Source organism: Osmerus mordax, chromosome 19 (genome assembly GCF_038355195.1).
Source record: "Osmerus mordax isolate fOsmMor3 chromosome 19, fOsmMor3.pri, whole genome shotgun sequence".
Taxonomy (NCBI): domain Eukaryota; kingdom Metazoa; phylum Chordata; class Actinopteri; order Osmeriformes; family Osmeridae; genus Osmerus; species Osmerus mordax.
In genome coordinates, this window is record NC_090068.1 from 3,551,629 (window position 1) to 3,695,807 (window position 144,179).

The 144,179-nt window shown below is 42.5% G+C and overlaps 2 protein-coding genes across 4 annotated transcripts; one reads left to right on the forward strand and one right to left on the reverse strand.

Moving 5' to 3' along the window:
* The first annotated feature begins 269 nt into the window (after window positions 1-269).
* Window positions 270-43,891, forward strand: castor2 (cytosolic arginine sensor for mTORC1 subunit 2). 2 transcript variants are annotated; one of them, XM_067257793.1, is made up of 10 exons: window positions 270-633; window positions 10,660-10,730; window positions 17,704-17,897; window positions 19,646-19,778; window positions 34,390-34,513; window positions 35,018-35,128; window positions 41,690-41,772; window positions 42,052-42,146; window positions 42,249-42,343; window positions 43,630-43,891. In XM_067257793.1, the coding sequence occupies exons 1-9, from the start codon at window positions 521-523 to the stop codon at window positions 42,312-42,314; spliced, it is 990 nt and encodes a 329-aa protein (XP_067113894.1). In that variant the 5' UTR covers window positions 270-520; the 3' UTR covers window positions 42,315-42,343; window positions 43,630-43,891. The 2 variants fall into 2 exon arrangements, with proteins under 2 accessions (XP_067113894.1, XP_067113893.1); XM_067257792.1 differs by having other exon boundaries at window positions 42,249-43,891.
* A 1,551-nt stretch (window positions 43,892-45,442) lies between these two features.
* Window positions 45,443-88,913, reverse strand: rcc1l (RCC1 like). 2 transcript variants are annotated; one of them, XM_067257789.1, is made up of 11 exons: window positions 88,013-88,913; window positions 87,607-87,736; window positions 87,166-87,294; window positions 65,867-65,933; window positions 65,257-65,308; window positions 64,989-65,073; window positions 47,268-47,449; window positions 46,468-46,555; window positions 46,117-46,290; window positions 45,861-45,946; window positions 45,443-45,717 (listed from the first exon to the last, which is right to left on the reverse strand). In XM_067257789.1, exons 1-11 carry the CDS (start codon window positions 88,292-88,294, stop codon window positions 45,640-45,642), a joined length of 1,353 nt encoding a protein of 450 aa, XP_067113890.1. In that variant the 5' UTR covers window positions 88,295-88,913; the 3' UTR covers window positions 45,443-45,639. The 2 variants fall into 2 exon arrangements, with proteins under 2 accessions (XP_067113890.1, XP_067113891.1); XM_067257790.1 differs by lacking the exons at window positions 64,989-65,073; window positions 65,257-65,308; window positions 65,867-65,933.
* Between the last annotated feature and the right edge of the window lie 55,266 nt (window positions 88,914-144,179).

The following is a 144,179-nucleotide window of genomic DNA, read 5'->3' on the forward strand; positions in this document are numbered from 1 at the left end:
AAGACTCATGGTCTAACTATGACTGTCTTCAGTGTAACCTGGTATTATATATAGATATATAATAATTTTTTCTTCAATAGAATAGTTTGAACCCCCTCCAATATTCCAAGATCCTATATTCCCCAGTAATCCTATGACGACATTGGAAATACTGAACTACAAGTTCCAACATGCTCCTGTTCCACAGAGGTCCTCCCCCTCTTTTGAGTGGCAAGTTGTTTGTTTCACTGTTACCAGCTGCTGGACGATTCCAATCCTTGTCGGAGAGAAAACACGGGGATCGACAGTTCTCTCTTCTCCCTCCCGTTTACCTCATTGTGCTTTCTTTTTATTTCGCCCTGCTTTTCACTTTACCCTCTCTCTACCTCTCTTTTCCTTAGAAGACAACTTTTCCTTATCACTCCCTTGCTTTCATCTCCGTTTTACGATTTTAATAAGATCTACATAGGTGCATTTATTTATGTATTATTAAGAATATATATATTATTTTAGTTATTCCTCAAATGAGAAGACGGAAAAGATGGAGTTACATATTTTAGAACACAGTTTGAAAGTAGCGAGTATAGCAAAAGAGGGTATTCAGATTTGCACTCATGGATTAATCAAACTCGCCTTCCTGCCCTCTAAAACAAGGTAAGTAGCTTTGAGGATATGAACAATGTTTAAAAATTGGTTAATGTAACACTCGTTATAGGCTACGCCTTAGCCTACCTGATTGTGAACTAATGACAAGGGCAAACGTTGCATTTACATTTTGGTAGGGCTGTTATGGTAGGGCACCTTTTGAAAAACACAATAGTATGCGTTGTTTTAGTATGCGTAAACAACGACAATTTCAATAACCCTTTTCTGCACTGGAGCCTACAATTTCTTAGATTTTGTTGTTGTTGCTGTTATTCGTTTTCGTACGCTCAACGTGAAGGGGTGTGTGTCTACGTGCTTACATCGCTGTCGTGTTGTTTTTCCGTTGTGTAGCTGTAAAATTATATGGGGGAGATGGTTGCTTTAAATCAAACTTGAACCGGCAATGTGAGACATGCCTAACCTGCGATGATGCACAATAATGTGTCATGTTGCTATCAATAATTGTTTTAGGCTGTGGCGCCGGGCCTCAGCATTTGTCTATAGACTATCCAACAAAAACTGTCCGCAAGTTGGCCCACAGTTATAATTTTAGTCTAGACTACATTTATTGAACATGTAAGCCTGTTAATCATAAAACAAGTGATTGATCTGCCACTGTTTTTGTGCAATTAAAATTACATCTCAAAGGTCAATCTGTCTAGACAACTGTTCACATTATGGTTTAATTTTTTGATTTAAGGCTTTAGTGACCACTGGAATTAACCATATTTAAATTTTTACATTTAGTCATTTTAGCAGACGCTCTTATCCAGAGCGACTTACAGTAAGTACAGGGACATTCCCCTGAGGCAAGTAGGGTGAAGTGCCTTGCCCAAGCCCACAACGTCATTTGACACGGCCGGGAATCGAACTGGCAACCTTCAGATTACTAGCCCGATTCCCTAACCGCTCAGCCACCTGACTCCACATATAGGCCTCAAGATATGAAACCAGCACTAAACGTGTCTGACCTTTCCTTTTGGGACTTCTATACATGAAATGTCTCATGGTCTTTAAGATAAAGACATTGGCATACAGATTGGATTTGATTTAGGCCAATTTACAGCTGTCAAGTCTGTCTCTGGGCAATCTGGCTATATTTGTTAATTGGATTCTCAGTATGTCCCAAGTACCCCTTGTACTTTAGCTGCATAATTTTGTGTATAAAGTTACTGAAAGGTTGTGGCCTTGTAGCTTAACCTTAAACAAACTCATTTAGAGAGTTTGTGTGAAGTGCCTCACATTCACTTTGAATGTCTGTGATGCTAATAAAAAGCCTAGCAGCACAGGCTGAACCTCATTGAATGCTGATTACCATCTAGAGTTTTTAAAATTTTGCACTCTCCCCGAAATGTGATATCTAACTGATTAGGACACAAATCAGCTGTGTAGACATGGTGAATCGAGATCACAATTGGTAAAAAGTTCAGGAAGGAATTTAATCTAGCTTTACCTCTGCATAAGTGTTTAACAATGCATGTAATCTCTTGATGTATGGTGAGTCCTCAGAACAGGGCTGGACTCGAACAAAAAATCGGCGCTGGCATTTTTGGCCCACATCCACCGTGACTGGTCAGACACATTCCCTGCAGACAGAGTCCTTAAAATATGCGTGCATTCTATAATATGAGTTGCCTAGTGCTCTGCGTTCATGTGATAGTTTTGGATCCTTCAAGAAGGGTCTCAAGACTTATCTGTTAATCTTACACTTAAATAATTAATTAATTCTTAGTTATGATTTGTAAATGTAAGGTATTTAAAAATATATACATATTGATATTTGATATTGTATTGTTATTATTACTATTTTGCTTAATATTGGCTTAGCAACTCTTAAAACAGTTTACTGTTAATTTTAGTTATTGTAAAATTTATATTTTGTCGCTTTGGACAAAAGTGTCTGCTAAATACAATACAGAAAAACACACAACCTCCCTCCCTTCCTGAGTCCCTGTTAATTTGCCCACTCCTTACCGCGTCGTCAACTACTCTTTCTTCCATCTTCTCCTCACTCGCTCCCATGGCCCTGTCATGGTCACTCTCCTCCTCCTCGGCTTCTTCCCTGACCCTGTCAGTATGTTTCTGCCTCTCTTAGCCAGCTACCTCTCCTCCTTCCTCTACAGGTAATGCTGATGTTGAAGCAGCTAAAGCCCCCCCCCAACATTTTTTGGCATTTTTTAGATTTTTACAATATTTTTGTCCCTTAACTTTTCTGCGCCTTCCTTGCTCTTTGGTGGTCGTTTCTCCATTTTAGCGATGCTAAACTTTAACGATGCTAAACCAGCATACGCATTAGCCAACAGCTCGTGTCTCAGGGCCTGCGGGAGGCGATATTATGAATCAGGGGAAGGGGGTTCCAGGATTTGATTGGGTCAGGCCAGTGCCAATAAAGAAAATTAACCAATGTGCCGCTGTCAGTTCTCTATGGGCCGGCCAGACCAAAAAAAAACCCCAAAAAAGCCTTTAAATTATATCGGCGATTCGGCCCAAAAATGCGTCGGCCCACTGGGCAAATGACCGGTATGCCAGATGACCAGTGCATCCCTGTATCAAGTTATGAAGCTTATTTGAGCAAATATGACCAAAGGTGCTTCTCAACAATGTTACCTACCATGCCTTTAAATATAAGAGAAAAACTGTGCTTTGTTGTTGGCAGTAGTACAGTCTTGAGTATTGTCTGGATCTGGAATACAAACAATGGGATTTGTAATTTAAGGAAAAAGAAAGAAAGTGCCTCATTGTGGTTTATGATTTGCACTGAAATGCTAAATTTGTTTTCAAAACTGTTTCCAGAACAAATGCAATAATGTTATCTTGACCGTTGACTTGTCTTATCAGAAATAAATTCAAACCATGTCTAAACGAGTAGGTCTTTCACACAATAAGAATGTATTTACGTCAATAATAATTTTAATGATCACATAAGGGAATATAGCCCATGTCACCACATTAATCAAGGGTTAGAACCGTGAATACTAAAAGCATTTGGCACCAATGCATGCTCTCCCTTTACTTTCTTCGACTAACTGGCTTGATTGGCACTTCTTACTAACCACTCTCAGATGTAATAAAACACTTGCAAAAACAAACTGCCACAACAATGGGGCCATGATAATCAGATTATAGCCTTGAAATTGAATGCTTGTACTTTGTGTTAGGTTCAAAGTTGTAAAGAAACATAATGAGATAGCGAACAAGGCCTCCAACCTAGCCTCCCCATTTATGGTATTCAATAGTTGACTATCACAAGTCCAATTAATGAAAGCTAAACTACCTGAGTTTCTGAGTTTTTTAGCAAACCATTTACAACAGTGTCTAGATCAGGTTCTGAGGCAGGGCTGGACTGGCCATCTGGCATACCGGGCATTAGCCCGGTGGGCCGCCGCATTTTTGGGCCGAATCGCCGATATAATTTAAAGGCTTTTTTATTTTATTTTTGGTCGGGCCGGTGCCCATAAAGAACTGACAGCGGCCCATTGGTACAAATGTTTTTGGTCGGGCCGCTTTTATGTAGTTTTGTACCTTCGTCCAGCTCCAGCCCCTCTTAAAAATACCTTTCAGGCGCTTCAGCTTATAACTTTCTACTAAATGTTCACAATTTTCCGCTTTTTTAGTATGGTCAGCTATCCCCATTCCGGTTTTCAGTATTCTCACTGCTGTTTCGCAGTAACAGCCTTCTCTAGTTTATTGTTTATTTTCGCCCTCCTAAGGATCAGTCAATATTTGGACTACATAGACAACCTAGGTGTCAAAAGTTTTGTATTGGTAGCGATTGCGTTGGTTGTATTTTTATTTACGTTCCGTTCCATGGTTTAAGTTGAAATTGTGTTTTTGTGGTGAAAGGTGAAGCTAACGGTGGCTAATTTGCTAGCCACAGTCACTGACGTTACTAACGTCACTACGTCACTAACGTCACGAAAACGCGTGACTACCTGTAGCAGAACATTCGTTTCGCATCTGTTAACTTGGGGGATAGCTAGGCTAACTATAGCTTTACAGTGCGTGTCCACTGCAGCGACGCGATGCGAGCGACAACATGTTTTCCATTCATTTTCTATGGAGCCAGGCGAATCGCTTGCGTGGTGCATTGTGGGTAGCGACGCGACAGAGTTGAGATTTTCTCAACTTTATGCAAATGAGGAGCGATTTTCGCTAGCGATGGCCAATCGGAGTGTTTTCTTGTTTCTCGTAACGTAGCAACCATGGTAAACATTTCTAGCTTTCTAGGTTTCAAGGTGGAGGAGAAACTAATCGTTTGTGTGGCAGCTTACCCAGTCCTGTACGATACATAGCTGTATTTGTACAGAGATGTTAATAATAATAAAACGATGCATGGCGCAAGGTTGCCGAAGTTGTTGGTGCTTGTACTTTCTAATTCAGTCTAGTGACATTACGTAACTTCGTTCTGTAGTAACTAGCTAGCTAGCTAGCCCGGCTGGAACTCACTATCGTATCGACAGATTAGCAGAGACTGAGGAATATAGTAAAACGTTTTTTACACATGTCAACGTGTAGGTCTATTAAGCAGTTTTGTATTTTGTATACAAATTGTATTTTGATCGATGTTGCAACTACGTAACCCCAAGTCTGCACACTTGGCCATGAGAACTACAACAGTGATTTTAGAGAACTACATTCTACATTCATCTGTTTGAATGAATTGGCAAGCGATTCGCGTCGCTGCAGTGGACACGCACTGTTACTGCAAGGGAGCTGCAGAAACGCCACAAGCAAAGAGGCCAGGGTGATAACTATTATTGGGTGTGCTTTGCCTTCGGCAAGGGCACAACCTTTGTTCTCTCACATATATATTTATTTATATTATTATTTATTTTCGCCCCCCTAAGGATCAGTCAATATTTGGACTACATACACAACGGCTGTGTCAAAAGGTTTGTCTTGTTAGCGATTGCGTTGGTTGTATTTTTATTTACGTTCCGTTGCATGGTTTAAGTAGAAATTGCGTTTTTGTGGTGAAAAGTGAAGCTAACGGTGGCTAATTTGCTAGCCACAGTCACTGACGTTACTAACGTCACTAACGTCACGAAAACACGCGTGACTACCTGTAGCAGAACATTCGTTTCGCATCTGTTAACTTGGGGGATAGCTAGGCTAACTATAGCTTTACTGCAAGGCAGCTGCAGAAACGCCACAAGCAAAGAGGCAGTGATAACTATTTACTCATTTTACTTTGTGATGTGAAACACAATTATGAAATGTAATGTACAATATTAGCTGATATTATTAAGGAAGTAGGCCCACATCTACTTTCGGAAACGGTAGTCTACTATTTCACTGAAGCATTAGCATGACATTAGCCTCTGTTGCCCGGGCAACACATACCACAGTGGTCTATGATGCATCTGTTTTCAATCGTTAAAATAAACATTCCTCACAAATACATTTGTTTTCTTTGTAGGATTTACTATGACATTACATTACAAGTAAACGATTTGTTGGTGAAATTATCTTTACCTGTGGTTTCAAACCAGTGTTGCTCACTGCAACGCTGTAGTCTGTAGCCTACGCGAGACACACTACAAAAACATCTACACAGCTGTTTAGGAAGTCAAACGGCGACAGAACATGTTCGGCACTCCCCTTACTTAAATCAAAAGTCTTTCAATAGGTGAAACTATCTGACTACTAACCTGAACTTCATTGCCACAGCCTAAACTTTGTCAATCTGTTCATGAAAATAATTAATTTCAGCCTAAACCGTACAACGGAACGTTAAATCAAATTCAACCAACGCAATCGCTACCAAGACGAACACAGCAGTAGTCTAGTACTGTACCGTAGTAGTAGAATTTACCGGAGCAGCTTCTCCACACAGGGCTATATCGCATTTTGCTTTGTTACTGACAATGATCGCTACCAGTGAGCTTTTTATGAATGAGCGATTTTCCACTGAATAAATGTCAAGCTTATTTACGTTTTGGGGGGCATATTTTCAGTTAGCAGATGGTACTGTTTGAATCGCGATTCCATCTTCTACTACCGGGTAACGTCGTAGAATAATCTTCAAAGGGGGTTCTTTATTAATGAATGAATGCAATGAGTAGGCTAAATGCCTGAAAATATCATGACAAGGGAAAAACTTAAAATGACGTTTAAGTCATAGAGATTAGGTCAATTTATACACCGGTCTGCCAAATGTATTCGTTTTGATTCAACGATGAGGCTGCGTCTTGCAGGGGAAATGAGAAGACATCTATTTCATTCTACGCTTCACTCGTATTTTCAGTTGTAAATGAGCAGCAAAAAAAAAATGCTTTAAAATCTATGTAATCTTTATAAATAATAAGTATGCATTTTTATATAAAATATACAGAAATATCAGTTGTAAAAATGTCATTCAAAAACGGACCCCTGTGCAACCGACGCAAGCAAGCACACCCTACAATTTCCCCAGAAATTGTACCCTCTCTAGTTAAGGAAGTAGGCCCACATCTACTTTCGGAAACGGTAGTCTACTATTTCACTGAAGCATTAGCATCATGACATTAGCCTCTGTTGCCCGGGCAACACATACTACAGTGGTCTATGATGCATCTGTTTTCAATCGTTAAAATAAACATTCCTCACAAATACATTTTCGTTGTAGGATTTATTATGACATTACATTACAAGTAAACGATTTGTGAGTGAAATGATCATTACCTGTGGTTTCAAACCAGTGTTGCTCACTGCAACGCTGTAGCCTACGCGAGACACTACAAAAACATCTACACAGCTGTAGGAAGTCAAACGGCGACCGAACATGTTCGGCACTCCCCTTACTTAAATCAAAAGTCTATCTAACTACTAACCTTAACTTCATTGCCACAGCCTAAACTTTGTCAATCTGTTCATGAAAATAATTAATTTCGGCCTAAACCATACAACGGAACGTTAAATCCAATTCAACCGACGCAATCGCTACCAAGACGAACACAGTAGTCTACTGTACTGTAGTAGTACAATTTACCGGGGCAGCTTCTCCACACAGGGCTAAATCGCACTTTGCGTTGTTACTGACAATAATCGCTACGAGTGAGCTTTTTATGAAAGCGATTTTCCACTAAATAAATGTCAAGCTTATTTACGTTTTTGGGGGCATATTTTCAGTTAGCAGATGGAACTGTTTGAATCGCGATTCCATCTTCTACTGCCGGAATAATCTTCAAAGGGGGTTCTTTATTCACGAATGAATGCAATATGAGTAAGCTAAATGCCTGAAAATATCACGAGAAGGGAAAAACTTAAAAGGACGTTATAAGTCCTTAGATTAGGTCAATTTTTACACCGGTCTGCCAAATGTATTCGTTTTGATTCAACTGTGAGGCTGCCTCTTGCAGGGGAAATGAAAAGACATCTATTTCATTCTACACTTCACTCGTATTTTGAGTTGTAAATGAGCAGCAAAAAAAAAATGCTTTTAAATCTATGTAATATTTATAAATAATAAGTATGCATTTTTATATAAAGTATACAGAAATATCAGTTGTAAAAATGTCATAAAAAAACGGACCCCCCTGTGCAACCGACGCAAGCACACCCTACAATTTCCCCAGAAATTGTACCCTCTCTAGTTATTATTGTAATTTATCTCATGAACTCATCGGTAAAGGGTTTTAAAATTTGGAAAATTGATACAACATGCCACAACTAACGCCCACACCAAGAATGGCCCACATCAGGCCATGCCCAAATGTCCACTTTTCAAAGTGATGGCATTGCAACCCCATTGCTCCAATTCTTCTGAAACTTGGTGTACGTGCCTCATCTTTCAAAAAGGTCTCAAGGACCCATAATGTCCGCCATGATGGATTTTCCTGTACAGTGATAATTTGGGAAAACCTTCAAAATTCCTCTTCTCTTGAACCAAAGATCCAATTGACTTTGAAATTTCGTACATATATGTAGAATTGATGTATTTCAAAAAGTTACTTGGGAAATCTTTTATATAATGCAACATGGCTGAAAGGGGTGTATTTATGTAACTGTCCACATTGCCTTAATATGTTTGTGTCCCTAAGTCAAATGTCATTTTGAATGATGGTTTTCACTTTTTTTTTTTTTTCAAACCTAATAGGTTTTAATGTGACACACCCCTGAAGTACCGTGCAAAGTTTCACCTTGATAAGTGAAAATATGACTGAATTACAGCTATTTGAGCTTGAACCAAATCTGAAAATGCTTGCCTTGGAGAAACGTCTTATTTTATTATCCAGTTACTGAACCAAAAATGTCCTGGTCTGAGAATGGCTCAATTGGATGAGATGTTGTGCATACAACTGAAAGCTTATAGGTTCAAAACCAGTAAGAGGCATAGTTATATTTAGCTATATTTTGGTTCTCCAGCTAAAATTGCTAGGTTTGCAAAACTTACCTATCCTGTCTTTAACTTTCCATTGCAAACACTCCATATCAGACCATGCATGGATGTGATGGAGTTGATGTGATGGCACAACATGAGATGTTTGGAGCACGTGGGCCATTAAATAATCTTTAGGGGCTGACGCACAGCAGAATTATGAAGAAGCATTACAGACATCATCTGCTTTTCAGAATCCTTAGTATCATGGTCTCAAAAATCTGAGCCAGTCTATGTTCTACCATCAGTATTACAATAAGCAGAAGATGTCCAGCTTCAGTGTTTCATACATTTGTGTATGTTTGCATAGCCTTATGTATTGACTGACAATATTAAAAAGCAGCCCTCATGCTTGCAATACCAGTGACAGCAAGGTATTGACAACTGTTCTTATTACTCATATTATGAAGAGCTGAAACACAACATACAGTATCACTCAGATATTTAGAGCTGAACAACAGTAAGGTGTAATTTTATGTAGCGATGAGGATTGGGCTTAAATATAACTCCTGTGTCATTAAAATGACATGTATTTGTTTTGTTTGTTTTTGTTGTTTTGGAGCAAAATTGCCCCCCCCCCTTTTAAAAGTATGATAAAATGTATAGAATTAGGCAATTAAAAAAGAATATCGTAAAATAAAGCTGTTTCCATACATACAAAAGTTGGATTAATTTGCAACTAAAGTTAACTAAAGTTAGTTGTGTTGCGTTGTTATCAACACCTGATCACCTGTCGATGAGTAGGCCTACATTTGCGTGAATTTGCCTACTCGCTCCTCGTGAGCTGCTGGGAATAGCATCTACTTATACTGTGATAGCTGTGTTATGCTAGCTAGTTTTGACTGGCAACATACGTTGCTCGTCCAAAAATGCCCCATTGAATGTATATTTTTATGGAAACATGACAGCTCCCCAAAAGTGAAGCCAAAGCGTCTCGATTGCCCCCTGGTGGCTGGCTGCAATATAGGTCATAAGTGCTACCTCCTCCATGTTAGTGGACATGAAAAATTGGGTGTGCACGTAAAATAATTTGTTCCCAAAAATGGTTTCTGTTATTTTAGGTCATTCTTATCACACTGATGTCTATTCAAGTTCTGATCAGTTTGTTTTTAATGAGTTATTTGACAATATAAAAAGGGGTTAGTGTGTGCTCGCGATTGGGTCGGGCAGGTGTATGGGTGGGACCTTGATACCTTGGCTCCACCACCCGATCACTACTGCGCAGACTCTGGCTCCAAATGACATCTCAGCGCAAGATGGCAGTACCCGTATCCAGGATATTTTGGCTTAAATTATGTACAGTGGGAGGAAGTGGAGACGCGTCGTCCATCTATATACAGTCTATGAAATGCCCTAATAAACGCATAGAATAGGGTTAACTTCTCTTGCTTGGCTACCTGTTCACGCTGCCAAGTATCTTCTCACAGACTCATACTGCCTTGCGGGGCCTGTCACGTGACTTCCATTGAAAATGAATGGGAGGTAACATTTTGGTCAACCGCCCTCCCTAATAGAATCCTTGGGGAAACACTGTTATATGTTGATTGTATTTCAACTAAGAATGAATGAAGTTTCTAATTCATCTAATGATGAATTAGAAACTGTTGTAAATTGGATGTACAATTCTTTACTAATATTAACCAGTATTTCTTTTAAACTTCCTCTTTCCTATCTAGATGCAAGTTTTTCAGTTTGACTGAAACTCCAGAGGACTATACCATTATCGTGGATGAAGAAGGCTTCAAAGGTGTATTATTTTTTATAGATTATACATCTATTTCAAATACAAATACACATAAGTGTGTAGGTCATAATATTTCAATTAATTTATTGTATCTTGACTGGCTGCCAAGGTTTTACCACACCACATCTCACCCCATCAGCTCTCCTCTTTACATTACATTTACATTTAGTCATTTAGTCATTTAGCAGACGCTCTTATCCAGAGCGACTTACAGCAAGTACAGGGACATTCCCCCGAGGCAAGTAGGGTGAAGTGCCTTGCCCAAGGACACAACGTCAGTTGGCATGACCGGGAATCGAACTGGCAACCTTCAGATTACTAGCCCAATTCCCTCACCGCTCAGCCACCTGACTCCCTACATTATGAGTTAACAGAAGCCAAGCTGTCAGTGGTTTGGTTTGTGGTTGGTTGAGTGAGTGAATCCACATCATTACATACTGGTTTCCAGGGTGACCGTCATTGGTTACCATGCAGTGTTTCCCACACATAGACTAATTTGTGGCGGTGCGCCACAGAATCAATACCGGCCGCCACATATTACGCTTCGTTATTATAATTTTTTTTAACCCTATTTAAAACACGCAGCGTGTTCGTTCAGCTGCATTTCCTTTCCCTGCTCTCCCTCCGTCTCTGTCACTCACGCGTCTCTCTTACATACACACAGTCACAACATCAGCACACGTTAGCAACGACGCTAGGCGATATCAGCGAGCCTTCAGCATTAGTACCGTAGCTAAACGTCTAGGAAAGGACAAACAGGACGTGCGATACGCACCTGTCAGTACCAGAAATGACCATTGGAAAGTCTCTCGCTCGCTCTAAATACAAAAACCCGGTTTCCGGGAGATTGTGTATCATTTGTGGGCGTCAGGGAGCTGTCAGGCCAAATAGTGTCATAGGGACAAATGGTGTCCTACCTGACGTCACAATGCTGTTCCGATGCAAGGACGCGTCTGTCGCTATGCCGACCTTAAATTCCTGAGATATCTACGCGTGCTAAACGGAAACTGTCATGGTTGCTATAAGGGTTACCGGGTAGGAAGTTTTGTATTTAGGCTTATGTAAAAAGATTGTTGTCGGAGATTGTTGGCATAGTGTTAGCTATTAATTAGCCAACGCTAATAAACTGTCCCTCTAACAGTAATTTCGTTTTGTGTAGCTCATGCTAGCCTCTAACTTAGCTGGCTAACATTAAAGATCCTGTAAAGTGGAATTGAAAACGAGTTTTAAGTTCACCACACCACAGAATAATGTGTTATTAACTACCCATCCAAATTCGAATAGAAAAAAAAACACAGACAAGTATGTTAACTTAAGCTTTGAAATCGTGAGAAAATCAGCAGTCTTCTCTGCTTGAGACTGGGGGGGCGTGTCGCCTGAAGGAGCTGAAGCTCCGCCCCTCGCTGCCTACCTACGACCCAGATAATGGACGCTACGTCAAGCCGAACAAAACCGTATAGAATTAGAATTTAGTTGTTCAATGAGTGAAACATACAGATGCATGTAAATGAAATGTTCCCCTGGGCTGTAACAGTAAAAATTGACACCAGAGACAGCAGACAGTGAGCTCTCCAACTAGGCTACTTCTAGCACATTAGCTACCATTTCACCAAAATACCATCATTATACACCGAGTAGCCTAATATCAAGTTAACGGTTTGCACTAACTCATAGCAGAGATACCTCTGGAAAAGTGATCTAGTATAATTATAACAAGCACACAGAACTGAGTGATGAACTGCTGGCACCCACCCATTAAAACCTGATCTGAAAACGGAAGAGAAACTGTTCTACGGTCTAATTCCACATTTCAGTGTGACAAAGTTTTAGCGCTTTGCACATGCTTTCAGGAACTCATTTCACACGTATATAATGTACTGAGAAGCAAATCATTGAATTTACTTTACAGGATCTTTAACTATTGCGTCTCCACTGCATTGAAGTGAATAACGCTATCTAGTTAGTCGAAAAGTCGTAGCAAATTTACAAATGAGCAGTTTCTTGAAGAAAAAAAAAGAAGCAACTACACTGCCCATTTCTCGTCACATTTTTATTCAGATGCTGATTTACAGGTACCGTTACAGTGTATCCGGAGAGTATTCACAGCACTTCACATTTTGTTATGTTACAGCCTTATTCCAAAATGGATTTAAAAAAAATTGTCCTCAGAATTCTACACGCAATATCCCCAATGATTTAAAATATATATTTTTTATAGATTTGAAAAATATAAACAAAAATATAACATGTACATTAAGCATACATTGTGAAAAGCAAATAAGTGCCAATGGGAACAAACACAAGAATCAGAATCAGAATGGGATTTATTCGCCATGAAAGTTTGCACAGACAAGGAATTTGCTTTGGCAGGAAGGTGCAAATAATAAACATATAGGGACCTAAAATTTAAATATGTGGACTATCTATACTAAGGGTACATAAACTAGCAGTACTAAGTGGGATTAGAATTAAATTAAATATACAATAAAATATAAGTTGCCGTAAATTACAATATAAAAATACAAAAATACAAATATTACAAAAAATACAAATGTACAAGATACAATTGTGTAATGCAGTGTGTAAGAGCATGAGCATAAGAGCATATAGTTAAACAAATTATAAATTAAACAACATGAACCGCAAGAGTGTACCTGTAGGAAAGCAAGCAACAATAATAGAATTTACAGCGAGTACAAGTAGTTAAATCAGTTACAACTAACCAACAAGTGCAACAAGTCCCTCAATAAGTGTCATTGTGTTCCTGGAGGAAATAAACTAACATCGGATCCAACAAATCTTTCGTAAGTACCGTTGTATTACCCAGGGCTGGACTGGCCATCTGGCATACCGGGCATTTTCCCGGTGGGATGACACACTTTTGGGTCGAATCGCCGATATAATTTATAGGCCTTTTTTTTCTTTTTTTGGGGAGGGCCGCGCCGGCCCATAAAGAACTGACAGCGGCCCATTGGTTAATTTTCTTTATTGGAACTGGCCTGACCCAATCAAATCCAGAAACCCCCTTCCCCACTCCCGGCCGCAAATTTACGAAGCCGATTGGTCAGGGAATAGGACCTGTACAAATGGGGTTACGTTACCTTGCGTAAGCATGGATGCCTGGCCAATAAATGCTATTGAAGGGCGGGTCTTCGCGTGGCCATAGTGGGATTCATTATATCGCCTCCCGCCGGCCCTGAGACACGAGCTGTAGTAGGCTAATGCTTATACTTGACGTTTAGCATCATTAAAATGGACAAATGACCACTAAAGCGCAAGAGAGGGGCAGAACATTTTCAGGAGAAAAAGATTACAAATCTACAGGCGAATGCCTCAAAGTGTGCCAACATTTCGGACATGCTTCAACATCAGCATTACCTGTAGAGGAAGGAGGAGAGGTGGCTGGCTCAGAGAAGCAGAAACAACATACTGACAGGGTCACGGAAGAAGCCGAGGAGGAGGAGAGTGACCATGACAGGGCCATGGGAGCGAGTTAGGAAAAGATGGAAGAGAGAGTAGTTGACGATGTGGTAAGAAGTAGGCAAATTACTTAGGCAAATTAGGCAAGGGACTCTCAGGAAGGGAGGGAGGCTGTGTGTGTGTGTGTTGTATTTAGCAGACACTTTTGTCCAAAGCAACAAAATATAAATCTTACAATAGTTAAAATTAACAGTTTTTAAAAGTTGCTAAGCCAATATAAAGCAAAATAATAATAATAACAATAATGGCAATACAATATCAAATATCAATAATAAAAATAAAATACAAAATACCATAAATATACAAATCATAACTATAAGAATTAATTATTGAAGTGTAAGATCAACAGCTAAGTCTTGAGACCCGTCTTGAAGGATCCAAAACTATCACATGAACGCAGAAACACTAGGCAACTCATATCATAGAATGCACGCATATTTTAAGAGGACTGTCTGCAGGGAATGTGTCTGACCAATCACTGTGGGTGTGGGCCGCCTGGGCCAAAAATGCCGGATTTGTTGTTGTTGTCTTAGTCCAGCCCTGGTACTCCCGGAACAATAAGTTTAGCCTTTTCTTGAAGGTGGGGAAACAGTCAGTGTCTCTGATGGAGGTGGGGAAATGATTCCACCATTGGGGGGCCAGACAGGAGAAGAGCTTGGGTTGGGAGCGGGCGCTCTTGAGAGGTGGGACCACCAGACGATTGTCAGAAGAAGACCGAAGGTGGCGGGTGCGGGTGTAAGGCTGGAGGAGAGACTGGATGTAGGCAGGTGCATCCTGTTCACCGCTCGGAAGGTCAGTACCAGGGTCTTGAATCTGATACGGGCCGTGATGGGTAGCTAGTGAAGGGAAATGAGGAACGGGGTAACATTTTGGGGCAGTTTCTCCCATTCTTCTTTGCAGGACCTCTCAAGCTCCTCAGGTTGGATGGAGAGCATTGGTCCACAGCCATTTTCAGATCTCTCCAGAGATGTTCAAGTCTGGGCTCTGGCTGGGCCACTCAAGGACATTCACAGAGTTGTCCCAAAGCCACTCCTTTGTTATCTTGGCTGTGTGCATAGAGTTTTTATGCTGTTGGAAGATTAACCTTTGCCCCAGTCTGAGGTCCAGAGTGTTCTGTAGCAGGTTTTCATCAAGTATGTCTCTATACATTTTTGCATTCATCTTTCCCTCGATTCTGACTAGTCTCCCAGTTCCTGCCGCTGAAAAACATGATGCTGCCAGCACCATGCTTCACTGTAGGGATGGTATTGGCCAGGTGATGAGCGGTGCCTGGATTCCTCCAGACACAACGCTTGGGATTCAGGCCAAAGAGTTCAAGTTTTGTTTCATCAAAGCAGAGAATTTTGTGTCTCATGGACTGAGTCCTTCAGGTGAGTCAGGTGGCTGAGCGGTTAGGGAAGCGGGCTTGTAATCAGAAGGTTGCTGGTTCGATTCCCGGCCATGCCAGATGACGTTGTGTCCTTGGGCAAGGCACTTCACCCTACTTGCCTCGGGGGAATGTCCCTGTACTGAGTTAGTTTTCAAATAATAACTATTACAATACATTAATAATAAAAATGAGCGTAAACACTATCGGGCCTAAGTCTCAAGAAATACAACAGGAATCACAGACAACTCAAGGTAACCGCAGCTGCGGTCTGCTTCTATCACCAGATTCGTCACAAATTTACAAACATATTACTGCCGATTTTCAAGTCGGATCTCATATTTGCTGCGAAGAAATATGAAAGTATAAGTGCGCACTACATTACATCCATTCACGACAAAATAAATGGAGACAAAATGAAACATTTGCAGGCTTGCATTAAGTGGGATTCGATCACACAACAGCAAAAACACGTATTACACCAAAGTCCACTGCTTTACACTGCAAGCTACTCTAGCTCATGGAAGATTTTCTAAATCAGTTACGTATTTATTACCTACCTTGGCCTTCAGGCAACATCTTGTTTTGGTATCTTCTGAAATAACTGGTTACCATAGACACTACCCGAATGTAGGCAACTAATCACGTATTTGGGATTGTTTCGAGGCAATAGCCGTATTTACCACAACATCACAGTTCCTTCTGACACCACATATTAAAAATTAATACTAAGAACGTTTCTGCTAACCCAGACAATACGATCAAAATACGCGTAATCCTTTGAAACACTTTTGAAACATGGGTCTATTAATTTCCTATGCGATTTCATGTATGGCTGAGTGTTTCTTCGCTATATCACAACATCAGGAGTATATGCACTTTGAAGTCATGTTTGAGAGAAGCAGGGTTGTACAGAAGGAAAAACTATTCACAACTGGATGAGGTGAGATGTGCCATCCTTACAGAGCTGCGTGCACCAGGGCAACTATTCGGCTATCGGACTGTGTGGCAAGTACTTTAGCAAAAACACAACCTACGTGTTAAACGACACACAGCGATGAGATTGCTGAAGCAACTAAATCCACAAGGAATGGATGCGAGAACACGCCGGAGGTTTGTGAGGCGTACGTATCACTCCATGGGTCCAACCTACATCTGGCATGTAGATGGATACGATAAGCTTCTCTCAAACGTGACTTCAAAGTGTGTATACTCATCCTGATGTTGTGATTGGTTGACAACATATGAACTATCACGTCATATGTATGCCCTGCATCAAAATAATTCTTTAAAATAGCAAAAGTATTTTCGGGAGTACTCATGTTTTCAAAATAGGCGCTTTTCCGTGTGTTTCACCTCTCCTTCCTGTTAAAAGACACAGTCCGTTTGTCCCATAAGGAGGGTCCGTCCTCTGCTAGATAGGCCCTACCTTTTCCGGTAGAAGTTAATGCTGTTGTGTTTTATGATTTGTTGAAATGTTTTCCTATTTGCCGTTGTGTTTTATGATTTGCTGTTGCGTTTTTCTATTTGCTGTTGTGATTTGCACTTCAGGGCCACCGTACTTCTGTTAGCTAGCAAGCATTTCATCCATAAAGGATAGGATACTCTTTGAAAGCAGCACTGCAAACTAATTGTAGTTAATAACCTTCCAGCTATACCTACTGAAATAAACCATCCACTTAAAATATTGTCTTTTTCTTAGTTAGGTAGCCAGTATTTCATCAGTAAAATAGTCTTGGATTTTCTGTATCGCACTGACATAAATAATAGTGTTTATATATCCATATATTTTCAGCTCGCGAGAGCTAGCTTAGTGCATCTCAAACAACGTCAATCCGGAACTTATAAAAAGGACACCTGCGAAATATGAACTTTGCAGAGTGCCCGGTTCTTGAGATACTCATTGGAAACTAAACCCATTCTAATGCGTACACAAATACACACACACTCCTGGCATTATTAGAGAGGTGGCAAGACAATGCCTCATCCAGTGCAACAGAATGTGGTCAACTGGAAAATAAGGGGCATTGAAAGTCCAACAATGGCATTAGGAGATTAATTTGCTGCTTAGGAGACCATTGACCAATTTATTTGTGTCCACTCTAACTTCACTGTCCTGACCTCTTTCAGAGCTTCCTGAGTCGGAACATCTCAGTGTTGCAGAGGCCACATGGTTGGCTCTTAACGTGGTGTCCGGGGGCGGGAGCGCCACAAACTCTCAACCTATTGGAGTCACAAAAATTGCCAAGTCTGTCATCGCACCCCTAGCTGACCACAATATCTCTGTGTTCATGCTATCCACCTATCAGACAGACTTCATCCTGGTGAGTTCAAGACATACTTTATTGTATGTATAATTTCTTCACTCATATCCGCACCTTTCTGACCTCATATTACTGATGTTCAGTCACATTTAATTTGAAGCCATGTTTGAGGGTCAGTCATTCGATAACGTGAGTATCAGTAAATATCTGGCAAATGTTACTTTCAAACAAGTCAAGAAGGAGTTGATGCAATATTACATTTACATTTAGTCATTTAGCAGACGCTCTTATCCAGAGCGACTTACAGTAAGTACAGGGACATTCCCCCGAGGCAAGTAGGGTGAAGTGCCTTGCCCAAGGACACAACTTCATTTTTGACACGGCCTGGAATCGAACCGGCGACCTTCTGATTACTAGCCCGACTCCTTCACCACTCAGCCACCTGACTCCCTCAATATAGCTGCACATATTGTAGGAATGGATTATTTGAAAACAGACATGCATCCCCATCACACTAGACATGAAAAGGCAACAACAGTGGCAATACTGTACTTCCCAGGGCCCCAATCTTGCTGTGGGCTGTGAGTCTTTTCATTTTGTGGAAGTTGCTTAATCACAACAGTCCATTCTCATTCCAGGCCCTTTTGGCCATAGGGAGTCTTTTTATTACTCCAGTAATAGGAAAAAACAACACACATGGTCTCCTTGACTAACAGGAGCTTGTTAATGGAAATGAAAAAGAAAATATGTAGAGATGTTGATAATCTGGCGGTAGTTATGTAAAGAGGATCAGGCCGGGCTCAGCCTCTTGCTGAAATTCCCGGTAATGTTCACAGCCACTGGTCTCTCCTTGCCAGCTTCCCCCAGACACAGCCTAATAACTGGCAACATAATACATGAACAGGAAACAACCTGCATCGCTGTCACTTTCAACCTGATTTATTATCTATTTAATTTCTGCTATATTTTTATGTTTATTTATCATGTTGTTTTGCTTTGCTTGCTCCACGTTCCTTCTGTCTGTGTGTCTTTCCATCACACTGTATCTGATTGCATTGCTGAGGGTCTGAGGGAGGCCAGTTGAGGGAGGCCTTTCTATCAATCATACTCATTTGCGTTATGTAAACAGTTGGTGCCCGCCCTAAAGGCACTCATCTTAGGCAGAGTTAACCCACCCAGAGAGCTCGGAGTCTGACTTTTCTTGGGGAGACTTTCACGTTGACACAGGCAATTCAAGTCAAATACAGATATGGAGGGATCAAAATGGCCCCTGTGGGTAGAAAATCAGTCTCACATCCAAACAACTTCATCACCTAAAGATGACTTCTTTAGGTCAGGCTCTCAGAGGTTTTGGGGAATTACCACACTTTAGCTTTACAATAGAGTTACAATGAACTGAAGGCATGAAGATGGCTTATGAAATGTGATTGTGTTTTCTGAAATTGACGACACTCATCCTGATCATCACTTTGCCTTTGAGGTCATTGGCCAAAATGTGCATCAAATGCTCGGCTATAGTTTTGAGGAGTGTTCAGATGAACATTTTGCAAAAGCCCTTTGTTCTTTTGTGTTTTCAGTCTGCTAGCTGTTAGGAGTCAGTTGTTTCTGTCCTGTACTCTTTCAAGTCACAAACTGTGTGAAGTACAAATGTGAGTTTAGTTTATGTAATTGAACTATTTCTCACCCTATTGTTTAGTGTTTCCTGTTGTAATGCACTTGCTTCATCGTATTGTACTGTTTCCAACAGTGCTATAATAGAACCTAGGCTAATTTCTGCATCTTTTCTATTGTGATCTTGTTGCCCTCAGGTTCGAGAGAGGGACTTGCCCATGGTAATGCACACCCTGTCTGCCGAGTTCACCTTGCTGAGGGTTGTCAATGGAGAGACAGTGGCTGCTCACAGCCTTGGAGTCACCAATGGTTTTGTCAAGCCAAAGCTTGGTAGGGATTGTCTAATTAAATGCAACTAGTGCAGTGTACCTATGATGCAGTCGGTTAAGATGCCAGTGAAACACATAAATACTTACTTGAACTATAGACAGTGCCCGTGATAAAATTGGTGGCACACACACACAGACTCTTATAGAATTATAGATAGATAGTGCAGTGCCCGTGATGCAGCTAGTGATGATTCATCTCAGTGGCAGAAGTCATTACATGCAGTACATGCAATTATGCCAGTTGTCATAATTGTAGGCCTTATTCACCATACAGCGCTTGTACATTTGCAACGTGCTGGCAGTTCTGACATCAGTAAACACATTAATTCACGTAACAAAATGTACTGATCTATACTGAAAGTGTATCCACTTTATATTGTTGTTCTGTTCGCTAGCCAGCCCCTTTGAAAAGAGATGATTATCGGTTGTAAATGCGAAATTTGCTTCTGAATAACTAAACATAATTTCACTTTTTCTTACTACGCTTAGTTTCATTTCATTGCGAATGCCTTTGTAAATCGCATTAGTCAATTGCGGTAGGCTACGTAGGCAGTTTTGACATCAGTTAGCACAGTCATTTATGTAACAAAATTCACTGATCTGTATTGAAAGTAGGCTATATCCACTTTACATTGTCGTTCTGTTTGCTAGCCAGCCCCTTTGAAAGCAGATGATTATCTGTTAAAAAATGAATTTGCTTCAAAATAACTAAACAGAATTTCCCAATTTTTCTTACTATACTTAGTTTCATTTAATTGCGAATGCCTTCGTTAATTGCATTAGTTCAATTGGGGTAGCCTACTTCACTCCGTTGGATTATAAAAAGGATACGTGCAAAATATTAACTTGGCAGAGTGCCCAGTTCTCGAGTCGAGGTATTCGTAGGAAACCCCCTGCAGACCAGAGGACCAATCAGAGTGAAAGGACTGTGACGCGAAGAGCAAGCTAAGCTGCAGCAAATTATTTTTTCATTATTTTTCATTATTTTATGTCGAAATGCATATCCAAACAACGTCAATCACGGTACTGCACTTCTTTGGGTTATAGAGAGGACACATGCAGAATATGAACTTTGCACAGTGTCCGGTTCTTCAGTTGATCGTGGGAAACTAAACCCATTCAAATATGTCACACACACACACAGATTCCTGGCATTATTAGATAGATATAGCGGGACAAGTTCTCTCTTATTTCTCATTTACATGTATTCATTTAGCAGATGCTTTTATCCAAAGCGACTTACAAGAAGGAGCTTTACAAAAACTGCATAGGTCAATGATCATAAACAACGCGATAGCTCCTCAGCGTGAAAAATGGCTGCAATGAGGAACTTTGCAGAGAGCCCGGTTCTCGAGCTACTCGATGGAAGCTAAACCCATTCTAATTTGTACACACAGAGATTCCTGGCATTATTCGAGAGATGCAAAAAAAGGGAGAATAACAATACAGGGTTTTTCCTGGCTCAAAATGTGGCGGAGGTGATCACATCCTGATCATGTGCATCATGTGTACCATGCCTTCAACTCAGGGCCGGCCCAAGGCATAAGCGAACTAAGCGGCTGCTTAGGGCCCCCGTTCCCACCAGAGGGCCCCCAAGAGCACATGAAATTACAGTTTCATGTACCGTGTTTCTTCGATTAAACGCTGCCCCGATTAAACGCTGCACAAAAAATGAACATTGTGTAATAAACGCCACCCCAGAAATAAGGTAGGAGCAGCATGTCCTGAAATACCTAGTAGCAGCATGTCATTTTAATAAACATTCTGTTGTGTTGCACTCGGGGTGCACTGTTAGCTATGCGTTTCAAATATCTAAACATATCTTACTTAGCAAATGACTCTAGCTAGCTAGAGACTAGCCGTTAGTCGGCATTAGAAAGGAAGCTTACGAAAAGAATTGCCAGAAAACGAATAGCAGTCTAGCCTATTGCTAACGCCTGTCTAGATTATCTATTGAAAGAACTGGAGAGAAGCAGGTGCTCTTGCGTTAGCAAGCTAAACTAGTTTACATGGCTACAGTAGGTAGTCTAGGTGTTTTCGCTGTCTAGCTGTTCTTGCATTCCTTGCAAATCAGCGTTAACAAAAAGCAGATGAGATAAAGCTAGCTAGTCAAACTAACATTGACATTTGATTGTTGCTTAATCTGTGATTTAGAAGACTGTACTGTTCAAACTAAGAACATTTAATGTAGCGAACTAACATGTTAGCATGCTAGCGCGGATAGCCTAGAATACCATATTTCTTAGATTAAATGTCGCCCTCAAATAAACGCTGCCCTCGAATAAACGGCGCACCAAAAATGTACAATGTGTAATAAATTGAAGTTTAATCTAATAAATACGGTAATTAACAAAAAATTATCATAATTGGCGATACCGAGGGGCCCCCAAATCAATTCTGCTTAAAGCCCCATAAAGGCTTTGGCCGGCCCTGCTTCAACTGGCTCAAGCAAAAATGTTTACAAGTAGCAATTATTCGTTCTAATAATTGTGATTAAAGAAAATGACGTTAAAGCACATTTTATTTAAAATAAATATAAGATATATATTATAATATATAATAGCCATTGTTTTCCCTTACACAGTTCACAACCAGAGGCGGGAGGCAGAACATTTTTTGTTTTATAAAATCTCTTTATGAACTCCTTGTAGTCCAAGGCCTCCTGGACTGGTCCATCAATAGCCACATTTCATCAAGTATCTCTATAACAAGTAGGCCCATCTTTTGCGTACAAGTATCTTAACCTTCTTTCTTTTATAAACAATCATGCCTTAAGAAACTATCTGCTAGGCTATTCTGATACATACTGTGCATGACTTGTGATAGTGTGCTCAATCATTTATTACAATCTTGAGTGCTGAAATATTTATGATCGTAACATGTTAAAGAAACTAGTTAAGTCAACGGACTAATGTTTTTCATTTGCTGCATGCTGCTAGCTAGCTAACCTTTTTAAACAAAGCAAAGCTGAATACACTAAACTGATGGGATGTAACGTTAATTTAGGAAACCTTTTTATGAAATCGGACTGGCTTGGATCCAAAAGACACAATATTCACCTGCATGAACTACCATGAAATATCAGGGTGCCGCCTGAAACATTCTAGGGGAAAAAACAGACGCTCTTTTTTCCCTCTGGAACTTTTGGCAGTGCCTTTTCCGTTGCACTGGGGGGCTCGCTAAGCGGTTTAGCGAGCTAATTTTCAGGCTAAGATAAAAAACGCCCCTCTTTTTGGTTCGTGGAAGCAACTTTCGATAAATCACCATAGTAACATATCAATTAGCACTAACCTGCTCCAGAGCAGGCTAACGTAAGTGTAGCTGGATAAGCTTGCCACACCCCCGGAAAATAACATGGCAGCTCCCTTTTTGAGAGACCCAGTTGACCAAGGAGCTATATTTTAGTTCGATTAGCTTTCCATACCAATAGAGTTCTTCGCGATTGCCAAGATCCTTTATTTCACACGGATGAGTTCTTGTTTGAGCGATATCGATTCAGCCGACAAGGACTCATTTATTTGCAAGACCTTCTCGGGCCGTACATTGCAAATATATCACACGCCGCAGCAAGCTTTATGCTTTATTATGAGCTTATGCTGCTGTATGTGAATATGTAACGCTATGTTTTACGAAATGTCTTGTCTTATCTGTTGTGCCTGTGCTTTTTATATGTTTCACTGTGGGAGAGTGGGAAACGTCATATCGATTCCTTTTTATGTCTTGACATGTGAAGAAATTGACAATAAAGCTACTTGACACTTTAACTGTGCTTCAGACTGCATAGCCTAGAGTTTTTTTTTGCGTCAGGTAGGCTATAGGCTACATTTTTATACAGTATAGGCGATGCAGAAAACATTGGCAAAGCCGCAGCATGCGTTGCTGTAAGAAAAGTGTACTTGGCGCTTAACCAGCTGATGAATCAATTCATCATATTCCCTGGCCATGTCCCAGTCAATGAAATCAAAGAGGGATTTACACATAGGCCTACATGCATATACACATATATAGTACATGATATAAGCGCAGTAGCCTACATATATCCTCATAATTGTCTATGAATTCGTATCACTTAGATACTCGTTGGCCTTGTTTTTATCTAGCCTACTTATTCTGAAAGAGTTGAGATCATTATTTTCGCTAGCAAGATCTCATTCGATTATTAATTTCCATTAAGTCTATACCAGCAGGCACATTTAAAGAAATGTGATCTGATTGATTGGGGTAATGAGGCACTTAAGATGAGCCTATACATTTCCCCAAAACTTTCGCATTTAGCTTATCGGCAATTTTTTGCCAAGCTGCTTGTCTTGCTCTGGCAGCGGTGGCGGTGTTTGACTTATCCATGATAATATGCTTATTGTCTTCTTAGAGACTCATTATAATAGTTTGCTCGGATGGCGACAATAGCCTATCACCGCTCTCTCTTACGTCTTTTCCGCCATCATACCGTTAAAAAATCACGGTTTTGGTGATCGACCTTTCCTGCCTTTTGAAGTATGACGTGCACGTGCAATTTCCCTGATAAGTTTAGCCTGATTGAAATTAACCACATGATTTGGATGCGGATCAGCCGTTGACGAACCGATATTTGCTGTTCTCACTCATCTCGCTAATGTTAGCGGGCTAAAGGGACAATTGATTAACTTAGCTTCAACCCTTACGACGAACGGGGCCCTGGTCTTGATACAGCTCCACCACATTGGCGTAGTGACACAATTGCAGTTATAAACGACAGACATGCACCGATAGCAACGCTTGTTAGAAAATTATGTTTTCCATGAAGACGCCCGTCAGAATTGTCGAGAGCTGTAGGCGTCACAAACTTTTACGGTAGCGGGCGCCTCTTTATTCTCTATACATGAAAAACCCTGTAGCCTACTAAACATGACTAACGTGTATACTCTTTTAGGCCCATGTCTAAAACATGCATAATCCCGGAAAAAATAAAGCAGTATCCCTACCAACGCTTGTAAAATCAAAGCAGTTTAACTGAAAACACAAACCGATGCCCGCAGAATTCCATGTCAGCGCGCTCTTCTGAGCTTGCCAAATAGCCACTGCAGCACACACACAGAAGTCCAAGTGTCGGACTCGGCACACAAGTCAGAATTGAGGAAGAAAACATTACAAAACTAAAGAACATTTTTAAATGATAGGCCTAACGATCATCTTATTTTGACTCAAATATAAAAACAATATTACTTGAAGCTCAAAAAAACAGTATTTGTGCTCAAATGAATGCGAAAGAAATGTGCACACTAACATTAACTATTGATATCAAACTTGCGTCCCTGAACTGCTGTATAGTGGGTTAAGCAAGGGGAGTTTCTATAGCCTATTAGTGCATTGTGCACAGCAAGCTTGAAAGAAAAAAAAAAAGGGATATGAATATGGGCCTGTGCCCTAGTAGAGTTTTATGTCTAACAACGCCCCTGGCAGGGGGGCCCAAGGATCAGGGTCAAAACCATTTTTGGTAACCCGAGTTGAATGGTTATACAAACAGGCACGGAGCTACGTGGTGGCCGAAGGTGGCCAGTGCGACCCTAGAGTGAAGCTTGGCCACCCCTCCTGCCACCCCAAACAAAGCAGTCAATTAGTAGGGTGGACAATAGCGCATTATTTTTGGCAAAGGCTAACCAACAGCCAAATAATTCTGGTCTTAGTGGAACGCCGGTAGCAAACGCATTGAATCAAACATTTAGAAAGTTTACCTGAATGTATCTAAGAATGCCGCCGGAAAATCTGGCTCCCTATTAAGCCCAATTGTACCGAATTTGGTTGCAGTTCCACCAGAGTTCCACTGGGGGTGATCGCTGGTATGAGGCAATGAGGGCAAAATGAATGGGAGTCTATGGAGCTAGACGGCTAAATTTGTCTCTTTCGCCTGATGGTTGTTGAGAAATCTCAGATTTGATTGTAGTTTTTGCAAGTTCAACATGGATTATAGGTTGAAAGTTGAATGAACGAGTACTTATGTCCTTTCGATTTCTTACAGGGTGAGTCATTGTTGCCCATAACACGCTAGGATTCTGCTAATGAATGCTGATTGTATGACGTCATTGACATTTTAAAAGGATTTTTAGAACAAAAAAGCGACACCCAGCAGTGTGTATTTTCTTTGCCTCCTCTTTCAAATGCAACATTCAAATTACTCAACAATGCGTGAATACACGTGAGACAAAAATGATATCCTGAGAAAAGTGGATTTTGAAGGGTATAGCTCCATAGACCTCCATTCATTCTGCACTCACTGATGAGTGCCCTCATATGGAACCCTAGTGGATTTGCAACCAGTTCAGAAGCCGGAGGTTTCCCGAGAGTGGCAGTTCTCCCCATATTCTCTGCTATTACTTAGCTTTGGTTCATGTAACGTAGCATGATTATACGTCAATATAAGGCGTGACGTGATGCAAACATTACATTTAGCCTACATTACAAGCTGATGCTGCACATTATTTAAGATAGATATATATATTTATTTTACTATTCACAGGGCATTTGTCATTATCTCCATTACTTAAAAAAGTCACGTGAAAGTGGAAGGGTTTTCCCTGGTTTTCCCTCTTCTTCATTCGCAGTGCATTGGCGTGAGAATCCAATCAATGTCATGTAACTGGGGGCAGAAGGCCATGCTGACGTTATGGTGACAAAATAAATTAACACAGAACTGGATGATATCACAATTTTATTTTATTTAACTTTACTGATGGGCTTATCGTATTGATGCAGCCACAAAAAAACTAGAGAGGGTACAATTGTAGGGTGTGCTTGCTTGCGTCGGTTGCACAGGGGTCCGTTTTTTAATGACATTTTTACAACTGATATTTCTGTATATTTTATATAAAAATGCATACTTATTATTTATAAAGATTACATAGATTTAAAGGCATTTTTTTTTTGCTGCTCATTTACAACTCAAAATACGAGTGAAGTGTAGAATGAAATAGATGTCTTCTCATTTCCCCTGCAAGAGGCAGCCTTATAGTTGAATCAAAACGAATACATTTGGCAGACCGGTGTAAAAATTTACCTATTCTCTATGACTTAAACGTCCTTTTAAGTTTTTCCATTCTCGTGATATTTTCAGGCATTTAGCCTACTCATATTGCATTCATTCATTAATAAAGAACCCCCTTTGAAGATTATTCTACAACGTTACCGGCAGTAGAAGATGGAATCGCGATTCAAACAGTACCATCTGCTAACTGAAAATATGCCCCCAAAAAGGTAAATAAGCTTGACATTTATTTACTGGAAAATCGCTCATTCATAAAAAGCTCACTGGTAGCGATCATTGTCAGTAACAACGAAAAATGCGATATAGCCCTGTGTGGAGAAGCTGCCCCGGTAAATTGTACTACTACAGTACAGTCAGAGAATGTCTAATATAGTGGCAATTTTTTAATCTAATATATCCTTAAAGAGGCTCTAGTACAGTACTAGACTACTGCTGTGTTCGTCTTGGTAGCGATTGCGTTGGTTGAATTCAATTTAACGTTCCGTTGTACGGTTTAGGCTGAAATTAATTATTTTCATGAACAGATTGACAAAGTTTGGGCTGTGGCAATGAAGTTCAGGTTAGTAGTCAGATAGTTTCACCTATTCTTTATTATTCTTTGTGTCTATTCAAATATGTAATTATGGTATTCAATGACACAAGTCTGTGTTCTAGAAAGAGTGGTCTGGAGTCGCAGTGGTCCGATAATATCAGCTTTAATGCAGCAGTTGGAAATCAACACGTCCAGAGCTCTGGGGTTGTCTACTTTTCCCTACCTGCAACAGAGTTTGGGTTGGTTCACGAAGTCCAACTCGCTATCTGTCCCTCCCCAGCATATATTTATACAGTGCAATTAAAACAGAAAGATGAAAAGAGGGTTGAGCTTGTTCTCTCGTGCATCAGGGAGTTGTTCTTGCCTACGCGTCCCACCTGCTCGGGTGCCATCTCCACCCGGTTTCAAGGTTGTTTCTGAAAATGAAGAGATAGAGACACAAAGAACAGCCTGCTTCCCACACCCAGTGTGAGACCCAATGTTTAAGTCTGAGCACACTACAAGTTCATAAGACAGAACTTTAATAAGCACAATGCATAACTTTACTAAGCACAATATATTCTTTAGTAAGGGGAGTGCCGAACATGTTCTGTCGCCGTTTGACTTCCTAAACAGCTGTGTAGATGTTTTTGTAGTGTGTCTCGCGTAGGCTACAGCGTTGCAGTGAGCATCACTGGTTTGAAACCACAGGTAATGATAATTTCACCAACAAATCGTTTACTTGTAATGTCATAATAAATCCAACAACGAAAATGTATTTGTGAGGAATGTTTATTTTAACGATTGAAAACAGATGCATCATAGACCACTGTAGTATGTGTTGCCCAGGCAACAGAGGTATAGTAGACTACCGTTTCCGAAAGTAGATGTGGGCCTATTTACTTAATAATATCAGCTAATATTGTACATTACATTTCACAATTGTGTTTCACATCACAAAGTAAAATGAGTAAATAGTTATCACCCTGGCCTCTTTGCTTGTGGCGTTTCTGCAGCTGCCTTGCAGTAAAGCTATATTTAGCCTAGCTATCCCCCAAGTTAACAGATGCGAAACGAATGTTCTGCTACAGGTAGTGTTACGGTAGGCAAAGAGAGCTGCATTAGACTAGACAGTACACTACTATTTTCACATCCCATACACCAGGGGGAGTGCCGGTTTACACAGGCTGCTCATTGGCTGAGCAACAGGGGATAATGATTCACCTGGAAGCACTTGAGGGGTGGGGGAGAAAGGACGTGAAGGCGGCGTGGAAAAGAGACCGGGATCGTACCTGCTGGGAAGAGCTTTGCCGATTGGACATGTCGTGTGTGTTAGTTTCGTCCGTATGGGACCTACCTTGCCTAGCGTGAGGGGGGGGGGGCTGGCCCGACCACGTAGCAAGGTAAGGTACACCCCCTGGCCTCTCACAGACACATAGCGTCGAACACCTCTCACTAACACGCCTACGCACCGCACACAGATTAGGGGGTTCTCCGGTAGACAGCGGGATCCAGAGATAGCCTACCCCTAGACTACGGTTGTATCGGGGCCCGTTAGTGGCTATCCGGAGACCTTCCATAACAGTAGTCACGTGTTTTCGTGACGTTAGTGACGTAGTGACGTTAGTAACGTAAGTGACTATGGCTAGCAAATTAGCCACCGTTAGCTTAACTTTTCACCACAAAAACGCAATTTCAACTTAAACCATGGAACGGAACGGAAATAAAAATACAACCAACGCAATCGCTACCAATACGAAACTTTTTACACCTAGGTTGTCTATGTAGTACAAATATTGACTGATCCTTAGGGGGGCGAAAATAAACAATAAATAATAATAATATATATGTGAGAGAACAAAGGTTGTGCCCTTGCCGAAGGCAAAGCACACCCAATAATAATAATATATATGTGAGAGAACAAAGGTTGTGTCCTTGCCAAAGGCAAGCACACCCAATAATATATATGTGAGAGAACAAAGGTTGTGCCCTTGCCGAAGGCAAAGCACACCCAAATATTTAGGCTCTTTCTCCAGAGGGGCAGATCAGCCAATCAGGGCAAACGGGCTGTTGCCCTGGCAACAATACCTTTGCACGTCCCTGCCAGGGTAATAACTATTTACTCATTTTACTTTGTGATATGAAACACAATTGTGAAATGTAATGTACAATATGATATACGCTGATATTATTAAGCTTGTAGTACATCTACTTTCGGAAACAGTAGTCTACTATTCACTAAAGCGTTAGCGTCATGACATAAGCCTCTGTTGCCCGGGCGACACATACTACAGTGGTCTATGATGCATCTGTTTTCAATCGTTAAAATAAACATTCCCCGCAAAACATTTTCGTTTTAGCATTTATTATAACATTAGATTACAAGTAAACGAGTTGTTGGTGAAATTATCATTACCTGTGGTTTTAAACCAGTGTAGCTCACTGCAACTCTGTATGCGAGACACACTAGTAAGAAAAACAACTCCACAGCTATTTAGGAAGCCAAACGGCGACAGAACATGTTCGGCACTTACTTAAATCAAGTCGTTCAATAGGTAAACCCTCAGTGAAGTTTGGCTAGTAACAGCAGCAGTAACTGACCTTAGTTACAGGTGAGGGGAGTTGTAGGGCTTATTAGTTGTAATGTATTTATCTTTCTTCCAATTTTTTTTTTACAACCAGTCATTTGGAGCAGATAAACCTCTAAAAACATGCAGGGCTACAGTAGACCCAGGGACCAGGATCAATGACCAGGATTACCAGGATTGAGAGAGGCTGATATAGAGGGAGTATGAGAGAAGCTGACAAAGTTTAATGTGTTTTTCCCTACTTACAACGTGGATAGCCGGTCACATGAGCGCCGAGTCTTCAGACCAGGGATGTTGTTACTGTCAAGTATCGCTTCCAGTAAACTTGTTATGTTAGCCGGTTTTCCAAAATTAATTTAGAGCTTATTTTCGTTTTTGGAGGCATATTTTTAGTTTGCAAATGGTAATGTTGGTAACGATTCCTGGCCGTGCCAAAGGACGTGTCCTTGGGCAAGGCACTTCACCCTACTTGCCTCGGGGGAATGTCCCTGTACTTACTGTAAGTCGCTCTGGATAAGAGCGTTTGCTAAATAACTAAATGTAAATGTAATGTTGTAATAGGGATTCCAGCTGAGATACTGCCAGTGAAAATGTTGTTAGAATCAGCTTGTTTCAAAGTGGGTTCTTAATGAATGAATGCAATATGAGTAAATGCTTAAAAATATCACTAGAAGGGAAAAACTTCAGGGGAAGTTTAAGTCACATAGGTAAGGACAATTTTTACACAGGATTGCCCAATTTCTTCCTTTTCATGCAACTGTTTCAACTATGTGGGGCTGCCACAGAGAGACTGTGACAGAACGCAAGGCGTCTGCCACGTAAATCGGTGGCTCGCGCCCAATTCTATGGAACTGACCAGTTTTGGCAGGTGTGGCGGTGTCCTCCCTGTTGCCGTGTCAGGGAGGTGGGGGCAAACCAGGGTGCAGGGCGGGAGCACGTCCTATGTGAGTAATTATTATGCACAATAAAGCTTATTTCGTTCATGGAGATCCTGCAGTGCTTGCGTGCATTCTTCACCTCTGAACGAAACGACCGCTCGGGCTCACTCTTTCACACAGACTATCACCATCCCCTCTTGCAGGGTATGAGAAGAATCTCAGGGAAGTGAGAAGAGAACACTGTTTCATTATACACTCTTATTATTTTAGAAGTGTAAATGAGCAGCAACAATTGTAAACTTTTTTACCTATGTAATCTTCATAAATAATAAGTATGCATAATTATTTAAATGACCCAAATATGACTTGTACAATTTAAGTTTAAAAAACGCACCCATCTGCAACCGACACAAGCACACCCCACAGTTTCCCCAGAAATTGTACCCGCTCTAGTTTTGAAGTGAATTTGCTTTTATAACCGATATGGCCAAGTTAGCAGTGCTGACTGCTGGCATATGAATCAGATGCTTTCAAAGGGTTTATGGATGAAATGCTGGCTAGCTAACAGAACGACAATATAAAGTGGATACTTTCAGTATAGATCAGTGAATTTTGTTACATAAATTAATGTGTTTACTGATGTCAAAACTGCCTGCACGTTGCAAATGTGCAACAACATTATAATCACCAGTTGCATCACAGACATGGGCATTATTCTTACCACTTTAGCCTCGTTGGTCGTTTTCTTAAGGCATGGATATAGCGATCCACAAACGGGCATATGACAGGAACAATGGGCCTCATTCACCAAATGTTCTTAAGAACAAATTTGCTCTTAAACCCCACTTACGCATTTTTCACAAAGATTCTGGCATTCACCAATGTTTTCTTATTTGCGATTTGTTCTTGGGTAAGAACAGAATGTACGCACACCCAATAGCACTTTTACGCACAATTGAGGGCTGAAATGTTTGCGCAAAATAAGTAGTTATACCGTTTTCGTCCGTTCTAATTTCAAATTGAATATTTTGTCTCCTTTATAATCTTGCAACTAATATTTTTTATTATTTTACACATAATTAAATGTTTGTTTGTTTTAATAAATACACACTACACTTACACTTCTGCTCAAGCACTTTGAATTGCCATGGTGTATGAATTGTGCTAGGCCTATTTAAATTAACTATCCTTGCTTTGCCTTCAATTCACATCAATTATGTTAACGGGGAACCTTGCCATCCAATAATAAGTGACTTATCACGGTATTTATAGGCCCAAAGTAGTCTTATTCTGCACACTAAGACAACATCACACAATGGCGTGTTTATTGCTGCTGCAACATTTTGCAGATCGTACCCTGAGGAGGGAACGCATCGTCCGTGTCCATACCGATTTATTTGCAGAGAGTGACGAGTACCTGTTGGGACGCTTTAGGCTACTAAGAGCTACTAACAGTCAACTGTCTTCTAGGCTATGTTTTGAAATATGTTTTTTTGCTTCAGAATTCAGATTAAAGTTAAACCATTTCATTTCACTTCATCAGTTCTGCGCACTTCTCCAGATACAGCGTTCACTGCATGAGTAATTGCATTCCATGCATCGGTTTTATTTACTGCTTTGTATCCACAGCTGTCGCTATTAAATATGATGTGTTGTTTGTCGCTAACTTCTTGCAGCTGTACCTCCACTTCAGAATTATTAAAATTTTTCTGTCTTTTGTCGAGGCCTCCACCATCTTTACCACGTCGTTTTGACATGCACACGGCCCTGCCATATCATGCCCTTTTATGGGAATTAACGGGGCGTTTACCTATGCTAAATAGGAGCAACGGGGCACAAGCTTTCAACTTACGAAATATTGGGATTCATCATTCTAAGAACACACCTGCGAACAATTCTGCTGTTTAAGAACACGTCATGAATCACACGTATATTTCTCTCAGGAACTTTCTTAAGAACAAATTTAAGAAATAATTTAGGAAGATATTGGTGAATGAGGCCCAATGCCATCCATCCATCATCTGCCGCTTTTCCGGGGGTCGGGTCGCGGGGGCAGCAACCTAAGCAGGGAGGCCCAGACTTCCCTCCCCCCGGCCACTTCCACCAACGGGGGACCCCGAAGCGTTCCCAGGCCAGCCGAGAGACATAGTCCCTCCTGCGTGTCCTGGGTCTTCCCCGAGGCCCAATGTTCGTACAAATTTAGTTTCCTCAGTCAGTTCTTATTTAAACGAATGTGATACAGAAAATACATGACTACTTTACAGCATTGCATAGCATAAATGAAAAAATGCAAACATTACTGTAAACATAGAACACACTTCTTAGGCAGAACTGTACATGCAAGCGCTGTATAATTGTTCCCACAATTATGACAACTGGCTTATGTACGAAAGAAATGTCTAGATATTTGTGGTGGGAAGACACTTTAACAGAGAACCAATATAATACATTTTAATTAACATAGCATAAGCAATTTGATTACGTCAGAAGCAGCAGACAAATGACGGCTACATAATCATTTGCAGAATGTGCTAGAGCATTGGCAATTTGTTTAAAATAACGACAAATTGATCTTATGATGTGCATAAGTGACAAGACGAGATGATGTGGAGGTTGAACAAGTACTTCAGAGATGACAGAATTTCAATTGTGATCTGAGAAATATAGGTACCAAAGCCACTGAGAAGAAACGTCATCCCCAGCTGCATCACGTGCACTGCACTATCTATAATTCCAGAAATATGTGTGTTTTAGTGACATCATTGCCAATTTTATCACGGGCACTGGGCACTAGTATTTTAGAATGTATGGTCATTTTTGGTCATTTTCTGTAGATTTGAAGTATGCTAGTTATTTTGGCAACCCTGATAAAATTCCTGGGTCTAACCTGGCTACCCCAGTAGAAAGGTTCTGGCTATGCTCCTGCATACAAATATAGCTAATCAAAAACATTTATATTTTCCCTTGCCACACACAGCCTTGCTTTAGTTTCAATATAACTAAATTAATACATTAATATCTTCTTTCTTTCAGGCTGCTAGTTAGCAAGTTAGTTGAGGGCCTTGTCACAGCTAAACTTACTATGCGTGGTGTTGCTTTCAGTATCTTTTCCACTTATTAAATCCTCATCGTTGGTCTTTATTGACTTTTAATCAAAACTTCAAGAATCTTACAGAAATCATGCAAAGTCGTCAAACTTACCTATCTAATACGGCAGTTTGTCAGCCCTCAGGGACCCATAACAGGCAGTGGCCTGCCTGTTCAAAAGCGGCACCTTTTATATCACCTCAAATATCGTTTGTTTTTTGGCATCCAGACAACTTTACCCGCTTCACTGAACGTCTTTCGGTCTTGAGCCATACACCTGCCAAATTTCATCTTCATACACTGCCTGGTTCGCAAGATAATCAAGCCATAGACAGACAAACAGATTCCTGGCATTACACCTGGATTACAGCTTGAATGGAGCAATCAAACTGTAACCAACTGTAACTGTAAACAAATTCACCATTGTAAAAAATAAATAAATAATATTTTTTTTTTACATCTGAAAGAGGACCATTACCATATTCAACATGGATTGCTTCTTGAAAATGTTTGCTTTCTCTCTCTTTCAGTGCCTCGACCTATCATCCACCCATTGTCCAGCCCCAGCAACATGTTCTGTGTGACAAGCTTGGATCCAGACACACTGCCCTCAGTGGTCACCCTGCTCATGGACGTCATGTTCTACTCAGGCGGGTGAGGACCTCTCCTCAGCGCTCCTGTTTCACATATGGCTGTCACCAGAGGCCATCTGTCGTCTCTATTAAGAGACTCAAGCAAACAATATCTTGCAGACTAAACGGGTGCACTTCGTGACTTGGGTTGAAACACTTTGTTTTCTCATCATAGAAAGTCCTTTACCTACATTTACATTTAGTCACTTAGCAGACGCTCTTATCCAGAGCGACTTACAGTAAGTACAGGGACATTCTCCCAGAGGCAAGTAGGGTGAAGTGCCTTGCCCAAGGACACGTCATTTAGCACGGCCAGGAATCGAACCAACAACCTTCTGATTACTAGCCCGACTCCCTAACCACTCAGCCATCTGACCCCCATACCTAACCTAAAGATTGTTAGACTGGTGGGTGGTTTGGACCTGACCTGTCCAAATGTGTCTAATGTTGAACACGGTGTCAAATTTGGGTTTGGTAAACACTGACAGTTGAATAATTTACTTTCTTTGGCCATATTATTTCTCAGGATAAAGGAACCTGGGGTGTCTAATGAAGACTCTGGTCACATCCGCTTCTTCTCCTTCTCGCTGATTGAGGGCTACATCTCTCTAGTTATGGATGAACAGATGACACGCAGGTAATGTGGCTCACTGTACCCAATATATAAAGAGCATTGAAAGTGTTTTGATGGAATTATTTTTCACTACTACAAGGCCTTAGGTTAGTCTTTGTTTTGATGGGTGCCTGATAATTTGTCAAATAATCTAGACGTATAGATTTACACATTGAAGAGGTCACTGAGTTTACAGACCTGAACTATGCTTTATGTGGGTCAGTGGTGTTTCCAAACTATGTGGATAAAAAGTGGACCAAGCTTTCTATACTTTTGAGGGGAACTGTTTTTCTAAAGTAGTATGCAAGAGAAACCTTAGACCGATTCATTGCCATGATAGTTCTATTAGTTCCATGGTAACGTGCTACATAGAGTCCTTATCTAGCACATGTGAACTACTTACCGTATTTTTCTGATAATTCGCTTTATAAGTCGATTTATATTCGCTCGCGAGTATAAATCTAATCAGTCCAAAAATGCGTCATCAGAATCAGAATTCGGTTTATTCGCCATGTTTGTTATACAAACACGGAATTTACTGTGGCAGGGAGGTGCAAAACACTAAACATATACAGATCTGAAATTAAGTAAAAGTACAAAAGTTTAACTATTTCTAAGAACTAAACAATCTAAGAATACAACAATTTAAATATAAAATATATATAAAAATAAGAATAATGAGCAGCGTGAATGGTCAACATAGTGCAATCGGATACTGAGATAAAGTGGCTTGTGCATACTGAATTGCCATTAGATGGACTTATAATAGTTAAATAAGTGAATGAATGTCAATGGGAGTCCTTGGCCTTGTTGAAGAGGCCAGTAGCAGATGGAAAGAAACTGTTCTTATGGCGTGAGGTTTTGGTCCTGATGGACCGCAGCCTTCTGCCAGAGGGGAGTAGCTGGAACAGGGAGTGACCAGGGTGGGAGGGGTCGCCACAATCTTCCTCGCACGCCTCAGGGTCCTCGAGGTGTGCAGGTCCTCGAGGGTAGGCAGATTGCAGCCGATCACCTTCTCTGCAGTGCGGATGATACGCTGCAGTCTGCTCTTGTCCTTGGCAGTGGCAGCAGCGTACCAGATGGTGATGGAAGAGGTGAGGATGGACTCAATGATGGCTGTGTAGAAGTGCACCATCATTGTCAGGTTGAATTTCTTCAGCTGCCATAGGAAGTACATCCTCTGTTGTGCTTTTTTGGTGAGGAAGCTAATGTTCAGTTCCCACTTGAGGTCCTGGGTGAGGATGGTGCCCAGGAAGCGGAAGGACTCCACAGTGTTGACTGGGGAGTCGCACAGGGTGATGGGGTGAGTGGGGCTGTATTCTTCCTGAAGTCCACAACCATCTCCACTGTCTGAAGAGCATTGAGCTCCAAGTTGTTCTGGCTACACCAGGTCACCAGGTTGTCAGCTTCCCACCTATAGTCAGACTCATCCCCGTCAGAGATGAGCCCAATGAGGGTGGTGTCGTCCGCAAACTTCAGAAGTTTGACAGACGGATGACTGGAGGTGCAGCTGTTGGTGTACAGGGAGAAGAGCAGAGGGGAAAGGACGCAGCCCTGAGGAGATCCGGTGCTGATGGACCGGGAGTCAGAGACTTGTGTTCCCAGCTTAACGCACTGCTTCCTGTGAGACAGGAAGTCTGTGATCCACCTGCAGGTGGAGTCAGGCACGTTCAGCTGGGAGAGCTTGTCCTGAAGCAGGGCAGGGATGATGGTGTTGAAGGCAGAGCTGAAGTCCACAAACAGGATCCTGGCATAGGATGCTGGGGAGTCCAGGTGCTGTAGGGTGAAGTGGAGGGCCATGTTACCGGCGTCATCCACAGATCTGTTGGCTCTGTAGGCAAACTGCAGTGGGTCCAGGAAAGGGTCTGTGATGGCTTTGAGGTGTGCCAGCACAAGGCGCTCAAAAGACTTCATTACCACAGAGGTCAGGGCGACGGGACTGTAGTCATTGAGTCCTGTTGGCCTTGGCTTTTTGGGCACAGGGATGATGGTGGAGGACTTGAGACAGGCTGGCACATGGCATGTCTCCAGGGAGGTGTTAAAGATGTAGGTGAACACCGGAGACAGCTGGTCAGCGCAGTGCTTGAGGGTGGCAGGAGAGACAGAGTCCGGCCCAGCTGCTTTGCGGGGGTTCTGCCTCTTGAAAAGTCTGTTAACTTCACTCCTGAATGGAGAGAGTTGTCACTGTAGAGGGGGTGAGGGAGGAGGCCCCGTGGGTGGGAAGGGGTAGTTCAGGGCAGTCCAATTGTCTTTCAAATCTACAGTAGAACTCATTCAGGTCGTTGGCCAGGCGGGAGTCGTTAGTGGAGTGGGGGGCTCTGGGCTTGTAGTTGGTGATCTGCCTGAGCCCTCTCCAGACAGAAGCAGAGTCGTTAGCAGAGAACTGACGCTTCAGTCTCTCTGAGTACAGTCGTTTAGCCTCTCTCACCGCCTTGCTAAACCTGTTCTTCGACTCCTTGAATCTGTCTCTATCCCCACTCCGAATGCTTCCTCCTTCTCTGACCTCAACTTTCTGAGCTCTGCTGAGAACCAGGGCTTGTCGTTGTTGAAGTTCACCCTGGTGCGTGTTGGAATACAGCAGTCCTCACAGAAGCTGATGTATGATGTCACAGCCTCTGTGAGTTCATCCAGACTATTGGTAGCAGTCGTGAACATATCCCAGTCAGTACAGTCCAAGCACGCCCGCAGATCCTCCATAGCCTTGAGTCAGGTGGCTGAGCGGTTAGGGAATTGGGCTAGTAATCCGAAGGTTGCTGGTTCAATTCCCGGCTGTGCAAAATGACGTTGTGTCCTTGGGCAAGGCACCTCACCCTACTTGCCTCGGGGAGAATGTCCCTGTACTTACTGTAAGTCGCTCTGGATAAGAGCGTCTGCTAAATGACTAAATGTAAATAGCCTCACTGGTCCACTGTTTTGATGTCCTCACAACAGGTTTACAGAGCTTTAATTTCTGCCTGTATGCAGGAATCAGATGGACCATGGTATGGTCAGAGTGACCCAGTGCTGCACGAGGGACGGCATGGTAGGCTCTACTGACTGTAGTGTAGCAGTGATCCAGAGTGTTCTCTTCTCTGGTTGGGCATTTGATGAATTGTCTGTATTTAGGGAGTTCGTGGCTGAGATTACCTTTGTTAAAGTCGCCGAGTACGATAACAAGGGAATCCGGGTTTGCTCGCTCCACACTCAGAATCTGGTCGGCGAGCATGCGTTGGGCCTCTTTAACCTGTGGACCCGGTGCCATGTAAACGCCGACCAAAATGAGTGACGCAAATTCTCGTGGCGAGTAAAAAGGTTTACAGTTTATAAAAAATTATTCCAGATCCGGAGAACAATGTTGCAGAATCACTGTCACATCTACACACCAGCCACTGTTGATGTAGAAACAAATACCACCGCCTTTGGTTTTGCCGGAGAGTGCAATGTCCCGGTCAGCTCTCACAAGTTGAAAGCCTGCCAGATGTAATGCAGTGTCCTGGATCAAATCGCACAGCCATGTCTCCGTGAAGCCCAAAATCGAAGATGAAAGAAAGTCTCTGTTTTTCACCCTCAGTAGCTGAAGTTCGTCCATTTTATTGCACAGTGAACGTACGTTGGAGAGGAAAAAAATTGGAAGCACTGTTCGGATTCCACGTCTGCGAAGCCGAACTAACGCTCTCGCTCGCTTTCCACTTCTACGGCGTTTCACTGCATGAGCAAAGCCTAGCGCGGCACTGGCTAGAATTCCCACTAAATCTGCCGCTGGAAGCACAAAAGTGGGAGACAAATCCACAGGAGTTGTAGTCCTGATGTTTAGAAGTACTTCTCTTGTTAGAGAACTCCTTAAATCTTGGCAGAACACTGAATTAACAGACAAAACAAGACAAAACAGAGCACACCTAGCAACCGAGGCAGCCAACATTGGCGCCATCTTGGATCAAAGAAGAGGAAAAAATGAAGAGGAAAAAACATTAATCGCACTGGAGAACTCTACGTGCACCTCCTGATTTTCCTGACTATCCGTCTCTCCGTCCGTCATTTTACGGATACCCCTTGGCTGTGATTGGTCCGTATTAAGAACTGCTTGTGTCAGGGGCGGGGTTGCCGTGATAAACAGAACGAACAGAATCCTTTGATCGCCATTGCTGTAAGTTTTTACAATTCATATTTCAGCTAAACAGTACATGTAAATCAACATCTGAATTAAAATGTGACGAGAGATGTGCGTATTTTATTGATGAAACGGCTAATTTGTACATTTGCTCCGACTTCTCGATAACCTAGGTAAATAAACACTCGACGACGACTTACAAAAAACCGTTGCGCCACCTACTCTTCTGGCGGTGAATTGTTTTCAGCACCCACAGCCTTTGGAGTACAATAAATTCAACCAACCCGTCCGACTCTGTCCGTCTGTCCGTAACGGAGTCGGAGAAGTATAATTCGGCCTTAAATAGGTGTCCGGTATGTTAACGTAACACATTAACAGTTATTCAGCTACACAATAGCATAAACTAGAGAGGGTACAATTTCTGGGGAAATTGTAGGGTGTGCTTGCTTGCATCGGTTGCACAGGGGTCTGTTTTTTAATGACATTTTTACAACTGATATTTCTGTATATTTTATATAAAAATGCATAGGGCCTACTTATTATTTATAAAGATTACACAGATTTAAAAGCATCTTTTTTTTGCTGCTCATTTACAACTCAAAATACGAGTGAAGTGTAGAATGAAATATGATGTCTTCTCATTTCCCCTGCAAGAGGCAGCCTCATCGTTGAATCAAAACGAATAAATTTGGCAGACCGGTGTAAAAATTGACCTAATCTCTATGACGTAAACGTCCTTTTAAGTTTTTCCCTTCTCATGATATTTTCAGGCATTTAGCCTACTCATTGCATTCATTCATTAAGAACCCCCTTTGAAGATTATTCTACGACGTTACCCGGCAGTAGAAGATGGAATCACGATTCAAACAGTACCATCTGCTAACTGAAAATATGCCCCCCAAAACGTAAATAAGCTTGACGTTTATTTAGTGGAAAATCGCTCATTCATAAAAATCTCACTGGTAGCAATCATTGTCAGTAACAACGCAAAATGCGATATAGCCCTGTGTGGAAAAGCTGCCCCGGTAAATTGTACTACTACAGTACAGTACTAGACTATTGCTGTGTTCGTCTTGGCAGCGATTGCGTTGGTTGAATTCGATGTAACGTTCCGTTGTACGGTTTAGGCTGAAATTAATTATTTTCATGAACAGATTGACAAAGTTTAGGCTGTGGCAATGAAGTTTAGGTTAGTAGTTAGATAGACTTTTAATTTAAGTAAGGGGAGTGCCGAACATGTTCTGTCGCCGTTTGACTTCCTAAACAGCTGTGTAGATGTTTTTGTAGTGTCTCGCATAGGCTACAGCGTTGCAGTGAGCTACACTTGTTTGAAACCACAGGTAATGATAATTTCACCAACAAATCGTTTACTTGTAATGTAATGTCATAATAAATCCTACAACGAAAATGTACATGTGAGGAATGTTTATTTTAACGATTGAAAACAGATGCATCATAGACCACTGTAGTATGTATTGCCCGGGCAACAGAGGCTAATGTCATGATGCTAATGCTTCAGTGAAATAGTAGACTACTGTTTCCGAAAGTAGATGTGGGCCTACTTCCTTAATAATATCAGCTAATATTGTACATTACACATCACAATTGTGTTTCACATCACAAAGTAAAATGAGTAAATAGTTATCACCCTGGCCTCTTTGCTTGTGGCGTTTCTGCAGCTGCCTTGCAGTAAAGCTATAGTTAGCCTAGCTATCCCCCAAGTTAACAGATGCGAAACGAATGTTCTGCTACAGGTAGTCACTCGTGTTTTCGAGACGTTAGTGACGTAAGTAACGTCAGTGACTGTGGCTAGCAAATTAGCCACCGTTAGCTTCACTTTTCGCCACAAAAACTTAACTTGAGCCTAAACCATGCAACGGAATGTAAATAAAAATACAAGCAACTCAATCGCTACCAAGACGAAACTTTTGACACCTAGGTTGTCTATGTAGGCCAAATATTGACGAAGATTTAGGGGGGCAAAAATAAATAATAATAATAAATATATATGTGAGAGAACAAAGGTTGTGCCCTTGCCGAAGGCAAAGCACACCCAATAATAAATATATATATGTGAGAGAACAAAGGTTGTGCCCTTGCCGAAGGCAAAGCACACCCAATAACATACCTGGGAGACTGAATAGGCTACATTTACATAACAAGCTAGCGAGTCCAACAAGCAAGTTACCGGTAAGCTAGTTCACCAAGCTCCCGATCTCATTCCACATCACTGAATCCGTTGAACTCGTTGGTACATGTCAGTCAGTATGAATTAACATTTAAAAGCATGTTAAATTATATATATTTTGATATATGTCACACCTGACTGACCTGAAAAAAGTGCAATTTATAATCCGGAAAATACGGACACATCTATCAGATGTGAACTAGTAGAATACATAGGAATGATGTCTAGAGTATATTTAAAGACAGTGTATGATTGGGCAAGATTGCTAAACCTGAGAAATGATGTGTCTCCTCATGATTTGCAATCCTAGGTTTCCCAACAATGTCCTATTCACGAGTGCTTCAGGAGAACTTTGGAAGATGGTTCGTATCGGAGGGCAGCCTTTAGGATTTGGTGAGTATCACAAGGCTCAAGCCATTCAAGGTTTGCGGGTAGTCAGATTTTGCACAGGTCCACTACATTATGGAGTTGTACATAATATTTTTGAGGCTGTGTGTCCATTGGTATAACAGTTGTTTGATGCCAGCATCTTAAAGTGAAGAGAAAATCAAACCGTAATGTTGATCTGATTATTTTCTTCTAGGCAGTGTGGAGAATATAATTGACATCATGGCAGGCTTATTTAATTCTACTGACAGGTATTTCTGAATAAAAATCATTGCCTTTTCTCAGATGAGTGTGGTATTGTGGCTCAAATATCGGAACCTCTGGCAACTGCTGACATTCCTGCTTATTACATCAGTACCTTCAAGTTTGACCATGCCCTAGTAAGTGATTAAATTGGCTTTGCATGCAGACATAAGTATCGGAAGAATACTTGTTGCCATAAAACCATCTAATCTTTCACTCCTCACCTCTATCTCTTCCAGGTTCCAGAGGAAAACATACAGAGTGTGATTGGAGCTCTGAGGACTAATGAGAGCCCAGGACAGTAAAGGGAATGGGGAAGGTAGACAGTGAAAAAGTGAGAGCCTTGTGTCTTCATGGCCCACACATTGATTTATCATGTTCAACTCTTAAAAGTGCCAAGATCTTACCAGTGGACAGTTATTGGGGGTGGGCAGTTGTGTGTGTGTGTGCTGGGAGAATGGGAGCTAGAAAGACTTGGGTGTTGGTTGTATGTGAGGGGGTGGGGGGTGCTGTCGGATGCTTTAGTTCAGACATTCAAAGTGGCCCTCCTTTTCTGAGATGGTGCCAACTATGCTCTAAATCTGCACATGTTCACCCCCCCACTGTACCAAACAACATCCACCCATTTGGGGGACCCTAACTCTGTAGTTACCACTGTATTTTTTTCATTCTCCTCTCACACCATTGTTTCACCATGACACAGCCTACCATGTTTGCACCCTTTTTTCTGCAACACCAGCTCCTGAGAAGCTGCAAGCCAGGTCTGGACTAGTCTAACCACCCTGGTGTGCACACGTCCAAGCTCCCTGAACCCATAAGTGTTGCTTTAGTTTACCAGACTGAATCTGTTTTCGTCTTGACATTCTGTTGTTTCTCCAATGCTGCTTTTCCTGCAATGACCATATTGTAATAGTTACCTGCCCTCCTGTGGAAGGATAGAGAATGTACTCTACAAACAAGATCTCTCATTAGTCTTTCTTTTCTTAGTTTTCTCAGTGCCAAGATGTTTAAAGGCCTTCTCTAATGCCCAGTGCACAATTAATGAGGAAATAATTTCAGATTTTGAGCAGGTGTCAGATGGTGTGGTCTGGAATTTTACAACTTCTGGAACTAGCATTTGATATTATTCAAGACTTATAGTAGAATTAGAATTATATATTGCTGGATTAATGATTCAAGATGTGTACAGGACTGGTCTTCGTCTCTCTGTTGACCAGTAAGGTTCAAATTTGTCTGATATACTGGATTCTGTAATGAAACCTTTATGGCATGTGATTGGCAAATTTCTAAGCCACTGTTTCTATCATATCATTTATAAACAACCGTTGAAGTGTGCTACACCTAAGCTAGTGTCCATGTACTCGAGTGACTGGGTTGTTCTTGGGAGACCATTCTGTTAGAATATTTTTTGCATCAACTGCCACACCATGCTTGACCTCCTAAGTCTTTACCATACATCAGTATAACAGTTTTGAAAATTAGCGCAGGAGAGGTGGTGGACATGAAGTAATTAGATCCGTTATGAATGATTGTTGCTGTTGTGGATAAATGAACCAGCCCTGCAACACCCTGGTGTAAACCCCCCACCTTTACCCAACTCCTTCCCCTCTTTTCCCCCAGTCTGCACTTTAATACAGGTCTATCCTAAAGACCTGCTGTACTGATGTGAAATTGGAGAAAACCTATTTACCCCTTGAAGGATCCTCCTGAGAAAGGTAGACGTGTCAGTCTTAAGCATTTGGTGGGACTGTCTGTCTCCGCACCAAGCAAAAGCTTTTCTTCTGTTAGCTTGGAATAGCAGAAACCATATATTTATCAGTGTTAAAAGAAATACTAAGGGTGACATTTCTTCTGATTGAAATAAAAAAACAAACTACTCAAACTGCTTTTTTGTTTGTTTTGAGCTTGTAGCAGTTTCACCTGTCATTTCTACTGTCTTTTGTTAAATTGTCTTATTTTAATGGCAGTCCCCAAGGCAATTTTTATCCCCTAGTTTTCTGAATTACTAATTGATCACTGGAACAATTGAAGCTTACATCAATGGTAATTTCATATTGTGATTAACATTTGATTTGATCTGAGATGGATACAATATAAATTAATGAGGACCCTGGGGACTGTTGGGAATTGTGACAAGATGCCATACCCCCTATTACTGATCAGCTTTTTATAAAAGAAAGAAACGGGTTGATTCCATGGTTGATAAGTCAATGCAAAATGCATTACCTTTCTGTTAATTGCCTTTTGTTACCCAAATACACTGAACAGTACCCACCAGTGTTGGAAAATGTGGAATTGAATCATTTAATTAATTCAAATAAAAACTGTCAAAATGATGTTGCCCAAGGCTGACCACTCAACTTATCAGAAAAATGAATACAATGAAATATCAAGTGCAGTATACTTTCTATCTGTCCTATCAAGACAAAACCTTTTATTTGACCCGTTTGTTAAAGAGGGTTTCTTGCTGTGCAATAACAATGTGGTCTGACATTGGTATTGCAAATAAAGCCTGTATTCTATATTTGAACACTGACAATCATTTTTCCATTTAAGGTAGATGGTTCTCTCAGTTCCAATGTTGTTGACCATTTTGTGGATGAACAAGGGTATGGTGAGCCAAAGACGATTGATGGTCAAACAGGAAGGAAGACCAACTGGTGTATCAACTTACTCACCGCTTCAGCTGTAATTGTCACAAATAAACAGCTGAGAACAGTAGGAAGAAAAGGGGAGTGGTATCAGTTATCTTCATCATTTGACTTATGTAAACATTGTAGAGTGCACAGGTCCTGTTCGCTTGCACAGAGAGGCCATACGTCACAAGCTTTTCCCTGTTTAAACATCAATGTGTTGGGTGAGGGGAACTCTGGTCACCCTTTGCAGGCCAGTAACAACACAGCCATATTGATTAGGGTGTAACAAGGTGGTAACTGCTACAAAGAGGGGAACATTTTATACAGATATGAGCAAGATTTAGGCTTTGTAAGGGAACATGAGGCTGTGTAAACTCAAGCGACTGTGATGGATGACTTTGCATGAACATGTGGGGAGAATGTTTTCTACACACTTTAAGACAACTAATGACCAAAAAACAATTGTTGCGAACGCACTTGGCAACTAGTCATTTCAAAATGTATGCAATTGACAATTACTGACAACAATAGTACTTTTTACAGAACCACCCAACAGCGGTACGGGAGCATGATATCCAAGGATACAGTCAATCTTGCACAGCACACATTGATCTGGAGTCAAGAAAGTCCATATTATGTTGAACTGATGACTATGATGAAGCCAATTTTTGACTGTGGTCATCCTTGGAACAGGTGTTGCTTTGCATCATCAGACACTGGTTTGGGTGACAGCTAAACTACCTATGTCCTGCATGGCCTGGACATAGGTAGTTTAGCTGGGGAAGACACACTGGGAGTAGATTGAATTACTTTAATGAAGCACCTATAGAGGACAGCTTTCACAGAAGGTTCCAAGCCTCAAAATGCAGTCCATGGGATGAAAGGTGAACTTGTCCGGATCCTTTTAGCTATGTGGGGAGAGGCTGGAGAGAAGGTCAGAGCTCTGGGCCTCCCTGCTGGTGTGTGTGCTTGCGTGCATGCGTGGGCAGGGGGTTCAGACAAGGGACTTCACTAGAGCCACCATGTGGTCAACTCCGCAGACCACATCCACCACATGACCTGGCACAGTTACCTAAAACCACAAAAAGACGAAGTAAATATGGTTTGAAAATGATTTGTTCAAAGCAATTGGAACCTTTAACATTTGATCTAAAATGAAAAGTAAACTAGGCATAAGTAGAATATTGTACACAACCATGGTTACACATAACTCACCCGCCATGGGAAGTACTGGTCGTCGTGTTTTCCAATACCCAGGCATCCTCTCACATTTTTGCCCCACACAAAGAGTTCCCCTTGGTCTATAACAAGAAACATAAAAATGTTTGAAAGCTCAATAAAGTCATTCATATTGAATTTTTTCTGCCTACATACAGCTTATCACATTACAAATTAAATGGAACAGCATCTTTCAGCTCTGAATTTCAGGTCCATCTAAGTCAAGTCAATCTACCAAAACAGGTTCACCCACCTGTCACAGCAGCAAAGTGGTTCAGTCCACAGCGGATGCTTGAGAGAGTCACTGTGGGGTTAAATTCTGAGCGTCCAAACAGTGTAGGAGGGACCAGCTCTGGGGTCTGGGATTCAGACAGATTGGGGCCTTTTCCAAGAATTCCATAGCCCCACACAAACACTTCACCTTGCTCTGCAAGACAAAATGTTTCTGTATCTGCAGTGTAACACATTTCACACGGAAACACTATCTTACTAAGTCATTGTGAGTCTGATGAATAATTATTTTCTAATATAATTGTAAAAACATATTATAAAACCTACTCGAGCTTCCACTATTTTCACAACTCTCCCTAAAAGCTTTGCTAACCATTCAGTATGGCCACTTGTGTGCCTCCACATGCTGCCTGAGTCACCTTGCCCACCCCTTTGAGAGGCAAGAGTCGAGGAGAGCTGATCTAAAAAGGAAGGAACATGTGAGCATATAGATATAAAACAAGTGTGCTTTGCACCACATAAGGTGCTTGTCTAAATACCTCTTCCATGCTTTCTGAGATTTTAAGATGTGATTTTTTTTTAAGATCCCATGACATGCTGTTTTTGGAATGTTTTATATAGGCCTTAGTGGTCCCCTAATACTGTATCTGAAGTCTCTTTCCCGAAATTCAGCCTTGGTGCAGAATTACAGCCACTACGAGCAGTCCTACAATGAGCTTTCCTCAGGACATGCCGTTTCTGTGTTTGTATCTTTAAATGCTATGAGGAAGAAAGAGGCAGGGCTAACTGCCATGCTTCGGTCATTTGCAAGCCATGACGTCGCGAGTAAAAAACAATATTGTGCTTGCACGGTCGTAGCTAATTTTCTCATTGGTGGGCCAAATTCTCTGTGTGGGCAAAGCAGAGAAAGGGGAGGTAACCTTCCATATTGTGACGTCACAATAGGAACATTTTCAAAACCGAGCGTTTCAGCATTCGTTTTCTCAAAGGCGGAGAAGAATATCCAGGGCTTGGTTTCACTTATCGAAATTTCTAGCCACTGGGGGACCAAAGGCAGGCTAGGGGAACTCAAATTAATGTCAAATAACCTCCTAAAATGAACATTTCATGTCATGGGACCTTTAAGGTTTTTCTGCAGCTCTCAGATTTATGATGTTTCATGCATTGTGTCACCTGGGTTGCCTCAGTTACACACGCCAGCTGGAGGTACTCTGAGTTGCCCCAGCCATAGAGCTGTCCCTCTGCAGACACGGCCAGGCTGCAGTCTCCATAGGTTGTCACCTGGGTCACCTTCACCCCTGCCAGATCCCCTCTTACAGGTAGGGGTGTGGCAGACATGTCTAAGTGGCCCAGACCTGCAACCACATCACCATGACCCATGGCACAATTTGGTTCAGTTTCATAGGTAATTGTACTATATTGGTTTTGTACCCAAAAAATCTAAAGTAAGATTTATTTTGACCAGAATCTTCTGAGCCAACATCATTGAAGAAGGTAAATTGTACAGAAAACATTACACTGGCCCCGTCCACACTAGCCCGGGTAAATACAAATACGCGTATTCTAATTGAAAACGATCTCCGTCCACACTAGCGGTTTCATATCGTTTTCCAAATGTTTGCCGTCCACACTAACACGGGTACATGACAATCATTGTCATGGTTACCCCACTCCTGCCCCTCCCTCCAGCCATCACGCTGCTCTGTTTACATACTCCTCGGGCAATACTATTTGGTGTTGTATAATTTAAAATTGTCCCACCAGCTAGCTGTTCAGCGAGGTCTCACCCAGAATCGCCGCTCTGTTTGGTTTGAACCATCTTCTCTGCCTTGTCCCCCTATCATTCAGGCACACCGAGTACAACGCTCGCCTTCTGCATAGGAGTAACGTGTATCTATTAAGTGATAATACTTGTACCTGAAGTACACTAACTAAACTGGTAAATAAATTATAGAGATGGAGCAGCATATTTCTTTCACCTTCCATGTTCGTCTTGACATTATAGCTATAGTCTAAAGCGCAAGCTATCCCCAGTGCCATGGCAACTGAACGTCATCGTATCTGAAAAGCTCCGTGGACCCCGTCCACACTACTACACGAACCCGGCGTTTTCAAATGTCTCCGGCTAGGGGAGCGTATTCGAAAAGCTCAGTTTTCAGTGTCCGAATACGCCATATTAGCGTGGACGGGAGGTGCAAACGCAGACATATGTATGCGTATCTAAATTTACCCGGGCTAGTGTGGACGTGGCCTATATTGACAAAAATATCGGTACACCTACACACTACACCTACAGGAGCCTTTATGACGTCCCATTCTAAATCCATAGCCAATAATATTCTGGAGTGTCTATGGGAATTTATGCCCATTCAACCACAAGAACATTAAGGAGTTTGGGCACTACTGTTGGGTGACCTTAACATCAGTGATGCCGTCTAATCTGACCACTTTTTCAGTAACGAGTAATCTAACGCGTTAGTATTTCCAAACCAGTAATCAGATTAAAGTTATTTGTCCAAGTCACTGTGCGTTACTATTTTGTCATTAATAGTAAAATACATATTTGATTTCTTCTTGCGTCTCTGGGAGTGAAGTCATGTAGCCTATGGGACAATTATGTCACGTTTTCAGCAAGAGGGTCACATCACGTGTATAGACCTACCACTCCCTCCCAGTGACTCTGAGTTGCCACTTTTCTCAAGTCCCTTTGCTCCGGTGCCATCTCGATTTGATTATATGTGACAAATAAGAAGGACAAATAAGATTAATAAACTATTACATGAACAAATGCAACGAACCGCAACTAAATCCATGTTTTTTCTAAAAGTAATGGTTCGCAAATGATCTCAGATTTACTGTACTCTGGGTGTTTTTTGGGGTTTGTTTTTTCCCCCAAAGTAGGCCTACGACTTGAGTCGTTTTTCCAAGTGCGTTCTTAGGCCTTTCATTTTTGCCACTACTTTCCTGCCAAAATGGCGACGTAAACAGTCAAGTCACGTGGCGTCTGGAGCTCTATAGCCACATGGGGTGGGCAACTCCCCATGTGCCCACCCCCAAATCCATATTATTGCCTATGGATTCTGAATAGGATGTCATAAAAGCCCCTGTAGGTGTAATGTGTCGGTGTCAAAATACGACATACAGTGCCCTCCAAAAGTATTGGAACAGTGAGGCCAATTCCTTTATTTTTGCTGTAGACTGAAAACATTTGGGCTTGACATCAAACGATGAATGTGAGACCAAAGATCAACATTTAAGCTTTTATTTCCAGAGGGGGTGCTCCATCAACATTTCTAATGCAAGTCGCGCTTACACAAATACGTCTCACTTGGGTAGACGTCAACTTAGACTAAAGCCTCAAGCCGTTCCACTAACCCACTAACAGGCAACGCTAATTCAAGCTACACCTCAATAAGCTTAGGCTGTGCAGCCCAGATCAGGAGATTGTTGAAAAGAGGAGTTATGTCGCAAAAAGCAAAGCGTAAACCAGCAGTGGTGTTATTTTCAGCAGCGTAAATTGATTTTTTTAGTTTTTTTTTTGTTGTCCCCAAAAACATATTCATAGCTAGCATGTGTTTCTCCAGCATTCCTGTTCATTACACTACTCGTAGACGTAGATATATCACAAAGTATATACGGTCAACTTCTAACCTTCACTACCTATCCAGATCTTCTCCACCTGCCCTCTCTCTTTCTATAGGGCTCTGGAACTGCCAGTCTGCTGTGAACAAGGCAGACTTCATCCCAGCGTTTGCATCTCATGCTTTTCATGCCCTGGCGCTGACAGAGACATGGATCCGCCCTGAGAACACTGCAACTCCAGCTGCTCTCTCCGTCAACCACTCCTTCACTCACTCACCCCGCTCAACCGGGCGGGGTGGTGGGACAGGGTTGCTTCTTTCCCCACATATTAAATACACATCCACACCACTCCCTGTTACTGCCAAATCATTTGAACACCATTATGCGATGCTAACTGATCCTATCAAGGCATGCTTAATTGTTCTTTATCGCCCACCAGGCCCGCTAGCCGACTTTGTGGAAGAGCTGGACATGCTCCTCAGCTTCCTCCCGGATGATGGAACCCCTCTGATAGTCCTTGGGGACTTCAACATCCACCTCCAAGGAACGCAGGCCGTTGACTTCTTGTCTCTCCTGACCTCCTTCGACCTGACGCTGCTGAGCACACCGGCGACCCACAAGGCAGGCAAACAGCTAGACCTCATCCTGACACGTAACTGTATCACTGACTTAACCTCTGTAACCCCACTGCATATTTCTGATCACTACTTTATCCAATTCTCTTTCTCTCTCCCTCCAACTCCTTCTACCTCCCCTCCCCTTGTAACTTTCCGGCGCAACCTCCGCTCCCTATCACCCTCCCATTTCTCCTCTATTGTAACATCCTCCCTCCCCCCCATTGACGAGTTCTCGTCCCACCCCACTAACACTGCCACAGACACCTTGTTAACCACTTTAACTGCATCACTTGACTCTCTCTGTCCCCTGTCAACCAGGCCTGCACGATCTTCTCCCTCCTGCCCGTGGCTTACGGATGTTATTCGTGAAGAACGGTCCACCCTTCGGGCAGCTGAGAGGAGATGGCGCAAGTCCAAAGGCGGTCTGGACCTTGATAAGTATCACTCCCTCCTCAAATCCTTCTCTTCTCACATAACTGGTGCTAAAACCCTCTACTTTCTGAACAAAATCAACTCCGCTTCAAACCCCCACAAACTTTTTTCTACCTTCTCCACCCTTCTTAACCCACCTCCCCCACCCCCTCCCTCCACCCTGACAGCAGACGACTTCTCCTCCTTCTTTGAGAAAAAAGTTGCCGACATTAGCAGTCGGTTCCCTAAACCCACCTTTCCTACCCTCTCACCCTCCATGACTGACCCAACTAAATGTCTAAACTCTTTTTCTCCTCTGTCTGAGGCAGAGATCTCTGACCTCATTCTCTCTCATCGCCCCACCTCCTGTCCCCTTGATCCTATCCCCTCACCTCTCTTTCAAACCATCTCCCCCTCCATCATAACTTTTCTTCTCCATGTCCTAAACTCCTCTCTTACCTCTGGCACCTTCCCCTCTGCCTTCAAACAGGCTAGAGTTACCCCTCTACTTAAAAAACCCTCCCTTAACCCTGCCGTCCTCCAGAACTACAGACCGGTATCACTGTTACCCTTCCTTTCAAAAACAATTGAACGTGCTGTATCTAACCAACTGTCTAACTTTCTCTCTCAGAACAACCTGCTTGATCCCAACCAATCGGGCTTCAAGACTGGCCACTCCACAGAGACTGCCCTCCTTTCAGTCACCACTGCCCTCCAGTCTGCCAGAGCGGCTTCCAGGTCATCTGTCATCATTCTGCTGGACCTTTCTGCAGCGTTTGACACGGTTAACCACCAGATCCTGCTCGCCAGACTTTCTGAGATGGGCATCACTGGCACTGCACACCAGTGGATCTCATCCTACCTGTCGGGAAGATCCTACCAGGTTTCCTGGGGAGGCAAACTGTCAGGCCCTCGCCAGCTCTCCACTGGTGTCCCACAGGGCTCCGTCCTTGGACCCCTCCTCTTCTCTCTGTACACCACCTCACTTGGACCAATCATCACCTCCCATGGCTTCTCCTACCACTGCTACGCTGACGACATGCAGCTGTACCTGTCGTTCCCCCCGACCGATCCGGGGATCTCAGCTAGGATTGAGGCCTGCCTCACAGACATCTCCGCCTGGATGACCAAGCACCACCTCCAGCTGAACCTCGCCAAAACAGAACTTCTCATCATCCCGGCTAAACCCTCCATCTCCCACGATCTCTCAATCACCCTGGGATCTGCGACGGTGACCCCTTCATCCTCTGCCAGGAACCTTGGGGTTACCATGGACGACGAGCTCTCCCTCACGGCCCACATTGCTGCGGTCTCCCGGTCGTGTAGATTCACCCTCTACAACATCCGGAAGATCAGGAGATACTTGTCTGAGCACTCCACCCAGCTGCTAGTCCAAGCACTTGTCCTCTCCAAGTTGGACTATTGCAACTCGCTGCTCGCTGGTCTCCCAGCATGTGCAACCCGCCCGCTTCAGAAGATTCAGAATGCAGCGGCCCGTCTGGTCTACAATCTACCCAGACGCTCCCATGTTACCCCGCTCCTCGTCTCTCTCCACTGGCTACCTATCATGGCCCGTATCAGATTCAAGACCCTGGTATTGACCTTCCGAGCAGTGAACGGGACTGCACCCGTCTACATCAAGTCTCTCCTGCAGCCTTACACCCCCACCCATCACCTACGGTCTTCTTCAGACAACCGCCTGGTGGTCCCACCGCTCAAGACCGCCCGGTCCCAACACAAGCTCTTCTCCTGTCTGGCCCCCCAGTGGTGGAATCAACTCCCCACCTCCATCAGAGATACTGACTGTCTCTCCACCTTCAAGAAAAGGCTCAAGACGCACTTGTTCCGGGAGTACAACGGTACTTAGGAATGGTTCGCTTGACCCGATGTTAGTTTCCTCAAGGATCACAATGACTCTTGCTTAGAGACTTGTTGCTCTTGTGGTTAGTGGTAACTGTTTTAAATTTTTGTTCTCGCTGTGATATATGGTTTTTATTACTGTTGCTTGCTTTTTTTTCCCACAGGTACACTTGCACTTAGGTTCATGTTGTTTAATTGTAACTTGTTTAACTACATGCTCTTATGGTTCTTCCCTTTGGCACTTACTTTGGTTGTTCACAATGTGTGCTTCATGTTTTGGCTACTCGCGATGTTTTTTGGCTATCTTGTTGTTATGATCAGTGACCTATGCACTTTGTAAAGCTCTCTCTTGGAAGTCGCTTTGGATAAAAGCGTCTGCTAAATGAATAAATGTAAATGTAAAAAGGGCAATGTTGCCGCAATTAACACGGAAAGGGAGATTTTTGTCAAACCATTACGACAGTTAAAATGCGGAAATTGTAGGCCATCTACTTAACATAACTATATGCAGTTAGATAATTAGTGTAATTTGATGAGCTGTCTGAAATCGTTCTGACAGTAGCCTATTGCTCAATATTCTCAACAGGAGATTGAGAATAATAGCCTTAATTGCTGCCACGATTCAAAACACTGAAGAAGGCCATGGTTAATTGCACTTGATGTGGGCTAATAATGTTTTTGTCTTCACATCTTGAACAAAATTAATAAATTACTTCAAAATAACGTTGCCACACACATTTATTAACTGATAGGCTAAATGCTGAGCTTTAAGATAAAAGGGAAAGATAACCATGACTAAATTGGAGATTCACTGAAATAAGTATTATTGCACAGATCCAGCACAAACGTTCATATTAGAAGGTGACCCAAACTGTAGCACACTTTGCTTGGCAGAACAGTCATTTAAAATTGCTCAGCATGACTAAGAATATATAATTATTATATTACGCGTGCATATTTAATCCAAATCCAATTATTACTTTCCTGGCTGACAGTGTATGGACAGCTGCCCCAGATTTCCAGATTTCCAATTAACATAGTCTGCCTCCACAGATCCAGAGGGGGCTTGGACAGTGGCAGACTGTGGCTGTTTGAAGGGCAGGGGCGGAAACATTTAAAGGGCTGCTACTGCACAACATGGGCTCTCACCAGTGTAACAATGGGAATGGGATGACACCCCAAGTGTCGTCACAGGCTCACTTTGGGAAAGCATGCCCTAGTGGGAACATTGTAGGGGAGACTGTTGGGCCCAGCATCTAATCGTCTTCTATGGAAAGGGCACCATTTGGGACACTTTCATGTAGGGGCAGCATGAAGGGCACTTCATAACAGCACCCTTTTCCATTGGAAGTAAGAGCACGGGAACAGTCAAATATAGACCATTGTAACAGCACCTTATAGGGTACTGCATCACATTTTCTCTACTATATAGGAACTCATTAAGACATGTTTTGAAATATATAGAGGGCACACTATCATTTATTGCGTTAAGGGGCACCCTGAGCACTCAAGCATATTTCACAATGTGAATGGCAGACACAGGGCACTTGGTCTCATTTTTGCCACTCTCGAGGGCATTTTAGAAACACTTTTTTCAACCCTGGGCTGGGGGCACCAGGCAGTCACCCCCTGAGTCTTCCAGTGGGCCTGGATACACCCATGGGGACAGTATATTGAACCTATAATATTGGGGAAGCCAGAAAGAGAGGATGAAGTAATATAGAGGCTTGTCAACAGCTGTCACATATAGGTGATAGGACAGTCACATATAGGCTACTTTAAACAATGAAAATGCTTTATACAATTGAATAAAAAGTCTCCTTGATTCTTTGTGTTTCAAGATGACATGGAAAACTGATTATAAAATTCAGGTACTGCTTTGGAGCAAGGTATACCCTTCATATTTCCTGGCCTAGTTGCCTTTGCTAAACCTTTTTAAGTCACCAACCCTGTTCGAAAATGTCCCACATGCAAAGACACAGAGATGCAGACAGACTGAACAGTGGTCAAGGCTTGGCTACAGTGTTTGCTTCCTTGTGTGTGATTCCAGTAGACCACATAGTCTAGGCCTACTTACATAGACTGCAGTCTACTATTCTCCTTTCTACTACTTTCTACGAAGGATGGTAGGCTGCTCTTATGTGTTCATTGCCATCCTTAAGAGTTGCTAAAGTGTTTTTATATGTATATATTTTTTAAGAATGACAGTAAAATCTATCAAGATAAACTATGCTGGGCCTGCTGAACCTATACCTATTCCACATATACTGGTCAGGGAAGCATTAGGCTACTTCTGTCTCTGAAGACCCTTGGGGCTGGTGGGATAAACGCTCTTTGTATAATCTGAGCACCTTCATCCACAGGGTTGTCAAATAACGGATACGCCATAATTGATTGTAACTTGTCAAGACGCTCTGCTTAGTTTTCTAAGGCCTTATTTTATGTCAATTAACCAATGGTTTTTGAAAACAGTTAAAGTGACATTATTTCTTAACCCCTGGGTAATATAATTACACATGTAAACGGAGTAATCGGGTTTCTCATGGTCAAGTAAACGTACCAATCACCTGTGTGAGAGACTGAGTGGTGCGTGTCTGTCGTTACGGTGATGGTGCAGCTATGATTGCTAACGCGCTGAGGGCAGAGAATAAGAGAAATGTAGCTAGAATCCACACCTCAAACAAGTTAACCTAGACGCAAAACTGTACGTCCAATCCAAAATATAAGGATATTTTCCGAGACCCAAGACTCTGCCGAAACTAGAGATGTCCTTTATATGTCTGTGCGGTCAGAAATATGTCTCTACCGGCAGTTTCTAAATCGTCTTCCTTCTTGCTTTCTCTGACGGATTTTACCCACCTCTCCATTGAAGTTAGTGAGAGAATTTGAAAAGCTGCTCTCGCTTCAAGGCTCATAGCTGAAAATCTGTAAATGTGAGCTCTTTAGAAGTTACATTGGCTGAAAGAGGAAAGATTTTCTACATGTTAAGGTATAACTTGTTTCTGTAAGTTAAACTATATGAAAGTTAGAGGAACTTGTTTGACAATTTAGTTGAATATCAGAAAAAGAGCAGGCAGCAGTGTGCCACTCTGCTTGCTGCTCATTCATAAAATTCGAGAAGGAGCAAACATTTTAATGTATTTCAAACTGTCATAATTCAAAATTGGCTGAATATTTGAAAAAGCTGAATCATTTGGGAATAGTTGAATGTCTTGTGAACATTTTAAAGGTTGAATGGTGTCTCTAGCTGAAAGTATGCTGAAGTAGTTACGTTTGAAAGAGGAGGAAGCTTTTAAATGATTTGAAAGGATTTACCATTACTTTTAATGGGAGAATAATATGCACTAAAACCTTAATGTCTTAAAAAGTATAAAACTGAAAAATACCAAAAGTCATAGCCAATATCTCCTGAAGGAGCTGAACGTTTTGATACAAAAATTGTAGGAATCGGTGAAAGTATGCAGGACTAGTTAAAGGCCAGAAAACGGCGGAAGAACTAAGAAGTTGATATAATAACTAGAAAGGCATTTCCTGCTGAAAATGCGTTGGAATGCTGAAAGATGAAATTATTTTTCTTAAATTGCAGAAAATACAGAAATTAGAAAATACCCGCAAGTTGAAATGAATGTCAAAAACGTGTGAGTCAAACAAAAGAGGCAGTTTGGAAACTGAACTGCATCATCTAACAACGCTAAGAGCTGAAATACAATGCGGGAGAAGCTGAAAGCTGAACTGTTAAACAGAAGAAGAAGTAGGCCTAGGCTAGCTAGTCATAAAAATAATATTATAGTCTTAACAGCTGAAATTATAGTTGGGATAGTAATAGCAGTAGCAGATGTGTGCATTGAGTGCGTTTACTCGGCTTTCTTAGTAGGATTCAATGTGTTGATGGAATGAAACATACAGCAGTAGAGCCGATACAGGAAGACACGGCGACACTGTTGCAGAAGGATGATGGTGCAAGTTTTGTCCGTGGAGCATACAACGATTAATAAAAAAGAATCATGTAGACGCGTTTATTGAGAAATCGCATAACTAATTACACATGTAAACGGAGTAATCGGGTTTCTCATGGTCAAGTAAACGTACCAATCACCTGTGTGAGAGACTGAGTGGTGCGTGTCTGTCGTTACGGTGATGGTGCAGCTATGATTGCTAACGCGCTGAGGGCAGAGAATAAGAGAAATGTAGCTAGAATCCACACCTCAAACAAGTTAACCTAGACGCAAAACTGTACGTCCAATCCAAAATATAAGGATATTTTCCGAGACCCAAGACTCTGCCGAAACCAGAGATATTCTTTATATGTCTGTGCAGTCAGAAATACGACTCTACCTGCAGTTTCAAAAACGTGTTCCTTCTGCTTTCCTGGTGCGTGTTTGTTTGGTTGCCACGGCGATGGAGCAGCTGTGATCGCTAATGAGCTGGGCAGAGAGAATAACTAATGTAGCTAGAATCCACACCTCAAACAAGTTAACCTAGACGCAAAACTATACGTCCAATCCAAAAAATAAGGATATTTTCCGAGACCCAAGACTCTGCCGAAACCAGAGATATTCTTTATATTTCTGTGCGGTCAGAAATAAGACTCTACCGGCAGTTTCAAAATCTTGTTCTTTTTGCTTTCTCTGACGATTTTGTCACCAGATTTGCATTGGTCTCTATGGGGCGAGAGTTGGAATTTGTCTCGCTTTCGTGGGGCTCTGAACAAATGTGTACGTCTGTTGGATTCAACAGACAACTGTCTACGACCAGCACGAAATTAGCTATCTATTGATCCAAAAATGAAGCATGAAGAGCGAAAATTGTGGCAATGCTGGCAAACTAGAAATATTTTTTCAACGACATCCGAAGCTGCCCTCCACTCTAAGCGTTTCAGTCTGCACTCTAGGGTTTCACGTACACACCCATGTAAATCTCAGAAACGGCTTGAAAACGTCATGAAACAATCAGTGATATTGAAAATAGCTGAATAGATATCAAAAAGCTGAGTAAGTTGAGGGTTTTGTCAACATTTTAAAGTTTAAATGGTGGCTCTAGCTGAAAGATTGAGGAAGAAGAAGGATTTGGAAGTTGAAGAAGTTTAAAGAAGTTTGAGAGGATTTGAAAGAAAACTCCAATGGGAACCCATGTTAAAAATATTATGATTATTGATTTATATTAATTCAAGCATAAGAGGTACAAAGCTGAAAAGTCATAGCACCCATGGCCTGAAACTGCTGAATTTTTTGATAGCTGAACGGTTTTAATAGCTGAAGACTATTCTAGGTGCTGAAAGGTGTCTTGGAAGAAATAGAAGAAGTTGAATAAAGATTCAAAGAACAATACTTGGAATGCTGAAGCAGCATTCCAACAAAAAGGCTGTTCCTGCGAAACAGCAGTGAGAATGCCGAAAACCTGAATGGGGATAGCTGACCATGCTAATAAAGCTGAAAATAGTGAAAATTTAGTAGAAAGTTATAAGCTGAAGCTTCAAAGCGCCCGAAAGGTATTTTTGAAAGGGGCAGGAGCTGGACGAAGGCATAAAACTACAGAAAAGAGAAGAACAATGCAAAAAGAGAAATAATTCAGAAGAATTTGACAATTTTAGTAGAAAGTCATTTGCTTAGGTTTCAAATTGGTCTGAAATGTATTTTAGAGAGGACCTGGAGCTAACTGATTAAAATGCTGCTGCAAAAAAAGTTGAACTATTGTGGGTAGTAAATAAGATCTAACCAGCGGATCATCTTGCAAGTGTGTCAAAGTTGTATTTTTACAGACTGTATTAACACCGTAGGCGTGAATAATGCATGCATAGTGATTGTCCTCCATCTGTAGCCGAAGCTAAGCTAGAGAGAGGATGCAATGGGAGACTTTCTACAGTAAGCCATATCTACTGCTTCAAATTGAAAACGGAGACCATCTTTTGATTAAAGACAAGTTCCTTAACCTCTGCTGTCAATATCGCCAATAAAAAGTAAATACTAAGTTTAGTTACGAAGCATTTGTTTTTAGCTAGGTAACGAATATCATGTCTGGAAAAACGTAGCTAGCTATGTGACCTGGTTTAGCCGTATGATGACAGTCGTAGTGTCACCAGAATGGCCATAACAAAAGATCATATTTCAAATCTGTCTGCTGTTCTACATTGCCCACACAATTCAACTCTAACATGGCCTGTATCGAAAGTGCTCGAAAATTAACTCGTCTAATGTATGGTGGACTGAGAACATATTTGTTAGTCAAAGCAGAGCGAGCGGATTTCGTGGGAGAATTCCTACTGTGTTAGATTTACTGCTTCAAATTGAAGACGGAGAAGATATTTAGAGTAAAGACAATTTACTTAACATCTGTGTTCAATATCGTCAATTAAAAGTAAAAACTTTCTAGTTACGAAGCGTTTGTTCATAGGATTAAACAGTCTTGAGCCTCGATTTTTGCAGATTTCTGTGAAACTTGCTAAAATAAAAACGATCTAGCTAGATTATGTACACTTTAAGCTCAATGTACATACCTTGTTTGGCCAATTTGGTCGATTGTGGAAAAAAAGTCGAACCGTTTTTAGTTATGGAGAGCCATCGCGCTAGCTCGATTATACGAGAGAATAACAGAAATGTAGCTAGAATCCACACCTCACACAAGTTAACCGAGAAAACTGTACATCCAATCCCAAAAATACGGATATTTTCCGAGACCCAAGACCCTGCCTAAACCAGAGATATTCTTTATATGTCTGTGCAGTCAGAAATACGACTCTATCGGCAGTTTCAAAATCTTGTTCTTTTTGCTTTCTCTGACGAATTTGTTTGTTTGGTTGCCACGGTGATGGCGCAGCTGTGATGGCTAACGAGCTAGGCAGAGAGAAAAACGAACAATTACCTAGCATCCACACCTCAAACAAGTTGACCTAGACGCAAAACTATACGTCCAATCCAAAAAATAAGGATATTTTCCGAGACCCAAGACTCTGCCGAAACTAGAGATGTCCTTTATATTTCTGTGCGGTCAGAAATACGACTCTACCGGCAGTTTCAAAATATTTTTCTTGTTGCTTTCTCTGACGAATTTGTCCCAACATTTGCGTTAGTCTCTATGGGGCTTGAGACAGACTTTGTCTCACTCTTCAATCAAAGATTGAGGAATAAGAAGGATTTGGAAGTTGAAGAAGTTTAAATAAGTTTGAGAGGATTTGAAAGAAAACTCCATTGGAAACCCATGTTAAAAATATTATGATTATTGATTTATATTAATTCAAGCATAAGAGGTACAAAGCTGAAAAGTCATAGCACCCATGGCCTGAAACTGCTGAATTTTTTGATAGCTGAACTGTTTTAATAGCTGAAGATTTGAAGGCGCTGAAAGGTGCCACGGAAGAAATAGAAGAAAAATAATAAGTTGAATAAAGATTCAAAGAACAATACTTGGAATGCTACTTCAGCATTCCAACAATAAAGATTCAAAGAACAATACTTGGAATGCTGAAGCAGCATTCCACTAATTACACATTAAAAGCAGATCTAAAAAGGTGTGTTTTGACTTATGATTTAAAAGTTGACAGGTTGGTGCAGTCTCTGATGGGTTTGGGGAGTGAGTTCCAGAGGGAGGGAGCGGCAATGGAGAAAGCTCTGTCACCCCAGGTTCGGTGCTTGGTCCTGAGTGGGGTAGACAGGAGGTTCGGAGGGAGCGGGAGAGAGTGTGGTGGTGGAGCAGGTCGGTGAGGTAGCGGGGGGGCCTGGTTGTGAAGGGCTTTGTGAGTGAGAAGAAGGATTTTAAAGTGAATGCGTTGTGGGACGGGGAGCCAGTGGAGGTTCTGGAGGACGGGGGTGATGTGGTCATGGGAGCGGGTTTGAGTGAGCAGACGTGCGGCAGAGTAAAGGCTAAAGTTTGGAGAAAGGAGCTGCTCATGATCCCAAACATACAATCTCATTGTAGAAGCCATGCAAGCCCAAGCAATGACATTACGTCCACTGTGTTTCACAGATGAAATTGTATGTTTGGGATCATGAGCAGCTCCTTTCTTTCTCCAAACGTTAGCCTTTCACATGCTCCTGACCACAAATCAAGCTTCTCTCCCTATCCCTGTTGTGTCTAAGCTGACGCATCCCAAACAACCTCCCATGGAACAGAACAGAACATTCAAACAGCCTCCTGCAAGGACATGGGCCCTGCACAGATCTGCACCCCCCAGATGAATTCCCTTGTGATGGAACAGCTCAGTGACAGAGACTTTCCCAAAGAAAAGCTACGCTAGGACAGCCACCATGCTATTTCATTGGACATACCGGTCATCATCACAAACAGAAAATGACATGGTAAAATGCATGGTTACAAACCTGAAACTAGTGTTAGAAGTCACAGAACTATCCATATTCTTCCAACAGATTTATCTACCCCTGTTTTATCTGTTAATACCCCACAGATGAAACTGGCCCTTCTAAATGTTAGATCACTAAATAACAAAACATTCTTAGTTAATGATCTGGTCAAAGAAAACAACTTAGACTGCATCTGTCTAACAGAAACCTGGCTAAACAATGACACGGCAACAGCAACTTTGATAGAAGCGTGTCCGCCTGATTACAGCTTTCACCAAGTTTCAAGGACATCAAAAAAAGGTGGAGGAGTCGCAGCTATTTTCTCCTCTAAACTGTTGTTCAAAATCACTGAGCTAGGTGAATTCACATCATATGAATATCTTGCTATAGAGCTCAAAACCGAATCAATACTTTTTGTTATTATATATCGGCCACCCAAGCACTCGCCAATATTCATACAAGAATTCTCTGAGCTATTATCACTATGTGTCACTAGATATGACAAAGTAGTTTTAAACGGAGACTTAAATATCCAAGTAAATAAAAAAGCAGACCCAAGAACTATTGAGCTCTTAAATCTCCTTGACAGTTTCAATCTAACTCAACACATAACAGACCCAACACACCGGCACGGAAACACACTAGATCTAGTGATAACAACTGGACTAAATATCAATAATATTTCAATAACTGATCTACCCCTCTCAGACCATCATTATATACTTTTTAATGTGGAAATTATCCTAACAAAAACCAAAAAATAATTCTTAGTCCATAGAAGATATTTAGACGATACAGCTATGATGACATTTTCTGAACAATTTGCTCTATATGAGCCGACTAACCATGATTGCTCTCTGAATGAAATGGTAGAGAACCTCAATGATGCACTATTATCTGTGTTAGACTCTGTTGCACCACTTGAAAACCAAAAAGAAGTGCACAAGCAGAACCTCCCCATGGCTGAGAATTTTTTTTTTTTGTGAAACAAAAAGAAAATGCTGTGCAGCAGAGAGAAAATGGAGGAAAACAAAGATCACTATCCACTACAATATCTACAAAGATACACTAACCACCTATAACAAAACCATCCGTCTAGCAAGGAAAGAATATTTCTCCAACATTATTACAGAAAATGCCAGAAATTCCAGAGTTCTTTTCTCCACCATTGACCAGCTGCTAAACACTGTCCCTGCCCCACCTCCATCCTCAGCAGTTAAATGTGAAGAGCTTGCTTTGTTCTTCAAGAACAAAATAACTTTGATCAGAGCGAGTATTATTAATAGTGGGGTCGAAACTGACATCAGTAGATTCTGCAACATAACCATGAGCACATTTACCTGTATCACACTTAGTGAACTTTCCAAAATTGTCAGCGAATCTAACTCCACAACATTCTTTAAGCGAGTGTTTGATAGTGTCTCAGGTCCAGTGCTAGAGATTATAAACACATCCCTTAGAACTGGCATCTTCCCAGATGCCTTCAAAACAGCTGTTGTAAAGCCCCTATTAAAGAAACCCAAATTGGATAACAGTCTACTTGCAAATTACAGACCAATATCAAACCTTCCATTTATTAGTAAAGTACTGGAAAAGATAGTTTTAGTCCAATTAAATTCTTTTCTTGAAGAAAATAACATCCTGGAAGTCTCGCAGTCAGGTTTCAGGAAATATCACAGTACTGAAACTGCTCTCACCAAAATAATTAGCGACCTCAGACTAAACTCTGATGCAAATAAAGTCTCTATCCTTATCCTGTTAGATCTCAGTGCAGCATTTGATACAATTGATCACGACATCCTAATCAATAGACTGGAAAAGCTTATTGGGTTCACGGATAGTGTATTGAACTGTCTGAAATCATATATCACAGGAAGGAAGTTTTATGTTAGTTTAGGTGACCATAGGTCCAAGAAACATGAGAACTGCTACGGGGTTGCTCAAGGAAGCTGCTTAGGTCCATTACTTTTTTCTCTTTTTATGTTACCACTTGGCGACATAATCAGAGAACATAACATAGATTTCCATAGCTATGCGGATGACACACAACTATATATATATCCACTGAATGCAACGGCCATCAATTCCATTACCAACTGCCTGTTGGCAATAAACAAATGGATGAATGATAACTTTCTTAAATTAAATGAAGACAAAACCGAAGTCCTACTATGTGGCCCCAAATCCAAAAGAGAGATGCTAATTAAGAATCTTGGAGGCTTAACCCCCTGTCGTAAACCAGAGGTGACGATTCTCTGTGTAATCCTGGACTCAGATTTGAATTTCAACTCTCACATTAATAAAGTGACCAAAACAGCTTTCTTTCACCTCAGGAATATAGCGAAGGTACGACCATTCATAAACCAAAATGATGCAGAGAAGTTAATTCATGCTTTTATATCCAGCCGGCTGGACTACTGTAACGCACTTTTCACTGGTCTTCCCAAGAAAACCACTGAAAGACTACAGCTCATTCAAAATTCTGCAGCTAGATTATCAACCAAAACTAAAAGGAGAGAACACATTAGTCCTGTCCTAGCTACTTTACACTGGCTCCCTGTTACCTTCAGAATTGACTTTAAGGTCCTTTTCCTCACATACAAAGCTCTACACGGACAAGGACCTAGCTACATTGCTAACTCCTTTATAAACTACACACCAGCTAGAACACAGCGATCATCAAATGCAGGCCTATTAGAGGTCACCAGAAGCAGTCATCAGAAGATTGGTGATTCGGCCTTTGTCAATTACGCCCCAAAACTATGGAACAAATTACCCATAAATATTAGGGAAGCAAACACTAGACATTTTTAAAAGACAGCTTAAAACCTACCTTTTTACCGAAGCATTTAAGTAATTTTATCTCAAAAGGGTTTTCCTACTTTTAAAGTTGTTTTCTCTCTTGAACAGAGATCTTATTGGGATTTTTATTTTTGTTTGAATTGTTTATCACTTGTATTATTGTTTTTATAGATTTTATGTAAAGCACCTTGAGCTACAATTCTTGTATGAAATGTGCTATATAAATAAAGTCTTACTTACTTACTTTCCATCACTTTGGTAAAAGTTAATCTTTGTCTCATCAGTCCATAACACTTTGTCCCAGAATTTTTGAGGTTCATCTCTGTACTCTGGCAAATTCCAGCCTGGCCTTCCTATTCTTCTTACTAATGAGTGGTTTGCATCTTCTGGTGTAGCCATTGTACTTTTTTTCATGAAGTCTTCTGCGAACAGTAGATAGTGATACCTTCACTCCGGAGGTTGTTGCAGATATCACTAACAGTTTTTTTAGGGTCTTTCTTTACAGCTCTTACAATGTTTGTCATCACCTGCTGATGTTTTCCTTGGTCTAGACTACCTGTTTGACGTGTGTTACTTAGTGCACCAGTAGTTTCTTCTTCAGGACATTCCAAATGGTTGTACTGGCTATGGCCAATGTTTGTGCAATGCCTCTGATTGATTTTCCATCTTCTCTCAGATTCACAATTGCTTGTTTTTCACCCAAAGACAGCTCTCTGGTTTTCATGTTGTTTTCACCTATGAATACAGTCTGCATTGGCAAAACCTATCCTACCCAAAACCTGAGCATAGACGAATGTCTATGCTCATATTCATATTTCCATATTTATTTATTGAATAATGTATTGGACACACCTGGGCAACAAAACACCCCTGTCAGTCACATGTTCCAATACTTTTGCTCACATGACAAATGGGTGGGTTCAAACAAAAAGTGCTATTTTCTAAGTTGTGCATCAGATTCAGATGTAAATACCTGGAAGTAAAAGCTGAAATGTTGATCTCTGGTCTCACACATCGTTTGATGTCAAGCCCAAATGTTTTCAGTCTACAGCAAAAATAAAGGAATTGGCCTCACTGTTCCAATACTTTTGGAGGGCACTGTATATTATAAAGTGTATGTATGGTCATTCATCCAAATAAACTTTGATGATAGTACTTAGAGATACTTGGATATCTGAAAAAAAATTATGTGGGTAATAAAATAGAAAAAGTAAACAACAAACAGCTAAACTGATGAAGAGTATTTGTATCAGGCAGCAATAATATTCTGAAACTTACAGCAGGATTGTGTGTATGTGTATGTGTGTGTACTGGTTACACTTTCATACCAGTCTGTCCATCTGCCCCCCAACCACAGGCATACACCTTGCCTGTCTCAGTAAGGAACAGACTGTGGTCCTGCCCACAAGCAACCTATAGGACAGACATAAAACTAGCAGCCATCAGATATAATGCAATCCTAACATGGAACATAAACTGTTTTCACTGGGTGTTGGTAAAATAATCATGCTTATGGGATGCTTATTCAGGGAATGCTATTCTAATAAACAAAGCATCACTGAAGTGTGTATGCTTCGAAGAATAATATGAACACACCTGGGTTACAGTGCTGTCAAACCCCAACATCTTATGAATGACGTGACTGCAACTGCAACAAGACATTAAGATAGTGACACAAACTGAAAGAAGCGAAAGAGATTGAGAGATGAGAGAAAAATGTGAGAGATAACAGTTATCAATTTGTCATAGAAGGAGGCCTGTCTCTACAGAAAAGGTCACCTCTTCCCTCCTTGCCTGCCAGCCACATTCTGCCAACAACACAACCATTTACAAAAAAAAGGTATATTACAACAGTTCTTAGTTCATATAAAATCTGAAAAACGAACAACATTTGTGCATATTGTTCTAAGATGTCAAAGGAATGTATTAATCTATGTTTTGTTATAAAACTAAGAACCGCTTGATGAGTGCTGGACTATAGTTCCTGGAAAGGTAATCCATGCCCTGCCTCCATTGATCTGACAGTGTGAGTCACAGCATGACTCAACACTCAGCAGAGAGGCATGACAACAGCAGAGACAGATTTAAGATTCCACACACAAGATTATCTGGCCATTGTCTGCTGCTTGGAGATGTGTTTTTGTACATGTAAGTGTAGGTATATGGTATATGAATAGGTATGTGACAGATATGTGAACAGACATACCTGTAGATTTCATCTTCCACTATCTTCCTCCCACATTGTCCATAGGCATTGTTCCCCAGAGTGAACACTTGTGGGAGAGAGAAAACGAGAGAAGGAGAAACATGTGGGTGTATGCACTTGATGTTATGTAATTACTGGGGAGAATGATAAGGATTTCATGGCTGAGTACAGCATATGACCAATGCTTTCTGTTCATCACTGAAAATAATTCATTTTAGATCTTAAAAAATAGACCCATGTACTGTAATTGGATATTTAATACAGTCTAAATGTAGGTTGAAATCATAGGAACTTCATTTAATCCACTTTTCCAAGAATATTGTCTGCAACTTATTTCTACAAAATCATTTTCCATCATCTGGGTTCAAATCAAACACTTGGACTTTTGAGTATGTCCTAAAAATTGTGGGTTGGACCAATTTTCATAAACTCAACTTCGACCCCCTTGGTGGCACTAGTGCTCGGGGCAGTCAGAATCAAGGGAGGGTACCATGAACGCTGACAGCCCGGTCATCTTGATAGTTGGGGAGGCCAGTGTTTCCCACACAGACTAATTCGTGGTGGTGCGCCACAGAATGAAAACCGGCCGCCACATATTGCGTTTCGTTATTCTTTTGAAAATTTTGTTTCCGCTATTTAAAGGAGTGATTGACTTGATTTTTGGGGTATTTCACACTGTTCCTTAAGGTCTCCAAATAGGGTATGTAACATTGGTTGTGCTGAAAATGGCCCGGGTGCTGTTCTATGCCCCCTGATACATCCAGTGAAATTTTCCCAGGAAAAAAAGCTAGGTTTTCTCCTTTTATGGTATGCTCATGAATATATAAATGAGCTGCACGCTGATTGGTTGGTTTACAACGAGTGAAGCTGCGGAGCAAAGACGCAAAACAGCCAATAGCGCTCACTGAAACAACGAAGGTGGAGACTTGAAATAAAAACAAATACATCTATTGTGTCTACACAACACTGTTTTCAACAGATTGACTAGATATCATTTGAAAGGATTACGTTCGTTGTCGAAGCAAACAGGATCGCCTTAGGTGGGTAACGTTAGCGCTACAGCTTAGCAAACAAACTATCGTGATCAGGGATGTAGTGGGGGGTAAACGCACGTAAACGCCGTTTACGCACCTCCCGAAATTCGGAAATTGCGTTTATCCACCTCTAAATAGCGTTTATGCGCGTTTACGCACATCTAAATTCCCTGCGCCTCGTATTCTGCCGTTGGAATAATCCGAAATAAATTTGGTGTAATTTTAAAACACCAAAGACTAAATTTCATATTGTTTAATATATAAACGCTGTAGTCTGAATCATTTCATCTGCGCTGTATGGTCTGTGACCCTCCAATCAATGCGTTGCGGCTGCGGCGGCGACACCAATCAGGATCCACAAAGTACACACATACACGTTGTGGATTAGCTAGTCTACCTGTTTGAAATGGATTAATTAGCCATGGATATCAGGCGATTTTTGAAGAGACCATCGAGTGCTCCCACTCCCACAGATGCCCGCAAAAGATCAATTCACGTTTGTAAACGTTGTTTTGGTTTGCACAACATCGCATTAAGACAGGGACAAACGGCTAGCCTACTATGATTAACGTTCTTATAAATACAATGATGCAGATACAAGCCAACCTTACCGGTTCCATCCAAATAGGCCTAATGAAACATAAAAATGAATAAATAAACAGGGTTCTCAAGCCTCTGTGAAGGGGATGAAATGCGTGTCTCTGTTGAATGAAACACAGTCAGGAACATGAAATAACGTTGCCAATAAACTAGGCTAAATCATCACACATTCTACCTATGCCCTTGCGTTAGCAAGCTAAACTAGTTTAAATGCCTAGAGTCTAGGTGTTTTCGCTATTTAGCTGTTCTTGCATTCCTTGCAAATCAGCGTTAATAAATATGGATATTCCCATAGATAAACATCAGCCATGCCTGTCTAGTGTCTTGCTCTTTGGGAAGATGGTGAAAAGTGTCAGGATTCCCGGTACAGCCTGGAACACTGCATTTACGGCGCTCCATTTTCAATATCTTGAAAACTTATTAACTTTCTTAATTGTAATTCCTGTGGAAGTACAGAGCAGCGTGCAGCTAGCTACAAAAGTCTCGGAGATCTACGCGACCTCCGTTTATGTTCCTGGACCAGAAAACCAGAGGGCGGGTAAATGTACATTTTGGGGCGTGACAAAGTTGATTTTGTGACGTCACAAGTTGCACTGTTTCAAAAGCTAGCGTTTGCAAGTTGCAGTTTCAAAATAGTAGTGAGAAGTGAAATTTTGATTAGATAGAGGTTTCAATGGACTTTGAGGTTCACTGTATGTCCATTTTACACACCAAACTGTCATTTTTCAACTATGACAAGGTAAAATCGGTTTTGCAATCAATCGCCCCTTTAACCCTTGTGCTGCCTTCGGGTCACATGACCCAAAGGTTCATAACGAACCATCGTTGTGTTTACCCAATTTTACCCAATACAAAAACAAAAACAAATAATTTTCTTTTAACCTTTGCAATGTGGGGGGTCTGAGACAGCCCAACGGTTAAAAGAAAATGCTTCACTTTGTTTTTGTATGCGGTAAAGATGTTGCAATACGACGGTGGGTCACAATGACTTGAAGATAACACAAGGTCTAAAACACGCAGCGTATTCGTTCAGCTGCATTTCCTTTCCCTGCTCTCCCTCGGTCACTCACGTGTCTCTTTCACATACAGACACACAGTCACGTCAGCACACGTTAGCAAAGACGCATAGATACGCCGTTCTAGAAAGACAGCGATATCAGCGAGCCATCAGCATTAGTACCATAGCTAAAAGTCTAGGAAAGTTTAGGTTCCTTTTCGCTAGGTACCTATGAACATGTCTTAATCTGCTAGACAAGTGGGTTCCTCTTCGTTCTTTTGGTGAGCAATCTCACGTGCCCTACTTACCGGCGTCATGGAGCCAACCAGGTGCGCAGGAAGGTATTTTGAGTGGGGGTGCTGAGGTATTGTCTATAATCTGGGCTACAGTATTTGCATGGGGAAAAAATAAGCATATATATATATATGTTGTATATGGAAAATAAAAACTCGGACATGATTATGAACACTCTTGGTCTCTCGCTCACTAGCGCTCGCTCACACACAAAAAGTGTGAGAAAAAAAACACTGACACATCAATAAGAGCTTTAGTATGTAGTAGCATCCAGCTAGTGCACACATTGCTTTCTCTTTTTTAGTGCAAACTTTAACAAAATGTTGAGTTGGCAACTAACTCCAGGGCTCCAGACTGTGACCAAATGGTCGCATTTTGCGACCAGTTTTAGAGACAGTGCGAGGATTTTGTACAAGCACTCGCGCATGTGCGACCTACAAATTTGGAATTTATTGGGTGTGCACAACGTCAGCACACGTTAGCAACGACGCATAGATACAACGTTCTAGTAAGACAGCGATATCAGCGAGTCCTCAGAATTAGTATCGTAGTCTTAATCTGCCAGACAAGTGGGTTCCCCCTTCGTTCTTTTGGTGAGCAGTTTCACAAGCCCTTCTTACCCGGCGTCATGGAGCTGAGCAGCTAAATATTTATTTAGCACTAGCGTTGCTACTGTATCCCTGCCTATGTTTGCACTGTTGCGCTGTTATACTCAGCAAGTATTGTGTCAAGGTGTCGGAGGACTGATCGAAAAGCACATCATACATTTAAGTCATTTACCTAAGACTTGCAGTACGTAATGTCACATTAAATAATGTATTTAAACTCAAATTTATGTGGTGCGTCACTGTATATCAGCTGTAAAAATGTCTGTAAAAAAACGGACCCATCTGCAACCAACAAAATCACACCCCACAATCACCACTTTCAGTCACCACTGCCCTCCAGTCTGCCAGAGCAGCTTCCAGGTCATCCGTTATCATTCTGCTGGACCTTTCTGCAGCGTTTGATACGGTTAACCACCAGATCCTGCTCGCCAGACTTTCTGAGATGGGCATCACTGGCACTGCACTCCAGTGGATCTCATCCTACCTGTCGGGAAGATCCTACCAGGTTTCCTGGGGAGGCAAACTGTCAGGCCCTCGCCAGCTCTCCACTGGTGTCCCACAGGGCTCCGTCCTTGGACCCCTCCTCTTCTCTCTGTACACCACCTCACTTGGACCAATCATCACCTCCCATGGCTTCTCCTAACACTGCTACGCTGACGACACGCAGCTGTACCTGTCGTTCCCCCCGACCGATCCGGGGATCTCAGCTAGGATTGAGGCCTGCCTCAAAGACATCTCCGCCTGGATGACCGAGCACCACCTCCAGCTGAACCTCGCCAAAACAGAACTTCTCATCATCCCGGCTAAACCCTCCATCTCCCACGATCTCTCAATCACCCTGGGATCTGCGACGGTGACCCCTTCATCCTCTGCCAGGAACCTTGGGGTTACCATGGACGACGAGCTCTCCCTCACGGCCCACATTGCTGCGGTCTCCCGGTCGTGTAGATTCACCCTCTACAACATCCGGAAGATCAGGAGATACCTGTCTGAGCACTCCACCCAGCTGCTAGTCCAAGCACTCGTCCTCTCCAAGTTGGACTATTGCAACTCGCTGCTCGCTGGTCTCCCAGCATGTGCAACCCGCCCTCTTCAGAGGATTCAGAACGCGGCGGCCCGCCTGGTCTACAATCTACCCAGACGCTCCCATGTTACCCCGCTCCTCATCTCTGTCTGGCCCCCCAGTGGTGGAATCAACTCCCCACCTCCATCAGAGACACTGACTGTCTCTCCACCTTCAAGAAAAGGCTCAAGACGCACTTGTTCCGGGAGTACAACGGTACTTAGGAACGGTTCGCTTGACCCGATGTTAGTTTCCTCAAGCATCACAATGACTCTTGCTTAGAGACTTGTTGCTCTTGTGGTAACTGATTTAAATTTTTGTTCTCGCTGTGATATATTGTTTTATTACTGTTGCTTGCTTTTTTCCACAGGTACACTTGCACTTATAGCTGTTCATGTTGTTTAACCCTTGTGTTATCTTCGGGTCATTCTGACCCATCAGTCATTGTGACCCACCGTCGTATTGCGACAGATTTACCGCATACAAAGACAAAGTGAAGCATTTTCTTTTAACAGCTAGGCTGTCTCAGACCCCCCACATTGCAAAGGTTAAAAGAAAATTATTTTAATTTGTTTTTGTATTGGGTAAAATTCGGTAAACACAACGATGGTTTGTTATGAACCTTTGGGTCATGTGACCCGAAGGCAGCACGAGGGTTAATTGTAACTTGTTTAACTACATGCTCTTATGGGTCTTCCCTTTGGCACTTACTTTGGTTGTTCACAATGTGTGCTTCATATTTTGGCTACTTGCGATGTTTTTTGGCTATCTTGTTGTTATGATCAGTGACCTATGCACTTTGTAAAGCTCTCTCTTGGAAGTCGCTTTGGATAAAAGCGTCTGCTAAATGAATAAATGTAAATGTAAATTTCCCCAGAAATTGTACCAGGGGCGATTCTAGGATCAGACCTTTAGGGGTGCTCAGACCCCAATGAGAATGTGACATGCCTTGCAAAAGTGCTAAAACCCTTTGCTAATATAAATCCCTAATTTCACTGGATAAAAATTCATACATTTATGTATTATTATGCAAAATATTGAATGAATGAAAAAAACGAAGGATGTCCCTTTCTTCATGAACTACCAGCATCAACCACTGAATTGTACCCTCTCTAGTGACATTAATAATTGCATTGCAGGTTAATACAAGGTGTGCCCCAAAATTTTCTGCTTGTGCTCCTAAAATTTTCAGTCAGGGGCTACTGTGCTCCTAGTAAAAAAAGTTAGTCTGGGGCACTGAACTTTTTGACCATTAATCAACAAAAACAATTTCACATTTAACCATTGTGTTATCTTCGGGTCATTCTGACCCATCAGTCATTGTGACCCACCATCGTATTGTGACAACTTTACCGCATACAAAAACAAAGTGAAGCATTTTCTTTTAACCGTTGGGCTGTCTCAGACCCCCCACATTGCGAAGGTTAAAAGAAAATAATTTTTATTTGTTTTTGTATTGGGTAAAAACAACAATGGTTTGTTATGAACCTTTGGGTCATTTGACCCGAAGGCAGCACAAGGGTTTAACAGGTTTATAAAACAACATTTGCATAACAAGTGCTTTCTTTTTGTGTTTGACTGACACACACACTTCTGTCCCCTTGAGAGGCTAGTGAAAGAGAATAGCTGGTGGCAACCTAACCAAGTTGTAATGAGAGAAAAAAAAGTGCTTTCTTACTGTCCTCCAGACCTTAACTGAACAGTCACTTGCCAGCTTAGCGTTTCATTTCTGTAAGCTTTGCATCTATCTGCTTTTCAATCTCCAGCAGAGATACCTTCTTCTCTTTTGCAGTTCGGCGGAAGCTGTTGGATTTGGTGATGAAGGTCAGTTGGCTTGTAGCTTCTGCTTTCTCAGCATATTCATCTGCTGATTTCTGAAGTGTGCTAATATCAGTCTTCATTCTTGCCCTCTTCTTTTTCAAGTCATCCAGCTCATCTGTGAGGGCCTTTCTCTTCAGGTCAATTCCTTGCCTCTCCTTCTTTCTCTTCTCTTCATCCAGGTACCCATGGTACTTCTGCCTGGCTCTTGCAGCTGACAGCAAAAGTTCTTTGGTGATTTCTACCTTGTTTACACCCCCAACAGACATCAGGGGGGACATCTCCTTCTGATTCTCTACGATCATTTCCTTGTTGATTGAGAATCCACGCTCAACACTGGCCTGTCCATGAGACAGGACAAGCAGTACCTTCACCACATCCCACACTCTGGAAAATGATGGTTTCGTCCCCATTGTCTCGTACAGGAGGGTGTCCACCCGGTCTGTCTTGAGGTCAAACTCCCTGAAGTTGGCCTGAAGAGCAGGGGTCTCATTTATAAAGCTTGCGTACGCACAAAACAGGGCTGAAAATGTGCGTACGCCACTTTCCACGCAAAGGTTGTGATTTATAAAAAACAAACTTGACGGGAGAATGTGCGGTCCTCCACGCAAACTCTGACCCTCCCGTAGGCCTACGCACCTTTTGGAAACAGTTGGAATTAGCGACGCAGATGACCGTAGGCCTACTGTAGTCAGACTGCAGAAAGTAAATGTGGGAAGAACGATTACTCGTAATATTTATATATTTTGTTTTCCTCACACACGTTTTTTTCACTCGATTTCATCATTATCATGAAGATTTAATCCAGCAGTATTATTTTAGCTTGTACTGAGTGATATTTGTTCCATAAACACCTTGTACAATCAACTCAAATTTTAAATCAAAATTCAGCGCTGTCTCACCATCATATTGTCCACTACTGGAGTGCAGGAGGGGGAAATGCCCGACTGCATGGAATGCATTTAACATCACATATCCTACCTTTAAATAACTGCAGAATACAGTGTATAACTAAATATATTTATTTAATACTGTGCATATATCATCATATGTCAAAAACTGGAAATACAGTCGTTAAGCTCCCGCGCAATCGCTACACTCCACGTCATCGTTATCAGTCCAGACTTTAATAGATTACTGTTCATAACAAAACGCTTTTGTTTTCAAATTGTATCTCGACTCGCGGTATCACTGGCACAGTTGACACCGTTTTTTTTGTGCTCCACCAATAGGCTAACAGTGTCTGAGAAGTTGGCATGCGCTATGATTCACCGTAAAGAACAATCGCATGCCAGGGTCATGATGAGATACTAGATTAGCATTCATGAGGTGCTTTGCATTGACTATTTATGGTTAAAAATGGGCGTGTTCAGGGCGGGGTACAATTCTGATTACGTACGCACACTTGTGGGTAATCTGTTATTTATAAAGGGAACATTGCGTACAGGTGTGCGTACGCACGGTTTTATAAATCTGAATTTTTGTGTGCGTACGCCATTTTAGGCTTTTGGGCATATGTACACTTTTAGTAAGAATCCTACGCATAGTTTTATAAATGAGACCCCAGCTGAGTCACAAAACTCACTGAACTCTCGGAGGATGTCATCGCACACTGACTCGTCTACATGTTTGGCCTCAACAAGTGTGTGCAACATTCTTCGCATTTGGGGCACGCACAGATCGTTGGACACGGCCATGTGTCTTGGGTCAAGGCACTGCATGCTTCTCACCAGTTGGTTATGCACTGGACCCTTTTTCAGCAGCTTCAGAGTCAGAGTGATCAAGAGTTTCTTACAGTCCATCTTTATCTCCAGCACCTGCCTCTCTGAAATCTTCTTAGAAGACTTGAGTTGGTTTAGGGTGGTTTCTGCTGCAAATCCAATGTCAATCTTGTAAGAGTCTTTGTGCAGACTGCTGTCCTGAAAAGCAACATGGAGGAGCTTCAGTGTGGAGATGGCCTCCCTCAGGGTGTTTTCCTTCAGAAATCGTCCCATGAGCCCTTCAAATATTGACATGAAAATAATGATTAATTTCAAATATTTACATATACACATCTTTTACATTTTAATAGGTACAGTACAGAGAAAGTTTTAAAGTTGTTCAAATGCTCTACAAAGAAATATTATTTATCATAAGTTTTTATCATCAAGTTATGTGGCGGTGTTGTATTAACCTATTACATTTATCCAACATATTACTCCAAGACTAATTGAAATTGTCAAAATGTTACAAGACATTTAAAAGCCAAAATAGAATGTTGTTCTATTGCAATGCTTTAAACAAATATGAACATGTATATGTTTATGCTTACCTTTCATCAGTTTGAACATGTCCTCACTGAGGAAGGGAAGCATGGGTTTGTCTGTTTGGTAGGCGGTGAGGAATGGAGTGACTTCTCTTGCAACACTATTGAAGATTGCCACTTTCACTGTGGAGAGAGGATCTGCACAGCAGTCCTTCAGAGCCTCAAATGACCTTTGGATTGGGTAGTTCACCTTTTCCTACCATCTCAACATAGGCTTTTACATGCGACCAGAGCACCATTCCTCGTTCCGACACGTTGACATTTTCAATCCATCGGTGATTACAAAATCGAAGCATGTTGGTGCTGCAAACAGTTGCCGTCACAAAATCTTCGTGTCGAGCAGGGCAGTTGTGGAACAGCCAGTAAATGCTGGAGAGTGTGTGTTCAACTTCCCAACCTGTAGATTTTCATCCATCTCTGAATGCGTTGTGGAGTATATGCAACCCACATGAACCAATGTTGAGAAGCGACTTTCCCACATCCTTTTGCACACTCTTTTGGAGTATTTCGAACACTTTCCAGGTCACATTCGGGCCGTCCATAGAGATTTGGATAAGGTTGTTGACTCCAATCTCGGACAGCAGGTTGGTCATTTTCCCAACGACATCATGGGCAGATGAATGGCCCATGAACTCAGAGCCGATGTATTTGGTCTTCACATCGGCGCCATCCCATAGCCTCACATGCAAATCCATCTGTTTGGACTGTAAATGGTGGTCCAGGCTTTCGTCAAATAGCATTACATAGGCCCTTTGAGTCATCACGTTGGACAACGTGAGACTCTTAAAGTGGGGAGCGAGTCCGAACGAGCAGAGATACGCGCATTTTCTTTCGCCACAAGCAAATTGTTTTGCAATCTGGCTATCGGGGAACATTCTTTGAAAGGGCAGGCTGGCATCTTCGGATGATTTAAAAGAATAATGAGAATTTGCCACCTTCAGTGCCCACATTACCTCCGCAGTTAGGACTTCATTTTTTTGTCACAGCATCGGTTATCGACCCCTGCTTGGTAGCCGAAGAGAGAGACATGCTGCTAGGCGTAGCAGTTGACCGGTGATAGGTGCTGCTGTAGCTTTGCTAGCAGCAGCGCTCTGATGTTTGATACCTTTGGAATGGCTAGTTAATGCCGCTGTAGCAGAGCCAACAGACAAACCACCATCACACCTTTCCCCTACCCCCGACAAGGAGAAAGGGGGTTTTCCCCCTTGTCCTTATCTCCAGAGCAGGAGCTTCAAAGCTTCTGGCCCAGCATGGGGTCAGAAGGTAGACCAAAATGGCCTTACAGTATGGAGACAAAGGATTTTAAGGAAGAACTAACTTTTCTGGATTTACAAACATATTCTCAAGGACTACATGGCTCAGGGACACTATTTCAATGACAGTAGTTGATGTGTTATAATGTATGCTTTCCCTTTAATGCTGTGTTGATATAATTTGATGTTTTAATGTAACTTCCTTTACTGTTATGATAAATCAGTCAATCTTGATATCAAAATGATTTGAATCTACAAACTAAACCATTTATTAATGTTGTATTGTTATATTTTGAAGTATAAGCAATACATGGACATTTGAAATAGCTGAACTCTGAAAAGTTATCAACCACTTCACACCCATACGTCAATCTCAGGATGGACGCCCAGGTGAGAGTAACTGACCAATCAAAGAGTTCACCTCCAAAAGGATACCCCCTTTCGCAAGGATTATAAAACCTCGACGCACAAGCAATCCTGGCTTTTTCGCAAGGATTCACCGGAAGTGTTCACGACACATCTGACCTATCCTTCTCAATCAGCAACTCACTGGACCACTAGGAACTTGAACGAAAGATTCCTTTTCTCTAACCGTTTGACAACGACGAACGGAACTTTGACTCTTCTTCTTCAAACTGACAACAGTAACTGCGATATTGCTACATTTCTTACTTGTGAACATTGGCATATTGTGATTTAATTTGTTACGTTTGATTTTAGTTTGCAAATGATTTAACCTAACTTTCGTTAGGATTAGTTAACATACTCTCCCATTGCTCTCCAGAAGCCTCTCTCTCTCTCTCTCTCTCTCTCTCCCTTCCCCCTCCCCACGCGCTCTCAACCTACCATCTTGTACAAACCCTCATCATAGTTTAGGACCTACTGTATACAGTTCAACTCAACTCACTTTCAACTAACCTATAACTTCTCTGGTATTTGTTCATTATAATTACATTTCCTTAAATAAATCGTTGTTTATAATACTCGCGTTATCCCTCACGTTATCTGATCTGCTCTACTTTCATAGAAATTCACTACTTAAGATTAGACTGATTATTACGAAGGCTATTATTTCAATATTATTCAATAAGGTTTCCTCTATCCCTTTAACAATAAGAGGTGGTGCCCCCAAGAACTACATACTTTATCATAAATTAAGTATTGCTAATCTTAAACGAGCAAACCCCGCTACACCGCTCTCCCATGTTCGAAATGTTGAATGATTTTCCACCACACAACCGTCATTTTGCTCGTCCCGGGTCTTTCTCTGTTGTAACCCACATGTATCTTTCCATTCGTAGCCAAGCATCGTTAAATGTACACTTTCCTGGCATTTTTAAAGATCCTGCGGGCTTCCCTGAGTTACTGTTGCTATGGCCATCGAACTTTTCAGTTAGTATGAGAGCGTATGCCTGCTTATATTTTGAAAGTATTTCTTTTAAAAGCATGTAAATTATTTAAAACTCAGCAACATGAAAATATGATTATAACAACTTTCCATGAGTTCTCCAAAACCTTTGGGATTTTATTTTTTTCAAGCAGGCCTGGAAATAACCATTTTAAAATTACATTACTTTTCCAGGTTTTCCATGACCGTACGAACCCTGTATTTAGCACTAGCGTTGGTACCTGCATATACCTACAGCTGGCAGCTCAGTTTTTCTCCTAGATTCAGACCTAGCCCCGGTAAATTGTAGAGCTTGCTAACTACTACACTACTACACCCCACAATTTTCCCAGAAATATTTTCAGGCTTCAACCAGTGCTGCTCAAGCAGAAAGACAGGGTCAGGGAGATAAAGAGATTGATTCGTTAGGCATTGAAGAAAGAGGAGGACAGCATCCAACATGCTGCTGTGAGAGAGCCAGCTGAAGCAACAGGTGAGGTGGACAAACAGATGTAGAAACAGGCAGGTAAGAAACCAGGTCTCAGGATAAGGGAACTCATTTCTATTCTTTCGTTTCTGGCAGATAGGACTTAAATGGGGTGTGAATTTTGTATAGGGTGTTAAATGTGTGTATTTTGGTTTGGGCGTGTGATAAATTTTTTATTAATATTATTTAAGAGGATAAAGTTGTGAGTAACGAATTATTAAAGAATACATTATTTTGCCCCCCCCCCCCTCCCGGTCTGACATGGAACAACAAATTGGAACAGTACTTGGGATGAGACTGATGACGTTTCACAATTTACAAGAACACAATTACAGACAAAAATGCAGACTGCGAAAGACCTTTCGTCAGCGGGAACGGATCTGTTTTCCCAGAAGTCATTGCATTTCATTCTCCGTCCTTGTGATCTTGTAAGACCATTCTCATAAAGAATGTTCTTCTCAAGAACACAAGCATGTTCTTAGTGTTCTTCGGATTGATAAACGGCCATGAGAGTAGGGCTGAACGATTAATTGGGAGTCAGATGGCTGAGTGGTGAGGGAGTCGGGCTAATAATCTGAAGGTTACCAGTTCGATTCCCAGCCGTGCCAAATGACATTGTGTCCATGGGAAAGGCACATCACCCTACTTGCTTCGGGGGGAATGTCCCTGTACTTACTGTAAGTCGCTCTGGATAAGAGTGTAGCAGAGCCAACAGACAAACCACGTACCATCACACCTTTCCCCTACCCCCGACAAGGAGAAAGGGGGTTTTCCCCCTTTGTCCTTATCTCCAGAGCAGGAGCTTCAAAGCTTCTGGCCCAGCATGGGGTCAGAAGGTAGACCAAAATGGCCTTACAGTATGGAGACAAAGGATTTTAAGGAAGAACTAACTTTTCTGGATTTACAAACATATTCTCAAGGACTACATGGCTCAGGGACACTATTTCAATGACAGTAGTTGATGTGTTATAATGTATGCTTTCCCTTTAATGCTGTGTTGATATAATTTGATGTTTTAATGTAACTTCCTTTCCTGTTATGATAAATCAGTCAATCTTGATATCAAAATGATTCGAATCTACAAACTAAACCATTTATGAATGTTGTATTGTTATATTTTGAAGTATAAGCAATACATGGACATTTGAAATAGCTGAACTCTGAAAAGTTATCAACCACTTCACACCCATACGTCAATCTCAGGATGGACGCCCAGGTGGGAGTAACTGACCAATCAAAGAGTTCACCTCCAAAAGGATACCCCTCTTTCGCAAGGATTATAAAACCTCGACGCACAAGCAATCCTCGCTTTTTCGCAAGGATTCACCGGAAGTGTTCGCGACACATCTGACCTATCCTTCTCAATCAGCAACTCACTGGACCACTAGGAACTTGAACGAAAGATTCCTTTGCTCTAACCGTTTGACAACGACGAACGGAACCTTGACTCTTCTTCTTCAAACTGACAACAGTAACTGCGATATTGCTACATTTCTTACTTGTGAACATTGGCATATTGTGATTTAATTTGTTACGTTTGATTTTAGTTTGCAAATGATTTAACCTAACTTTCGTTAGGATTAGTTAACATACTCTCCCATTGTTCTCCAGAAGCCTATCTCTCTCTCTCTCTCTCCTCTCCCCTCCCCACGCGCTCTCAACCTACCACCTTGTACCAACCCTCATCATAGTTTAGGACCTACTGTATACAGTTCAACTCAACTCACTTTCAACTAACCTATAACTTCTCTGGTATTTGTTCATTATAATTACATTTCCTTAAATAAATCATTGTTTATAATACTCGCGTTATCCCACGTTATCTGATCTGCTCTACTTTCATAGAATTCACTACTTAAGATTAGACTGATTATTACGAAGGCTATTATTTCAATATTATTCAATAAGGTTTCCTCTATCCCTTTAACAATAAGAGGTGGTGCCCCCAAGAACTACATACTTTATCATAAATTAAGTATTGCTAATCTTAAACGAGCGAACCCCGCTACATATTGGAGCCCCGTACGAGGCTTTGAAACAGATTGAAATGAGCGATCTATAACTGAGATACATTCTCCGTCTGAAACCCACCCTCCCACCCTTTTGGTTAAATTAACGCTCCGTTGTATTTAACTATTCCCCCAGATAGCTACGGTTTTAAACACTGTTTGAATACTGTGCTGTGTACTCATTGAATTGGCTTTGTCAAGACAACTGGAGGATTGTATGGTAGCTATCTAGCTTCTGAAGCTACATTTGAGCGGAGGTACGCGCGTGCGCAGCGACACTGCGACCCGTCTCATTTAATTTTGTAAAATCTACAAGGCAGCGCTTCCAAGAGAAGGCATAAGAACCTTCTAACGAGTCATAACCACTACTTATATTGGTACCATACACGCTTCGAAAAGGTGTATTATAGTAGTGTTGGCCATTTGGGTTGAGTAAATCAACCAAGCAACTGATAAGTTGCCATTGTCTAGTTAGAGGAAGATAACAGACATTGATCAGTCCAAAAGGACTTTGATTTTGAAGGAGACTACGCAGTTCTCTACATTAAGCTATATGCTTCTACCTTGTTAAACAATTGGTAAATTGATTAACCTAGCTTTTTGGAAAAAGCTTCACTTTGTTTTGCATGTAATTCAACATTAATGTAAACACTCAACTTCTAGAATCAGTAAAGTAACAGTAAAATAATTATTGAGACAGGAGAAGCTGCTTATTTAAGGACCTTTATTGTTGCTTAACCGGAAATAGTTACCTTTCGTCAACAAAGACCTGTAATTTGAATTTCATTCCGCGCACTTAAAAGTGGAAGTTGTCAGAATATCGGCGCTGTTGACCATACTGAACTGTAATTCTATTTACCCCTCATCAATATCCAACTTTAACAACAATCGCTAAATAATAATTAAACGTAAAGTGTATTAATTTTAGTTTGCCCACTCTATCTGCGATCAGTCCAAAAGGACTTTTGTTTGGAAGTAGCCGAACAACGCAGCCTGTACTGCCACAATATTGTTAAACAATTCCTAAATTGATAAACTAGCTTTTCGAAAACAAGCTTCACTGTTTTTGCATTCAATTCGAGGTGAATGTAAAACCCTTGCCCAATTTAAAGCTACATTATAGATGCAGCAACAATTTGGTTCATTATCTGTTTGATTCTACAAGCTAAACCGGCTAACTTAATGTGCTATAGTATTTAAATACATTGTACTTTCTCAGTCCAGTTTAGGCTAAAACAAATCAACAGCTACTCAATCTAAATTCTCTAATCGTTTATAGATAATATAACAAGATTACTGAAATTAAGATTTAATATAGGCCTAAAAGAATAAATAATTTATTTGAATCTTTGATCCTGGATGGTGACTTTAATATTAATTTTAATTTCTGAATATTAATCTCAGTTTTTGATTGTTAATCTTTGAATATTAACTTCTGATTTTAATTTTAATATTAATTTGTAAAAAAATAAAAAAAAGGAGAAATTTATATATTTTTACCAAAAAGAAAACCACTACAAAAATAAAGTGCCTATCAACATTATCACAATAGCATTGTGTTAATAACTTCCAGTAGCCGAACCAAACATGTCTCACTTCACGGAAGCTGAGAAACTGATTGTCCACCTATCCAAGAAAGAAAACCCAAGATATGTGGAAACGCTGACCGATCTAAATTTCGATATGATCACCAGGAAAACTCAAGAAGTGGTCATAGAAAATGTAGGCCAAATATTGAGCAAATCCCAAATTGTCAAATGCCTATCCAGCCTCGGTCTCAACTATGCTGCACTACTCAGGTTATCAATAACAAAAGTCAACACACAATGGACACAGGCTCTCCAGGATCGAGAGGATGCTCTCAAGGCTGCACAAAGAGAACAAGAGCGCAGGAAACGATTGGAACAGGAAACCAGCGACCTGGCTGTTGAACTGGATAGAGCTAAAGCACAGCTAACGGAACAGGAAACACAGCTAATACAACAGGAAATAACCCTCAAAGATGCCCTTGAAGCGAAAGAAAGAGAACGGGAACGACTGGAACAGGAAGCCAACGGCCTAGCGGAAGAACTGGAAAGAGCTAAGACACAGCTAACGCAACAAGAAAGTACCATCAGGGATGCCCTCATGGCTAAGGAAAAGGAACAAGAATTACGGGAGACACTGCAACAGGAAGCCAGCGGCCTAGCTGAGGAACTGGAAGAACTGAAAGAAGAAATGCAGGGGGTTCAGAAAAGCAACAAGGACTCAGCATCACTACTGAAAAACACAGAGAAGGTATTGGATGAAACTAATGGAAAAATAGCAGACTACGACCACTTAAAAGAAGAATGCCACGCTCTCCACACAAAAATCCAACTCCTGTACCAAGATCTCGCGCACGCCACAGCTGATCGGGGGATGATGAGGGACGAGTTACTTGAAGCAAGAACTGAACAACTATCTACCCTTCAAAAGCTGTACAAAGCGACCGCCACAATCCAGCCCATAGATGATCCAAACAATGACGGAAGAAGGAGACCAGAAGATGCGGAACAGCTGAGCAGGAAACGGGACCAGAAAATGGAACTACAATCCCAACCTGAACGACACGCTCAGACCACAGCCCCAAACAGATGGGATAACGATGATGAACCCTCACGTTCAGCCTATCCACAAAATGCATGGGAAATGCATGACCTGCCACCAGCAGTGTCACTAAATCTGCTATTGAAAATGAGCAGGAACATAGAAAAGTTTGATCCAGACAATCCCACTCAGAGCATTGTGATGTATCTGGAACAACTGAACTTTAATCTCGATCGCCTACCTAGAGCTACAGACGCAGACAAGCTGTACCTGTTGAAGAGCACCTCTTCCAGCTCAATCAGAGCCCTGCTTGACAGGCAACCAGCTGGAGAACGCCACAGCTATGACATGGCTTGCCGGACCCTCAAGGCTTGGCACTCAGAAAGTAAAGGCTCCTGCTGCACTACTGCCCTGCACACAAAACAAAAGGCCAACGAAAACCCAAAGACATTCTATGAGAGGTTCCGGAAAACCTATTTTGCAACAGAAAACCAACCCGGAGGAGAAGAAACTCCCATGTTCAAGTCAGTGTTCATCAACAACCTCTCCCAATCCATAAAACCCTTCATGACGACCTTCGCGAACCAGGAAACCATGACGGCTCTGCAGCTGAGAGACATGGCATATAAATCATGGGCGAACAACAATCGATCTCAAGACTCAAATGTCCATGTGGTGGAATCAGACTCACACCTACAACTAGAAGGAAGAGAACTCCCGAGACCCTACGAACCCAGACCCGCCTACAAGCAACCCTCCTATAATGCACGAGACCACTCAACAAGACCCGAACAATATCAAAACAATTACAACAGACAACCCGACAACAACTATGGATACAAACAACACTCCTATCACGCAAGAAACCACTCAACAAGACCCACACCGTACCAAAACGAACACAACAACCCTGGACGACACCAGGACAACTATAACAAAACAAACAAACCCCAAAAGTATCAACAAAAAGAAAAACGTGAAGAGAACATAGAAATCATGAAGAAAAACCTTAGTGACATACTAAGAAAATTGGATGAAGCAAACAAAAAGGATCCGTCAGACCCAGCATGACTAGAAGGCCCCAACACGGAAAACACACCTCAAAGGCTCCCCATTGGATGGAAGAAAGGGAAGAGGACCCAAAAACACCACAAACCCACAAGAAGACAACCTCCAGAAACAACAACACACAAACAAGCCCCACAGTTACACACATTTCTGGGTGAGCTTTCCAGAAAAGGAAGAGCTAACCGAAGCTATGTCCCCATCACACTTGAAGATGAAGTGCCCTGCGAAGGATTGCTGGACACGGGTGCAGAAATCTGCCTGATTGCACCCACCTTGGCCGCTCAGCTAAAAGAAATAGCCAGATCAAACAGAAGATGGATTAAAAGTGAAGATAGTGAATTCAACATCACAAGCTTCACCCAAAACAAAGCTCCAGTCACAGAGACACTGTACTTGAAGCTAACATTTGGGGAAATGTCCCTAATCCACCCCATCCATGTCTCACCGCTTGAGACCGAAAAACTGCTGATTGGACACGATCTACTCAACAGACTGGAACCCCTCATTGACTTCAAACGAAACAAGATGTGGACCCACATCAAGAAGCCCTATCCACTGCCTCACCCTGAAGTCCAGAACACAGTCTTCACAGTGGAAGGGGGGGGACATCCCACGTCTGATCCACATCTCTCAGAAGAGGATCCGATCCATGGGTTAGATGGCCGCTCCAGACCGCCCCAGAGCTACGCCACTCACCCATCGAGACACAAGGTTCAAAGAGAATCAGCACAACGCCATGACCGTCGGGTGCCATCAGAAACCCACCTGCGACGAGAAGCATCACAAGTCCAAAAGAAGTCACATGATGCCAACTGGATGAGAGTGCAGAAAGTAGGAAAACCTACCATGGCCGACAAGCATCCCAGAAGAAGCACCCCAACTGTGACAAGGTGGCACAACCCCCGGAAGAAAACACCGCTACTCGCGGACAACAGGCCATGCACAGAGGCCTGGCCTGGCCTTATACCAGCAACCTGACCCTGTCAAACTGCTGATGAAACAGGTGCACAACAGGTGCCTTGACCAAAGTGTCTCAAAGTCACAAAAACAAACCCTCCTTTAAACCAAAATAATAGGCAAACACCGTCACAAGACGAATATGGCTCCACCAATCTACCAATATTTTTATTTTTATTTCTTAAATCTGTTACCAGAAACCCAACATGATTTACTTTGAGGTACTGTCAAAAGGAATGCCTTAGAGCTACCGCCGCATAAGCCACCTTCCCTGGCCCCTGACAAATAAGACCATGACTCCAGGAAGTCAAGGCACCCACTTCCACTTCTATCTCTCTTTTCTTTCCTTCCATTCTAAGAAACTTAGTAATAAGACCCAAGTTAGCGCCCATTGATTCCTACATTGTTTAGTGTCCACTAATGCCAATGTTTACAGTTGAAATGCTGTCGTAGTGTCGTGTTTGTCTTTTCTCTGCTCTTCTTACGTGCCAACAGCCCAACGACGTCGAGTCATCGGACGTTGCCAGCAGGGGGATATGTAGCAGAGCCAACAGACAAACCACGTACCATCACACCTTTCCCCTACCCCCGACAAGGAGAAAGGGGGTTTTCCCCCTTTGTCCTTATCTCCAGAGCAGGAGCTTCAAAGCTTCTGGCCCAGCATGGGGTCAGAAGGTAGACCAAAATGGCCTTACAGTATGGAGACAAAGGATTTTAAGGAAGAACTAACTTTTCTGGATTTACAAACATATTCTCAAGGACTACATGGCTCAGGGACACTATTTCAATGACAGTAGTTGATGTGTTATAATGTATGCTTTCCCTTTAATGCTGTGTTGATATAATTTGATGTTTTAATGTAACTTCCTTTCCTGTTATGATAAATCAGTCAATCTTGATATCAAAATGATTCGAATCTACAAACTAAACCATTTATGAATGTTGTATTGTTATATTTTGAAGTATAAGCAATACATGGACATTTGAAATAGCTGAACTCTGAAAAGTTATCAACCACTTCACACCCATACGTCAATCTCAGGATGGACGCCCAGGTGGGAGTAACTGACCAATCAAAGAGTTCACCTCCAAAAGGATACCCCTCTTTCGCAAGGATTATAAAACCTCGACGCACAAGCAATCCTCGCTTTTTCGCAAGGATTCACCGGAAGTGTTCGCGACACATCTGACCTATCCTTCTCAATCAGCAACTCACTGGACCACTAGGAACTTGAACGAAAGATTCCTTTGCTCTAACCGTTTGACAACGACGAACGGAACCTTGACTCTTCTTCTTCAAACTGACAACAGTAACTGCGATATTGCTACATTTCTTACTTGTGAACATTGGCATATTGTGATTTAATTTGTTACGTTTGATTTTAGTTTACAAATGATTTAACCTAACTTTCGTTAGGATTAGTTAACATACTCTCCCATTGTTCTCCAGAAGCCTATCTCTCTCTCTCTCTCTCCTCTCCCCTCCCCACGCGCTCTCAACCTACCACCTTGTACCAACCCTCATCATAGTTTAGGACCTACTGTATACAGTTCAACTCAACTCACTTTCAACTAACCTATAACTTCTCTGGTATTTGTTCATTATAATTACATTTCCTTAAATAAATCATTGTTTATAATACTCGCGTTATCCCACGTTATCTGATCTGCTCTACTTTCATAGAATTCACTACTTAAGATTAGACTGATTATTACGAAGGCTATTATTTCAATATTATTCAATAAGGTTTCCTCTATCCCTTTAACAATAAGAGGTGGTGCCCCCAAGAACTACATACTTTATCATAAATTAAGTATTGCTAATCTTAAACGAGCGAACCCCGCTACAAGAGCGTCTGCTAAATGACTAAATGTAAATTGCGTTTGCGATTAATATCGCGATGGGATAGAACGCGATTTTGTAATCGCAAAGGCTGCGATTTTACTTTGGTCATGTGACATGCGAGAGCAACGCAGTTTGCAGACGAAGGATCAACTTTGGAAGCTACACTGTACCTTGACCCGATTATGGCCTCAGGCTCGACAGAACCTGAGACTACAGCCAATTTTGCCTTTAAAAAAAAGATGCTGTGCAGTGTCAAGTATTGTGTAAAACCTGCCTGGCTAACGTTGCTACCTCACGGGGCAACACCACCAACCTAATTCGGCCCTAAAAAAAACACCACAAGCCATGTACGATGCATAGCTAAAATTCTGAACACCAGTGTGTCAAATAAGCCAAATAACACCCGACAGGATCACTGATCGAAATGTTTCAAAGCCTAACTCAATGTAGCCTACTACAAAATTACTCAAGCAGTAAGCGTTCATCACAAAATATATGATACCCCTCAGTGATACACATACAGTAGGATCACTATGGCTGACGGTGCCATACTGTTTCTGTTAGGCTACTGAGTGGATCAGAAATGTTCAGACAGTGTCTTTTTCTTTTAAGATTAAACCTTTAGATGCGTGTGAGTTCTAAATATTTCCGACTGTCTCCACAGCGCAAGTTATTTTTCCAAAACGGTAGCTATAGCTAGCTAGCTTTAGTCAAGAAAGTGCTTACGTTTCTAGTTTAGCTTTGATTTACCAAAATATTTTCGATGAGGTAAACTACAGGCGGTATGTTCTCCTTAGTTTTACTGAACTTTGTGTGTTATGTTGCTGACTGGAGATAAGTAGGCTAGTATATATCTATATTAATAATACATCATAATAATCGCATATTAAATGCAATTGCAAATTAATCCCGATTATCTTATTTTCCGAAATTGTTCAGCCCTACACGAGTGCCAAATTTCTGCGGGAAACCCTGAAGTTATAGTAGGATTTTAGTATTCCTCACCTCCCTCTGAGTCTGTCAGGATCAGTGAGTGGGCACGTCCGCAGGCCACCTGAACCACCCTGGTCTTCTGAGGCTTGTCAAGAGGCAGCGCCACTGGGGAGGGCTCCAGCACATAGTCATAGCTTTTATCTGGAAAGACAGTGACAATTAAGCAACAGCTCACGATAGGCCGTGGTTTCTTGGTTGACAAGCTGTGTCGCTGACATAAGAAAAATAAATGAGGATATGAGGATAGGGAAGTGATCTAAGTCTTACAATTCAATTCAACTTTATTTCGCCAGGAATTTGATTTGGTATTCTCCATGCAGGCTATAGCATCACAAATAGAACAGCAAGACAAAACAGAAAAACAATACAAGGACAAATAGTACCAGTATGAGCAAAATAATAAATAAGATACCTCCATTCTTATTTATTATTTTGCTCATGCTCATCGCTTACGGCGATCATGTTGGGTGCGTTGGAAGCCCAGCTGAGAGTCTTTGTTGAGGCCCATTCCCCACACTTTGGCAAGGTCCTTGGTGTTGGAGGAGAGTACCGTGAACCCATACCCACAGGCTGCAGAGGTTATCTATGGAAAGACACAAGTTTTTCATTATAATAGTCTATGGCGATTGTTACTAATAAATAACATTATTTTCTTGTTTAAAGGGTTTCTAGCTCATCATGTTAAAACTATCATAAGGTACAATTTGTCTGTTTGGAAATTTGACAACCGAGCTTCTCCTCTGCCTAAATCTAAGATAGATGTATTTCACACCTAGTACCAAATTGCTGCGCAGCAACACTCTATTCTGCCTTGAAATCTCAAGACAAGAAGTTGTTTTATGTCAATGAAACAGCTTACCTGATGCTCTGTCTCAAGACGATAAGGTGTGAGCTGATATTTTCGAGGCTTTTTCCTGCCAGTGTCAGGAACCACAAAGCTGGGGATACCAAGAGCACCGGTGTAGCTGAAACCCCACACATAGACTTTGTGGTTTGCCTTCCGGTGCTTTCCAAAGTACTGAAACATCGGGCCCTCATTCTTTTCCTCGCGTGTTGTGGGGGCACTGCTGGTTGCTGCATATCCACGACTCCTAATTCGACACCATTGTCGTGACCAATGGCGAACGCAGACCAGTGACATTTTCTCAGAATATTAAATTGTTATCAGCTATATCACCAGCCAGCACTAAATCTAAATACAAAAAAGAGTGGAGAACTTAACTTGGCCATTAGTTAGGCAAGGTTCCAAAGAATTATGGTGTAACGTCTCAGTAATCGCAAACATTTTTGCTTTGAAAACATTAGGAAAAGACAGCTAGGTTAAAGATAATAGAAAGCTATTTAAAGATGATATTATGTTCGTTAATCTGAGTTAGTTAAGAGTTGTGTTAATGTCTTAACTATTCTAGGTTATAGTCTCCGTACTAATTTGAGAAACAGAAACGGATCAATTGTTTGCGAATCAGAGGCATGTTTGCGATGGAGGCAGCCATGACAGTCAACTGTGCACTTTCCCCTTCGACCCAGTAAAAAACAACAACAAACGCCATGAGGAGCTACCACCTATTGGCCCGGAGTGTACTCACACTGTCAAGTAGTGACGTGTCGTTCATGAACGATTCGTATTTTTTTTTACAAGGACTCGGGAGTAACGAGTCGTCTCAAAGAGTGATTCGTTCATTTTCTCGTGGCCGCGCATCGGGACTGTTGCACTGTTGTTCGGGGAAACAGAAATTATTCGTTCATTTTCCGACTGGGTCTTCGGGTCCGAGTCAATAGTTCGACTTCATGCAGCGCCTGCAGCCGCTTGCAGCCCGGCAGACATGAAGCAGCCATAGACTTATATCAGAGAATGTCTAATATATAAACAGGCTTCTGCTCTGCTTATATTGAATAGACACAGCCAGGTTTGTCTTCCAAGATGGCGTCCCCATTCGTTGGCGCAGTGAGGCAAGCGAGAGCGCGAAACGGACCACGCCATCTTTCCAGTTCCGGCTCGTCCGGTCTTGCGCAGAAGAGTGGCTCACCTTTTTTTCATTTTTTTTTCAGTAATAATTTTAATTTAAATCCAGTACTGAAATACAAGCAATGAGAAACGTTACAAACAAATTAGCTAAATAGTAGCATCACAAGTACGGTATATGACAATAACAACAATAAAACCTCAAGGGACAAACAAATATTTATCAATTTAAGTGTTTTTTTGTTGGTAGAGTATTGGATTGTTTTAAAGTATTGATCAATTTATTTTTGCAAGACAAGAAAACAGTTTTTTTTTACACTAAATTTACATTTATGGATATGAAATTTGGCAAGTAATAAAACAAAATTAATTACATAAAATGTATCTTTGTTACTTCCATCAAAGGAAAGAAACCAAACAATACATCTTTCCACAGAAGTACAAAGTCTGTGTAAATATTTTCAATAATACATTTTGAGAGATTTAGCCAAAGTTTTTTAGTATGAGTACAATGCCAGAACAGAACCACTGTCTCGTGGCTCGCCTTTTTCCTAGCTCCGAGACTTGTGCACGCTTGCAACTAGCTGTACACGTCATACTTTGTGACAACCAGTCGCGAGCGTGTGAGCTAAGGCATTGCAGTGGCAGAATGGGGTACAAGTCTGATCAAGAAGCAGATAGTGAAGTTTACGAAAATCAATGTTATTAGTAGTATTACTTTCACTTGTTTTTTAGAAATATAGGCCTATTCTAGATGGACATACATTCCACATACTACTCAGACTCACCAAATATACTATGTTCTTTTTGCTTTGTGTTTTTAGTATGACTGCTTAAGCATTGTGTCGGATTAAAGACACTGTAAACTTGAATATCTGGCTCCGTCGTTGTTCTAGCTTGGCAAAGGAAGCTAAACTAGAGAGGGTACAATTTCTGGGGAAATTGTAGGGTGTGCTTGCTTGTGTCGGTTGCACAGGGGTCCGTTTTTGAATGACATTTTTACAACTGATATTTCTGTATATTTTATATAAAAATGCATACTTATTATTTATAAAGATTACATAGATTTAAAAGCATTTTTTTTTGCTGCTCATTTAGAACTGAAAATACGAGTGAAGTGTAGAATGAAATAGATGTCTTCTCATTTCAGAGGCAGCCTCATCGTTGAATCAAAACGAATAAATTTGGCAGACCGGTGTAAAAATTGACCTAATCTCTATGACTTAAACGTCATTTTAAGTTTTTCCCTTCTCATGATATTTTCAGGCATTTAGCCTACTCATTGCATTCATTCATTAATAAAGAACCCCCTTTGAATATTATTCTACGACGTTACCCAGTAGTAGAAGATGGAATCGCGATTCAAACAGTACCATCTGCTAACTGAAAATATGCCCCCCAAAACGTAAATAAGCTTGACATTTATTTAGTGGAAAATCGCAAAATCGTAAATTGTACTACTACGGTACAGTACTGTACTGTACCGTAGTAGTACAATTTACCGGGGCAGCTTCTCCACACAGGGCTATATCGCATTTTGCATTGTTACTGACAATGATCGCTACCAGTGAGCTTTTTATGAATGAGCGATTTTCCACTAAATAAATGTCAAGCTTATTTACGTTTTGGGGGGCATATTTTCAGTTAGCAGATGGTACTAGACTACTGCTGTGTTCGTCTTTGTAGCGATTGCGTTGGTTGAATTGGATTTAACGTTCCGTTGTACGGTTTAAGCTGAAATTAATTATTTTCATGAACAGATTGACAACGTTTAGGCTGTGGCAATGAAGTTCAAGTTAGTAGTTAGACTTTTGATTTAAGTAAGGGGAGTGCCGAACATGTTCTGTCGCCGTTTGACTTCCTAAACAGCTGTGTAGTGTAGATGTAAGTTGGTTTGTTGTTTAACTGGTTTGAAACCACAGGTAATGGTAATTTCACCAACAAATCGTTTACTAATGTCAGAATAAATCCTACAACGAAAATGTATATGTGAGGAATGTTTATTTTAACGATTGAAAACAGATAACGCTACATCATAGACCACTGTAGTATGTGTTGCCCGGGCAACACAGGCTAATGTCATGATGCTAATACTTCAGTGAAATAGTAGACTACTGTTTCCGAAAGTAGATGTACTTCCTTAATAATATCAGCTTATACTGTACATTACACATCACAATTGTGTGTCATATCACAAAGTAAAATGAGTAAATAGTTATCACCCTGGCCTCTTTTCTTGTGGCGTTTCTGCAGCTGCCTTGCAGTAAAGCTATAGTTAGCCTAGCTATCCCCCAAGTTAACAGATGCGAAACGAATGTTCTGCCAAAGGTAGTCACGCGTGTTTTCGTGACGTTAGTGACATAGTGACGTTAGTAACGTCAGTGACTGTGGCTAGCAAATTAGCCACCGTTAGCTTCACTTTTCGCCACAAAAACTTAACTTCAGCCTAAACCATGCAACGGAACGTAAATTCCAATAGAAGCAACTTAATCGCTACCAAGACGAAACCTTTGACACCTACTTTGTCTATGTAGGCCAAATATTGACTGAGTTTTAGGGGGGCAAAAAGAATAATAATAATAATAATATATATGTGAGAGAACAAAGGTTGTGCCCTTGCCGAAGGCAAAGCACACCCAATTAAATAAGCCTATAAATATGTTACTATTATAATGATGTTGAGTGTTGCTTTACTATTAGGTGCATTCAACATGGACTGACTTCATGCAGCGCCGCAGCCGGCTGCAGGCGGCTGACTTGAAACAGTGAATTCTGGTTAGACTTTTTGTCTGACCTGAGACGGCGCCGAGGCTAGGTCACTGTGACGTAGCCATCAAAGTACCGTGAGATCGATTCGAGAACTGCCGGCTGTGTAGCCGAGCGCATTTTGTCAAGTGCAACTGCACGGGTTCTAATGACGACACAGCTATTTCATGATTGGCCAGACTCACACAACTTTGACGCGTGTTTTGTAATTATTCTGAGGCCTTCAGTTTTGCCAATGTTCAAATCCGGATCAAACAGTTGAATTGAATTAAAAAATTTCTGAAGAAAGGGTTTTAGTCTAGTTAGTTACTATGTTTAATTATAAATTAAGTAAATTAAGCAAACAGCGCTTGATCGGCGTCAACATAGCAAACCACGAGAAGCTGGAATGTCCGACGTCACAGAGCCGTTTTTAACTCCTTCCCGACTGCAAGCAGCTACTCTCTTGCCGGTCGTTTCATGCAGCCGCAGTCCATGTCGAACGCACATATTACTAGCTTACAGTTATTGTTAATGCCATCATTGTGGTTTTAACTGGCATAACGTGACATAACCATAACAATATTGTGGTTATCAGACATGATTTATTCACCTTCGTCTTTGCTCCAGAAGACGTCAACAATCTATAATGACGCCTTAACTTTCCACAATATCACTTATTATATTAGGCTATAATTACGTTTGTCATGCCGTGAACATAACGTTCATTTAAAATGGTTAAATCTGCTTTAAAATACCGTAAATAAACTACAAACAACCGTCATGTATGTGTGCACCTTTTTGTAAAACTGGCTACAGCAAATGCAGGCAACTGTAGATTATCAAGCCCTTTCTCCTTGTGATCATTCAGCTCAGGTAAATCAGCGATCGGCTAATAATGTTCCCTTTTGTGCTTGTGCCCTGTTCATATCCGCAAGCACATTTGCAGGCAACCTTTCTTGGCATAAGCAAATAAATGGGGTCTAAACGCATTTCGGATTGGTTTCTGTTACGTCCCTCGCCCTGCTTGTATGTGTGTTCTGTGTTGTTGTGTGCTTGTGCACTGCAGTGCTGCATGAAGTCGAACCCCCCCAAAAGAGGTAAAAACAACAGGTCGGGGGGTCGATATATATATAGTGCTTACCTGTAATCATAAATATTACTTTACGCCCTGGAGAAGTTGACCCCCCCGAATGTTATTGTATAATTCGCACTCTGAATGGTAGAACAATATATCATACTGTGGCATTTGAATAAAAAAACGTACAGATATAGCCTAAATATGACAATGAAAGTATTTTTGACGTTAGTAATTATGTTATAATGTATAATGTTATATGTAATACATAAATTATGTATAAAAGTAATTTAAAAATCTGACCACAATAAAGGAAAATGAGTAGTAATACAATCCATCATATAGAATTCTACAAAAAATGTACTGCTCATCAAATTTGGTTTGATTGTTTTTTACCAAAATTATGTTAAAAAAAATACAGTGCAGAGTTAAAACTTCCACCACATATCACCCAGTGCAAATATATACAACACAATCAACCTTTACCTCAAAAGTTCAGTGCAACACATGACATTTCAAGCCCTCCCTCCGCCAACCTAAAACACTCCAGTAAAGTGAGGAAAAACTCCCCACAGCAAAAAACTATTTAGAGAAAAATACTAGGAAAGAAACCTCGGGAGGAACCATTTGATGGGGTATCCCCTCCTCCATGGACGGTTGGGATGCTGCAGGTTGGGCTTGGTGCCTGTGTGCTGGTAGTGCAGTGTCTCTGTGCATGTGGTGAGGATTCCTGTGATGTCCAGGTGGGTGGGGTCAGTTGTTTAACTACTTGCTCTTATGTTTCTTCCCATTGGCACTTTGTTGCTTATCACAGTGTATGCTCATGTTTTGGCTTCCTGCAATGTGGCAATTTGTGGCTATCTCATTGTTTATGATCATTGACCTATGCACTTTTTGTAAAGCTCTCTCTTGGAAGTCGCTTTGGATAAAAGCGTCTGCTAAATGAATAAATGTAAATGTAAAGGAAGATGGGAAACTAAACAGTGTATTAACATGAACCAAATAATGCCAATACAATTAGAATTATAGTTATTTGACTCTATGGGTTAAATCAGAGCAAGAATGGTCAAAGTAAGGTTAAATAAAATAAACATTTAATAACATTGCAAATGAATGAAATCAATTACAAGACAAACATGTTGCAAAATGAAGGTAACTCTTACCTACGCTACCATAATTATTGTAAATCAGAGAAACAGCAAGAGGTGAGCAAAGAGAATGAGTACAAGGACAAGCCAGAGGTGAGGAGAAGGTCTCAGGAGATCAAGAATCCACAGAACAATGCTTCATCTTTCCCGCTATACACAAGAACAACCAATCAGACCATTTCTTGACCCTTCTTTAAGGTGTGTCAGAAATGTGTTTTAATCACCGGAATGCAAAGTTGCGGGACTATATGAGTCATGTTGTATACTGTTTGTTTGGGTTTGTTTGTGCTGATGGCAGCGAGCACCGGGAAGGCTGGTGGTGTCACCACATCGTTTTTCTGTGTTTTGGGTATGTGTTTGGGTATAATTTAGAATTAATAAATTAATAATAATTCTGTGTTGTTGCCTTGTCCTATGCTGTATTATTTGTGTTTTCTAGATGTGATCTATGTCTCGGTTTCCTTGAGCATTAATACAACATCCCAATAAGCGCATACAGGGTTTATCCTGCATAGAGAAAATTTTGGCGCGCGCCAAAGCCGTTTTCCCGAGCGCCAATGACAAATCCCGAGCGCCAAAGGCAAAAAAAGTCTGCGATGAAGAAAATAAAAAAAGCTGTGTTCATCATGCCTGAAATGCATGTCAGCGAATATGTTCTCAATAGTATGTTTCAAGTAGGCTACAGCCGAACCTTCGTTCTGTTTTGATCAATAGTAATCGAGTTGATCGTGTCTTCTTGTCTGATCAATACGCAACTGTGAGGTGCGCAAATGGACAGAGTGGCCACTAAACTGTCGTTCCGCTGCGAGGGCCAGCCCGACGTGCACGAATACACCTGTACAAATGCAAATGAAATTTCCACTCAAAATGCTGACAAAAGTTTGATTTACGATTTCCAACGCAGCCTCCATTGGTATTCTTAACCTGGAATGATAATATATAGTGAAATGTTTCCTCTATGGCTAAATTTATGCCGCCACGGTATCAGAAATCAGATAAAATTTTAGGCCGTCTATCAGCAGTGATTGTTAGAGTGCATGTCGGAGAATTGCACGGACATGCGCTTCACGTTACATTAACCTGTTCCGAAATACAGGTTTAGTTTCGGGGGGGGGGGCACCGAAGACCCATTTTGACCCAGGAAAAACCCTGGCATAGCACTTGTTTTGTTTACACCCGATCTACTGCTACTGAGGTTAATATAATTTTGTATAATAAACTTTCTGTACTACTGTATCACCTCAGTGTCTCTTTAATGAGTGGAACCTAGGTTTACTGGGCATTACAAACAGGATCTAACAGTAGATCGGGTGTAGGGTAATACGGAAAGGAAACAGTGACATAGACTGAAGACCTCAGTGGAAGTACAGACACACCATGATGATCCCGGAGTTGGAAAATGAACTAAAAGTTTGAAAGGAGAGGTTGGCAGCTGAAAAAACACAAGTGGCCTACCTCAAAGACCAAAATGAAGACTTGACATCTAAATAATAGAACGCCAATCTCTAGTTAGGTCTACAACCTTTACTAAAGTGATCCCCTCCATTGAACTTGTGTATATACCCAAAGACAAGAAGGGTGACATGTTTTCTGGTCATGCAGGTACTAATATGTATTATGAATGGGTGGTTGATGTACATAATTCTGTGAACTTTTCTGGGTTAAGCCTAGGAAACAGGCAGCCACCTAGATATAAGGCATTGTTCAGAAGAGGTGCGGAATGACCCAGAAAAACCTTGCTCTATAACTCAGGACCAGTCCCGTCGCTTGCGTGCCGTCGCTCGCGTAAGCGGGATAATGCCCTTCTAGGTGTACATTATCGTCAGGCATTATCCCTTACATAATGGACAATGTGGAGGCGTGAACCGTCCGACGCGCAGTGGAGTCCATTATGTAAGGGATAATGCCCGACGAGGTGTCCAATATCACCTGATAATGGACGATGCAGGTTGCTTCCGCGGAGGCCCTTATCAGGTGATATTGGAAACCTTGAAGGGCATTATCCCGCTTATACCATGGTCACTTGCCAACAATTTTTTTTCCAAACACAAATTAATGTTGTCATGCGTTTTGCAAAAGAAAATCTAACGTTTTTTTATGTTAGCCAACTCTGATATTTCTAGTCCGGTCAACTCATAGAACCAACACCGGTTTTCCTTTGGATGAGCTATTAGCCCGAAAGCTAACGTTATACTAGCAAGATTAAAAGGCAATAACATTGTGTATGGTTGACAAACAGTAAATATAATTTTACAGTATGTTTGACAAGAAGATTCGCTAGCTAACCAGCCATGTCACTGTCCCAAAATTAATAGCAACATTTTCATGAACAAGTTATCGCCCATATACTAGTACTAGGCTACAGTACGGCCGCAGCCTGTGGAGCGAGTTGAATAGAAAATGGATGTGAGATGACCGCATCAAAATGGACATATTCTCCAAACAGTAATTATAATTTTACAGTTTGTTTGACAACAAGACTAGTAGCTATCGAGCCATGTCATTGTCCTCAAATAAAATCAAGATTTTTAAGAAGAAAATAATCGTCCATGTGTCGAGTTGCGGCTACTGTCGTGTTGGCCGCAGCCTGTCTGAAGTAGATTGAGCAGGTGAATAGCAATGGGATGTGAGATGAGCGGTTACGTGACACTGACATAGTAGATTCAGAAAAGTAAAATTTTTCAAATAGGTTAAAATAAATATTCAAGTCACTCATTGTTGTAAATACAAGTTAGCTTGTTAAAGTCTTTCAAAATTCTAAACGGAGGCTTTGACTGCGTCCCTGTTGATATGGTGACTTGTTTCAGACACTTTGTACAGGCTCATACTATGTAGCCAGTGCAATAATTTAGAACAGTGAACAGACAGTTTTGATGGAACTACTTAGTAGGTGTACATTATCACCTGACAACTGACACCCCTGCAGCCAATCAGAATCGAGTATTCACCCAGACCATGGTATAACCTACCTTAATGGAACGTAACTGGAAATGGAAAGTAAACCATATCGAAATATGCCTGGCCTTTCCTTAGTCTACATTGATGGAATACCCCCCTGGTCTGTCTGAGCAACTGGTAGGGCAGGCAAGGGCTTTGTTGGCTGAATATGCAGATGTCTTCACGTTTAGTGAGGATGATTTGGGGAGTACCGAGGTCATACAAAATGAGATTCCATTGACAGATTAGATATCGGAGATATCTAGTCAGTATGAGGAAGTAAATTAAACAGCTGTTGGAGCAGGGAGTGATTAGGGAGAGTAGTTGCCCCTATTCCTCACCCGATGTCATTGTAAAGAAGAAAGATGGGAGCTTAAGAATGTGTGTTGATTACCGAGTCCAACCATTACATTGAAAGACCAGGAAGGATGCATACCCCCTACCAAGAGAAGATTGAGGCCGTAGCGAAGTGGTAGTGGAGTGGCAAAACTACACATAGCTCAAGTTTTTCCTCGGATTTGCTGGCTACTATAGGTGCTTTGTAAAGAACTTCTCCCAACTGGCTGCTCCATTGCATGTTCTGTCTACACTTGCCTCTCCAAAGGGACAGGGTTTAAAGCTGAGTGGGTCTTGATTTTTTGAATTATGGAGCCCCCAGTGTGAGTCAACATTTCATAATTTTAAACAGTAGTTAATTTTGGCTCTTGTGCTTGCATATGCACATTTTTCAAAAATGTTTTTCTTGGGGTTGACGCTAGCCATCACGGCCAGGGAGCTGTTCTGTCACAGGATGGGGAAAAGACCAATTGCTTATGCAAGTTGAGGTATGCGGTCATCTGAGAGGAATATGGAAAATTACAGCGCAATGAACCTAGAATTTCTGCCACTAAAGTGGGCAGTAACAGATAGGTTCTGTGAGTACCTGTTGAGGTGCAACTTTACCATATTTACAGATAACCTTAACCATTTCCGGACTGCTTAACTGGGAGCCATTGAGCGAAAATGTAGGTACTCTGCATGGTCAGTATTTAGTAACACCCCCTTTGGCAAGTATCACAGATTTTTGTTGCCAGCTAAGAGTCTTTAACCATTGTGCTGCCTTCGGGTCACATGACCCAAAGGTTCATAACGAACCATCGTTGTGTTTACCCAATTTTATCCAATAAAAAAACAAATAAAAATAATTTTATTTTAACCATCGCAATGTGGGGGGTCTGAGACAGCCCAACGGTAAAAAAAAAAAGATTCACTTTGTTTTTGTATGCGGTAAAGTTGTCGCAATACGACGGTGGGTCAGAATGACCCAAAGATAACACAAGGGTTAAATTCTTGTTCATGGATTTTCGGCCATTCTGCCTTGCAAAAGGCTTCTAGTTCAAATTAGATTCTTGGGCCGGCTTTCCAGCACTGCTCTTTTGACGTATATCCATAGATTTTCGATCATGTTTAAATTGGCAGACTGTGAGGGCCATGGCAAAACCTTCACCTTGTGTGAGAAATATTAATCTATCAAGCATTGCACAGTCAGTCGGTGAAGAAGTTAAAAAAGCTTTATTACTTGCGGCCGGCCCACAAGGAGACAAAAGGACCACACGCCATGGTGATACAAAGTTTGTCTGCTAGCATGTAGTGCTGGCTAACCTTTTAAACGAAACCGCTCTCCACAGTCATTGGTTCAAACAACTGTCACATGGCTCTTCTTAAATTGGCTCCCTTGCATGGACCTTGCGCGCGTGTGTGCGTGCGTGTTTGTGTCATCAACCATGGTTGAATCTCTGGTTCTGGTGTCGTAAAAGTTCAACCCCCCAAACATCCTCTCAGCCTTAGGCCACATTTACACATAGCCAGGAATTTACAGAAACAAATATTTCAGACCCTCCATTTTCAAAAATAACGTTGTACACACAAGATCGTTTTCAAAAATGTTTCTGTTTACATGAACCCGCATAAATACGCCCCCGAGCGCCATCATAACTATGCCAAACCTGTAGGCGGCAGTGTGACGAGAAGGATAAAGCCATGCAAACCAATCAGAATTCTCAAAATCTTCGCCTCTGCTCGTCGATATAAAAATCAGTTGTGTTTGTAAATACAAACAGGCCAAAAGGGTTTGCATTAACGCATAAATGAGCACTACCGTAACAGCATCCATAATCAGTAATCAAACTAACTGTAAACAGGACGCTCACATGACGTGATGCATTTTTAGTCGCATACTGTGACGTTTGAGAACCTAAAAAGAGTTTTCAGAAATCTCCACTTTGGCTGGAGTTTTTAGAAATTATCGTTTTCCAAAACGCCAAACCGTATGAATATATGCGTTTTTCCTCTGTGTAAACGGGGCCTTAGTCTGTAACAAATGCTCACCCTTCCCCCAGGTCAAGATAAGGGCCCAGTATGTCTACATAAGCCTATAGTTAATTCAGGGTAGCCTCTCTTTGCACACAAAGCTAAACACATTCATCATATCATTTTATACAGAATAAAAGGTTACATCTTTCACTTTTCTGACACCTTGCACCTCTTGAGTAGCCTGGTCCTAACCAGACTCTCGTACATTTCATTTGTACAGAGAGTCTGGCCTCGTCCATTGACAAGCGTTGACTTCCTTGTAGGCGGGTACTCTGTTAAAGTTTAAAACTATTGGATCTGCCCAGAGCCACTCTGATCTGCCATAACCAATCGCTAGCGTTCGCCTTGGCCAATTCCTTCACCACTACTGTAACTATCTGCCGTAGCTGGAAAATCAAACTTTCCCCGAACCCTGTGGGGAGGAGGGCCACAACATCATGGCCACCAACAAAACTCAGCAAAACTTGTTCTTGCTCCGGCTTTAGTTTATAGATATTCGGCAGTGTTGCCACAACGGACCAAATGGCTTCGCTCGCATCTTTCTCCGCCGCCATTACGGAACTACAACACAAACTAGTGCACAACATCATCGTTCTCAGCCACTCCCTCTGTTCGCTGATTCGCCGGTAGAAAATCAACCGGAGACATCTGACTTACGTACCTCATGTCCAGACCTAGTACAGAAGCAAAATCAAAATTGAGCGGAAGTACGTAGGAGGGCAGAGCCAGGCTACCTCTTGAGGTAGTCAAATGTGGATTTTGAGGTGTGTTTAGGATCATTATCCTGTGGCAGAGGCCATCCATCCTCATTTCATCTTCAGCTTTTTTAAAGACGTTGTGATGTTTGCTTCCAGAATTTGCAGGAATTTAATTGAATACATTTTTCCCTCTACCTGTGCCCTGGCTGCAACACAAGCCCAAAGCATGATCGGTCCACCACCGTGCTTAAGAAATGGCAGTTAACAGGAATGGGGGAGGTGAAGTTGAGGTCTGTAACTTTCAGAGATAACTGCTCGTAGGATAGCTAGAAAGGCAAATCAAAACCCCAATAATTTGGTTAATGTTAATACACTGTTCAGTTTCCCCTCTTCCTTTAAACCATAGGGGAATAGGTTTGGTTGTTTGGCAAATATTAAACCCCCTACAAATACCATCAAGATTAATCAGGGTCTTTGTTTCAAGATGTGTCAAGCACTGGTAGGAAACCGACAAAATGCTCTTCAACCGTAGCCCCGGCACCGATTTGGCACTTGACAAAGCGCAGTGTCACAGAGAGCTGCTCTATGTGTGCAGCGGCCGGGGTGCAGTCCATTATCACAGAGTAGTAATGAGATTGTTTTACTCTTTGTATTATTGCTTCCACTGTCTTGTCTCCAATAAGAGTGATCAGCTCATTTAGTATCGTTTTCCCCAGATAATGGTCAGCAATCTCTTTTGTCTCCGCTCGTCTGACATGCTCGCTCATCACTGGGTCAAACTCTGCAAGCAGCTCCACCACACCTAGAAAGTTTCCATTGTTTGCTTCATGTAGGTTTGAATTGTGGCCACGGAAAGCAAGGTTTCGTTCTGCAAGGTGACAAGACTATGGCAATTAACCTTTTCATGACTTCGTTCCACTGTCTTTTTTTCAACATTTGCATTTCTTGGTAGGTATTGTCAATGGTACTGTGCGTTTTTACACGCTTCTCCAGCTCGCGCAAGCTGTCCATCTTGGAGTGTGAGAAAGAGTCGTTCCCACATTCTGAAACCTCTGTGAGTGAGACTACTCGTCCGCTTTCCAAATAAGGTACAGCAGAAACAGAAGACTGAATCGGATGATTTTGAGTACACTAACCATGACCTGCATATCTTTTCTCCATTTTTCATCTTCATGAACTATCTGTCCTTGGTAAAACGGCGGTGTGATTGGCTTTATGGGAAGTTAAACTCCTCTATTTATTCTATTGACAATATCTATTCGTTGGTCATCGGCAATATGCTCTGGCCAGCACCCCGGGTCTGTTTCTGTAAACGGGTCTTTTTCCCTGTAATCTCCCTCATCTGTCTCAGTGGTAGGAACTTCAACGTCATGTTCTTGTTCTACGAACAATATTTTGTCATCATTATTGCCAGCAGTTTGAGTTGAAGACGTATAATCTGTACTTTGGCTAGCATCCTGCGACGGGGGTTCGGCCGCTGCTGTCGCTGGTAGGGTTAGAGCTACTGATGCTGGACCAAAGAAAGAGGTCACTTTTGGTAGACTGACTAAAACGTTTCTTTTGTTGTCCGATACCTTTCGTTTTTCAGCACCACTGGCACATGTACGTTTCATTTCCTCTCAAATTAACATTTTAACCTAACGGCAAAAAAAGGCAAAGGTATAAACACATAAACTAGCCTACTGATATAGCCTACTGATACTTCAGATCGGCTTAAGCCGGTTGCGGGGGCGGTAAACGTCGCCATGGTAACCGCAAGTTTGACTAATCAGAGATATCAGTCAGTGTTGTTTTGCTTAGGATTGTGGGTAGTGTAGTATTTCAACAGAAGATCGCAAATAACAAGGTTGATTTCATACGGACTTGTGGCTATTATAGGAGCAGAAACTTTCGTTTCACAACCTCGTAGCTCGTGGTCAGTCTTTGGATGTTTTAGACATTATGGCTGACAATCAATATCCTACGGAGAAAATGAATGGGATTTTTGCTGGTCTGTTGGGGAGGCGGGGCCCGTTTCAATTGAAACGGGTGAAACATAGGTAAGGCCTCCCCTGTTGATAGGTTAATATTCCTGACAGGTCCCACAGTTGACAATGCATGTCAGAGCACAAACTAAGCCATGAAGTTCAAGGAATTGTCTGTAGACCTCCGAGACAGGATTGTATCGAGGTACAGATCTGGGGAAGGATACAGAAAAATGTCTGCAGCATTGAAGGTCCCAATAAGCACAGTGGCAGAAGTTTGGAACCACCAGGACTCTTCCAAGAGTGGGCCGCCCAGCCAAACTGAGCGATTGGGGTAGAAGGACATTAGTCAGGTCACCTCCTGGGTTAACCCTAAAGGCCGATTTATACTTCTCCGTTTTTATGGAGACGAACACAGGGAACGCCTTCTCCGACGAGGAACTCCCTCTCCGTGCCCTCTCCGAGCCCCTCGGAGGGCTCTACGTGCACCTCCTGATTTTCCTGTCTATCCGTCTGTCCGTCTGTCATTTTACGGATACCCCTTGGCTGTGATTGGTCCGTATTAAGAACCGCTTGGGTCAGGGGCGGAGGTGGGGTTGCCATGACCAACAAGACGGAACAGAATCCTTTGACCGCCATTGCTGTAAGTTTACAATTCATATTTCAGCTAAACAGTACAAGTATAAATCAGCATCTGAATTAAAATGTGATGAGAAATGGGCAGTGTAGTTGCTGAAAATGTGCTTATTTTATTGATGAAACGGCTAATTTGTACATTTGCTCTGACTTTTCGATAACCTAGCTAGCATCGCAGTGCAGCGCCACCTACTCTTCTGGCAGTGAAGTGTTTTCAGCACCCACAGCCTTCGGAGTACTATAAATTCAACCAATCCGTCCGACAAGGCACCTAAAGGACCCTCAGACCATGAGAAACAAAATTATCTGGTCTGATGAAACAACGGTTACAACGGTATGGAGAACTATGTTGGGATTTCTGGTACGTCACTTCAGTGGTTTAGATCGTATCTATCTGATAGATCACAATATGTCCACTATGATGGCTGCTCATCCAGGAGCTCCACTGTAAAATACGGAGTACCACAGGGTTCAGTTCTAGGCCCTCTGTTATTCTCTCTATATATGCTGCCTTTAGGAAACATAATTAGAAGCTCTGGGGTAAATTTTCACTGTTATGCAGATGATACTCAGCTATATATGTCTATAAAGTCTGGAGAATTTCCACATGCTATGGAAAAATGTGTTTCTAGGTTGAGAGCTTGGATGACTGCAAATTTCCTTCTTCTAAATTCGGATAAAACCGAGGTTCAAATTTTCGGTCCTAAAAAATATAGAAATAATTTTCCCAATCTTAGACCTAGACGGCGTCAAAGTCTCTCAAAGCCAGCTAGTAAAAAATTTAGGAGTCACAATGGACCCAGACCTTTCGTTTGAGTACCATATTAAGCAAATTACCAGGACTGCATTTTTCCATCTACGTAATATTGCCAAAATACGAAAATTTCTCTCAAAGGATGATGCCGAAAAACTAATACATGCATTTGTTACGTCCCGATTGGACTATTGCACTGTGTTGTTCTCTGGCCTCCCAATTACCCACCTAAAAAATTTACAGCGGGTGCAAAATGCTGCTGCTAGACTATTGACCAGATCAAGAAAGTTTGATCACATAACATCTACTCTTATCTCTCTACACTGGCTCCCTATCCAAGCCAGAGCTGACTTCAAAGTTCTACTACTAACATACAAATCTCTGCATGGATTGGCACCACTGTACCTCTCCGGTCTCCTTGCACCCTATTGCCCCGCAAGGACACTTAGATCTCAAGATGCCGGCTATCTGGTGGTTCCCAAAGTTAAGAAAAAGACAGCTGGAGGTAGGGCGTTCTCATATAGAGCACCTCTTCTCTGGAACAAATTACCCGTCTCAATTAAGGAGTCTGATACTGTTTCGACATTTAAAATTAGGTTAAAAACGTTATTGTTTAGTCAATTCTACGACTGTTAAAGGTAAGTATGTTACTAGTTGGAGGCAATGGGGGACGGGTTGCTTCCATCCTTATTCTATAAGTATAACTTATTTTAGAGTTCTCTTCCCTTGGAACAGATTTCATGTTCCAAATGGGGGGGGCTGTCGCTGTCTTGGTGTGTGGGGTTGCATCAAATTCCCCTTTTTTGCTCTGTTAAATTGCTGCACCAGTCCACACTTGACCGGTGGGGATCTCATTCTATTATGACTGTAACTGTTATCTGCTCCTGGCATCCTCTAATCCCTGCTCTCCTCTCTCTGTCCCCCCCCCACACACATCCCTTGTGGTGTGGGGGGTTTGAGTTGTCAGCACCTGCCTGGTCGTCGGTCAGCCAACGCTGGACCTGGTCGCGAGTCTCCCGGTCCTGTCCTACATCTATAAAGTTGAACAATGGATTTTGGTGTTTTAAAAACCCACCGACACTGTATGACTATGTTTAGCCTGTGTTCTGCTCCTCTCTCTCACCAACCGTCTCTGGAGGAGGGGATCCCTCTCTGAATTGCTCCTCCCAAGGTTTCTTCCATTTTTCTCCTGTTGAGAGTTTTTTGGGAGTTTTTCCTTGTCTTCCTTGAGGGTTTAGGTTGGTTGAGGGGCAGTTCTATGGGCATATGTGAAGCCCTCTGTGACATGCTTGCGTGTAAAAAGGGCTATACAAATAAATTTGATTTGATTTGATTTGATTTGAACGGTTAAACTCTTTGGCCTGAATGCCAAATGTCATGTCTGGAGGAAACCAGGCACCGCTCATCACCTGGCCAATACCATCCCTACAGTGAAGCATGGTGGAGGCAGCATCATGCTGTGGAGATGTTTTTCAGAGGCAGGAACTGGGAGACTAGTCAGGAATTATGGATCTTTGATGAAAACCTGGTCAAGAGCACTCTGGACCTCAGACTGGGGAGAAGGTTCCTCTTCCAACAGGACAACGACCCTAAGCACACAGCCAAGATAACAAATGAGTGGCTTCGGGACAACTCTGAATGTCCTTGAGTGGCCCAGCCAGAACCCAGACTTGAACCCGATTGAACACCTCGGGAGAGAACTGAAAACTCATGAGCATAAGGTTACAAGTCAGTTTCTCTATCCTCTCTGCTACAAACCAACTGTTGAAATTTTATGAATAGAAAGCGCACAGTATTAGCTTTGGTCAGCTTTGGGACAAAGGTTGGGAATACGGTTGACATTTCAAAGTAAAATTGCATGAAATTGCGCATGGTACTTCAGAATGATGTCGTCTTGAAGCCAATAAGGTTTGAAAAACCATCAGTCAAAATGATATTTGATTTATTGAAACAAAGATATTGAGGCAATGTGGACATTTACATTAATACACCCCTTTCAGCCATTTTGTATTGCATTTCTTATTCCATGTCACCCTATATAAAGACATGTATTCTTCAAATCTGCAACAAATTTCAAGTCGATTGACCTTTGGTTTAAGAGGAGATTAATTTTGCCAAGTTTTCACTGTACAGGAAAATCCATCATGGCGGACTTTAAGGGTCCTTGAGGCTTTTTTGTTCCTCATGACAAATGAGGCATGTACACCAAGTTTCAGAAGAATTGGAGCAATGGGGTGGAAATGCCATCACTTTGAAAATCTGACTTTTGGGTGTTCCTTGTGGCGCCCCCTACAGTCGAAGGTGTCCCATATTTGGTGTGGGGGTACCCACTTGGATGTAGTATCAATGTGTCAAATTAGAAAATTTATGACCATGGACTTTTTGAGATATTGGGGCGCAAGGAGAAGAAAAATAATATATATAGCTGCAAGCAGCGATGCGGGTTCCTCCGCAAAATGGCTAAATATTACAAAAATGTACATTGTAGAAGGTCAAGAGTTGGACAACAAGAGAGCAAAACTACTTCATGTTTGGCCAACAATAATAGGCTGAATGGGGATTTGAACTCATGAGCATAAGGTTACAAGTCAGTCTCTCTATCCTCTCTGCTACACACCTACTGTTGAGTTTACATGAATAGAAAGGGCACAACGTTAGCTTTGGTCAGCTTTGGGACAAAGGTTAAGAAACGGTTGACATTTCAAGGTAAAATTCCATGAAATTGCGCATGGTACATCAGAATGATGTCTCCTTGAAGCCAATAAGGTTTGAAAAACCATCAGTCACAAAATGATATTTGATGTATTGTCACAAAGATATTGAGGCAATGTGTACATTTACATAAATACAACCCTTTCAGACATTTTGTATCGCATTTCTCATTCCATTTCACGCTATATAAAGACACATCTGCCCGGCCCGCACACTATCCCCATCAGACCACCACCCCTCGCCCCTCAGCTTGAAGCAACGGCCCCGGTGGATGTAGGTGGTATTGCATTTAGGGTTAGGCACCCGGCTCTTCCGGTCGTTTTTATTCTATTTACTCCAGTCAACATTTACAAAACTATCTCCCCCAATAATTTTTGTTCGATTCTCAAACCTGACTCATACTACTAACTTTTTCATAGAATAATTGGTCCTCATTTTTTTTTCCTGAAGTTTGAAACCAATCCGAAATGGGTAAATTAGCACCCCATTTATTTGCTTACGTCAAGAAAAGTTGCCTGGAAACGTGCTTGCGGATACGAACAGGAGACGAGCACAAAAGGGAACATCAGCAAAACGTTGATTTACCTGAGCTGAATGAGAACAAGGAGAAAGGACGTGATGATGTACAGTTGCCTGCCTTTATTGTAGCAAGTTTTACAAATGGTTGCAAACATACATGACAGTTGTTTGTAGAGTTTATTTCCGTTATTTTAAAGCAGATTTAAACAATTTGTAATGAACGCATATTATGCTCATGGCATGACAAACGTAATTATAGCCTAATATAATTAGTTATAATATCGTGGCATGTTATGGCGTCATTATAGATTGTTGACATGTTATTAAGGAGCAAAGACGAAGATTAATAAATCATGTCTGATAACCACAATATTGTTATGGTCATTATATTGTTAGAACTTTGTCAGTTAACACCACAATGATGGCATTAACAATAAGATAGTAATAGTAAGCAAAACTCATCATCATTATAATAGTAACATAGGTAGCCTATAGGCTTAATTAAGGGAGTCAGTTGGCTGAGCGGTGAGGGAATCGGGCTAGTAATCCGAAGGTTGCCAGTTCGATTCCCGGTCATGCCAACTGACGTTGTGTCCTTGGGCAAGGCACTTCACCCTACTTGCCTCGGGGGAATGTCCCCGTACTTACTGTAAGTCGCTCTGGATAAGAGCGTCTACTAAATGTAAATGTAATTAAGCTTGCTTTGCCGAGCTAGAACAACGACGGAGCCAGATATTCAAGTTTACAGTTTCTTTAATCCAACACGGTCCGTGTACCTTGTGGCAATTGGTTTTTCTATTTTGCAACCGTGTTGACAAACGCAAAATAGGGCCGTAATATTGTTTTGTCACTTTGGTAAGTCGAACACACATTTAAGTATAACGGTTTGTTTTTGGTTGATTATTCCATATCCTTTATGCTGATATCTGCAAAATATGAAAAATAGGCTCGTAATATCGATTTGTCCATTTCGGATGTCAGAACCAGATGACGGGGAAATGCGTGGTTTCCGTTGTTTTGTTTTATTTTGGAATAACGGAATAACTATGTAACACAAATAGTATTACGATCTATTTACTCGTTTGTTTGATTATTCCATATCCTTCATGCTGATATCTGCAAAAAATGAAAAATAGCCTCGTAATATCATTTTGTCCATTTTGGATGTCAGAACCAGATGATGGGGAAAGGCTTTGTTTCCGTTGTTTTGTTTCATTTTGGAATTACAGAATAACCATATAACACAAACGGTATAACGAGCCATTTACTCATTTGTTTGATTATTCCATATCCTTTATGCTGGAATCTTCAAAAAATGAAAAATAGCCTTGTAATATTGTTTTGTCCATTTCGGATGTCAGAACCAGATTATGGGGAAAGGTTTTGTTTCGGTTGTTTTGTTTCATTTTGGAATTACGGAATAACCATATAACACAAACGGTATAACGAGCCATTTAGTTGTTTATTTGATCGGCCGTATTATGCATACTGACACGAGTGAAAGAGAGAGGGGGGGAGAGATGTGCAACGATTGGGGGTGTTATTACTTCCAAACACCAGAGGGCAGCAACGACTAGCTTTTTTTTATTGTTTTACTATGATAGTAGGCTACAGTAGCCTACTATCTTGACGACATAGCAGCAGGTTCTTAAGGAGAAAATACACACACACCAAGCTGGATGCACATGGTGACCGAGTGTGCTAGTTGCAACTTTGTTCATAAATCTTTGATTAACCCGAATTTCGTTAATATACATTAGAAACATTACAAGACGGGGCTCACACCCGTGCAAGAAACCCTCCCCAACCCTCCCTCCCCCCACCTAAATTACCGCTTTCAGGTCTGTTTTAATGAAGTGCACAAAAGTACGTATAAAATTTGAAAATTGTTTCTCGATGCGACTTTCTATAGGCCTGATAACACGTAGGACCTTAGCGTACAATCACAGTTATGTTGCTGTTCCTCAACAGCGAAAACGGAGATTGCCAAAGTAGCCAGATGTCACTAGTCGCTAGATGACATTTTTTGTGGATGGTGAAAAGTCAATATTTGTTTTAGTCAAGACCACCTAAACCGAGAACAAGTCTTGGCCAAGACAAGAGTGTATCGAGATCGAGTCAAGACCAAGACAGGGCGAGGCCGAGTCGAGACCAAGACCAAGGCTCATTTTTACAGTATTGAAATGTTATTTCAATACATTTTGTAAAATAAATCATTTAATACTGCTGACTTTTCCTCAAAGTGTCTGTATTTTAATTGGTATTGTATTTAATATAAAGTAGGCCTACCTAAAAGAAAGTAAGAAAATATGATACATTATAGGCTGTGAACAGAGTTTCTCTTCCCAAATAAATACAATTGGCACAGAGATGATTGAGGACTGATTGGCACGTCTGGGGGAGATTTGGGCCAGGTAGGATACGAGGGAAAGAAAAGCTGTGTGTGAGTCGCGAGGAAAGGAGGTTGATTGCTAGCCTGGTCCTACATTTACATTTAGTCATTTAGCAGACGCTTTTATCCAGTGCGACTTACAGTAAGTACAGGGACATTCCCTGAGGCAAGTAGGGTGAAGTGCCTTGCCCAAGGACACAACGTCATCTGACACAGCCGGGAATCAAACCAGCGACCTTTTGATTACTAGCCTGATTCTCTAACCGCTCAGCCACTTGACTCCCTAGGTCCTAACCAGACCCTCGTACATTTCCTTTTTACAGAGGGTCTGGGATCGCTCCATTGACAAGCGTTAACTTCCTTGAAGGCGGGTACTCTGTTGAAGTTTAAAACTATTGGATCTGCCCAGAGCCACTCTGATCTGCCATAACCAATCATAGCGTTTGCTTTAGCCAACTCCTTCACCACTACTGTAACGGAGCTAGCTGCTGTAGCTGGAAAATCAAACTTTTCCCGAACCCTATGGGGAGGGCCACAACATCATGGCCACCAACAAAACTTAGCAAAGATTGTTCCTGCTCCGGCTTTAACTTTTGGATATTCGGCAGCGACTCCTAAAGAATGTATAATACATTACAACACATATTCTAGAACTGTAATCACCAGCTGCATATCAGGCACGGCACTAACTATGATCCCAGTTATTAATATGTGTGGCATTTTAATCACTGAATGCATCACGGGCACTGTGCACGAGTGAATATAACAACAGGATTTATGAAGGAGGCATGTCTTAAAGTTATGTATTGTGCTTATTAAAGTTATGCATTGTGCTTATTAAAGTTATGAAACTTAGAAGTGTGCTCAGGCTTAAACATTGGGTCTCACACTGAGTGTGGGAAGCAGGCTGTTCTTTGTGTCTCTATCTTTTCATTTTCAGAAACAACCTTGAATCTGGGTGGAGATGGCACCCGAGCAGGTGGGACGCGGAGGCAAGAACAACTCCCTGATGCACGAGAGAACAAGCTCAACCCTCTTTTCATCTTTCTGTTTTAATTGCACTGTATATTATATGCTGGGGAGGGAAAGATAGCCAGTTGGACTTCGTGAACCAGCCCAAACTCTGTTGCGGGTAGGGAAACGTAGACAGCCCCAGAGCTCTGTACTTGTTGATTTCCAACTGCTGCATTAAAGCTGATATTATCGGACCTCTGCGACTCCAGACCACTCTTTCTAGAACACAGATTTGTGTCATAGAATACCATCATTACATATTGGAATAGACACAAAGATTTTGAATCCTTCACTCCCCCGCCATTACTACAACTCAAACTAGCGAACGACATCAACGTCATCGTTCTCAGTCACTCCCTCTGTTCGCTGTTTGGACCTACAAAAATGTTGTTTCTGAAAACTGACTAATACACTGAAATCCCAGACCTAGTACCGAAGCAAAATCAAAAATGAGCGGAAGTACGTAGGAGGGCAGAGCCAGGCTAGTCGGCCTTGAAAACACTTTTGACGACCGGATCATGCCAGATAGGGGCGCCACCAGGAATTTCGGGCCCCATGGCAAAAATTAAAAACAAAGTGCCGCCCAAGCGAACGATTCCTAAGTACCGTTGTACTCCCGGAACAAGTGCGTCTTGAGCCTTTTCTTGAAGGGGGAGAGACAGTCAGTATCTCTGATGGAGGTAGGGAGTTGATTCCACCACTGGGGGGCCAGACAGGAGAAGAGCTTGTGTTGGGGTTCAGCTTGTTTCAAATGTGGTTCTTAATGAATGAATGCAATGAGTGGGCTAAATGCTTGAAAATATCACTACTGTAGAAGGGAATAACTTAGTGACGTTTAAGTAATATAGGTTAGGTTCATTCTACATAACATTTAGCAGACGCCCGTATCCAGAGCGACTTACAGTAAGTACAGGGACATGCTACACTTCACTTTTTGTATTTTGAAGTGTACATGAGCAGCAACAAATGTAGGCTATGCTTTTAAATCTATGCAATCTTCATAAATAATAAGTAGGCATTTTTATATAAAATATACAGAAATATCAGTTGTAAAAATTAGAGTTAACAAACGGACCCATCTGCAACCGATGCAAGCAAGCACACCCTACAATTTCCCCAGAAATTGTACCCTCTCTAGTTGTGTGGACTGGAATGGATTGGATTGCTTCTTGGACTTCGATAGTAATGGGAAGACTGGGGTGCTGGGCGGCCTGGTGTGCCCAGTGTTTCAGGAGACACTGTTAGATTAGACAGGTCTCTTGAAGGCTACATGACGGTCGCTGCTCGATACATGCGAGCAGGCTTAGGCAAGGGCACATTAAAATCCTATGATTGTGCTTGGTTGTATTACTGTTCCTTCTGCCGCGCACTCGATACACCCCATCACCCGGTGAGCCTGCTTGTCGTATGCGCATACATCGTTCACTGCTTCACCTCCCGGAAGCTCCAGCCGTCGACAATCAAGGCAGCGGTGGCCGGCATTCAGTTTCATCTCAGATGTCTGGACCCGTCTGTGCAGAGCCTGTTGGGGAACCCGTCGGTTCGGCTACTATTCAACGGGCTGCGGAAAGAGCGACCGCAAGGCAATGACAGGCGACTTCCCATAACCCTTCCTATACTTCATCACTTGGTGTCAGCGTTGCGGGCGGGTTGTTTTAACGTTCCCACCGATGTCATGCTAGAAGCTGTGTGTCTCATGGCTTTTTATGGGTTCATGCGGTGCGACAAATTCACTTGTCAGTCAAGCACATTTCAAACCATGCACGATCTCACCCTCGGCGATTTAACCATGGATACGGGTATGTACACAGTGGTGTTGAAACACAGCAAGGGTGTGAAGGCCGGTGTGAGTACTCTCGCGGAATAACTCATCTTTCTGTCCCCTCTCCTCCATGGCAAAATATCTCCGATGGCGTTCGTCCACGGCAACGAGCGAGCCCCTGTTCGTCACCGATGCTGGAAAAGCCATGACCCGTTACTGGTTCACTGGGAGGCTCGGAATTCTGTGCCGGCGCTGTGGTCTGGACCCCAAGCTGTACACGGCGCACTCGTTCCGGACTGGTGCGGCTACGTCGGCGTCTCAAGTGGTCTCAGCCTCGACGCTGAAAGTCATGGGTCGTTGGTCATCTGGAAGTGTTCAACGTTACATCAGACTGAATGCCACTGATGTTCTGGAAGGCCAGAGGAGAATGGCTTCCACTCTCCCTACCTCTCAATAACATGCTTTCACGTGTGTATCGCATTTTCTTTCACTAATACCATGTATATGTGCATACTAACCATAATAAATGTCGTCAGGTGGCTGGTCGGGCGCAGGTATACAGCAGCACGTAACAGGCGACAAGCCACCATCAACGTTGGTAAATCGAGGCCGTGCCTCAGTTGGGAATACGAGGTGTGTCTCAGTTGGTATGTCGAGGCCGTGCCTCAGTTGGTATGCCGAGGCCGTGCCTCAGTTGGTATGTCGAGGCCGTGCCTCAGTTGGTATGACGAGGCAGTGCCTCAGTTGGTATTTGGGGGCAGTGCCTCAGTTGGTATGACGAGGCGGTGCCTCGGTTGGTATGTCGAGGCCGTGCCTCAGTTGGTATGTCGAGGCAGTGCCTCAGTTGGTATGACGAGGCGGTGCCTCAGTTGGTATGTGAGGCAGTGCCTCAGTTGGTATGTGAGGCAGTGCCTCAGATAGTACCACTTCAATCGATTCATTTCAGTCACGAGATGCATCGGGGCACCAGGGCGCTGGGATTCAACGCTGAGGTATGTATGGGTAACATGACGCCCATCTCATTCTTTTTCAGGGGCACCACCTACACACAGTAGTCTCTTCATGGTCTCGTTTGGCATGTGGTTTTGTGTTGGGGAATGCGTCGCTGCTCTCTGCTCGGAGGTCGAGACGGTGTCTCGTTGGATGCGGCAGGGAGCCGATGCGAGCAGAACCACAATGCCAAATCAAATGTACAATCGTGTTTTGTATAGTGGGAAATAAAGTATTCGTAAAGTCATACTGAGTCCTCCTGCCTGAAACAAGCGGAGCTGGTTCATGAAGGAGGACGTGAGACAGTGCGCCTCTAGCAACGCGTCATTTTATGCGCAGGGCACTCCCTCCTAATAGGGCGGGGTATATAAGGGGTTCCCGGCATATGCATCGCTAGTGCGACATAGACTTCAGTCTTCCTGCTGCCTCCGCCTCCCCGGCCTCCACCCTTGGTTCTGTTTCCTGTTTCAGGGGGAATGCGTCGCTGCTCTCTGCTCGGAGGTCGAGACGGTGTCTCGTTGGATGCGGCAGGGAGCCGATGCAAGCAGAACCACAATGCCAAATCAAATACACAATACAATACAATCGTGTTTTGTATAGTGGGAAATAAAGTATTCGTAAAGTTATACTGAGTCCTCCTGCCTGAACCCTGATTTGTGTTTACGGCCCGACATTCTAGCGACTAGAGCATCTATTGTGATGGACGCCTAACAGCGGCCCACACAGGGACTTAAACATCCTTTTTTTTATGTACATGTTAACATTCAGCAACACCATACAACTGTCTTCACATAAATAACACACGTCACATAGCTTTTGTTCCTTAGTTCTCATATCAACTTTATTGCCTTTGGTTTACCATATCTTTGTTTGTTTAGTTTCAGCCTTTTTGTTACCTTTTTCTTTGATCATCATGAGAATCAGAATTGGTTTTTATTCGCCATGAAAGTTTGCACAGACAAGGAATTTACTTTGGCAGGAGAGCCTACCTAGGCAGCCATTTTCGGCGCCAACTAGAAAGTTACAGCATAACATGAGGAGAGAGGAGGAGAGAAAAAGGCAACACCCAGACAATGCTCCTAGAGGAGTACAGTGTGGGAACAGACAAAAACCTCAGCACATAAGCACAACAACATTTACAAAAACACGTGACTTGCAACGGGGAGTGGGGGGGGGGGGGTAGACAAGCAGCATCTGGACCTGCAGCCATGGTAGGCGCTGGACACAGACCCGCCAGCCACCCTGGGGAAATAAGCAGGCGAAGGCATTGGATGGGGGTGGGGGGGTGGTGATATCTGTAGTAGGTGAAAGTTAATGTGTGAGTAGGTCTGGGTTGGCGCCCTCGACCACAATCAGTCCGATTCTCCCTATGCAGATTGTGTTGGCCAGGAGACATCCTTGGTCATGACCCGGGAAGAGACTAAACCACAGATGTCGGTGGGGGGGGGGGGGGAGGGAGGAGCAAGATAGTCTCGCTTCAGCACTCTCCAGGGGAGTTGTTTTCCAGTGACGACCTTGGCCAGGGCCTGTGCTGGTTACGAGGCCGAAAGTGGATAAGATTGGGGTAGTTGTTTTGACGAGTAGCCGCAACTCAATTTTCACGTCCACCCTTCAGGAAGGTCTCCATGTCCTCCATCTTCCTTTGCAGAGCCGCAAACTTATCCCTGTTGTAGTCAATGCTGCGTTGTAAGTTCACAGTCTGAGCTCCAACAACTCTGCCCACCGCATCAATCATATCGGGCAGCCTAACGGAGCTTTTGACGGCTGCAGGGGCTTTTGAGGGCAGCATGGCTGCCGTGTCCCAGTAAAGGGTGTCCGACTGGAAAACATGATGCTTAAATGGGGTTCCAGAGTGGATGGGAAGCTCCCATCCCTGTCTGGGCTGTAGGGGTGTTTGCTCCAATTTTGCTCCGATTATTAAGTGGGAGGATGTATGGTGTCCCCTCCCTATATTTATTGTGGCAGCCCAGGCTTATATCACTGTGAGAGGAGCAAGCAGAGGGGAGAGAAGAAGAACCAACCTAGAAGGAAGACCTCTGTGCGTATGAGGCATTGGTTGGTTCTCATGTATTGGTTTTATCTTAACTACTCGGTTTTATTTACCTTGTCCATGTGTTCCATCCGTTCAAATGTAAGTTATAAACCCCTGAATATTTTGCACCCTACTCAGTTCTCGTGTGCCTTCTTGGTCATGCCCTCACCTATGGTGGCAGCGGTGGGATCCATAGGTGAGGGCATGACCAAGAAGGCACACGAGAACTGAGTAGGGTGCAAAGTATTAGTAGTGAAGATAAAACCAATACATGAGAACCAACCAATGCCTCATACGCACAGAGGTCTTCTGTGCGTATGAGGCAATAAAGTTGATATGAGAACTAAGGAACAAAAGCTATGCGACGTGTGTTATTTATGTGAAGACAGTTGTATGGTGTTGCTGAATGTTAACATGTACATAAAGAAAATAAGGATGTTTAAGTCCCTGTGTGGGCCGCTGTTAGGCGTCCATCACACATTCCCCCTCCTCCGGTGTCCAGCAGGGACAGCGGGAAAGGAAGTAAGCTGTAACATTGTCCTTACCGGGGACATGGCAAACAGTAAACTTAAAAGGTTGCATAGACAGGTACCAGCGGGTTATCCGGGAATTAGAGTCTCTCATTTTGTGCATCCACTGTAGAACCCGATGGTCAGTCTCCAATATGAATTCCCTGCCCAAAAGATAATACCTAAAGGTATCCATGGCCCATTTCACAGCCAGGCACTCCTTTTCAACAGTAGAATAACGGACCTCTCTAGGGAGCAGCTTCCGGCTAATGTATGCCACTGGATGGCGGTCCACTTGGGTGCCCTGCAGCAGAACAGCTCCAACACCACAGTCAGAAGCATCAGTTTGTAAAACAAACAAGTCATCAAAATTAGGGCTGTATAGGACTGGTTTCTCACCCAGGGCTCTCCGTAAGTCTTTAAATACCGCTTGAGTTTCCTCAGTTCACCGAATTTTGATCGGTTGGGTCTTCCGTGTCAAGTCAAGTAGGAGTCAGGTGGCTGAGCGGTTAGGGAGTCAGGCTAGTAATCTGAAGATTACCGGTTCGATTCCTGGCTGTGAAAAATGACGTTGTGTCCTTGGGCAAGGCACTTCACCCTACTTGCCTCGGGGGGAATGTCCCTGTACTTACTGTAAGTTGCTCTGGATAAGAGCGTCTGCTAAATGACTAAATGTAATGTAAGTCTGTAAGAACAGCAGCTCTCCCTGAATAGTTGGGTATAAACCTACGGTACCATCCAGCCAATCCAAGGAAAGACCTCAATTGAGTCTTGGTTTGTGGCAGGGGGCATGATTCAATGGCCTGGACCTTCTGAACTTGTGGCCGGAGGACCCCATTGCCTATCACATACCCCAGGTATTCTGTTTCAGGTTTAGCCAATGCACATTTAGAAGGGTTAATGGTCAAACCAGCCTTCCGGATGTGCTCAAGCACCACTCTCAAGTGTCCCAGATGTTCTTCCCACGTTGAGCTGTGGATCACAATGTCATCCAACCCCTCCAAACCGTGTAGCACCTGATCCATCAGGCGCTGGAAGGTAGGGGGAGCACCATGGAGTCCAAATGGCAGTACCGCAAACTGGAAAAGTCCTCACGGCGTCCGGAATGCAGTCAGCTCCCGGGACCTAGCACTCAATGGGACTTGCCAGTAGCCTTTGCATAGGTCTAACGTAGTGAGATATTTGGCCTTACCCAAACGCTCGATCAGGTCATCAATTCGAGGGGTCGGGTAAGAGTCAAACTTAGAGACAGAGTTAAGGTAACAAAAATCAATGCAGAATCGTAGACCTCCAGTCTTTTTGGGTACCAGCACCAATGGGCTGCATCACTCACTTTTGGAGGGCTCAATAATCCCCATAATACGCATCTCTTCCACCTCCTCCTTCAAGGCAACTAGGAGGCGCTCTGGGATCCGGTAGCTCATCCGCCTTGGCTGAGCATTGTCATTCAGCACTGTCATGCTCTACCAGTGTGGTGTGACCAGGGGTTTCCCTGAACACATCCGCACTGCAAATGTCTCTCATCTGTGACTGCTGCACTGCAGTCAGATGGTTAAACTCCAAGGTTGAAGGCCTTCCAGTGGGTAAATATTTTTCTTCCACTTCCTCTTCATCCTCCACTTGTCTGAATAACAGCACGTCTGCTGCTTCCCCAGTCCTTGGAAACCATTCCTTCAGGAGATTCACATGCAGGGTCCACGTGGAGCGGGCCTGTCCAGGCGTCGCGACCTCGTAGGTCGTGAGCCCACGTTTCTTGATGATTTCGAAGGGACCTTGCCATCTAGCTAGCAACTTGCTGGTTTCGCTGGGCAACATAACGAGCACCTTTTGGCCAGGTTGGAATGTTCTTTGTTCTTGCTGATCGGTCATACAAAGTTTTCTGACCATGCTGGGCTTCAGTCATGTGCTTCTTGGCTAGTGCACTCATCTTCTCAAGTTTGTCCCACATGTCCACTACATAGGAGACAACATTGGCAGACTGTTTGTTTTTCATCTCCCTCCCAGATTTCTTTCAGCAACATCAGGGGTCCTCGAACGTCACGACCATATAGCAACTCAAATGGCGAGAATCCTGTTGAGGCCTGTGGGACTTCCCGACATGCAAACAGAAGGTATGGAATCCACTGGTCCCAATCAGAGCCAGCCTCATCAACAAACTTCCGGAGCATTTGTTTAAGTGTCTGATTGAACCGTTCCACTAGACCATCCGTCTGGGGATGATAAGGGGTAGTCCGGAGTCTTTTAATCCCCAGCAATTGGTATACTTGTTTTATTAGGGTGGTCATGAAGTTGGAGCCCTGGTCCGTCAAAATCTCCCGGGGGATTCCTACCCGTGAGAACAGCTGTACAAGACTGAAAGCAACAGACCTGGCTCTGATGTTTTTTAATGGGAACACCTCTGGATATTTGGTTGCATAGTCACTTAGTCACATAGTCGCTTATCTGGACTACGCTCTCAACGAAGGCAGTCGCATTTTCTTTCCCTCTCCTCCCCCTGACCTTCCCTGCTTGCTTCCCTGCTTGGCTTCTATCATATTGTCTAGTTATTCACGGAGAAATGCTCTGAAGTTTCAATCATTTGGATAGTTTTTGAAGATATTACTCAAAATCAAATACTACAAAAAGGAACAACCTGAGAGGACTGAAGCCCAAGGAGAACAGAAGTATTTTTGGCTGCCCTCCAAGACTGACCACAGGCAAGCCAACTAAAGCTTGTTCCCTGTAGAACTATGGCTTGTAATGACTGCAAACAACTTACTCAGAGGATAGTCGAACTGGAGCTAAGAGTCAGAACCCTCTTAGATATCAGAGAGACCGAAGACTTCATAGATTCCATGCTACCTAGCCCGGAGGCTAAGCTACCTGCCAATGAGCCACCCTTGGAACCAGCTTTCTCTCCACCAGCCGTTGGACCGGATGAGTCATGGCCTGCTCTCGGCGCTAAACCAAAGAGGCCTAGCGCCGCTTCTACCTTCATCAGAGATGGGACTGTCACCAAGGATAAACAGCAAAAAAAGCGAGGCAGAAACTCTTCCCGCATCACCTCTCCTCCTGTCAGACTCAGAAACAGTTTTGAACCACTGGGAACTTTCTCTCCCTTGTGTGTGGAATCCAAGGCGAAGAGGCACAGGAGTGCTAGCCACGCAGCTAACAAACATGAAGGGCCCAGATCGCCGACACACCATGATGGTAGCTACTACACACATGCAAATCCAACACATCATCGTCTGCTGCGACCGGGAGTCCCCCATTTCACTCCAAGCCCCTCTCGGACCACTCGGGGCGCTATTCGACCCCCTATCAAGCCTAATCAGACAACAATATCACAGGATTATCAAGATCCAAGGTATGCTAAGACTACCCACAGCCCATCAACACTTAGAGGAGCTAACACTGCTAGCACTATAGAATCTACTGCTAGCACTAACGCAGTGTCTAACCTTGGTCTAGCACAAGGTCCTATCATTGCTAACCCAAATAAGATAAGAACTGGCCCCGCAGTTACTGATAAGGCAAACGTTAGAAATGCAAACACAACACCACATATGGCCACTATCTTGATTGGAGATGCCATGACAGCACATGTTAAACTGGCAAAGACAGGAAATATTTGTCTTAGCAACACATCTGTCGAGGAACTGTCCTCAGAGGTACAAACAATCCTCAACAATAAACCAAACAACCCTAAGATTATCATCCACACTGGCTCGTTTGATATCCTACACAAGAAAACTGGCACTGAGATACTTAAAAAACATTTCACCCAGCTACTGAACACACTTAACAGATATCAAGATGTATTCATCAGTGGACCGATTGCATGCTTTCGCAGAGGAAAAGAAGCCTTCAGTCGACTACTATCCTTCAACACATGGTTGGCATCTGTCTGTCTGACACACAAACTGAGATTTATCAATAACTTCAATGTGTTCTGGAACTGTGCAGACCGTTTTCAAGCTGACGGACTCCACCCAAACCGTAGAGGATCTCGACTACTATCAGCAAACATCAATCACGTGCTCCTGACCACAAATCAAGCTTCTCTCCCTATCCCTGTTGTGTCTAAGCTGACTGACGCATCCCAAACAACCTCCCATGGAACAGAACAGAACATTCAAACAGCCTCCTGCAAGGACATGGGCCCTGCACAGATCTGCACCCCCTGGATGAATTCCCTTGTGATGGAACAGCTCAGTGACAGAGACTTTCCCAAAGAAAAGCTACGCTAGGACAGCCACCATGCTATTTCATTGGACATACCGGTCATCATCACAAATAGAAAATGGCATGGTAAAATGCATGGTTACAAACCTGAAACTAGTGTTAGAAGTCACAGAACTATCCATATTCTTCCAACAGATTTATCTACCCATGTTTTATCTGTTAATACCCCACAGATGAAACTGGCCCTTCTAAATGTTAGATCACTAAATAACAAAACATTCCTAGTTAATGATCTGGTCAAAGAAAACAACTTAGACTGCATCTGTCTAACAGAAACCTGGCTAAACAATGACACGGCAACAGCAACTTTGATAGAAGCTGATTACAGCTTTCACCAAGTTTCAAGGACATCAAAAAAAGGTGGAGGAGTCGCAGCTATTTTCTCCTCTAAACTGTTGTTCAAAATCACTGAGCTAGGTGAATTCACATCATATGAATATCTTGCTATAGAGCTCAAAACCGAATCAATACTTTTTGTTATTATATAACGGCCACCCAAGCACTCGCCAATATTCATACAAGAATTCTCTGAACTATTATCACTATGTGTCACTAGATATGACAAAGTAGTTTTAAACGGAGACTTAAATATCCAAGTAAATAAAAAAGCAGACCCAAGAACTATTTAGCTCTTAAATCTCCTTGACAGTTTCAATCTAACTCAACACATAACAGACCCAACACACCGGCACGGAAACACACTAGATCTAGTGATAACAACTGGACTAAATATCAATAATATTTCAATAACTGATCTACCCCTCTGACCATCATTATATACTTTTTAATGTGGAAATTATCCTTACAAAAACCAAAAAAGAATTCTTTTCTCCACCATTGACCAGCTGCTAAAAACTGTCCCTGCCCCACCTCCATCCTCAGCAGTTAAATGTGAAGAGCTTGCTTTGTTCTTCAAGAACAAAATACCTTTGATCAGAGCAAGTATTATTAATAGTGGGGTCGAAACTGACATCAGTAGATTCTGCAACATAACCATGAGCACATTTACCTGTATCACACTTAGTGAACTTTCCAAAATTGTCAGCGAATCTAACTCCACAACCTCAGATATTGATCCTATACCCACAACATTCTTTAAGCGAGTGTTTGATAGTGTCTCAGGTCCGGTGCTAGAGATAATAAACACATCCCTTAGAACTGGCGTCTTCCCAGATGCCTTCAAAACAGCTGTTGTAAAGCCCCTATTAAAGAAACCCAAATTGGATAACAGTCTACTTGCAAATTACAGACCAATATCAAACCTCCCATTTATTAGTAAAGTACTGGAAAAGATAGTTTTAGTCCAATTAAATTCTTTTCTTGAAGAAAATAACATCCTGGAAGTCTCGCAGTCAGGTTTCAGGAAATATCACAGTACTGAAACTGCTCTCACCAAAATAATTAGCGACCTCAGACTAAACTCTGATGCAAATAAAGTCTCTATCCTTATCCTGTTAGATCTCAGTGCAGCATTTGATACAATTGATCACGACATCCTAATCAATAGACTGGAAAAGCTTATTGGGTTCACGGATAGTGTATTGAACTGGCTGAAATCATATATCACAGGAAGGAAGTTTTATGTTAGTTTAGGTGACCATAGGTCCAAGAAACATGAGAACTGCTACGGGGTTGCTCAAGGAAGCTGCTTAGGTCCATTACTTTTTTCTCTTTTTATGTTACCACTTGGCGACATAATCAGAGAACATAACATAGATTTCCATAGCTATGCGGATGACACACAACTATATATATATCCACTGAACCCAACGATGCAACGGCCATCAATTCCATTACCAACTGCCTGTTGGCAATAAACAAATGGATGAATGATAACTTTCTTAAATTAAATGAAGACAAAACCGAAGTCCTACTATGTGGCCCCAAATCCAAAAGAGAGATGCTTATTAAGAATCTTGGAGGCTTAACCCCCTGTCTTAAACCAGAGGTGACGAGTCTCGGTGTAATCCTGGACTCAGATTTGAATTTCAACTCTCACATTAATAAAGTGACCAAAACAGCTTTCTTTCACCTGAGGAATATAGCAAAGGTACGACCATTCATAAACCAAAATGATGCAGAGAAGTTAATTCATGCTTTTATATCCAGCCGGCTGGACTACTGTAACGCACTTTTCACTGGTCTTCCCAAGAAAACCACTGAAAGACTACAGCTCATTCAATATTCTGCAGCTAGATTATTAACCAAAACTAAAAGGAGAGAACACATTAGTCCTGTCCTAGCTACTATACACTGGCTCCCTGTTACCTTCAGAATTGACTTTAAGGTCCTTTTCCTCACATACAAAGCTCTACACGGACAAGGACCTAGCTACATTGCTAACTCCTTTATAAACTACACACCAGCTAGAACACTGCGATCATCAAATGCAGGCCTATTAGAGGTCACCAGAAGCAGTCATAAGAAGATTGGTGATTCGGCCTTTGTCAATTACGCCCCAAAACTATGGAACAAATTACCCATAAATATTAGGGAAGCTAACACTAGACATTTTTAAAAGACAGCTTAAAACCTACCTTTTTACCGAAGCATTTAAGTAATTTTATCTCAAAAGGGTTTTCCTACTTTTAAAGTTGTTTTCTCTCTTGAACAGAGATCTTATTGGGATTTGTATTATTGTTTGAATTATTTATCACTTGTATTATTGTTTTTATTGATTTTATGTAAAGCACCTTGAGCTACAATTCTTGTATGAAATGTGCTATATAAATAAAGTCTTACTTACTTACTTATAACCAACATATACTTGTTCCCCGCTTTACTTCTCTCCAGTGGTCCAACAATATCCATGCCAATTCGCTCAAAAGGAACTCCTACAATGGGTAAAGGCTGTAGAGGCACTTTCGGGGGGCCTCTGGCTGAAGTCAGCTGACATTGAGGGCATGTCTTGCAAAAGGTGGTGACATCCAAACGGAGACCAGGCCAGAAGAAATGGCGACTGATTCATCCATGGTTTTGTGTTTACCAAGGTGGCCGGCCCAGGGAATGGAGTGCCCTAAAGTCATTATTAACTCCCTGGCCCCAGTTGGGACAACTAACTGCTCCGCTGAGCCATGCTGTCGATATAGTACACCATCGTTCAGACAGTACTCCTCTCCAAGTTTTCCTTCATGGACACGTGACCCGGCCTGTTCCCTCTCCATGGCCTGTTTGTATAAGGGAGCCAAGGCAAGATCTGCTTTTTGTTGTTCACGAATGTCCCTGGGAACTTTATATCCAAATGACATGCCTTCTCGTTCCACCATTGAGGGGTTCAATACTGTACGCAAAAACTTATCTTGCCTACGCTGACAACGGCTCTTACGGGGTTTCCCTGGCTCTCCCTCAATCTCTGCATCATAGAACGGCAGTTTGCTAAGTACGGGGGCCTCCTCTTCCCTCTGCTTCGCCTGCGCTCTAGTTAGGGCCATATTGCATGAATGACTGGGGGTCAGTAAGTCACATAGAATAGGCAAATCTCTCCCTAACACTATAGGATAGGGCAAGTGATCAATCAGCCCTACTCTCAGCATATAACACTGTCCTTGTACATCCAAGTACACCTCTGCAGTGGGGTAACGTTTCTCATCACCGTGTATGCAACAGATAGAAACTGTTGTCTTGTAGTCCCACAAATACGTAGGCACCAAGTGATCCTCCACTACAGTTTGTACACTCCCTGTGTCTACCAACGCTCTAACCTCCTGGCCATTAACATGTACAGTTATGTCTGGCTTACTACTGGACAAGCTCAATCTTGACTCTGGTACCACACACATGAGCAAGTTTGGTGGTGTTCTTGGGGCACATAGGCTTAATATGACCTTCCTGACCACAGAGGTGACAAATAGGGATCTTACTAAAGGGTTTAGCAGTACTGACTTGACTACCCTGGGTGTCCCTTGCACTGACATTTCTACTCACTCCTATAGAGGATGCTGTTCTCATCTCTGGCAGATTAGGTCTCCGGGGCTCCTTCACTGCTTTCCATTTCGCAAAGCCCCAGAGCTGGGCTCTTCGCCTTGCCGCCACAAACACATCTACCAGAGCTGCTGCCTCCGCTGCCGAACGTGGGTCATGTTCCTTAACCCAGACCTGCAGGTCAGGGGACAGCATGCGGAGGTATTGTTCTAAAATGATCACCTCCCCCACTTCCCTTATTGTCTTTTGTTGGGGTTGAATCTACTTCCTGTACAGGTCCTTGAGACGTACATACAGTTCTTTGGGAGTTTCATCGGCTTCAATGTCCAGTGATCTCTGGCATGCACCTCCTCTTGCAGTAGATGAAATTGGTGCTGCATGGCCCTCCACCGGTGCTCCTGCTTTTCCGCCTGCACCTGCTGTGCCTCCATACTCTTCCGGACTACTTCCACCAGACTGTCGAATGACAGAGCAGGTTGTGGTGTCTGACTGTGCACAGCATCACCCCCAGAGGCTCTGTACTCCTCCCCTGTTCCGTCATCGCCAGGTTGGTCCTTTGGCCCGGCCCTGGTTTTCTGTCGAGTAGACATCTTGTGTCAAGCAAACTCACTTTAATCTCCAGGTCGTTTAGACATCTTGTGTCAAGCAAGTTCCTTTTGTGCCTCCCCTTGGGTTGTCTTCGGACATTTGATCACTTCAGCCAAGCAAGGAAAGAGAGAACCTACTCAGTGTCTCCCACTGGCCATCCCACCGCTGCCACCATTAGTGAGGGCATGACCAAGAAGGCACACGAGAACTGAGTAGGGTGCAAAATATTCAGGGGTTTATTACTTACATTTGAACGGATGGAACACATGGACAAAGTAAATAAAACCGAGTAGTGAAGATAAAACCAATACATGAGAACCAACCAATGCCTCATACGCACAGAGGTCTTCCTTCTAGGTTGGTTCTTCCTCTCTCCCCTCTGCTTGCTCCTCTCACAGTGATATAAGCCTGGGCTGCCACAATAAATATAGGGAGGGGACGCCATACATCCTCCCACTTAATAATCGGAGCAAAATTGGAGCAAACACCCCTACAGCCCAGACAGGGATGGGAGCTTCCCATCCACTCTGGAACCCCATTTAAGCATCATGTTTTCCAGTCGGACACCCTTTACTGGGAAACGGCAGCTTCCGTGTCCCAAACAAACATATGGGAAACCAAAGGCAATAAAGTTGATATGAGAACTAAGGAACAAAAGCTATGTGATGTGTGTTATTTATGTGAAGACAGTTGTATGGTGTTGCTGAATGTTAACATGTACATAAAGAAAATAAGGATGTTTAAGTCCCTGTGTGGGCCGCTGTTAGGCGTCCATTACATCTATGACTGCAACTAAACACCGTCACCGATAAGTGCGTTAAGGCAGGATCAATCCATTTCATGCAGATACAGGGGGATGGTCGGTCAATATGGATGTTTACTTTTTGGTCAATAGGGATATTTAACCTTTATTGCCAAACACAAGTAAAAACAGAGATCATTCATTGTATTATTATATTTTAAATGTATTATATACTCGATGATGGTTTATATAATATAATTTTATATTACTTTTTGCCTATTTTTTTGGGCCCCTGTCAGTCAGGGGCCCTTAGAATCATCCTAACTTTTCCCCCCTATACGGCACCCCTGAGCACACCCTACAATTTCACCAGAAATTTTACCCTCTCTAGATCTAATTTGTAAAAGCTGTATCTTTGTACTATGTAGGCCAACATGAAGACATTCAATTCATGCTGTGCTTAATGCCTGAATGAGCCAGTTTCAGCACTTGTTTGATGTAGGGAGCATGTACGGTAAGACCCAAATGAAGATGCTCATAAAGATGCTCTTTTGAACATCGTCAGGAAACCGGGACCAGGACTAATACTAAGCCAGCAAAACAAAGGCCTACCTGAAAACTTTGTCATATATTATGATGTTGTTCTTCACTGGCATAGTGGAATGTGCCACAATCATGCTGCTGAATCCATCAATGGCCAACACGTGTGTCACACCAAACATGACCAGGTTCTCATTTTGGTCAATATGGAGCTTACGGCCCATATACTTCATTTCATTTCATTTAGTCATTTAGCAGACGCTTTTATCCAGAGCGACTTACAGTAAGTACAGGGACATTCCCCCAAGGCAAGTAGGGTGAAGTGCCTTGCCCAAGGACACAACGTCATTTGACACGGCCGGGAATCAAACTGGCAACCTTCGGATTACTAGCCCGATTCCCTCACCGCTCAGCCACCTGACTCCTGACTTAGCATAGTAGGGTGAGGGATTCAAGTAACATGCTCCCTTAAAGGACACATACAAAAGCAGATATATTGTTGACTCTCATTATATTCTTAAAAACACACATAAACTGATGATAAGTCATGATATCTTATATTTGTGTAAGGACTGATTTATTAACTTAAATAAACTAGGGAAAGAGTTGAAAACAGTGGTAGTAACTTACATGACATCGCTCAGCATTATATGGTTGGCAAATATTTTTCAGTATACTGCCAACACGACGCTTTGCAGCATGTACTCCTTTAGCGGCAAGGTAGCCTGTAAGCATCTTGCGGCCATATGTTGGTCCTGCCTAAACAGAGGGTGGTCAAAGGTAAATTATTTCCCATAGGCTACAAATTAATTAAAGTGTATTCTGCAAACTTATAAAATAAGACTATAGAGAATCAAAAAATTGCTTAATCCTCCTGTTATCCTCAAATGTACTAACATCTTTCGTCCTTGGGGTCAAATTGACCCCAAAGATAACAGGAAGATGTATGTGGGTTATCAAAAGGATTGAAAAGAGTGAAATTACTATTTGGACCAATTATGTAAAGCCTGAAAGAGATTGGCGATAGAAATTTCAATAGAATGATATCGGCCTCATACCATATAGCTTTATCAAGGCCCAATTTCCTGTGGTGAAGCCACACTGGAGCCTATAGATCTGCAGGCTGCACTGGGCCTAGACAAGAGGGTAAGAGGTAATAAAGCCTCTATGTGTGACACAATTTGTCCCCTATGATGGCACTTTGGTAAGGTGGGTTTCAGGACATTTTGTTACAAAGCAGTAACCTTTCTTCATGTTGCTATTCAACCGTCAGATTTTTTCTGATGTAGGCCTATTCTTACTACTAGAGATAACAACATGTTCCCTCTAATCCCGTTTAATCCCGCAAATTTGGAGAACTGAATTTAGAGAATTTCTAGACCTACCAGGATGACACCTGATCAGTGATGTCAACAAAGCATACTTTACAGTGTTGCCTAAAACAGACGTAGGCCTACAAGTCTCGATCTGCCCCTGACTTTAGAATTTGATAGCCATGTATATTATTTTCCCATCTAGCCTACTCTACTTACCTCATTTATAGTGCTAGCCACTTGGTCCATCCATGTACCTTGTGGCCATTGGTTTTTCTATTTTGCAACCCGTGTTGACAAACGCAAAATAGGGCCGTAATATCGTTTTGTCACTTTAGTAAGTCGAACACACATTTAAGTATAACGGCTTGTTTTGGTTGTTTCGTTTTTGGGGGAAAAATGAAATAACCATATAACACAAATGGTATAACGAGCCATTAATCAATGTTTTTGATTATTCTTTATGCTGATATCTGCAAAAGATGAAAAGTAGGCTCGTAATATCGTTTTGTCCATTTCGGATGTCAGAACCGGATTATGGGGAAATGCTTGGATTCCGTTGTTTTGTTTTATTTTGGAATAACTGAGTAACCGTATAACACAAATGGTATAACGTATGGAAGCAAATCGTGACCAAAATTAAAATTAAAATGCATTTCCAGAATAATGTGAAAACAGAAAACAAAAAGAAAACAGAGCGGACATTGCATTTTCATTTTCGTGTTCTGCCCGCAAAGAACTGCCCATAATTCGAAAACGAAAATGCATTCTGAGCGGCGCAGCAGAGTGACGTCAGTAGCCGCTCTTCTTCAGCTCCCTGCTGACCGAGCTACCCAGTGTGCGAATTATACAATGACAATCGGGGGGTCAACTCAGTGCCCCCACGAAGTTCACCCCTGCCGCCGCCCCAACCAAGTAAACGGCAATGGCACACACAAACTAAAACTACAAACACTGTTGTCGTCATTTCTTTCTGAAATAAAAAAGTTGATCTTTACAAAACTACCAGAGGAACATATCTGACTGTTCATCACAAAATACGGTAGTTGGAAATCTCTCCAGATTCTGACAAGCAATGAGACAGATAAATTAAGCTATCTTGCTTGATACAGAGCTAGCGATAGCTATCTTTTAAGTTGGTGGGTGGTTAACCATGTTTCTATCATTAACATTCTTGTGAATATTCTACAGCTAATTGCCATTACAAATACATTCGTGACAGATTTTTGGGGGGTATTAGATCGCTAACTTTCCTTTCTTGAACTTTCTCACGACGCAGAACGTACCGCTACGTAGCTACACTGAGGTGATTGAACCAGCACAGTGCCTGGTCACTCGCGCTGTTTCTTGAGTTGTATTGAGCACTTGTCACTCGCGCTGTGTTTATTGAGTGAATTTTGACTAGATCAGTCAGTGTAATACTGTGTGTGATATTCCCTGCCATAAAGTCAACATTTCTGTGTATCGCCAAACTGTTACTGAATGAATATGGTAAATATGTTGTAATATTTACGATTACAGGTAAGAACGATATATAAATGTATCGATCCCCCCGACCTGTGGTTTTTACCTCTTTTGTGGGGGGTCAGACCCCCCCAAACCCCCCTGTAATTCGCACACTGGAGCTACCCATCTTGTTCGGTAGGGGGCGGTGTGCACATCTGCATTGCATTACATTGCAAATGTGCCAGGAAATGATTGAATTGCCGGGTCTTTAGAGGACACATCACAGACTGAGCAACTTGATTTCAAACAATGACTAAAACAGTGGCAGAGCTACTATTAATGTGTAAATCTGTGACGGCAGAGTATGCAGCCAAGCTCTCTATGACTTGTTCTACTCGGTCACGGGCATCAGACTCACATATATTATTAGATTCTACCTGCTCAGCTAATTCTAACAGTGTTTGCACAATTTGAGGGAGCGCCATGATCTGTGATGCGTCCTCTAAAGCAGCGGTCCCCAACCTTTTTTGCCCCACGAACCGCTTTCATGTAAGACATATTTTCACGGACCGGCAGGGACGGACTGGGAGGAAAGATAGGCCCTGGACAGCTGCGCTGCTAATGCATGCACATTCTGGGTTTGATTTAATCCTAGTTAGTGACTTCCACACTTAATGCGAGCGCGCGGAGTTTAGCCGATTTGAGCGAAAAATAGTTACCAGAAGGTCGCTGGTTCGATTCCCGGCCGTGCCACATGATGTTGTGTCCTTGGGCAAGGCACTTCACCCTACTTGCCTCGGGGGGAATGTCCCTGTACTTACTGTCAGTCGCTCTGGATAAGAGCGTCTGCTAAATGACTAAATGTAAATGTAGTGAATGTGATGTATTTTTGTCTCTTAATTTTTCAGCCCCATCTTTAAGTTTCTCAGCCTGGTTTTCCATTTTTATATTGTTACTAGCTAGCTTTCGATGTGTCAGTCCCACTGTTGTGTGTAAACAACACTATAAGCTACGACAGTGACACCCAAAGTGAATTCCTTATATCCAGTTTATTCCATAATTTTGTTTGATTTCTGTCACGGCGGAAAATCCTGCTTGATGTTGGAAATGGAAGCAAGGTTTTAGTGGCGATCTCAGGATAGCCTTCATCCAAAACACCGATAGAGTTGTTGTCTCAAACAGGCTTCATTGAGTGGTAACTATCACTTGTCATGTGTCAAGAGGAAGAGACGCGAGTGATAGTTACCGCTCAATAAAGCCCACAAATTTGCTAAAAAATTTGTAAACAAACGTCTTTGCAGAGCTTTTTTGCTCAGGGGAAAAGGCCCGCGGAGAAGGAGAATCCGATAATTTTTCAGAATAAAACGTCTTTCAGACTCTGATAATCAATTAAAAGGAAATCATGTTATTAATTATTTTCTGTGCGGCCCGGTACAAAATGACCCACGGACCGGTGGGCACCGGTTGGGGAACGCTGCTCTAAAAGACCTGGCAATTCAATCAATTTCCCGGCACATTTGCAATATAATGCAATGCAGATGTGCACACCGCCCCCTACCAAACAAGATGGGTAGCTCGGTCAGCAGGGAGCTGAAGAAGAGCGGCTACTGACGTCACTCTGCTGCAGAACACGAAAATGAAAATGCAATGTCCGCTCTGTTTTCTTTTTGATTATGGCATAAAATGTGCAGTCTTGAAGAAGAAAATGCTAATGCAAATAGGATGATTGATTACTAATTTCATTTATGAGTCAAATAATGCAGCCACATTCTTAAAATGAAAAAGCATTTCTGGAAATGCATTTTAATTTTGGTCACGATTTGCTTCCATAATAACGAGCCATTTACTCGTTTATTTGATTATTCCATATCCTTTATGCTGGTATCTGCAAAAAATGAAAAATAGCCTTGTAATATCGTTTTGTCCATTTTGGATGTCAGAACCAGATTATGGGGAAAGGCTTGGTTTCCGTTATTTTGTTTCATTTTGGAATTACGGAATATCCATATAACACAAACGGTATAACGAGTTTGACTGCTTAAGTATTACATTTCCATATCGAATGCTGCTTGGCCCCTTCATTGCTGCTTGCAGCTATATTTAGGATTCCTCCGTAAGGAGGAAACCTATTGTTATTGTTAGTTTTATTATTAGGGTTCCTCCGGTAGGAGGAAATCTATTGTTATTGGTGGTATTATTATTATTAGGGTTCCTCCGGTAGGAGAACCCTATTGTTATTGGTAATATTATTATTTTATTTTTTTACCCATGGTAGTCAATGGCAGCCCCTAGACCAGTACCGTAAAAAATTGTGAAAAGTGGCATGCTGAAACTGCAGACCATTAGTAACTACCATACCAAACATGGGCCATGTGAGACAATAGGTGGCGCTACAGGCCACGCCCCAATATGTCAATTTTCAAATTGATGCCATTTGCAGGCCATAAGTCCCAAAATTCTGAAATTCATTACATATGCCTTATTTCTCATGAGGAACAAAAAAGCCTCTAGAAGCTATAACGGCCGCCATATTGGATTTTTCTGTACAATAAAGATTAAGGAAACACGTTTTTTCGCTACTCCTTCTACATTTTTGGTCGAATTTTCTTCAGAATTGCCATAGATGATCTCCGGACTGAGCCTCACAAAAGTTATCGTAGGGAAACCGTTTGTCCGGTAGAGCCAATCAAAATCTGCAACAAAGCAACCAAGCAGGACGTTTGGTCAAATCTCATCAAATCTTTGAGATATCAACACCAAACTTTGTATGTCACGTGGAAGACACTACAACATGTTACCATGTGCAAAGGCAACTTCATACCTCTAAAAATGATTGATATATTAAGCAAATCGAATTTATCGCTAACGCTAAAATAATGCTTTACACATCCGCCGGCCAAAAACTGATACTCTGATCCAATCACAAATTCATATGAAGACTCTTGAGAATGTTTAGTATACAAATCTGAGAAAAAGTTGACTGTAAGATGAAAAGTCGATTTTTAGTGAATATTTGAAACATGCATGCTTGGCTAATTGATCCCCGCATGCTCCAAATTCTCACACACTCAGGCTCAGCCTTCCCTTGACACACACATGATTTCTTGAAACCCTTGTTTTTTAGCCCCTGTTTAATTTCGCTTCCAATCGCAGCTCGCCCTTACGAATATAAATTCTTTTTCGGCGGCCATTGTTGTTTTCAACTGGAATCGCGTGATAGCCATGTTGGAGGCAGCCACTTTCGGTAAGTCCTATTTTTACACATTTTAAGCTAGAATTAATGAATGGGTTTGTGAAAGTACACTACTCTTGAATTATGGTGAAGGTTTTAGCACTTTTAGACCTTTTAGATCGTGATTCTGAAGTGACGGAAAACCGAACTCGAAAAGTAGCTACTGTAGCTCTAGCTTTTTTCCTCTGTGTTTTTAAGTAGTGAGTCATTTTGCATCTCGGCGAATTGTTCATCAAAAAGGTCGAGGTGGGCAGCCTTTAGGAGAAAAAGCAATTCCCCACAGACCTGTCGGCTCAGAATTTTGATTTGGGGCCTTTGCGGCAGGGAGACCGCATAGGCGCTTAGGCGGCAGCCATGCTTTGGTCGCGTCATGTTCATAAGTTCACCATTTTACAGTTACGTCTAAACGAAAAAAGTCCAGGAGGGAAGCCTTTAGGAGACGTGGGAATTGTGCATTTAGCCAGGTGCTCCGATTATGTGATTTGTGGACTTGCAATTGGAGTGATACTGCGTCCCGGGGGTACATTGTTTTGACGTTAGCCTCAGAGTCAGGCTGGGCTCGCCCACTGGCAGTGTGTAAACAATTTTGTATTTCACTCAATTCTACTCCAAAAACGTCAGGGAGGACTGCTTTTTGTAGACAAGGGCCTGCTAAAGATAGCCAGTATATCTGATTTTTCAAGGCGAGCTTGTTTCATTCGTCATATGCCCTGAGAAAGCGACCTAGCCAGGGTAGTTTTGCCAATTTCAGCAAGTCAGGCTATTTAAAGGTCTCTGACAGTCAGAATCACTGTTTACAGGCAAAGGTCGAGCTGGTCTTTTGTCAGATGTGTATATATTGACCAGTTTAGAGGTAAATACTCTTGCCAGAGCCTGGAATCGAACCCGTGTTTTGAGTGACTTTGCATGGGACATTTGACAACCTCAGACAGTCTGCCACTGGGCCTAATGAAAAGGCTCTTGTCCTCATTTGAAATGCACCTAGACCATAAGGGGCAATGCTGGGGCCACTTGTAATGTTAGAAAGGCCAGTTACATTAAACATTGTTGCTGTCATATACCATGTTCCTTTGATTAAACGCTGCAGCGTTTATTACACAATGATCATTTGTGGTGCAGCTTGATTCGAGGGTGGCGTTTATTCAAGGGCAACGTTTAATTAGTAAGAGAGATTCAGTGAATTGTAGCTGCAGTGCGGCCATAGACAAACACAAAATAGACAAGGAGGTCAAACAAAAGCCCAGTGTAAAATGTATGCCGCGCGTGTGTCTACTTTGTGTACAAATCTGACGCAGCATGCCGAAACATTCTTACACTTTAGCTTTTAAACAGAAAGCTGTGCAGAAAGCACTCACCACCAGCAACAGATCTGTAGCACGCAAACTTGGTGTTGATGAAATGCACATTCAGGAATGGTTAAGTCAGCTACCTCGCTATATTGTACACGATATGTTTAACTATATCTATAGGCCTGAATGCAATTGTCGCAATTGCATTACAATAATGTATAATTTTTTTTCAAGTAATGTCTTAATTTTGAATTATATAATTGTATTCAGTATTATTACGTGACTTTATTTTGAAGGCCTTTTGGGACGCTCATGAGTGAGAGAGTCGACAACCTAACAGCAAGCGAAGCACAGACAATTTAATGCTCTGATAAAAGTTTCAAGTTCAAGTTTATTATCATATACTCATAAACATAATTTATAAGTAATGAAATTCTTTGTGCTCAATGTCCGTTCAACTTAGAGACTAAAAAAAATTAAATACTGGAGAATGGAGAAAAAGGGTAGAAAAAATAAGAATAATTGTAGTGCAAAAAGATATTTCAACGACAGTTCAGCATCCAGATGGCATGTGGGTAAAAACGATCCCTGTATCTGCTGGTACAAGTCCTTATGCTCTTCTATCGCCTTCCAGAAGGCAGGAGGGAGAAAAGACTGTGGCAGGGATGACAAGGGTAAAAAAATGATTCACTTGGCCTTTCTCCTGCAGTGCTGGCTGTAAAGGTCCCGAATGCAGTCCTTGTAATACGCTGTGCAGATTTGACCACTCTTGTAGTGTCTTCCTGTCCTGGGCAGTGCTGTTGCCAAACCATGTTGTAATGCCACCATTCAGTATGCTCTCAATGGTCCAGTGGTAAAAATTGGTCAATATAGTGCAGTCCGTGCCAAATTTCCGCTGTCACCGCAGAAAAAAGAGCCTCTGTTTCGCTGTCCTTGTAACCACACCAATATGGTGGTCCAGCTCAGATCCTCGCTGAAGTTGATACCAAAAAATCTGAAACTTTTGACTCTCCACAGCTGTGCCCATGATGTGAATGGGTGCATGTTCTCCCTGCAGCCGCCTGTAGTCCACTATCAACTCCTTGGTTTTTGCTACATTAAGCAACAGGCTGTTATGCTGACACCAGGATGTCATTGTTGCCACCTCTGCTCTGTAGGCAGACTCATCACCATTCTTGATGCAGCCGATAATGGTGGTGTCGTCAGCAAACTTAATGATGTGTTGGAGCTGTTAGTGGCTGCACAATCATAGGTGAACAGAGAGTACAACAGTGGGCTTAACACACAACCCTTTGGGGCACCAGTGCTGAGTGTTAGACTGGTTGAGGTGATGTTACCTAGCCGTACTGCCTGTGGCCTGTCTGTCAGGAAGTTCAATATCCAGCTGCACATGGAAGGACGGATGTTCAGGTCCTGTAGTTTCATGATGAGCCTGGATGGTACTATGGTGTTGAAGGCGGAGCTGAAGTCGATGAAGAGCATCCGCATGTATATATCAATAAAAGAATGAAAGTCTCAAAACTCTGAATCTATTGGCTAAGTCTTGTCTAGTAGCATGGGTTAGGTGATTTCCAGTTGATTTGAGTCAGTGTGGCCTGTTTTACGCTGAAATCTAAGTCAAAGTAATGTGAACTAGTACAATGCCAAACAGTGTAAATGCATTGAAAACGGCTATTCAGGAGCTGAAAAGCACTTTAAAGCAATAAAAGAATGAAAGTCTCAAAACTCGGAATCTAATGGCTAATTCTTGTCAAGTAGCATGGATTAAGTGATTTCCAGTTGATTTGAGTCAGTGTGGCCTGTTTAAAGCTGAGATCTAAGTCAAAGTAATGTGAACTAGTACAATGCCAAACATTGTAAATGCATTGAAAACAGCTTTTCAGGAGCTGAAAAGCACTTTAGATCAATAAAAGAATGAAAGTCTCAAAACTCGGAATCTAATGGCTAAATCTTGTCAAATAGCATGGATTCGGTGATTGTACTGTCCTCACCAAATGTTGCTCCTAGAGAACGTATGTCTGGCTATACAGCGAGCTAAACACTCCCTCAATCCTCCCTCCAAGGAACAAGCAAGTGTCGAATTGGCAGGTTTAATAAAGAGAAATTGTAAAACTGTAACACAGAAATACAAGACCACGGTAAGTATATTCACTCTTACGCCACAATATCAAAGGATTAAACAAGATGACATGTACAACATACATGTAATAGCTTATGACAGTAGAGTATCCTAACAGGTCGTGACACTCCCCGTCTGGCATCATGGGATGCCACAACTACCCTAACCATCTGGAGACAAGAGGAGGATGACCTCTGAGATAGGTCTCGAGAAGATCTTCACAGTTTGCTGCCGTACTACTCTAACCTTTCCGGACCATTCCATCCTTGCTGGGAAGAGCTTTTACAATGATCCCCATTGGCCATTCATTCCTTTTTGCTTGGCTGTCCTTCATGAGGACAACGTCACCTTCTTTGAGGTTAGGCCTTTTGGTTTGCCATTTCTGGCGACTTTGTAAGGTGCTTAAGTACTCCATACGCCACCTGGCCCAAAATGTCGGCTAAAGCCTGAACTCTCTTCCACTGCTTCTTGAACAGACACCCTTCCTTGAACTCGCCAGGTGGAGAAGCAGGAGTACCGATTTTCTGAGTCAAGAGTATGGAGGGGGTTAAGATTAGGGGTGACTCCGGGTCAGATGAAACAGGAACCAAAGGCCTTGCGTTCACAATGGTGGTGACCTCGGCCATCAGAGTAATTAAGACCTCGTGAGTGAGATGAGAATGTCCAACCTGAAGGAGCATAGAATCTAAGATGCAACGAGCTATCCCGATCATTCGTTCCCAAGCACATCCCATGTGGGAACAGTGCGGGGGGTTGAACACCCATGTACATTTGTTGCTTGAGAGGTAGTTTTCTACACTTGTCTGGCCAGAGTTTGGAAGATCCAGCTTCAACTCCTTGCTTGCTCCAATGAAGTTGGTTCCACAGTCTGAGCGCAACTGCTTAGCATGGCCTCTGATTGAGAAGAATCTCCTTAACGCATTGATGAAACTGGAAGAGCTCATTGATTCGATGACTTCAATGTGGATGGCTCTGGTACACATACATGTGAATAACACTGCCCATCTTTTGCTGTTGGCCTGGCCGCCTCTCGTGCGACGTGCGGTTACCTCCCAAGGTCCGAAGACATTGAGACCCACATAGGAGAAAGGAGGGTCTGTCTGAGTCTCGGAGACCTGGGTTGTAAGAATTGTTACCTTGGAACGGATCTCGGTGTCAGACTCAACAAGGTCGTACAGTGCTTCATCTTTGGAGACTGATGTTTCGGGTTTAAATAGGAAGGGTAGTCCAGACAGCCATGTAGTACTAGCTAAGCCTACTGCTGGTACGGACCGTGAACCGTGGTCTGCTGGGTTGTGCTCTGTGGGAACGTATCCCCATTGTTCTTGTTGGGTAAACTGCCTTATGCGCTGCACACGGTTGTTCACATACACGTAGAACCGGCGTGTCTGATTGTGTATGTAGCCTAACACTACTTTGCTGTCCGTGTAGAATCTGATTGCATCTAGTTTCAAGTCCATTTCTTCTACAATTAGTTCTGCAACCTCCACAGCTAACACTGGCACATAGCTCCAGTCTGGGTATTATGAGTTCGGGCTGTGGGGCTAGTTTTGCCTTACCAAGGTCAAAGCCTACCTCACTGAGACCCTCCCGATAAGTGAGCTTCAAATAGCCAACTGCAGCTATTGCTTTGACTGAGGCATCTGAGAAGACAGAGTTCTGCGTATCGAGCTTGTGAGGAGGAGAGGATGCATAGGTGCGTGGAACGTGCAACTTTTTCAGTTCCTGTAGCGAAGCTTGCCATCTTCTCCACTCTTCGTGCTTGTCATCTGGGAGAGGCGTGTCCCAACCTGTGACTTGAGAAGAGAGCTCCCTGAGAATCAATCTTCCTTGAATAGTTACTGGGGCTAGGAACCCCAAAGGGTCAAACAGGCTGTTCACTGTTGAGAGCACGCCCCGGCGTGTGAAAGGCTTACAGTTTTCAGGAACATGGAACGTGAATGTATCCAACATGATGTTCCAGCTCACTCCCAGGCTGCGCTGGACAGGGAGATCATCCACAGAGAGATCAAGATCTTTGATCTTTGATGGTCTTTGGCTCGATCATCTGCAGGAAAGGAATCCATTATTTCTATTTTGTTTGACGCTATCTTGTGGAGCCTAAGATTGGAGAGGGCCAACATTCCCTGTGCACGTTTCAGGAGGTCGATGGTTTCGGACTCCGTGGGGAATGACTTTAGAGCATCGTCCACATAGAAATCTCTCTCTATGAACTGTCTTGCGTCGCTGCCGAAGTTTCTTTGTATCTTGCTGCCCTCCGCAATCCGAAGATGGCTATGGCCGGGGATAGGCTGTTTCCAAAGACATGGACTCTCATACGGTAGTCGACTACTTCATTGTCGAGGTTGTTGTCGCTAAACCACAAGAAGCGTAGGAAGTCTCTGCTATCTTCTTGAACTACAAAACAGTGAAACATTTGTTGTATGTCTGCTGTGATGGCGACCGGTTCTTTTCTGAACCTGAGGAGTACTCCTAATAGGCTGTTGTTGAGGTCTGGCCCAGAAAGCAGTACGTCGTTCAGCGAGACACCATCAAACTGTGCACTGGAGTCAAACACTACGTGGATCTTTCCAGGCTTCTGGGGATTGTAAACTCCGAATGTGGGTAGATACCAACATTCTTTGCCCTCTTTGAGTGTTGGTGCCAGCTCTGCATGGTTGTTGTCGAGTATCTTTTGCATGAACTCCACAAAGTGTGTCTTCATTTCTGGTTTCTTCTCTAGAGTGCGATGGAGGGTCCTAAACCTGCTGGAGGCGTACTCTCTGTTGTTAGGAAGTGTTCTTCTTGGTCTGCGAAATGGTAGTGGGGCGACCCAGCTATTGCTGCTATCCTTGGAGAATTCTTCTTCCATAATCTTCAGGAAGGTTGTGTCCTCGATGGATGGTGCAAGCTGATTGTTGTTCTTGGTTTGGAAGAAGACTGTTTGCCCCAAGTTTTCTTCTTTCTGTTTTAGTGAAGACCTTTGTGTGGGAAGCCATAGGGAAGAGCAGCTGTACTTGTTTTTACCGCTGAAGTTCTCCTTTACTCTTAAATGGTTCTCACATGGGCTCAGATGACTTGGGCGTCCATTCTCCAAGATGCATGTCTTCATAGCACTCACTGTAGTTGGCTTGTGAGCACTGTCAAGGCAAACATCGCCTACGATGACCCACCCTAGATCCAGCTTTTGAGCATATGCAACATTGTGGGGTCCGTTAAACTGCTTGCGCACTTTGTCGACACGCAGCATGTTCCTCCCTAACAAAAGAAGGATGTCTGAGTCGGGGTCTAAGGGTGGTATTTCATCAGCAATGACCCTCAAGTGACTGTGGAGGTAAGCAGCTTCTGGTGCGGGTATCTCTACTTTATTGTTTGGTACTTGGTTGTATTCGATAAGAGTAGGGAGTGGCAGGGTGATCTTCCCGTCTGCAGACTCCACAATGTAACCATGAGCTCTCCTTCCAGCTGTTTCGGCTACCCCTGAACATGTTTTAAGGGTGTATGGAGCTGCGGTGCCGTGAATGTAAAAAATATAAAAAAACTCAGACTTAGCTAAAGACATGTTACTTTGGTCATCTAAGATGGCGTACATTTTTCTGGCTTCTCTGCGGCGGCCATCAGGATATACTTTAACTAGGCATATCTTCGAGCAGGACTTGCCGCTGAGGCTTGTGCCACATACCTCTGTGCAGTTGGATGTGACCTTGAGGTGGGAAGTGTCTCTTTCTTTCTCCCCGCCGTGCTGTGACGCGGAAGAGAAAGCCTTGGAAGTCTGGGGGGCAGGACCTGGATGGAGGGCTGCTAGGTGCCTGTCGCTTTCACATTCTTTGCATTTGACGGATACTTCACAGTTCCTTGCCTGGTGTGTACTTGAACCACAACAGCGGAAGCATATAGAATTTTCCCTGAGGAACGTCTTACGATCATCTAAGAGCATGTTCCTGAAGCTTTTGCATTTTGTAAGGGGGTGTGGCTTTTTATGAATGGGACACCATTTATCCGGACCTTCTGTCATCTTACTTGTGTTGTCTGCCTCAGACAACACAAGTAAGATGACAGAAGGTCCGGATAAATGGTGTCCCATTCATAAAAAGCCAGTGTTTGGGGATGCGACATTCGTTTTGTGTACTGAGACTGGTATTCTTACATAACCATCTGACCTCTCTTTCTTGGAAGTTGTCGCTGAGCGAGAAGGGAGGATAAAGCCAGGGTCGTTCCTGTCTTCGGCTTCTCTGCGTACAAAGCTTGAAAAGAAAGAAAAAGGGGGGAAGGCAACCCTATGTTCTCGTTTATATCGTGTCCCTTGTGACATCCATTTTTCTTGGAGGTAAAAAGGCAGCTTCTCGAGGAGAAGACCCACCCCTTTTACATTTACATTTTACATTTATTCATTTAGCAGACGCTTTTATCCAAAGCGACTTCCAAGAGAGAGCTTTACAAAGTGCATAGGTCACTGATCATAACAACAAGATAGCCAAAAAACATCGCGAGTAGCCAAAATATGAAGTACACATTGTGAACAACCAAAGTAAGTGCCAAAGGGAAGAACCATAAGAGCATGTAGTTAAACAAGTTACAATTAAACAACATGAACAGCTATAAGTGCAAGTGTACCTGTGGAAAAAAGCAAGCAACAGTAATAAAACAATATATCACAGCGAGAACAAAAATTTAAATCAGTTACCACTAACCACAAGAGCAACAAGTCTCTAAGCAAGAGTCATTGTGATCCTTGAGGAAACTAACATCGGGTCAAGCGAACCGTTCCTAAGTACCGTTGTACTCCCGGAACAAGTGCGTCTTGAGCCTTTTCTTGAAGGTGGAGAGACAGTCAGTGTCTCTGATGGAGGTGGGGAGTTAATTCCACCACTGGGGGGCCAGACAGGAGAAGAGCTTGTGTTGGGACCGGGCGGTCTTGAGCGGTGGGACCACCAGGCGGTTGTCTGAAGAAGACCTTAGGTGACGGGTGGGGGTGTAAGGCTGCAGGAGAGACTTGATGTAGACGGGTGCAGTCCCGTTCACTGCTCGGAAGGTCAGTACCAGGGTCTTGAATCTGATACGGGCCATGATAGGTAGCCAGTGGAGAGAGATGAGGAGCGGGGTAACATGGGAGCGTCTGGGTAGATTGTAGACCAGGCGGGCCGCCGCGTTCTGAATCCTCTGAAGAGGGCGGGTTGCACATGCTGGGAGACCAGCGAGCAGCGAGTTGCAATAGTCCAACTTGGAGAGGACGAGTGCTTGGACTAGCAGCTGGGTGGAGTGCTCAGACAGGTATCTCCTGATCTTCCGGATGTTGTAGAGGGTGAATCTACACGACCGGGAGACCGCAGCAATGTGGGCCGTGAGGGAGAGCTCGTCGTCCATGGTAACCCCAAGGTTCCTGGCAGAGGATGAAGGGGTCACCGTCGCAGATCCCAGGGTGATTGAGAGATCGTGGGAGATGGAGGGTTTAGCCGGGATGATGAGAAGTTCTGTTTTGGCGAGGTTCAGCTGGAGGTGGTGCTCGGTCATCCAGGCGGAGATGTCTGTGAGGCAGGCCTCAATCCTAGCTGAGATCCCCGGATCGGGGGGAACGACAGGTACAGCTGCGTGTCGTCAGCGTAGCAGTGGTAGGAGAAGCCATGGGAGGTGATGATTGGTCCAAGTGAGGTGGTGTACAGAGAGAAGAGGAGGGGGCCAAGGACGGAGCCCTGTGGGACACCAGTGGAGAGCTGGCCAGGGCCTGACAGTTTGCCTCCCCAGGAAACCTGGTAGGATCTTCCCGACAGGTAGGATGAGATCCACTGGAGTGCAGTGCCAGTGATGCCCATCTCAGAAAGTCTGGCGAGCAGGATCTGGTGGTTAACCGTATCAAACGCTGCAGAAAGGTCCAGCAGAATGATAACGGATGACCTGGAAGCCGCTCTGGCAGACTGGAGGGCAGTGGTGACTGAAAGGAGGGCAGTCTCTGTGGAGTGGCCAGTCTTGAAGCCCGATTGGTTGGGGTCAAGCAGGTTGTTCTGAGAGAGAAAGTTAGACAGTTGGTTAGATACAGCACGTTCAATTGTTTTTGAAAGGAAGGGTAACAGTGATACCGGTCTGTAGTTCTGGAGAACGGCAGGGTTAAGGGAGGGTTTTTTGAGTAGAGGGGTAACTCTAGCCTGTTTGAAGGCAGAGGGGAAGGTGCCAGAGGTGAGAGAGGAGTTTAGGACATGGAGAAGAAAAGTTATGATGGAGAGGGAGATGGTTTGAAAGAGAGGGGAGGGTATAGGATCAAGGGGACAGGAGGTGGGGCGATGCTGTGTTAAGGTACGTAAGGCCTGGCAAGTACCCGTCTTGTCTTGCTGCTTCTAACTCGAGTAACAAGTCTCCAAGCTCGCGAAGTTTTTTGTTATCTCTGTTTGAGATCTTAGGGAAGTTCTCTATCTTAGAGAAGAGGGCTTCTTCAATAGCCTCGGAAGAACCATAACATGTCTCGAGTCTTTCCCAGACCATGTTAAGGCCTACCGCTGGGTGATTTGCATTGACTGACCTGATTCTAAGAGCTTGTTCACCTGACTCTTTCCCTAGCCATTTAACAAGTAAATCTAACTCATCACCTGATGTTAGATCTAGATCTGCAATAGTGTTATTAAAGGTAACCTTCCAGGCTAAGTAGCTCTCGGGCTGGTCATTAAATTTTGTCAGGCCGGCAGACACAAGTTGGCTTCTAGCTAAGTATCTGGCTAGGTCAGATGTAGCATTGTTGTTACCTAAAGTGTCATTTCTGAATAGTGATCTAACGTCACCTGGAGGACTCCTATGCCTATTAGTGTCCCATCTGCTTTTGTGAAGAGGAGAGCTAGGACGCCGCGTGTCTCTCTTGTACGTTGACCTGTCGTCGTGGAAAGGCGAGCTGGAACGCTGTGTGTCTCTCCTGTAGGCTGACCTGTCGTCGTAGATAGGAGAGCTGGGACGCTGCGTGTGAGGAGCACTGTCTGCCTGGGACGTGTGTTCTCTCTCTCCTCCACTTGTTTGCTGAAGCTGACGCAGGGATATTCTGCTACATATTCACTGGTGCGCTGCTGTGAACTCTTTTCCAGGGAGAGGAAATCTGTGTCTTTAAGATACTTTTGGGCTAGGCCTAAATCTTCTGCTGCAGCCTCCATGACCTTCACTTCAGCTTGTGCGGCATCGGCTTCTCTGGTCCGTTGCAGTGCCTCTAGAGTACCATCAAGACGGACCTTTTCTACTTCGAGTTTAGCCTTTTGAAGCAGAGTGTCAAAATGAGAGATAAGGTAAAGCTGGGACTGTAATTCTTCTCTGCTCCAGGACCGGCCAGCCTACCTTACTCTCATTTACTCTGTTCTGAGGTCACATTCCCTTGGAGACTCTCTCTCTCTCTCTCTCTCTCTCTCCGGCACGGAGCCAGACGTTGTAAACATCCGGAGCTTTGCCCCAACCGAGGACGTATGGGTTTGATGTGATGCAAGATAGAGACTTCTACACTTAATGCGAGCAACATTTTTGGGCCATTATTTGAGCGCACAATAGTTTTTTGAGCTTTATGTAAAATAAACAGACGTTTTTCAATTGGTAAAACCTTGTCTAGTGATGCCATCACTCCGGCCCTGCTCCCATCCATCCTCCCTGACGCGTATCGTTACGGTAGGGCCGCCCTTCCCAGCTATCGGTAGTCGATCTGAGAAAACGTTTTGGAAAAGATGGGCTATCGACCCAACTCTATTTGGGAGGGGAGAACTCCCTCACATGGTACAACCTATGCAGGTGTCAGAATGCGGAACGTGTGTAGCCTACTTTAAGAGAAGATAGACTAACGTGACAAATGTCAACCAAAAAAATCCTTGACCGGCCCAAAAGTGAAGCGGCCCACCAGCCCAAAAGTGAAGCGGCCCACCGGGAACTCTCCCGATTACCCGGCCCTGTCTCTCACACACTCAAACACTCTCTCTCTCTGTTGCGGTTTGGGTGTACTATACCAAGGTTTGAGTAAGTGCATCTCTCTCTATCATACACTCTCTCTCACACACACACACACACATTCTCTCTCACTCACTCTCTCTCTTTCTCTGCGGACAAGGGGCTGAAACCGTGTCAACGTCCGCCTTTTGTCCAATGTGTCTCTCTCTCTCTCTACTGATGTATGTAGGGAATGCAAATAATGCGTCTACCCTCGGCTTCGACCAGTGGCAGGTAAGCGCAATTACAATTGTTTCTTGTTCGGCTCCGACTAGTGGCAGATTGGTGATATTGCAACTGTTTCTGGTTTGGCTCTGACTATTGTCAGTTGGGTGGTATTGCAACGGTTTCTTGATTGGCTCCGACTGGTGGTGGAGTAATGAAATCCCTGTCTGGTACCATCAGGTCAGACGTGACCTTGTTTGTCTTGAATGTGTTTGTATTTCTTGTTTTATGTTTGTTTTGTGTTTAACTGAATGAAGAACATAGTGAATGTGTATAGTAATAAGTGTATGTCTGCATGCATTAAGGGAAGGACAAATGGAAGACCCACTACCACGAAGCCTAGCGGCATTAATGAGCTTAAGAATGAGAGTGGGGGAAGGGATGCATGCCTTCCTAAAAAGATGTGAAGATGTGTGGTTTGAAGAGTCTGGAGAACGCCATGACGCCACAGGGATGCATCTCATGCTGTGGAGAGTAGCCGTGGTAAAAGCACTCCCCAAGCCAGTTCAGGAGAAACTAGAAGATGTGGTGGGTCTGGATAGCAAATCCATGGGAGAGTGGAGGGAACACCTCATACATCACCACCAGAGATAGAAAGAAAAAGAAGATGACGAAAATAAGACACTGAAGACATTGGAAAAACAGTTACTGAAACTCCAGATCTCCAGGATGGAGCAAGGGCAAACAGTGATGGAAAGGGCAAGACCAGTCAAGAATGGCGCTCAAGTGGCCCCGCCACCACCAGCACAACCACATCCACCAGCATTTCTACAGAATTATCCATCAGCTGGAAGCCATCTGCCCTACCAACAAGGCCACCTTAGAGGCCGTGGACAAGGAAGCTTGGCTCAAAGCATGTACTGACGAAGTCAGCCTGGATGTTTCACTTGTGGGAATTTAAATCATTGGGCCAGAGACTACCCTCAAGGCCATAACTACTACAACAACAAACAGAGACATAGAGCTGCCTACAACAAGCGAAGAAGAGAAAGAGGAACATACATGCCACAACAACCACAGCAACCACCAAACAATCCACCCCAGATGCCACATGTGGCGCAGATGCCACTCAACGCATGGACACAAGACCAATGGATGGGGGCCATAACCACAAAACAAGAAGACACCAAAATGTCCTGGGAGGACGCCCTGCCGCTAGCCTCAATGTCAATGAGAAGCTCCCATTCTGAGAAAACTCACTTGTCCCCACACAAGTTGTTGATAGGGAGACCAATGCCAGGACCACCTAGAGAAGGGGGCAGAGG

What these genes read in the sequence shown, in the direction of transcription:
- rcc1l (XM_067257789.1), bottom strand. Translation starts at nt 88,294, where the DNA reads ATGTCACTGGTCTGCGTTCGCCATTGGTCACGACAATGGTGTCGAATT. An exon ending in CCTGACAGACTCAGAGGGAG is followed by an intron (nt 65,934 to 87,165) that starts GTGAGGAATACT and finishes CTCTCCCACAAG; the next exon opens with TGTTCACTCTGGGGAACAAT. An exon ending in CCACTTTGCTGCTGTGACAG is followed by an intron (nt 45,947 to 46,116) that starts GTGGGTGAACCT and finishes TTCTTGTTATAG; the next exon opens with ACCAAGGGGAACTCTTTGTG.
- castor2 (XM_067257792.1), top strand. Translation starts at nt 521, where the DNA reads ATGGAGTTACATATTTTAGAACACAGTTTGAAAGTAGCGAGTATAGCA. An exon ending in TTCCTGCCCTCTAAAACAAG is followed by an intron (nt 634 to 10,659) that starts GTAAGTAGCTTT and finishes TTTCCTATCTAG; the next exon opens with ATGCAAGTTTTTCAGTTTGA. An exon ending in TCAAGTTTGACCATGCCCTA is followed by an intron (nt 42,147 to 42,248) that starts GTAAGTGATTAA and finishes TATCTCTTCCAG; the next exon opens with GTTCCAGAGGAAAACATACA.